At 36.3% G+C, this 144,179-nt stretch overlaps 10 protein-coding genes and 1 long non-coding RNA gene across 23 annotated transcripts in view; 8 read left to right on the top strand and 3 right to left on the bottom strand.

Moving 5' to 3' along the window:
* LOC113761081 (protein LHY) overlaps window positions 1–9,595 on the bottom strand; it is a 14,395-nt gene extending 4,800 nt beyond the window's left edge. Inside the window, exons 1-5 of one of the 3 annotated variants that reach the window (XM_027303903.1) lie at window positions 9,204–9,595; window positions 9,004–9,029; window positions 8,446–8,679; window positions 8,209–8,320; window positions 7,893–7,954 (exon numbers count right to left, since the gene is read on the bottom strand). In XM_027303903.1, coding sequence (XP_027159704.1) covers window positions 7,893–7,954; window positions 8,209–8,320; window positions 8,446–8,484 — 213 coding nt within the window. In that variant the 5' untranslated portion in view covers window positions 8,485–8,679; window positions 9,004–9,029; window positions 9,204–9,595. Of the gene's footprint in view, window positions 1–7,892; window positions 7,955–8,208; window positions 8,321–8,445; window positions 9,030–9,203 lie in introns of all 3 variants that reach the window. The other 2 variants (XM_027303905.1, XM_027303906.1) reach the window with 2 other exon arrangements.
* A 5,280-nt stretch (window positions 9,596–14,875) lies between these two features.
* LOC113760768 (protein CURVATURE THYLAKOID 1B, chloroplastic) lies at window positions 14,876–16,508 on the top strand. The gene is made up of 6 exons (XM_027303485.1): window positions 14,876–15,207; window positions 15,362–15,465; window positions 15,593–15,679; window positions 15,818–15,880; window positions 16,125–16,162; window positions 16,248–16,508. Exons 1-6 carry the CDS (start codon window positions 15,039–15,041, stop codon window positions 16,303–16,305), a joined length of 519 nt encoding a protein of 172 aa, XP_027159286.1. The 5' UTR covers window positions 14,876–15,038; the 3' UTR covers window positions 16,306–16,508.
* An 11,052-nt stretch (window positions 16,509–27,560) lies between these two features.
* LOC113762609 (NDR1/HIN1-like protein 12) lies at window positions 27,561–28,903 on the bottom strand. Its single transcript, XM_027306140.1, has 2 exons — window positions 28,816–28,903; window positions 27,561–28,665 (listed from the first exon to the last, which is right to left on the bottom strand). The coding sequence occupies exon 2, from the start codon at window positions 28,586–28,588 to the stop codon at window positions 27,929–27,931; it is 660 nt and encodes a 219-aa protein (XP_027161941.1). The 5' UTR covers window positions 28,589–28,665; window positions 28,816–28,903; the 3' UTR covers window positions 27,561–27,928.
* A 630-nt stretch (window positions 28,904–29,533) lies between these two features.
* Window positions 29,534–39,061, bottom strand: LOC113763893 (28 kDa ribonucleoprotein, chloroplastic). 3 transcript variants are annotated; one of them, XM_027307879.1, is made up of 5 exons: window positions 38,648–39,061; window positions 38,419–38,520; window positions 37,976–38,287; window positions 37,712–37,881; window positions 29,534–29,806 (listed from the first exon to the last, which is right to left on the bottom strand). In XM_027307879.1, exons 1-4 carry the CDS (start codon window positions 39,008–39,010, stop codon window positions 37,828–37,830), a joined length of 831 nt encoding a protein of 276 aa, XP_027163680.1. In that variant the 5' UTR covers window positions 39,011–39,061; the 3' UTR covers window positions 29,534–29,806; window positions 37,712–37,827. The 3 variants fall into 3 exon arrangements, with proteins under 3 accessions (XP_027163680.1, XP_027163679.1, XP_027163678.1); XM_027307878.1 differs by having other exon boundaries at window positions 29,535–29,803; XM_027307877.1 differs by lacking the exon at window positions 29,534–29,806 and adding an exon at window positions 36,970–37,352.
* Window positions 39,062–41,755: 2,694 nt separating this feature from the next.
* LOC113764171 lies at window positions 41,756–45,607 on the top strand. The gene is made up of 7 exons (XR_003467489.1): window positions 41,756–41,821; window positions 41,911–41,952; window positions 42,140–42,201; window positions 42,291–42,331; window positions 42,950–43,099; window positions 43,430–43,477; window positions 45,320–45,607. It is a non-coding gene; the product is annotated as an uncharacterized LOC113764171 (long non-coding RNA).
* A 39,089-nt stretch (window positions 45,608–84,696) lies between these two features.
* LOC113760915 (vacuolar protein sorting-associated protein 8 homolog) lies at window positions 84,697–102,388 on the top strand. Of its 3 annotated transcripts, none has more exons than XM_027303667.1 (18): window positions 84,697–86,685; window positions 87,076–87,387; window positions 87,487–87,711; window positions 87,822–87,942; window positions 88,014–88,171; window positions 88,299–88,932; window positions 89,905–89,969; window positions 90,088–90,189; window positions 90,409–90,551; window positions 90,707–90,762; window positions 97,407–98,062; window positions 98,156–98,346; window positions 98,508–98,817; window positions 99,189–99,362; window positions 99,441–99,550; window positions 100,050–100,374; window positions 101,485–101,895; window positions 101,981–102,388. In XM_027303667.1, the coding sequence occupies exons 1-18, from the start codon at window positions 84,805–84,807 to the stop codon at window positions 102,239–102,241; spliced, it is 6,135 nt and encodes a 2,044-aa protein (XP_027159468.1). In that variant the 5' UTR covers window positions 84,697–84,804; the 3' UTR covers window positions 102,242–102,388. The 3 variants fall into 3 exon arrangements, with proteins under 3 accessions (XP_027159468.1, XP_027159467.1, XP_027159469.1); XM_027303666.1 differs by having other exon boundaries at window positions 99,099–99,362; XM_027303668.1 differs by lacking the exons at window positions 101,485–101,895; window positions 101,981–102,388 and having other exon boundaries at window positions 99,099–99,362; window positions 99,497–99,550; window positions 100,050–100,138.
* Window positions 102,389–105,119: 2,731 nt separating this feature from the next.
* LOC113760587 (pyruvate dehydrogenase E1 component subunit alpha-3, chloroplastic) lies at window positions 105,120–109,252 on the top strand. Its single transcript, XM_027303227.1, has 3 exons — window positions 105,120–105,841; window positions 106,200–106,980; window positions 108,719–109,252. The coding sequence occupies exons 1-3, from the start codon at window positions 105,566–105,568 to the stop codon at window positions 108,994–108,996; spliced, it is 1,335 nt and encodes a 444-aa protein (XP_027159028.1). The 5' UTR covers window positions 105,120–105,565; the 3' UTR covers window positions 108,997–109,252.
* Window positions 109,253–110,888: 1,636 nt separating this feature from the next.
* LOC113763378 lies at window positions 110,889–112,052 on the top strand. The gene has a single exon (XM_027307155.1). It carries the CDS (start codon window positions 111,163–111,165, stop codon window positions 111,811–111,813), a length of 651 nt encoding a protein of 216 aa, XP_027162956.1. The 5' UTR covers window positions 110,889–111,162; the 3' UTR covers window positions 111,814–112,052.
* Window positions 112,053–123,969: 11,917 nt separating this feature from the next.
* LOC113763822 (NAC domain-containing protein 43) lies at window positions 123,970–126,022 on the top strand. The gene is made up of 3 exons (XM_027307771.1): window positions 123,970–124,141; window positions 124,460–124,737; window positions 124,928–126,022. Exons 1-3 carry the CDS (start codon window positions 123,970–123,972, stop codon window positions 125,897–125,899), a joined length of 1,422 nt encoding a protein of 473 aa, XP_027163572.1. The 3' UTR covers window positions 125,900–126,022.
* An 11,382-nt stretch (window positions 126,023–137,404) lies between these two features.
* On the top strand, window positions 137,405–140,464 carry LOC113763995 (protein IQ-DOMAIN 1). Its single transcript, XM_027308014.1, has 5 exons — window positions 137,405–137,930; window positions 138,085–138,399; window positions 138,946–139,194; window positions 139,286–139,429; window positions 139,565–140,464. The coding sequence occupies exons 1-5, from the start codon at window positions 137,793–137,795 to the stop codon at window positions 140,309–140,311; spliced, it is 1,593 nt and encodes a 530-aa protein (XP_027163815.1). The 5' UTR covers window positions 137,405–137,792; the 3' UTR covers window positions 140,312–140,464.
* A 2,382-nt stretch (window positions 140,465–142,846) lies between these two features.
* Window positions 142,847–144,179, top strand: part of LOC113760740 (heterogeneous nuclear ribonucleoprotein Q) — a 6,319-nt gene continuing 4,986 nt past the window's right edge. Inside the window, exon 1 of one of the 7 annotated variants that reach the window (XM_027303432.1) lies at window positions 142,847–142,959. The gene's annotated coding sequence lies outside the window, so the exon portion shown is untranslated. The other 6 variants (XM_027303434.1, XM_027303433.1, XM_027303436.1 and 3 more) reach the window with 6 other exon arrangements.

Genomic DNA, 144,179 nt, shown 5'->3' with positions numbered 1-144,179 from the left:
AACCATTAATCTTGATCCACTAAAAATGCTCCCTTTATTCGCATGATAAGAGGCAATTGAATTAGTCTAAATGAAAACCAATATTTATACTATTAATCTTGATCCACTAAAAATGCCCCCTTTATTCGCATGATAAGAGGCAATTGAAAGACTCGCGATTCGCATGATAAGAGGCAATTGAATTCAATGGGCTTAACGAAAAAGTAATGGGCTTAACGAAAAAGTACTTGTTAGAACCAGAGAGGACTCTCCAGTCAGCATTATACTTTTAAATGAGTTCGACATTTGAACAGCAAAGGTATACTGAAAACCTCGTAGGACATACAACTATGACTGTGAACCAAAATTAACATCACTACTTACACACATTTGGTATCTCCTTTTGTTGCTCATACACAGCCTTGGCATAATCCTTCAGTTGTAATTTGATTAAATGTGTGAAAGTTCTTACATATGCTCTTCATTTTACCTTGTTTTCCCATTTTGTCATTATAGTACTGCTCTTCTCCTTTGTCAAGCTCTCATCAAAAGTTTTAAGGTACGTAATTAGGGTTCGAGAATAGAAGACCACACCTTTTCTTACTTCACGTCCTCTCTGAACACGGATACCAGTGATGCACACATTCCTCAAACTTACATGAGTTACTAATTTGTCCTTTCCTGACGGTGTCAGCAACCAAAACTTTAGAAGTTTCCTAAATCACATTCTCCCAGGTAAATGTATGAATCATGTCAAGCCTGGTCTAATCATGCAATACATGGTTGTCATGGTGGGCCTTTCACACCCCAGTCCTTATGGGGAAAGGTGATATGTCACTCAAATGAAACCACAAAACTAACCTTCAAGGATGACATCAGTTTGTTTACGTTTAGGAAAAAAATACAAAATTCACAATGGTAATACACCTCAACCACTAACAAGAGAGTGCCCCAAGCACCAGTCATACAAGTTGAGAAATTAGGGGCATGGCACATTAAGGTACATAAAGTACATAAATCCTAATTTTCAAGCAAAAAGTCCACCAATGAAAATTCAGGATTGATGGTAGGTAGGTAGTCTTGAGACAGTCCAGCCCACAAAATATTGTTCCAAAGATAGTTCCAGAGTATGCCGACAGTGATTTCTTAAAATGGTCCAAAATCCGGGCATATCCCTACTTTGAGTCAGAGGAGATATTGCTGGTATGAAGTTGAGTGACTTGCATGGCTGCTGATTAGGGACTAAGTAGGATGAGGACAGAAACTGGAATACATAGAAGACCTTGGTGGGATGATTATGTAATTTTTCTTTCCATCTCCAATGAAGCAAGAGTTAGACTTATTCTATTTCTAAAACCTAAAAAATATATTTTACAGGCTTTGTTTGCCATTTTGTGATAAGATGTAAAAAATGTTGACTTTTCAGTTTTGATCATTAACTTTAACCTAAAACTTGATATATATATACATTAATTCAAAGGGATAAAATGGCCATTTCAAAACCATATGCAATTTATGTGGTACAACACTAAGCCACAGGAGGGTTATAGGTTATCAACCCTAGCTATAACCATCAAAAGATTGAAAATGGAAGATCACAGAGGCCAGAAAAGACAAAATATGCAGGCAGTCTCAATTCAGAAGTTGGATCCTATATAATCTGTAATCAACAACATTTGGACACCCAATAAACTCAAGTTCCTAGGCAGAGTGGAAATAAATGCTACATATATCTAAAACAACAAATAGATACACGTTGGATAAGTACACAAACAATCTACTTCTTTAGGTTGCATAGGTTTCGTTGTGCCTATGCATAAGATGATAAAGAACCTCAACTTCAAAACAACACCAAATAATTTCCTGCATAGCTACAACCAACTTCCCTTATATTATACTTTACTATATTGAGAACTTTCAGATTGCTAATATGGATGAAAATTTTTTCCGAGCGAAGTATAACTACAACATTTTAAGAAACAATTGTAACATTTTCTTCACTGATATTATAAAACACAACAATATGAACGGTTGATCTATGCTAATCAACAAGAAATAAAAGATAAAATAGTACTGCAACATGATATCAAAAGACAGTAAATCACCAATGGATTTAATTCCTTGACAATTTTCTTTGACCACACTTAATGAATATTACATTATGGAACTTGCAACACTTTCTTTGTGGCAATTCATTATAAGGCAAAGCATTACAGCCTCAAAAAAAAAAGAAAAAGAAAAAAAGCAAACCATTATGATCAATTTAGCTCATCAAATTTTCAACAAAAGAAGAAGGTAAACTAGTAGTACTGCAACATGGAATAAAAAGAGAACAGATCATCTTGATTCCTTAACAGTTTTGTCCGTATACATGTTATGGATATTGCACTATTGAACCTGTAAACTTTAGTTGGTTTGCCAACTAATTAAGCCAAGCACAACAGCATTCAATGTTCATTCAAATTTTGAGTCGGACTTGAGCTTGGTCGAGCAGGTGGCAGAGGTTTCAAAAGATGGGCCCTAGAATGTAATATGACTGAAGGAAGTAGTGAGAAGTGATATTTGCTGCGAACAAGAACTTTTAGCTAAACTTGACTGATAGCCATCCCGGTACAGAATCAAGGAGATCAATACACCAAACACCAGCAATTGTGTTGTGTGCAGTTTTCCAACTACAATGAGAATATTGACAAAGCTAATTAACAATACAATCCTTTCAACCTTCTCTTCTTCTCATTCATGAGTGAGGACAGTTTGAAAGCAAGGCAATGAACAAATAACTACCGATTTGAAAGAACCAGCCTTACACATCGTAACATTGTGCTAATAGCTTGCAATGAAAAGCAGCTTCATGATGAACAATGCTGATGCATGACAGCAGACACTTACTACTTTGGTTTAATTGATGGTTATCAAAAAATATGCAATTTACAAAGAAAATTCCTATTCTGTCTTTAATACCACTTAATTACCATGTTTTTTTTTTGGTCTTCTTCTTTCTTTATTTTTCAAATTCTTGGCAACCAAAATGGAAAATTTCTCCAAAGTGTACCCCCTAAAATCAGCCCTTAGACCTAGTGACCTCTTACCATCAGTAATACCTCCTCTTGAATGAGGCCAACAATTTTGACACTACACTATAAGCTTTAGGCACTTCACAACTATAATTCCTCAACCAATATGATAGAAACACTTACAAGAGTGGATTCTCCAAGAATTTAAATGCCAAAACCACACTAATTACATAATAAACAAGGCAACTTGCATAATTATGACAAAACTTTAACTAGATTATTACATGACTTACACAGGGACAACTAAATTTAGAACTGTAGCAAGGTACAGACTCAAACAACCGGAACATAGTTGTTAATCAGGTATGATGGGATGCAGGTATCTGTTAATCAGCTTGGGTATGATGGGATGAGTAACATAAGTGATAGCTAAAACACTGAGCACTCAGTCCCCTTCACTTCCAATCAACAATCTGGACAAATCTCATTTCCTGGATGCTCACTTATTTTAGAAGCAATCAGTTGCAAGATATAATGATCTTAAAATATACAGTCCTAGAAAGCTGACTGCTTAGACATCATTCTAATTATGGTTAGTTTCTAATTTTTAAGTTTAATAAATGTGATAGTCATCTTAACTGGACTTAGGTTCCAGGAACTGCTCATCAACTCTTAGAGCAAATCAGTGGACTCTTCCTTTGTGAGTATTTGTCTGCCACTCAAAGGCCGTAAGAACCTATATTTAACACCTTGAAGACCAGTAATTTTCCCACTTGATGTAGCAAAACCTAAGAATGTGGGACCTAAAAACCTTTAACAATATCATGCATTATCAGTTAATTAAGTAAACATTGTTCTTCAAATCCCCCTTTTCCCTTCCCGCTTCTAGAAAAGCACCCCTCCCCTGCTAAAATAATTTTTAAATAAAACAACATAAACATTGATAATCAACAATATGTGAACGTAAAATTTCAAAAACAATCTAAGGCTACCCATCTCTCTATTCCTTATTTATAAGCTCTTTCTTTTAGAGCGTTACAGATCTTAAATTCCAGCTTCCATATTTGACATGGAAGAAATTGCACTTCTTGAACCACACAGCTGTTCTAACATACTTTAGAAAGCAAGAAAATCAAACTTGTAGAAACACCTCAACCACTTCTAGAAGGTTGCCATCTATATAACATAGTAAACTAATAAAAGAACAACCACTAGCTTGCTTGCTTGGTTCTTCTGCAGTAGTAAAATCAAGTAAAAGGAATTTTATTATTTTCCATCATATTTCAAGACTTTCTCCTCACATTACTAATGACTTGCTAACAACAAGTTTCACACAACTTCATGAAAAGGATTCAGTGCTATACAGAACTTTCCTTCGAACAATTGTTACCCAATATGTAGTTGACAGACTGGAATACTCAGACATCCCTTTCTACATTCCTTTTCTTCAGAGAAAAAAATTACATTTGTTGTTGTGATACTCAGGTAAGCTTGCTGGTTAAAAGTCAAAACTTCTTCAATAGCAAGAACCTCTTCCCACACAACCACCCACACCCCCCCCCCCCAACAAAAAAAACACACACACAAACACAAGGATTTTCAAGCTACAATCCCTTCCAATGCCATCCAACTGACATGAACTAAAATTCATGTTTCAAATAACTTGACAGCATTGAAAATCCTATGGATTGGATTAACTCACAGAACTCAAAAAGCTACCACAGGCAATGGTTTAGTCAGATTGTAATAGGTTTTTCATCAAATACCATGTCAGTCTCCTAATTGTGGTTGTACCAACTGCTGCAGCAACTTGGTGTTGAAGAAACTTTGTTATACTAAACAAAGACATTTAATTGGAGAGCTGCCTTAGCTAATTGTCAATACAAGACAAACACTCATTATTCTTCAGTTAATCTTTTATAATGTCCTAGGCTGTATTCATTATTCTGCAGTGGCTGATGCCCATAAAAAAAAAAAGAGGAAAAAGAGAGAACACGTAAGGACACATAAGGATTTTCAGCGCTACAATCTCTTCCGATGCCATCCAACTGAGATGCACTAAAATTCATGTTTCAAATAACTTCACAGCATTAAAAATTCATCCTACAGATTGGATTAACTCACAGAGCTCAAAAAGCTACTACAGATATAGGTCTAGTCAAATTGCTATAGGTGTTTCATCAAATACCATGTCAGCCTCTTAATTGTGGTTGTAACACACTACTGCAGTAACTTGATGCTGAAGAAACTTTGTTGTACTAAACAAAGACATTTAATTGTAGCTGTCTTAGCTAATTGTCAATACAAGATAAACACTCATTATTCTTCAGTTAAGTTTTTATACAATAAGCTGTTTTAGCCAATTGTCAATACATGAAAAACACTCATTTAATTGTAGCTCTTTTAATTATTCTGCAGTGGCTGATGCGCAGGGATAAATACCTCATCACAGCTGCTCTATCTTGATTCCGAATTGGATTACATGACACGTTATCTACCAAGAGTTAAATGGTCTAGCCTGAACATGTATCATTCTATTTCCATTTCACTTAAGTTTTTTTAAGTATCTTTACTCTGAATTAGATTTTGATTACCGAAGCCTTATACACCAAATTTTTTGGGTATAAAAAAAAAAAAAAAAAACTCTTCAAACATATACATGAATATGTTTCCTCATATTTCCACTCCTGTTCAACAGGTAATAAAATGGCATGACAAAACATAAATTTGTTCAAACTGAAGGATTTTTATTTTTATTTTTTGACAAGGGAACCCGCAGCCGCTACCCGAGAGTGCGCACTAGGTAAACTCCGCCCCGGGCAATAGCCCACAAACCGAAGGATTGTTTCTGGCATTACAGAATAATGCCTCAAAGTTATTGATAATTGATAAAAATATGGATTAATCTTCAATATGCTGACAGTATGTACATTATCACCGTTGGATGCATGGCAACAAATCTGAAATTGAATTTGAAATCTAAAATTTGCATATGTGCCAAGCATCCAACAATGATAGTGTATACACTGTCAATGTGTGTAAGATTAACTCTAAAAATATGCATGGATCTAAGCCATGTAGGCTAGAAACATCTCCAAAATGCAAAAACATATTAGGTGAAGCAAAGGAACACTATGAAATACGGGAATAGTGCTGAAATCATTGAGGTATGTTTTAGGAAAAACACACAAAATAATAGATCTGGTGCTTGGCCGTAGGAAGTGTTCAAAGGAGATCCAGCAAAATTCAAAAAAAAACACACACACACACATTTAAGGATGCTTTCTTTTTTGCCCATCTGGCTTTGGAGGGGAAAATGAGAGTTATGCCAAACAATGAATAGTTGAAATATGACAAAAGAAGATAGTGAAGACTGTGAAATATTCCAAAGGAACACTATAAAATATGAGTATAGCGCTGAAATCATTGAGGCATGTTTTAGGAAAGCCACTCAAAAAATAATAGATCTGGTGCTTGGCTGTAGGAAGTGGTCAAAGGAGGTCCAATAAACTTTTTTAAAAATTTTTTAAAAAAAACACACATTTATGGATGCTTTTGTGCTTTGCCCATATGGCTTTGGAGGGGAAAATGAGAGATATGCCTAAGGATGAATAATTGAAATATGACAAAAGAAGATGGTAAAGATTGCATGAATGTGAAATTCCAACTCAAATAAAGAGACTTAAAATGTGTACCTCGTTAAATGTTATCTGCAATAAAAAGTAGGTTGAAGATGATATATTTCCGCATTTTATTTACAAAAATTCCTTCAGAAACATTTTATAGCACATTATACCCTTGTAGGTATCAACAATTTATGTAAGAAATCTAACTTTTTTCCGTCTAATCTACCAAAATTTACAAAAATTTGTGTGCTTGTTCACTCTTTAAACTTATTCTCCCATGTTGGTAAGGATGTTATACATGCATTAGACCTTGTAAAGCACGTTGACCAGAGATACCCTATAAGATAACTCTGAGTTCTGGATTATTCATTTTTGCCACAGTCAGGTGATTTAGTCTAACCATCAAGTACTTTTGACCATTGTTCCTTTACTACAGGTAGCACTGGAATAACTCTGGCCCAAACATGGGAAATGGAGAAAATGCGTCACAAAATGAAAGTGCAATAAGAAGGAAGGCATAAACCCACCTATTCTGATCTGAAGTGCAATCGGTCAATTCTTCCATACAAACCTAAAGAACTCTTATCTTTTTCACGTATGCATGTTTATGCTGAAGAGGTAATATATAATGGATTAACTACATAAATTAATATAAATATCCAGCAATCATAATTGCTGCACTCTTCATTTATACAGAATTATCACTAAAGATGAGTACAACTATAACAAACCATCTTTTATTTTCAAGAACGATAACATTCACTTACATTATGAATTTGAAGCAAACTTATATTTAATTCTCAAAATTAGAAGATTTACAGATTTATAAGTAGATCAGATTGCTTTACCAAAGTTTTGCTTTCATACACAATCACGAAGCTATTTCTCCATTAACCAATATGATTCCTGAATAATGGATAAAATGGAGAATTTGGAAAACACTCAATACTAGATGGCCTTTTCATGGCACTACTCATGCTCAGGCCCTAGAAGTTGCAATATTATTTAGTTCAGAACAGAAAAATGTTATAGCAAGGTTAGCTCTTAATGTCCACTGCAGTTTTACTGGCAAATGCAGTTCATGATCCCCAGGGTAAAAGTAGCACACAAGAAAATTTGCGAAACTTAAAATGAAAATTAATAGAACTTCCATGGGTGAGCAAATGGTGAAATGAAATCCATGGCAAATAAGCTTCCAATGTGATACGGCCTAAGAAAAGGAACAGGTAAAGCGACTCTCAGACAAGCATAGAATAAGAAGGTAGTGCTTGACCTTTGTAAAGAATTTCTGTGCATGACTTCTGATCTGCACCGCAGTCTTTGTTCCTATATGTTCTGCAAACCACCAGATAGAAAACAACAAAAAAGAAAAAGGAGCAAGAACAGTTGTCTAAGTAAGAGCAAGTATTATACATCGGAAGGAGCACATGGCATGATACTCCAACAAGAAAAGATGAGAAGAATTTTAAGGGAAACCACAAAAGTAGCAACCTTGAAAAACATAAAAAGAAAGCAATCAAATGAGAGAGAGAGAGCCCAGATGGAGATATCAACTGTGATAAAGCATCAAAAGGAAGGAGATTGGTAACCTTCTATACGCTGCCAAGCACGTCCGTACAGCTTCAAGGCTTCTAGGAACCTATTATGCTCCTCCTCGGTCCACCGCTCACGTTGCTTAGTTATAGTGTAAGGCTTCCTGGCCTGGAAGAGAGGGAGAGGCAGCAAAATTGAGGTGGCTGGACCAGTGAGGATGAAGCACCTAGCTGGTCACAATTAAAAAATGTAAGAAAGGTGGGGGGTTGGGGAGAGAGGGAGCTTATGTGTACTTTAATTATCAGTTCTTCTCCAGAGGAGTAAGTGTCCATCTACACTGAGAGGACCAGAGGGTGGCTATGTCGTCGGCTAACGCTGCTTTAAATCCTCTCGGACGAGCAAGGGATAGAAAAGGAGCTTTCTTTCATCTGCGGCCACATCATCAAACAGCAGAAAAATCTTGTGGGCCGTGGTGGTTATGGTGGTGGTGGAGGGCGATACCTGGTAAGTAGTCAATAGTAGAGGTACTGCAAAAGAGAAGAAGCAGTAACCACAGAATTCGATGCGGATCCGCCTCTGTTACCCAAAATAATACTTAGCACTCAAGTCAAAACTCAACCAAAAGACTAATTGATACTACTTAGGTAGGAACACTGGTATTAGAATAAAGAATACACTGGACCAACTAACTACTAGTAGTAGCATTTCGGATACAGTAGAAACAGAACATATCTTTTACTACTTTCTTTTTATTCTTTGGGGTTTATCGAATTTGCAGTTAAATCAGAATCCAGCCATCACATAGAGGGAGAGACAGAGCATGAAGAAAATTCCTTATCCAGAATCCTCACCAAAACGAACCGCATGATGCCTAAACCTTTCATGTGAGGAGAAAAGGAAAAAAAAGGAAAGAAGGTTCAATCAGTACTCATCTATTAAGTCAAGAAATGAAGAAATAATAGCAACTTAAAAGACAAAGCCATCTTCCACAACCACCTGCTTTTCATGGATAAAAAAGAAAAAAAAATGAGATTTGGTTTGGTTTGAGTACCTCGGGAGATATCCACAAACTGTACAAGTTTTGCTTCGAGTCAGACCATACATGAGAGGGAACTCACCCCACACTCATCATCATCATCATCCTTTAATTCAGCACAATGATGGATCGGAATCTAAGGAAACTACAACTCCCGGAAAGAAAAAAAAAACACACACACACACCCACACACAATAGCTGGCACTACAGCCAAAATGGATATAGAGAGAGAGCAAGAGAAAAAGAAGGGAACCCTAGCTAAGAGCAGAGAATAAAACACGGATGACTGATCTTCAAGAACAGAAGAAAGAAGAAGAGACTGGAAGCCGGACTGGAGAAGGAAGGTGAGGAGACTGGAGAGAAGAACCGGGTTTTGGCCAAATTGAGAACCTAAAACTGGCAACGGGCCTTTTTTCACATTCACTTTTTTCTTTTTCTTTTTTTAACGTGTCTGGAAAAATCTGAGCCACTAGTAGCATTGGTGCGGATTTAATTTTCAAGAAATAGGAAAATGGGAGGGGAATTATTTGAGGCTGTAAAGTAAGGAAGCAGTGGGGGGAGAAGTAGGGGTTTGGGATGACTCCATGTGGCAGGGAATTAGTGGCTGGTTGTCTGCTCCAGCTGCCCCCACTCCCTTGCACTTTTGGGAATACAGACAGAGACGACGCGCACTGGATTGGACGTCACCCCCACACTTCCTCTTGCCTCCTCCCAGTGCCATACATTCATCGTACCCAGCAGGCCTTGCGCCGGTCTTCACCACAAACTCCGTGCTGCGAACATCACGCGCCAAGTTTAAAAGTGCACTCAACGGGACCCACTATAAACCAGCCCTCCCCACGTGGCCTTTTCCACAATTGTAACTCCACGTCCCGTCAAGTGAGTACGGACACGTCCTCAATCTTGTTGGGGGGCTAGGGGTTACATTAAAAAAAAACCACAAAAAGAACCTCCCCCCCCCCCCCACACCCCAAAAAGGAGCACAACAACGAAAGTGACAACTACAACGGATTTGGCAGCAAACCCAGCCCCCAAAAGAATTGCTCCCCTTTAGTCCCTTGAAGCGCTGAATGGACTTGGTTTGAGTGGTTGGGTTGGACTGGACTCCCATCGTAATCAGATCACTTTAAACTTTACCCATCCCGAGCAACCCAACCCAAGTTTCATTTCCATATTTCTTTGTCTTTCAAATTTCTTGCCATCCATCATCTAGCCCCCTTTTTTTTTATACGAAAGAAAAAGCATTAATCATTTTTTTGCCATCCATCATCTAGCTTTCACCTTAACCTCTACTTCAATTTTTTTGGCTTGCTTAATTTTTTTTTATTGCTGTCGTGGACAGCTTCCCTTCAACTTTCATTTTGACTTTTTTAATTATGAATTGATGATGACAATAACGTGTGCAAAAATTTTTCAATTTTTGTTCCTTCCTTCCCTTTTTTTTATAGATGCTTTTCTATCTTCTTTTTGTTGTTTTGTTACAACAACGAGGTACATATTCTTATATTCTACCACATTTTTCATGATGGATATCTAGAGCCCATACCTCAAGTTGAAAGTTGAGGAGAGTGATGAGGGATGAGAAGCAGCAATATCAGAAATTTTGCTAAACACTAAGCTTGTACGATATCTCCCGTGGATTAATGGATTAACAGCTTGGATGTTTAAAGCTACCTGCGAGTCAGAAACCAGTTCTGTATAGTTTTGTCCTTGAAGTCCTACAACTGTCGTCCCTGAATCACGGGGTTTCCATAAAGAGCAAGTATGCTCAGTAGCTTTTATTCCTTGCATGTATTTAAGAACAATTTATTCCGTACTAAAATCTCTACAAAATATGCCTTTGACCCAAAATTTAGGTACCGATTAAAAATTTAGAAGATGCAGCTCGTGCAAGGGGAGTTCCATTTGACAGGGTGCACGGAGCACATGCATTTGAATATCCAGGAAGGGACCCCAGATTCAATTAAGGTATTCAATAAGGCAATGATCAACCACACAACTATCATCATAAACAGAATCCTTGAACGATATAAAGGTTTCGAGCACTTCAAAACTTTGGTAGATGTTGGTGGTGGTCTCAGAATTACCCTCGGTGTTATCACAACTAAATACCCTAGTCTCAAAGGTATTAATTTTGATTTGCCATACGTTATACAGCGCGCACCAACCTATCTTGGTATGGTTTTGGCTTTTTTCCATTTCTTGCTCACCTCTGTTTTCCATTTAGCTTCATTGCCAACTAAGTAACAAATGCAAGATAGCACGAGAAGAACAAATATTGAAACAAATGCTGCGTCCTTTTGCATAAACTCTATGGAAATGCTGAACGAATAACTTAGTTTTGGGGAAGAAAGGCACTTATTTTTTATAATGCAAGATAACTTATTTTTTATAATAAAAGTAGAAAATAATGTAATACATCATTTGTCCAAATATAATAATTCCAATTTCACACAAGTTAAACAAATTCATTTAGGATTAAGTGGTTAATACCTTTGGAAAAAAAAGAATAACTTAGTTTAGTTGGATAAAATATTTTTTATATTTATTAATTTTTTTTTAATTCGTAAACGGGTTATTAGGTCAACCACAGGTTGATCCGAATTTGACCTGTTTTCTTTTCGGGTTCATCGGGTTCGATCCGATTCTAATCCGAACTCGTGAAATCTCAATCCAAACCCATTAATTTCGTGTTAAATTCGTGTCGCATTTTCAGGTCGTGTCGAAAATTGCTTTCCCTAATAGTTCCATTGAGAGGTCACCATTCTCAGTGATTTATTTGAAACTTCCGTGTCACGCGGTTGAGTTGGCCAAGTTATTTAATGTTTCAAGATAGTTTCAGGATACAGTGTAGCAGCTGGTAATATGGCCAAGGATGTGCAAGATATTCAAGAAGTTGTCAGGCAGAAGCTGGAATCGATGAATAATAAGTTCAAAGTAGCAGCTGATAAGCATCGTCGAACGACCATGATCGAGGTAGGTGATATGGTGATGGTGTACTTGAGACGCGAGCGCTTCCCAGTTGGTACTTATGGCAAGCTACAACCACGAAAATATGGTCCCGACAAAATTCTACATCACATTAATTTGAATGCCTATATGGTGGACTTACCTGAAGAGCAAATTATCTGGCTGGCCACTAAACTTTTGCAATCGTCGAGTTTTGGTCACTCAATTATTAAAAGTCTGGTTTTGACCATTAAAATGTATAAAATTGAGACTCAAGGCCATTCTGTTAGATTTAATCGTTAAGTTGCCCGGTCTGTCTGATCGGGCAATTTCCAAAACTAAAGGTAGGGTCAATTTAGGAAGTTCAACATACATCTTCTTCTTTAGGGCAAGTTCCTCAAGCCCAGAAGCATTGGTGATTGAAGTGGGAAAGTTTCCAGAGAAATTGTTTCCTAACAACTAATAGTTTCAGATTTGGTAGGGTGAGATCCACGTCAATTGGGAGATTGCCATGGAAGTCATGGTATGGAACTCCAAGTAGTCCTTCCTGCAACAGAGTCAAAGCTGCGGTAATGCTGACTCTCCTGGTCAATAGGGCTATTCAAACCAATCCACCCTAAGCTGTTACAGAAGGAGCTGCAGATCTGATCCTAGAAGCTCCACCAGTTGCCTGTACTATTTCATCAGCTGTGGGATGCTTAGACGGTACTAGTGCTTGAGTAAGCGGTGCTCCCTTTCTCCTTGCAATTACCGCTGCAGAATAGTCATTCCTAGAAGAAGCTGTTTTCAAATTCAAATAGGTTGCTTTTAGAATAGGCTCTTTGAAAGATAACTGAATGCGCTTAGTCCCCTGGGGATTGGTCTGCACTCAGGGGCTCTTTTTAGCACTAACTGGCTTGGGAAGATAGCAAGAAGTCTGAGCCTTCATATCCATTTTGAGAGACGCCTCAGTGGATTGAATCCCCGTTCATTCGAGAAATAATTGAACCAATCTTTTCAAAAGCCCCATCTCCAGAGGCAAACTTCCCTCCAGATTGTTGAAGTCAAGGCCGAGTCCGATCAATGATGATGATAAGTTCCCAATGGGAGAGGGAATCTCTCCCGTCAGATTGTTTTTGGTAAAATATAATCCTTTAAGCTTCTTCAAATTGCTTAGCTGATCGATTGGAATCTTCCCTTCTAGCTTGTTACTGGTTAGGTCAATAGCTATCATTTCTGCGCAGTAGCTCAGATTTTCTAGGATTTTTCCACCGAGTGCATTACTCGACAAGTTCAAGACTCTTAGCATGAGGAGGCGACCGAATTCTTGGGGAATCCCACCATGGAATTGATTCTCCCCAAATTGGATGAACCTCATGAAGCTTAGGTCCCGTTTGGATTGCATTTTCCGTCATTTTTCATGGAAAAATTACTGTAGCGATTTGATGTATGTGAGGAAAAAAGGTAATAGGGAAATGTGTTCACGGAAAATGACGAAATTTTTCTACGGAAAACAGCAATCCAAGCAAGGCATTAGATTTCCGACCTGAGGAGATATAGCTCCAGACAACTGCTTACTCCTCAGAGTCAAGGCAATGACCCTTTGGTGTCGAGTACCACAAGTGACTCCTTCCCACCGGCAATGGTGTTGTGAGTGGTTCCAGGAATCACCAAGAGCCGTTTTTGTTCATTTCTCAAATGTTTGATGTTTGGGTTTAAGCAAAAACAAAAGGAAGACGAAGAACAGATGCATAGGAGAGGAAGAAAAGGTGCAAGTGCTATTTTTAACTTCCTAAATTGACCCTGCGTTTTGTCTTGGAAATCGCGCGGACAGACAGATCGATGAATTTAACGACTAAATCTAACAGAATAGCCTCGAGTCTTAATTTTATACATTATAGTGGCCAAAACCAGACTTTTAATAGTTGAGTGACCAAAACTCCCCGATTGCAAAAGTTTAATAGCCAGCCGGATAATTTGCTCCTTACCTGAATCACTAGGCATTTCTCGAACCTTCAATCTTGCAAACTTGTCCCGATACCGTTCATTGAATCTGCCTCTGTATCTAGATATACCTGCTAACTCGAGGATGAGTTTTCAGCAGGTGGGTGGGACTGATGTAAAGCAAGTTGAGGATAATTTCTGGGGCAAGAATGATCGCGCGAACAGTCGCACGAAGTAAGTTAATAACATAATTGAATAGTTGAAACTACAGTCCAAAAGACTTTCTTTGTTACAACATGCCCACAACTCATGTCGAAAAGTCTGTCCAGTTGATCGAAGACTTCTTTCCATATGGTGTGCCCACACCTTATATCAAAGAGTTTTCTGCCTAAAACAAAATCACCGTTTTTTAAATTTTTATGCTATTTTTTCTTCTTTTATTTTGGAAAATTTGATGTAGCTTATAAATAGGCATACTTTAAAAAAAAATTTAACAGCCTTTTATTATTTTTATCAAACTTTGTTGGATTTCACCAATAAACTTAAAAGTTTTATCTCATTTTTTGAATTTTTGATTCAAATTAAGAAAATAGTTCGAGTGACTTTTTTCTTTAAATTATACTTTCCGTGTCATCAACAAATGGAAAACCAAAACCGTCCCCATGCCAGCCAGACTCTGGCGTCCTCCCATCCAATAAAACGCATAAGATGGCTATCCAACAGCCATGTCAGCACTGCACTATCCAGATGGATCAGCGAACGAGTGGTCGTCCAGCAACCGCCCTGCCTTCACTTGGAGAGTGCTTTTGATTTTCCTAGGCGGAGGAAAATATCAGACCCGCCAATCCCCATTGAGTGAATTTCCGGAGGTGAAGGGGGGTGGAGGAATAAAGCATCAACAAAAAGCATCCTCTAAGCTCTCTCAAGTTCATTCTTCTCTCGTCCGAGTCTCGAGGGGTTGATCAGAGGGAAGAAGCAATGGCCTCAACTACCACTTCCACCCCACTTTCTCTCTCCGCTTCTTCCACCCTCATCGAAGCCAAGGCTTCTCGCCAGCCATCAAATCCGGCATCCCAATGTGTGACCTTACCCGCACTGGCTCCGCCTCTTCAGTCTCAATGTCGCGCTGCAAAGACAACTGCCTATTGTGAGTAGCTAAGCTTTTAATCCGTCTTCCACTCTTTTGCTTACTATACTTAAATTATCTGTCTTTTTTTGGAGTTAGCCATATATCTCAGTTTTAGCATCTTAATCAATCAGATATCTACTCATTTCTGCTGTCACTTGCCTGTTTTTCTCAGGCAGAAAGATTGCCCGGAATGTTGTGGCTATGGCTACCGGAGAGGCACCATCTGAGGTTGCAGCCACTGAGCTTCCGGAAATTGTCAAAACAATCCAAGAAGCTGTAAGGATTTATCCTTGTTATGTTATATACATGGCCTGCTGATTTTGTCCAAATAAGTTGTCCTCTTACTTAAGCTTCCAAGACGCTCTCAATTTGCCGCTGCATTATTCTTCTTTTCGTTCTTCAGTGGGACAAGGTTGAAGACAAGTATGCTGTCAGTTCTCTGGCGTTAGCTCTCCTTGTTGCGCTTTGCGGATCCACTGGATTGGTTTCGGTGAGGACTTTTCTAGCATGTATACTACTAGTGGTATTTGAAATCTATATTAATCGATGAATCACGCTATTTGAAAACTCATCCGAATAACTCAAATTATTTGTGGGCAAAATGGATATGGCTTGCGAGTTTTTGCAGGCAATTGACAGGCTTCCATTGATTCCCGGTGTACTTGAGCTTGTGGGCATCGGTTACACTACTGTAAGTCGAATTCTTTATCCGCCACTCTTCCTGAGATTGAGCATTTATAGCCCGAATTGTCCTCCTTTCTCGGGATTAAAGTCTACAACTACTGTTAATACTTAACACTAGTACACCGCCTGCTGAAAATCAATCAATCATCTGCTTGGCTGGTCTTTTACAATAAGGCATATACTATGTAAAATCTATCCGGGTAGCAACAGAATGAACTAAACTTCCCGCGCTCTTTTGTCTTTGACTGCAGTATTTCGTGTACAAAAACCTCGTTTTTAAGCCAGACAGGTATGGTCTCTCCTGCAACTTAGGTCTAACAGAATTCCCTGCTGTATGACTATAAATTGCTTTGTCTTGGCTTATGAAATTTCAGGGAAGCCCTGGTTAAAAAGATCAAAGACACCTACGAGGACATAATTGGGACCAGCTGAAAGTACACTGGAGTAGAAAGATGCTAATGGAGGGGTTTATTCAGACTCCATTGATCTTCTCTTTTATCTTGCTGTATATTGTAATCCTTCCTCTTTTTGTTACTCTGAAATTTTTAAACCCATTTAGCTCTGTAAGTGAACATAATCTTTCTTTTTCTGTTAGCACATCTAACCTTGAGTCAAAATGATTTTAATGGGCTACATCATAGACATACGTATATATCTGAATAATGTAATTTCCCTAAAGATCTATCCATATATATATATATATATATATATATATATCCCTTAAAAAATTGTATTAGTGTAGTTGGATAAATCCCTTGTCATGGCTGCGTGCAATTGCATGGAAACCACACCCAGGTTAAACGGATGTCCACAGGCAACTACAAGCGATGGCAACCCGCTATACATGCATGAGCTTGCGTTCTTGTACTACTTTTCAGTTTGCGTTCTTGACACTAGGTTAGTAGACTTGGTTGTCAATGACAGTTTTTATATTCCGAAACAGAACAATTTATAACCATATTCTTACGAGGTCAATGTTACTTCCAAAACCCACCAGATTTTTTCCCCCTGGTTGTAGATGTCGCTACAACTAACAAACAATCAACATACAACGTCAAGGTTTTAAAGTACGATGCGCACCATGAATTAGTCATCTACTTAATAGAACTCTATGACCCACAAGTTACATACAAAACATTCTACACTTATACCTTTAAACACAGCTCCAGTAGCCACGGCAAGAAACTCCGGTCCAGATCTCTCTTTCCCTCCCCGATATTGATTCATCATTATAAGATCAGCTTGACGCGTGCAATAGTATCAGGAATCACGGGGATAGAGATGTAATCGAGCCGAGTCGAGCTCGAGTAGTGCTATACTCGAGCTCGACTCGACTCATATATCCCTAGGCTCGAGCTCGATCGAGTCAAAAAAATTTATACTCGAAACTCGACTCGATGTACTCGCTCTAAGCTCGAAACTCGATTCGATAAGGCTCGATAACGAAAGGTATTTTGTAAATTCCATATAACTTATACCCATAATGGTCATTTTATAATTATAATATAGGGAAAATGACCTATTTCATCCCTTGCATTTCACAAAAATATTCTTTTCGTCCCTCACTTTTAAAACGAAGCAATTTGGTCCCTGACATTTAAAAATTAAACCTATTACATCCCTGAACCTAATTGTCAATTTGAATCAAACCATCCAATAACCCAGTAATAAATTTCGGAGATAGAATTGATAGATCATATTCACATGACATTTATTGAACCAAAAAAAATAAAAAGTATAACATAAAAGGTCATTCTTTGTCTTAGAATAATAGGATTTCTTTTTTGGGTAAATCTTTTCATGTACCGTTAGTATATACGCTTGTGAGTCTACATGTATATTATAAATACAAAATTTGGTGTTTAAATTTAAATTGAAATGATATGGCAGGTACATAAACCCATCAGTGTATACAATGACAATGTAAGAAAGATTAATTCTTCTTTTTTATGTTATAATTTTTTATTTTTTATTTTTGATTTCATTAAATTTCACGTGAATATCAAGTTGAGTTAGTCAAGTGATCTACCAATTATACCCCCAAAATTTGTAATTAGGTTGATAGATGGTTTGATTCATATTGAAAATTGGGTTCAGGGATGTAATATTTTCAGTTTTTAAATGTCAAGGATGAAATTGCTTCGTTTTAAAAGTGAGGGATGAAAAGAATAATTTTGTGAAATGTGAGGGATGAAACCGGTCATTTTCCCTATAATATATATATTATTTAAATTATAAATATATTATTTAAATAACCCCGGCTCGACGAGTAGCTCGACGAGCCTCGAGCCGGGGATTTTTGACTCGAAACTCGACTCGATTTTCATTCGAGCTACTCGAAACTCGGCTCGAACTCGGGTGGTCAACCCGAGTTCGAGCCAAGTCGTTGACCAAGCTACTCGCGAGTAGCTCGCGAGTAGCTTGGCTCGCGTACACCTCTACACGGGGAGAATCGCGCCAACGACTATTACAATTCCATTGTCTGATAGAGCCTTGTAACAATTTGTTAAGCAACTTCACGCACTGACCATCATCCCAGTCATGAAGGTAGTCTGCCAGTATTCCGGACAAAAGTAACTCCTTTTACAAAGCATCACAAGAAGAGGAAGAGGATAAGAACATAGGAGTATTGATGCTAAATGTGGACGGGGTATCTGCAAGGGCAGTGGACAAGTCTTCATGCACACACCCTTGAGTGTAATTTAAACAAAATCTAAGCTAGTGTTGTGGTTATATTACGGAGGCATCTTTGAATTAATTAAAAGTGGTCAAAAAGCAACTCAAACGAGAAGTTGGGTACGTTATTAAATTGAGAAGATCAGCAGAATTTTGAATTCAAACAAAATTTGCTATCTTTATTGTGTCAATAATGCAACTGAAATTGACAATTGCAAAAAAACCAAAACTAATCCTCTCTCTAAAACCACCACCTAATTGCACTTTCCAAATGAACCTAAGAAAAATACAATTGTGTAGAAAGATTTCAGGTAGAGTCTATTCAATTTTGTGCTGAATTCATGCAAGTTAGTTGAGTTGTGATACGATGGAGGGTTTTGGACAAAACCCAAGTCAGGAGGAGATTATCTATAGGTTTTTAAATCATAAGGAGGCTGCGTAGTAATACACTAAATCAAAGGAGAGTAAAAGGTAATTTACCCCCAAGAAAAAGGCACATAATGGTTTACAAGATGGCTGAAGTAGGAATGGAGACGGGAACAAATGCTGTCGAGAGATATATGGGGTGAGAGAAATTGTTCTCCCGTCAGTCACTTTAGATGGGGTGGGGGCTTAAAACAATACTCTCACCCAATCCTCCCCTTCTCTTGGTACAATATCCTGCCTATTCAATAATATAGGTGGCGTTTGGTAAGAGAGTTTCGGAATGGAGAATTGGAATAAACTCCATAATTATTATTTAGAGTACTATTATCGAAATTGAAATTTTGAAATTATATTTAAAAATTTGAAATTCCTCAATTCCCTAGTAACTTGGAGGGTTTTGGACAAAACTCAAATTTGATTCCTATCTAATTTATCAAAAATTAGGGATGGCAATTGGGGCACCTGTCCAGCGTGGGGCTAATGGGGCAAGAGGGAATTTTTTTCCCCAGTTTAGAAAAGAGGCCCGCCCCGCCACCCATTTAAAAAATAATATCCTTATACTATATAAGAATGAATTTAGGGCAAAGATTTCAACCGCAAGGGTGGGGTTATTTTGGGAATCCTTAATATTATGCATTAGCTTAAAAGCTTTATGTACAACTTAACAAAGCTTGTATTTGGATATGTTTACTGAAATGACCCCATTTTAATACATTTAAAGTTCTCATTGATGATCCATTTGGGTATTGATGGAATGTGTTATGAGTGTGCAACCGTTTTTGTATGTTGTACAACCCACATATGCTTGTGTGTTGGTGTAATTACTGGAATATCCCTTAACTACCAATAATTCCCCATTATAATACATTTAAAGTTGTCATTGATGAGCCACCTAGGTATTGATGGAATGTGTTATGAGTGTACAACCGTTTTTGCATTTTGTACGATCCATGTATGCTTGTGTGCTGGTGTAATTACCGGAATATCTCTTAGCTACCAATTCCTTATACTATATAAGAATGAGTTTTAGTCAAAGAGGGCTTTGAATTTCAACCGTATGGGTAGGGGCATTTTGGAAATATGAAATAATATGTAGCTTTTTTAAAGCTTTTGGTACAACTCATAACAGCATGTGTTTAGGTATGTTTACAGAGATATCCTCATATTTGTACATTTAAAGTTTATATGGTAGGTACAACACAAACTACAACTTATGGTGAATTCTTTTGTCATACATTTTCAGAAATGGGGTTGTGTCTTTTTATGGGTATTTTGGAAATGATGATTATTTTGGTTGTCTTTTTAGTTGTGGGTATAAGTGATAATAGCTTTTGTGTGGTTGTAATTATTTAAACGTCCTTAGTCTCTAATTAAATTGGGGAGAATGTGGTTTAGTAGGTAATTAGTGAAAGAAATTAATGAGAGAGGGGTATTTTAGGAATGTGAGTTTGTTGTACTGGTCTTTTTAGTGAGTTGCAAATTAAAGGTTGGAGAACATTGATTTGATGTAACTAATTAGACTTCTAGACTTCTCGGCTGGCTAAATTTCATTTACTGCAAAGGTTTACTACAAATGATTTATTAGACACAATTATTAGGGATAATTGCACGAAGTTGGCTAGATAGGTGTTACTATTCAAATTCTGCTGCTTCAACTTCATGTATTTTGGTTTAAGGTCTAAGTTAAAAGATTATCTTTTTAGCTATCTTTACCACTCCCAACCATTCTAGAACCAGGATGGTTAAGACAAAATTAATGCTAATTATTAAAAAACTTATAGCATCAAGTGTTGGCCAACAGTTCATCCCCTTTTCTTAGTTTTTTGGTTTGCTCAACAAAGGTATTGTTATTTGGAACCATCTTTCATCCATTTGAAGACAAATCATAACAATCAATTGACTTAACTTTTTGAATTTTTTTTTTGCTTTACTTGTATTTGTGGTAGGAACAGGATTCATTGGAAGTGTGTTACATCTCCTAATCAGAATCTCCAAGCCAAGGTATGTTGAAACTGTATTTTTTACATTGAAATTTGTCATAATTTGCAAATAACCTATGATACATGTATAACTGCATTTTGTGCACATGTTAATATATTTAATTAGGTAATACTAATACATTAACAATGTCAACCTCATGTGTGCAAGGAAAAGTTTTGCAGGGAACATTTGGAATAAGGTAACCAAAAGTTTATCCTTTCTGCTGAATCTTTTAAATTCTTTTGATATACATGTCGTTAGTTCTGGAATTGATTTTGGTGTTAGTGCGTATTTAGTGATACTGATTTGGTTTGGTGATAAAGTTTGTTCATTTATGTATTTGGTTATATATATGATTGTCCGATTTCTAGGAATATTTGATCCATTTGGTGGTCGTTTGACCTTTGTACTGCTGATTTGCTATGGTGATAAAGTTGATTCATTTATGCGATCATGTGATAATTGATTTTGATAGTTTGATCTGCTGCTATAAAACTTATAGCTTGTCTTAATCTTATGTTTGATAATATGTTTATTTTCTCTTATATTCTGCTAAACTTATAGTAATCGAGTAGTCTATAATGGTTGAATAGAATTCATTAAAGCTTTCATTCCTAACTTCCTTAACAAAACATTAGAATTCAACCTAAATTTAGATACATACTTTATCAGTATTGCACCACAAATTATGCCACATAAATAGTTCCAAAATTCGATTGAAGTTGGAGTTGTTTTATCACCAATTGACTGAAACTATAGCAAATTTAGTACTACCAAAAAATTATATGGACAAACATATTCTTATCATTTGAAGATCCTTGTAAATACTTTATTACAATTTTAACAAAAACAAAGCTCCCAAAGTAGTTTAAAAAGGATCTTAATTTATACAAGTTAATAACTTCAATTTCTAAGAATTTGTAAAATCTTTGCCTACTTAATTTATTAGCTATTGCACCAAATGAAATGATTGTTAGATGTTATCATATAGTAGCATTTGACAAAATTGACCAAAACTCATTCTTATATAATATAAGGATATCTAGGTATTTTTGGAATGAGGGATTATTTTGCAATCGTTAATGCATTGGGTACAACTTATATGAGCATATGTGTTGGTGTAATTATTGAAATGGTGTCATAGTGCAATTAAAATAAAGAGATGTTGCAGCTATTCATTCAACTGTCTGAAACAACTCATAATAATACCAATGCATGAGTTCTATGTCTGAATCCCATAACTTTGAATATCATTATTTACATCTCAATTAAACAGCAAAAAACATAGGTATGTTGATGATTTAATGTCTAAGTATCGGTTATGGTTGTTCCGATACCTCCTCTTTCACATTCTTCCGTTTTTCCCTTTTCGGCTTTCAGGATTAGGCTAATGCCCTCTAAACTACTCCATTATCCATGCATTTCCTTCTACTTATATTAAGTAGGATTCGGCTAATATGCATTATTATCTACAACAATTTTGTTAATATTACTTAATATGCGTTGTTATTTTACTCTTATCTTCAATCACTTGCTCACCTGGCAAAAATATTGATGATATGTACCGATAGGTTCTTGATAAAAAATAACTTGGTCAATATGAAAATAATATTCACTTCAACCACTAAAAAATTTTCTTTAGTTACAGGCATCAAACACCCGCGCGATGCGCGGGTACTTCCCCCCAGTATAATTAAATAATCAACTCAGCTAAAGCAGCATCAACTGTCGGAAGGGGAGATCGATGAAGCAGAGAACCCCTGAGCTGCTCGCCTAGTTCCAGACTTTCAACTTCTTCATAACTCGTTAGAGCATGGAATGCTGCAGTGGAGGAATATGACCTTAGTGCACAGACTTTGCTAGATCGTCAATAAGCTGTGGTTTTGAACAATCAATTATTAAACGGAGAGTGAATGACACTCACCTAACACATAAGTATATGATTGATCGCCAGAATATGTTTTGTCCCAAAATAATTTTTCTTCAGAATCTGCCATTTTTCTTTTTTTAATATTCCTTCTCTCTTGCTTTCAAACAAGAAGCCAGAAACTGCAGCATTTTCTTTCCTTTTTTAACTTTCTTTCTATTTTCCTTCTCTCTTTTTCTTTTCCTTTTTTTGTTCTTTTTTTCCTTGCTGTACAGCAAACCAAAGTTTTCTTTGTTTCTGATATTTTACTTTCGGCAAAACTTTTTTCTTCTTTTTCTTTTCTTCTTTTCTTTGTTAATTTTTTCCCTTTTCCTGTTTCAGCAAACCCGAAACTAGAATGGAACTGCACAACCACCGCTACCACCATCATGTCAGCCACCATTGCTTATCATTAAAACTTCATCAAATGTACATCCCAAAGAAGATTTGTCGTGTAGATGTTGATTCCAGTGTCCAATTTGGCCAAAAAAATGGGCAAAAATTTGTAAAAAGAGGCTCGCAATCAGATCTATCTAACCCTCTTTGTATCCTAAAGTCTTAACCAAATTTTGTAAAATTAGTACTACAACGATCTTTAAGAGTGGTTATATTGTTACGCATCATCAATTTTACATGAAAATACATGAATTTAGATTTAGACACAGCGATAATGGAACGATGAACATGGAGACGACACCAGCTACAACATGGCGATGACAACACAGTGACGGCAGTGGTAGGGTGGTGTGGTGTTGGCTGGATCGACGGATTGAAGAAAAAAGAAAGGAAAATTGAAAGGACGAGGCAAAAAATGAAAAAAAAAAAAAAGAGAAAAAGAAGAAACTATTCGGTGTTCTAATTTGTTGAACGCTTGGAATGGAGAAAAAGATGACTCATCTTTTTGAATTTCAATTGAGTTCCTTACTTTTTGTAAAAAAAAAAAAATAAGAAAGTTTTTAAATTTTAATTGAACTCTGAACTAACTTTTAATTGAGCCCGACATTTGATTTTTAGTGTTTTAAAGTAAGGATAGTATCGAAATTTGATGATTTTTAATCAATAAAGATAGTTTCCATCCACTTCCCAAAGAAATTCAAAGTACAAGAGGGTTATGTAGATGTGTTTGTGTGTCATAACAAACCACACGGGTTTTACTGTATTTTATCCTATAATATAATATATTATTATATATATATAAATATAATATTACCTAAATAATATGATAATTGTTGTGTAGAAGAGCGTACTTTTTCTTTGTCAGTATGTTGTATTTGTGGTAAAACCATTATTTTGTTATGTTAGTCCACTTAACTTTTTTTAAATCACGTATTGTATATTGTTTATTAATAAACATGGCTATTGATTTAGATTTTACACGGTAACAAATGTGAAAAATGAATTAAAAAATCCAACATAAATTTTATGATTTATAGTGAGCTTTTTTTTTTAAACTAGTAACAGATCAAGTGTTATACGCGTGAACGTGATTTTTTAGTTTTTTTTGCTTAAAATTTTTAGAAAATTAATTGACTCGCTCTAATCAACACTAATTCACAAACAATAAAAGCATTTTTTTTTGTCCCAATAGCACTTTTATTTCATAGCAGTATCAATATTTTTGTCTTTCTGTTAAATTTGGATAACTTGAAGGTTCTTTTCATGTCATTTGAGTTAAAGTTTTTAACTTTTGGAATAATTTGTTGTTTCTCTTTAAGTCATTCTATGAATTTTTATTAGTTTTAGTGAGCTTTTCTAATTATTATTAATTTTGTTGCTAATGATGGATTGTAAAATAATGTATAGTGCTATTGTAATTATAGTAGTATTTAAATATACTGAAATTCCATTGTTCAAATTTAAATAGCATAATTTTGAAGAGAAATGTTTTAATTTGGTAAAATTTATTTGTATTTATCATTGATGACATGCTTTATGATAATAGATTTTAGGGTTAATTGCAGTTTGCACCCACCAACTATTCAAGAATCAGACTTTACATCCTAAACTTTGAATTACAGCAATCAACTACCTCAAACTTTTAACCTTTGGCACAATTTAAAAATCAAACTAAAGATAATCACAAAAAGAGTGGTGCGACTAGTTTACCCTTAATTTCTTGTTGAGCTTCCAAAAATACCCTACCTATGACAAGTTTTTTGGAGACAAAAAATTCTCAAATTCCTAGAACCCAAATTCCTAAAATCAATCAAATAAAAAAATAATTAAAAAACCCCATATCCAATTCTTTCCATCCCTAAAAGCCATACCAGCACCATAGCCACTTCAAACTCATCAACAAATTAGAACCTCAAGAACTCATCAAACAAACCACTGAATCAGTTCCTCAAAACTCATTGGACAAGAAAGAAAATAAGTCCACAAATATCCCATGTCTAAGTCTCATGACCCAGTCGCACCGCCACCACTATAACTTCTTAAACCTCCACCACTCTTACCTAAAAATTCATCAAACATGAGACAACTCATCTCATGAGAAGCCTAAATCTTACCATTGTCAAACAGCCACACCCTCATCAAAAAAAAAAAAAAAAAAAAGAGGGAGAGAGAGAGAGAGAGAGAGAAATATCCCATGCTGAAATCTCACTACCCTCAAGAGTCCTATCACAACCACCAAAACTTCTTAAATCCGTGGGTATTGACGTCTCCTATATAGAAGAAGAAAGTACCTTTTTTAGTCAATACCATATCTTAATTTGAACTCTCTTCCACAACAAATTTCGATTCAAGCTCATCCACCACCATTTTTTGGTCAAAAACAAAAGAAGAAACAATGGGTCTTCAGGCTATCCCCATCACCATGGTTTTTGTTGTTGAATTCAAGAGCTTCTTCATTGGGAGAAGGGCCAGGGCATGCTAGGATGCCTTACTGCTCTTCTCTGGGATGGTGGATGGGGGTTATGGGGATAGTGGGCATTGCTGTTTTTTTTTTTTTTTTTTTTTCATCCAATAGGTTGAGAGTCAATGGGAGTTTTGGAAGCTTTTTTCAATGACTAAATTTTTCAAGGAAAAAACCCTTTTATTTTTCTTTCTTTTTCTTATGATTGAAAGCCTTTGTTTGTTACCATATTATTTTTACAAAGTTAAGAAAGGGTTTTTGTAGGACAAAACAAGAGTAAGGTATGAAACAGTCTTTTTATCTGTCAAAATTAGGTGGATTGTACTATGTTACGAAAAATTAAAAGTTAAAGGTAGTGAATTGCAAAAATTAGAAGTTTAGGGTGTAGTGCTCAATTTGGAAATAGTTCATAGGTGCAAAGTGCAATTAACCCTAGATTTTATATGATTAAAAATTATAAGTCATTAAGATTATTTATTAAATAATAGTTGAATTCAACTTGGATATGTTTCACCTTTATAACTATTATTATGATTGGCATTGATGTGTATAATATCCATTAATTGTAGTTTAATGCTATAAGTTGTTATAAGAATACCATTAATAAAGTTCATTAAATTTAATTTTTATTGCAATTTAAATAAATAAATTTCCAACATAAAACTCTTTGTCTACCCTTGAACTTCATCTCCTATTACATTTTGTATTAAAGTTTCCTACTCAATACTAATGGACACATACTAAAAAGGTTCTCTTAAGGCTTAATTTACTTTTATTCTGAAAAAAAAGAGACTCGTTGTACTTTTTAAGAGACTCATAGTACCAATTTATTACGTTTTGTTTCATGTTTAAAAACTTGGATATTTTGCACATAAAATTCATTTTTCTTTCTTTTAATAAATAAAAAAAGTAAGAAATCTTTCATTTTTTGTAACTGCTAGCATGTTTGATATTGTTTATTAATGAAATGCAATGCGATTTGCCTATTTATTAGAGAGTGTAATTTTGGCATTACAAAAACTAATATCATTTTTTTGCTTACATTATTAACAACTAAGATTCACCATTCTTCTTTTTTTGATCTAATTCACCATAACTCAAGGGAAAACAATTTTTTGTTCTTGTAACTATTGGCATAATTGGTATTAATTATTAATGAAATGCAAGGAGTTGGTTGTTCTTTTTTTTTTGTTTAATTTACTACAACTCAAGGAATATTTTTTAAAAATTGTTAGCATAATACTTATTAATTATTAAGGAAATGTAATGCAATTTGTCTATTTATTGATGTCAAAGGCAATTTTGATATCACAAAAATTAACATTAATTTTTGCTTACACTCTTACACACCAAGACTCATCATACTTTTTGTAAGGTAACAATAGATTGAGAGAGAGAGGCGAGACGAGGAGCATGGAACAATTGTATAAGATGAGCTTAAAATTTACCTGTAAAAGATTTAGTACATAACTCGATTTGATAAAAATTTGTTTGAGTTTGAATTCACTAATAAGCAAATTAAATTTGCATACAATTTTAAACTCGTCAGAATAAATAAATAAGCTAAAATAATGTTGTGTTCAATTTGATTAAACTCAGTTAAAATGAAAATTTTAAGAAGGAAATTTTTGGGTATGACGATGACCTTCAACGTTGTTTTTTTGAGAAGACCCTGACTTTGTGAAGTATCTCCATTTAACTCTCGAGACATTTTTTTCTTTTCAAATTGTCCCTCAAAATTTTGTGAAATTGTTAACCCTTTGAGCGGGCTCGTGCCTGTGGCGCAAATCTCTTTCCGTCTAGTTTAATGCCTAAACTGAATGAAATGACAAAAGATTTACACTTTTAAGAGTTTTTTTTTTCTTTCATCATCTTATGAAGCCACAGAATTTCGCAAATAAACCTAATTCTCGAACAATCCTCAAAACCGACAACTTGTGAGGACGTCAGGAGACTTATCTACCAAATCCCCCAACCCCCAAGAGGGACGTGGGATAGAAACCCCACAGGACAGCCTCTAGGGTAACTTTAAGAGTTATATGGGATACACTTTTAAGAGTTATATGACCTTAAAAGTGAAAAGTAGCAACAGTAGACTGACGTTGGTTTTGTGAGTAACTTGAACGGGGGAAACGTTTACATCGCTGATGAGGGCCACTTGAAGAGGTATGATGAGATGATGTCCATAGCTGCTTTGGTGATGATCTCTTTCAAGTATCTACTTTACATCCGGGAGATGGCAGCAAAGGCACCTGACCTACAAACCCTTTCCTCACTCCGACCAGCATGTCACACTCGACGTATATACCATAACGACCGGTCCTGATAGCACCAGCCTTGTATCTCAGCTTTCCCAACAGTACCAATCTCAGAGCCACCACTCCATAAGCCTCGTCCATGGCCAGGCCGTTGGACACCTCCGGCGAAACGGGAACAGAAGCTCCACCCAGCACCGGGGACATAATCACCGTGCTCTTCGTCTCGTGATACAAAGGTGGCAGCATCACGGGAGGGGTGATGGCCTGGTCTCTGTAGGAGACAAAAGCCGAAAGCTGATCGTAGAAAAAGGAGACTCGCCGGTTAGAGTTCCTGGTGGTGAGTGTGAACTGCATGGTGGCCGACAAGAAGGGAGGAGCCGTTGCGTTGAGATCAAAGACTGCAGCACTAACCACCCTGAACTTTGGCTTGTGGGGACGATACACCAACCATAATATGAGAGCGGTGATGCCGGCCAGGACGAGGAAGGTGATTAGGAAAGAGCATATGGCTCGGCCGCGACCACGTTTAAGTACAGCTGCAGAAGAGCGATTAAAGTAGCCCCTCCGTGAACACCGCTTGCAACCTTCGTCGACACACTTTTCATGGCTCATGCTTAGAGAATTCCACTAGCTAGCTTATTCCTGCCTGCCCGCAGCTAGCTCTGGTGCTTCTTTTCCGCTGCAGCTAGCTAGTAATGTGACATATGAAAAATACTCTCTATTAATTTAGGAAGGGAGAGGGGGAGTACTGATAGAGATGAGAGAGGGAGGGAGGAGAAGCTATTAAAGCTGAACCGGCTTAGAAGGACCGGAGGAATTAAAAGGGAAGTGGGTACTACCAGGAAGTGGAAATCGGTGGTGGCAAGTGGATGAGAGAAAAAGGCACCGCAACTCGCAATTGCAGGAGGGAAGAGAGAATAATACCGGGGGTCAAGGAAAAAAGGAAAAGCGAGTTAAAGAGGATTCGATTCTGCTACATATATGCTATTATTTCATAAAATTCCTTTCCGGTTACTACTACGTACCAGTAGTATTTTTTACTCCTCCTGATGATGGCATCAATGTATAGTCCACGTTTTATCTTTTCAATGGGTTCGCAAAGCAAAGGAAAAGGAAAAATGGTATTTTTTTTTTTTTTGTCAGTAACCATACATTTGTATAATTTAGTCTATCCTAATTTAGGGGGAAGAGAAAGCCTAAGGAGACTGTGGTAGGGACTAGTGAAAATACAGACCCAACTAGACCAAGAAAATGCTCTGGCACAATCCTTAGATTTTTTTCGCTGCAGATGAGGTTTGAACCCTCACCTACAGTCCAAGGTTCCTGGTGGCCACCGAGCCTGGAAAAATGGTACTAGGTTCCTGGTGGCCACCGAGCCTGGAAAAATGGTACTTAAGTGTTAGAATAATCAGTAAGAGAACACTTTCCATGCAACACCCTCGCATTTTAATTGTTAGAAACTTTTCTTTTGTGCGGTGAGAGATATTTACGTTTAACTAACTCATACTACATTTTTGCATTAACTTTTCTGTTATTGAGCTCTCATATTTATTGTGCTTGCACTTTGAAAGTAAACTGGAAAAAAATTTGCAACTGGAAATGTCTGCCACGAAATGAATAACAACACGTTAAGCAACCACATAATCAGATAAAAAACTGTGCCAGAAAAGCCAATTTCAGCCGACATTCGGACATGACTCGAAAAGTGTAGCACCGTGCATGAATTTGGTTACGTGGCCTCCCCTTCTTCTGCTTCACTTCTTCGTGTCCTCCTCCTCTCGATTTGGTTTCGTGCTCCACCGTCAGTGCATGGATGGATCATTCGTCCTGCTATACGTCAGGACCCTTTTGGTTTGCAGGTTTATAGAGAAAAAATAGAATAATTTTTCAAATTCACAACTTTACGATCATTTCTGTCACATACATACTCTTATCAACAAATATTAATACCGTACCTTTTCAGATCTTCTTCTAAGAGAAAAAAAAAGTCACTTTTTTAATCGTATAGACACTCTTATCGAACAACTGCCAAATAATAAGAACATTCTTACAAATGCAATGCAAACGAAGCAAGAATTTGTGGTTTCACTTTTTCTTCTTTTCTTTCAGATCTGAAATTTTCGAAATTTATTTTATCAGATCTCAAGCTCTCAACTCGATACACGGGCAGTGAATTTGGCAGGATAAGATGTTTGTTGGACTCAAAGTAATTGATATCATTTTAAATAGAATAAAGATTCTCAATATAATATTTATTATTTTTTTCAGATTTGGTGTATCCGGATGCTACTGTAAAAAAATAAAAGCACTATATCTAATTAATTATCTTATGTCTCTCAGGTGACATTGTTTAATTGAAGAGACTTGATTGATTATTTGGGTACTTGGATTTTAACTCATATTGTATCTGGTTCTTCTCTAACCATTCTTTTCAATAATTTCTCTCTCTTCTAAAAACTTTTATCTTTCTAAAACAATTAAAATTATTTTTCCTCATAGTTTCTGAAATCTGGATTAATTTTACTTACTGTCATTATTGGTATATTTATTAACGCTGATAAAAACTAAATATTCATTCATGAGAAGATTAATCAATGTATCTTTTGCATTTAATTGAGTACGAGCATGCAGTGCTATGTTTATAGTCATTATAAAAATTTTACTTATCTCAAAGAATACCTATCAAGTTTTTGAGATGCGTCGGTAGTATTTCATGAATATTACATTATTACAAGTGTGTATAGAAGTTTTTAAAAATTGGAATAATAGTTAGACACTCAGAATACATTAATTTTTAAAAAAATTAATGTTAATGAATGTCGATTTGAATTATACATGTTTGCAAAATTTTACAACTAATGGTAAAAATAAAAAAAAAAATTTAAAAAAAAGGTGCTAGGGCACGGCCAAATTACTAATCAAAAGTTAATTTACTGAGGCACCGAATCTGGGCACAAAGCATTCTGACTTTTGGCTGCAGACTGATGTATGGGAGTAAACGATCCGAGAATCGATCTCGATTCAAGTATACGGATTGTTAAAGAGATTAGGAAAAGAGTTTTAATACTATCAAATAAGTATATTTTATTAATTAGTTTGAATTTTACGTAAAACTATCCCTATTATTTTATAGTTTCCTTGTTTTGATTTTTATTATTTTAAACTTTGTTTCTATTTTCTAAATCAGGATTTGGCTCCTCTTTTCATTTCTCACAATACACATTTAGATACATGACATGTATATTTATTTACTCGTAAAGGACATGATCATTTTAAGTTATTCTAACAATTGTTAATAAATGAGAACACATATCATGCATTCAAATGTATACTGCGAGAAATGGAGAGAGAATTCACAACATAGGTGCCAAGTACAACTATTTTAGAATACTTTTTAAAGTTTTAACCTACAATTTTAACAAATTTCTTTTCTTATGTGTGTTTTCAGTTCTTTTAAAGTTTTGATCTAATAAAAAGCAGAGATTATTCTTATTTAAGCAAGGATTTTCTTAATCATTAATAATATATTTATCATTTCTTATATCAAAATTATCTCTCAATTTCTTTCAACATGTTCAGATTCAAAAGTCCTTCTCCTAGATAGTTTGATATTTGAATGGACACTTTCAGACATAAAATAGTCTTAGAGACCTTCCAAAGTTAATTTATGAAATGAGATAAACCTGTTAATAAAAGAATTCTTAAACAAGTTTTTGTTATTAGATCGTCTTTCTTAGAGAACTAGATATAATAAAATTTTGAATTAAAATTAAACATCAAACAACTAGAATATTAAATATCCAAAAGATTTTTAGATATCAAATATGAACTTACAATCACAAAAGATGCCAATACAACTTATGCTAGAAATTTATATAATACTAGGAAGAAAGTTCTATCAACAAAGATACGAGAATAATACTATCAAGAAAAAAGACAATTTTTGCAATATCAATCTAAGAAGTATTTTAGATCGATCTACTGGAGCTAGATTCTTTAAATGCTGAATTTTGGTCTTGCAAAGCTCTCTCTAGTTTCTTCTACAGGACCTATCCATTCTCTTCAAACTCTTCTTCTTTTATACTTGAATTGTTGGACTGTAGTTAATGCTAGCTGAATGAGCAATTATTTTTTGCTTTAAATATCAACTAAAATTTTTATCTTCAAAGAGTATCCAATGCTAGATGATAACATTTTCAATGACAAGATTAAATAATGGACAATTTGATTACTTACTCTTTTGATTTTTTCTACCCAAGTTGGCCGACAACTTTATTAGTGTTCCAACATATTGTCCAAATTTTGGAATCCTTCATTTGCTAGATCATATTCATCTTGGTTTTGAATCTCTTGAAAAAAAAATTTCATATGAAATTCCACCAATTATTCCAACCTAGTTCTCAACAGAAATTTTATATCACAAAATTTTCATCCGTATTAGATCTTTTGATGGTCATCTTCTTGGCAATCACTGTGAACGGGGTTTATTTCAAAATTTATTCTGAGATTTCTACATGTCTATGAATAATTTTCAAAAAGTATCATTCAAATTCTTTTATTGTGAGATTTTTACATGCCTGCGAATAATTTTCAAAAAGTATCATCGGTCTAATTTGATGTTCATTTTAAATGATACGGTATTGCGCTGATTTACATATTCCATGGATAAATTCTTGTCCATAGTTAAATATGATAAGTTCTACACATTTGAATTGATCATGGCTAAACAACTAATCTACCACGTATACCAATTTTCTGCCAAACTAATCTGGATAAAAAAAAATTAATAATTGAACAAACTCATAATCCATGAGCTTTTGAGGAGTAAAAGTTACGATTTATCCCTCTACGTTTAATTGTAGCTGTTTATATACATCCAAAAAATATAAAAACCTTATAGATGCTATATGTCAATTGACATTTGCAATTTTATGTTTCTAAGGGAAGCTTGACAAAAAAGATCCATTCTAAAACAAGCACTTTGAAATCTATAATGTGTATCCCAGGTAAATAGCATACCAATTGGATAGAATTTAGATTTCAGGACTTCTCATAAAAATTCTTGGAAGGTGATCATCCAATTAATCTCGTTGTTTTGGGATTTTCTGTTGATCATTTTTTGAATTTCTACAGAAAATTGTGCCAAGGTTTTCTATCTAAAAGAGAAAGATCTAATTCTCTTTTTTTTTTTCTATTTCTTCTGGATTGAGAAAATGAAAGAAAAATCCAGCTGTTTTCATAATCATTTAGATTTACAATTAGAAAATGACTATACAAACATACAAATAGATGCAAGTGTACTAGACAGGGAAGTCATATTATTAGTTAAACCCAAAAAATATAGTAATAAAAATGAAAAAAATTGTAGATATACTTCTGAAAAATATAAAGAATTTGGATTATCTAGCCCAAATTATGAAATTCTACGGCTAATTAATGCCCAAAAAACCTTTAGACTTTAAACAAACCATTTAGTATTAGTACTTACTATGAAGCTATAGTAAAATTCTATAATAATGAGAAAAATTGAATAGCAAAAAACAACAAAATTTTGTAAATACAATAACTAGAAATCGTTACTGGGTAATATTTGAACATATTAAAGGAAAATATAATGGTTTAGCAAATTATTTATTTGGAAACGTTGCTCACTTTATTTGTTGTGATTTTGTAGATGAAAGGCAAGAACTTAATCTTTGTTCAGATCTCGCGAATTTGAATTTTATCCATCTGGTATGCTATTCACTTTGAATACATGCTACCGAACTCAAAGTACCTATTTTAAAATTATCCTTTTTACCAAATACTTTCTCTTAACAGACAAAACTAAGAGTGTTATTTGATATATAACATCTTTAAGATTTCTATATATCTAAATATATATAAATTGCTATGACTAAACGTAGAGGGACAAATAGTAACTCTCACTACCCAAAACTATAGATTTGTTCATTGATTAATTTTTTATGATCCAAACCAGAGAAATCAGTTTTGCAGAAAATTAACATATGCAATAAATTCATTGTTTAGTCTAGATCAATGCAAACACGTAGAAACTATCATATTTAGCAAATGACCAAATTTTATCGATGGAATATGCCAACCAGCGCAACATCATATAATCTTGGATGGATATCGAGCTAAATTGATGATACTTTTTGAAAGTTATTTATGAGCATGTAAAAAATCTCACAATAAAAGAACAAAAGATCAAATTAGCCATTGAATTGTAAGACAAATTGCATATGCCAGACTTAAAGAAATGAACCCCGTTCATAGTGGTCGTTAGTAGCATTAGAAAATTACTATCAAAAGATTTACTGCGAATGGAAATTTCTAAATGCAACATTTCTACAAATAGCTCATTTGGAAGAATTGTTGGAACTCCTTATGGAAGAAATTTTTCTGGAGATATAAAATCAAGATGAAGACAACCAAGATAAAAATGATCTAGCAAACTTCATAAGTAGTGAAGGACTCCAAAATTTGAATAATATGTTGGAGCAATAATAAAGTTGTCTGCTAACATGAGCAGAAAAAAGCGAAAGAATAAGCAATCAAATTGCCCACCACTTCATCCTACTGTTAACAAATATTATCATCTAACATTGGATACCTTTAGAAGATAGAATCTTATCAGATATTTAAAGAAAGAAGCACTGCTAATTCAGCCGGTGCTAACTACAATCTAACAATTCAAGCATAAAAGAACGGACATGTTCTCGAGGAGAGACTAGAAAGAGCTTTGCAAGAAGAAAATTAGGCATTTAAAGAATCTAGTTTCAGTAAGCCAATCTAAAACACTTCTTTGATTGATATTGTAAAAACTGTCTTTTTTTTAGTATTATTTTTGTTATATCTTCGTTGATAAAGCTTTCTTCTCAATATCTTACAAACTTCCAACACAAGTCATATCAACATCTTCTGTGATTGTAAGTAAGTTCATATCTAATATTTATAAATCTTTTGGATATTTAATATTCTAATTGTTTGATGTTTAGTTTCAATCTAGAATTTTATGATATCTAGTTCTCCAAAAAGGTTGTTCTAATAACAACAAATTGTCCAAGAATTCTTCCATTAATAAGTCTATCTCATTTTATATGTTAAAATTATAAATTAATTTTAGAAAGCCTTTGAGTCTATTCCATGTCTAGAAGTACTCAATTGGGTATTGAACCAGAAGAAGGGTTTTTGAATATGAATATGCCTAAAGAAATTGAGAGATAATTTTAATACAAAAAAGGATAAACTTATTATTAGTGACTGAAAAAAATCCCTACTTCAATAGGAATAACCCCTACTTTTTATTAGATCAAAACCTTAAAAACAACTGAAAACACTCACGAAAGAAGAAATCTGTCAAGGTTGTAGGCGCGGAACTTTGAAAAGTATTTTAGAACAATTTAGAAAATAGAAACAAAATAAGTCTAAAATAATAAGAATAGAGACAAGGAAACTGTAAAATAATTGTGATAGTTTTACATAAAATTCAACGTAACTAATAAAATATACTTGTTTGATATTATTAAAAGCTCTTTCTCTAATACCTTTAGCAATCCATATACTTTGAACTCGATTCGAGTTTGACACTCAGATCGTTTACACCTCTAGATTGACGTTGACTAAAATCAGCAAAACAAACTGTAGCTATTAGGAGCGCTGTGGAACACTCATAAATCTGAATCAAGGTACCAAAGGACTTTGCCAGATTACAGGAAGGATGAATCGGTCAAAAAAAATAGTCGAGACAGAAGGGGAAGCCAACTCTTCCTAAGAGTTTTATTAGCAATTTTCACCATGAAGCAATGAGACTGACGAATCAGATTCAATCGATCTTCTGCACAGATGATCAGCAAATGGGCATCTAATCTAATGAAGTAAACAGTTACTTCTCCAAATTTATACATTTGCCCAGTCCGTCTATTTCGGTCTCATAAACGCACATAAAATCTTATAAAACTGCTACCTTCCATTTGGTAATGCTTAGTAAAATGCCTAGAAATATGTCAAGAGCTAAATATGCTTAGAAATATCTTAGGCGTCATCAATTTTGCCCAAGAAGTTTTCGCTGGTAGGAAGTTGTATGAGCTAAACAAACTTCCATAAACTCATCTAACCATCAAAGTTATGCATCTAAGGATTGAGAAGCTCAAAGTCCAGCACTCTCACTCAAATAACAAACATCTGCAATTCCAGTTTATGGTTCATTTACACCATTTACCTTAATTGAACAGATACCGTCACTTTCCTTCCTCTACCATGTTTGGGTGGCTTGAATCCTAACTCTTTGTCCAAATAAAGGTAAAGGAAATGGATATTTTATTTATGGAACTTTAGGCATATGAATTGAACTCATTTTTTCAGAAACTACCTTCAAACATCTCAAGTTACCATACCTCACGCTACATCCCCACAAACAGAATTGAATATCACCCAGCCAGCCAAACTTTCAAGTAGAAAGAAAAGAAAAGAAAAAAAAAGGTAAATAGGAGAAATTACATTCCTCGTTCACCTTCACAAATTGAAGTGATTGCAGTTGGAAGTCTAAGGAGCAAATACTCAATCAGTCTCAAGAGGAAGAGTTCAGTGGGATGATAGAAGTAGGTGGAATGAGGACTATGCTGGAAAACCAGCAAACAAAACAAGCACAATTGCTTCACTTTGGCTAACTACACAAGGTTTAGGAGCCTGGCTTTGGGAAAGATTGTGTTTGATTCTTTATAAAAAACAGGATAATTGACTTACATCCTAGAGAAGTATCATCATGGGTTGTTGGGATCTATTGGAATTGAAATCCCATAAGTCAGTATGATCTAACAATCAATGGAATATTTGCTGACCGATTCCATGATACTACCAAAGTTTATTAATACACCATATGTAATACTACTTGTTTGTCCTTCAACAGGTCTAGTTGTTAAGTAGTGTAATCATCTATCAGATTTCATAATGTCAGCAACATAGTACAATATCTAAATTATGCAAGCATGTCCAATAATTTTCAGCATATACTAGGTAAATTTGGATCGTGATCATGAATCTAGAAAATATAGGTATTGACTCAGTGAAACTGAACAAGCATGAGAAGATGAAGCACTGTTACACGAAGGACATTGACCATTTAGATACAGTTCAGTACTTATACTTCTCTGGCAAGACAGAAAACAAAAACGTAATCTGCAGGTACTCTAACAAATCTTTTGTTGATAGGGATTATAGAAGCAGGGAACCAGCAAGGAAATGATTTTAACATAAATATGAAAATGTGTATAATGAAAGCAAAAGCATTATGGATAGGTTAACACCATGCAGCGGTGCAGCCACAGCAGTAAAAGAACAACTATGGAAGAGCTCAACATATCAGGTCTATCTCCTGCAAGCAAAATTGAAGGTTTCATGTACCAAACCCACAGCAGGCCTCCTAATAGGAAAAAATTGTTCTACCAAGGAGCATGAGTCATTAACCAGAAGATACACACAATTTAATTATTTTGATCGGGAACTTCATTATAGATGCTCTATCTATATCAAAGGCGAAAGGCATTTAAAGCCCTATTAAATCCAAATCCAGCATGAAGTACAACTTCTCAGCACATGCTAATCACAAAAGTAAATTTGTCAAGGATCATGACATTATGTAATCTACTGTTCAGATTTGGAATGAGTATCTTTAGCTGAGATGGAAGCATAGGCGAACATGTAAAGCAAATGTGAGCTAGGCGAGTGAGTTACCTGTTTAATTCCATCTCCGTCTGTTAAAGGAAATTATCATCAATTTCTAAATTCGCAACTCTGATGAGAAATCTTTGAGAATTTGAAACAGAAAAAAAATGTGGCGGTGAGCAAACTCAGGAAATCTTTGAAAAAACATCTCTGACCAGTAGTTTCCTACTACAGAAATCCTGCAAAGCAAATTGTTAAATGAATATTTTGGAGAGGAAAAAAACGAGGAGCCGTAAGATGGCAAAAGTTGCAAGAACGGGAATTAAACTTAACTATGCCATCCAAGGACAAAGCAGCCTCCCGCTCTGAAGCAGAGGAAAAGGAGAGAAACCCAAAAACACGCGTCTTTCCAGTTTTACGATCGTGGAGCAGTCTAGCACTAACCACAGTCCCAAACTGGGAAAACAAGTTTCTCAAATCTGCAGGTGTAACAGACCAGGCTAGATTGCCAACATAAATCTTGTAAGGGCTTTCAAACATGAAATCCCGTCGGGTGGACAAATTGACAGGCCCGAGATTATGACGGGAACTGCCCCTGGTCATTTGAGTGGAAAACCTCACCCGCATTTCACGCCCGCCAACATCCTTCGGCGCACATATGAGAAAAGGCGAATCAGGATCAGCAACGCAGAAGGGCGGCACTAAACCAAAAATACAAAGGGAAAGAGAAGAAAATTTTAAAAATCTGGGCATCGCAAAAACAGTACACTACTCACTGAGGCATCAAGAGCAGCAATTGCAGCATTGGCCTCGGCGATCGAGCTCATGGTGACATAACCGCATCCCCGACTAATACCCGTTTCAGCATCCCTAGAAACCTAAAGCAAACAAAGGCAAAAACAAAAAGACTCCACAGACTCAAAATTAGGATCAAACACATAAAAAAGGCACAGCTCAAGCTAAAGTCCATCTTTGAATTTTAGAAGGAGGACGGAAATTAAATACCTCAACAGACTGAACAGTACCATAAGGTGTAAAGATTTCAACAAGCTCAGAAATGCCATAGTTTCTGGGCAGATTGCAAACATAGAGTTGAGAATTAGAAGAAGAAGACAATTCTTTAGCTTGTAGAGAGAGGAGGTGGTAGTCTTGGTCTTGGTCTTCTTGGAGGATTGCTCTAGTTAATCCTGGAGAAGGAGCAGACAGCAGGTAGTACTTTGAGAGAGAGAAAGTGACGGCGAGGCTGATGGTGCTGCTACAGCACCATGGCTTCCTACGACGCAACTCGTCAACAACGGAACAACTTTTCCATGGGAAGGCCAAAAAGGGCGCCGGAGTCAGAGTGGACTTCCCAACCACAACAACCATTGCGCGTCTTCAATACAACTAGTCTAATCCGATGACCCTTTTCAGCCCCGTTTCTTCATTCGTCTATTCTCCCTCTTTAACATATCTAGTCTACGCGCGAATGCCGTTGTTTTCAATTGGGCTTCAATTGCTGACGTGGCTTCCTTGCATTGGTTGATTGGTGATCGTCTGGCCCGTGGGATTCCAATTTGATGTCGTCCAGCCCGCATGAGAATTGGACGTTTGCTGATTGTGCGCGAATGCCATTGTTTCCAATTGAGTTTTAATTAATGGCACTATTTTATTGGCTATTGTGATGGCTTGAATTGAGGACAAAATCGAGATTTCACGCCTTAATGAATAGGTAGGGTTCCTGAGAGTCTTTGCTTGTTGCTTCTGCTTGCGCCGCTTGTTCTACCAGTCTCCTCACCTCCCTTTTTCCAAAACACCTCTATTTCCTTTTGTCTCATCCGAGAGTATGACTGACCGCCTCCATTCCTTCCATGGATTTCCTCCATTTTTTTCTCTGAAAAAAAGAAAAGAAACAGACTAACAACACACCGCATCTATTCTCCCTTTCTTCTATATTTTTCCCCTCTTTTAAAGATTATTCGAAAAAAATGATGCTCAAAACGCACCTTTTATTCTCTCTCTTTTTTTGCCCTTTTTGCTCCTTACTCTGAGATAGGAGAACCTCGAAAATTTGGTCGATCTTGTTTGCTCAACTGCTCACATTTGGATTTTCTTTTTCTGTTTCTGATCTCCATTCCTTTTCCTCATAAACCTATGATTTTTTCCCTCTTTCTACACAGAAAAATTTCTATTTTCTCTCAATTATTTTTCTCTTTATTGGGACATAATTACCTTGGAGATCTTTCTTATCTGATTTATTTTCGATCCGTTGATCTCGCCATTTTTTAGTTTCAAAATTTTCCTTATTTTGACTGATTTTCTTTATTCTCTAAGCAATTTCATGTTTGTTTCAGGGTGCAAGTTTAAGGTTTGCATTTTATTATCTGGTATCTTCAATCTCTACAGAACCCGCCAGGTAAGAGATCTCACATGATGTTTATTTTTCTCATGGCTTTTTTGACTCTTTTTTTACACAGTCTATGCGCGAAAATTGGGCTTCAATTGCTGACGTGGCTTCCTTGCATTGGTTGATTGGTGATCGTCTGGCCCGTGGGATTCCAATTTGATGTCGTCCAGCCCGCATGAGAATTGGACGTTTGCTGATTGTGCGCGAATGCCATTGTTTCCAATTGAGTTTTAATTGCTGACATGGCACAATTTTATTGGCCAATTGGTGGTCGTCCTCCGTTGATTGAGCTGATGAATTGAATTGAGGACAAAATCGAGATTTCACGCCTTAATGAATAGGTAGGGTTCCTGAGAGTCTTTGCTTGTTGCTTCTGCTTGCGCCGCTTGTTCTACCAGTCTCCTCACCTCCCTTTTTCCAAAACACCTCTATTTCCTTTTGTCTCATCCGAGAGTATGACTGACCGCCTCCATTCCTTCCATGGATTTCCTCCATTTTTTTCTCTGAAAAAAAGAAAAGAAACAGACTAACAACACACCGCATCTATTCTCCCTTTCTTCTATATTTTTCCCCTCTTTTAAAGATTATTCGTGTCTATAATGCCGTTGTTTTCAATTGGGCTTCAATTGCTGACGTGGCTTCATTCGAACAATCATTGTTTGTGGGACATTCCAATTTGATGTCAAAATTTTACCGGTATGCTTCAGAGAACCCGCCAGGTAAGAGATCTCACATGATGTTTATTTTTCTCATGGCTTTTTTGACTCTCAGCACAAGGAAGGCCACTTTACAGTTAGTATCTTGCCTTTTCATTAACATATCTAGTCTATGCGCGAATGCCGTTGTTTTCAATTGGGCTTCAATTGCTGACGTGGCTTCCTTGCATTGGTTGATTGGTGATCGTCTGGCCCGTGGGATTCCAATTTGATGTCGTCCAGCCCGCATGAGAATTGGACGTTTGCTGATTGTGCGCGAATGCCATTGTTTCCAATTGAGTTTTAATTGCTGACATGGCACAATTTTATTGGCCAATTGGTGGTCGTCCTCCGTTGATTGAGCTGATGAATTGAATTGAGGACAAAATCGAGATTTCACGCCTTAATGAATAGGTAGGGTTCCTGAGAGTCTTTGCTTGTTGCTTCTGCTTGCGCCGCTTGTTCTACCAGTCTCCTCACCTCCCTTTTTCCAAAACACCTCTATTTCCTTTTGTCTCATCCGAGAGTATGACTGACCGCCTCCATTCCTTCCATGGATTTCCTCCATTTTTTTCTCTGAAAAAAAGAAAAGAAACAGACTAACAACACACCGCATCTATTCTCCCTTTCTTCTATATTTTTCCCCTCTTTTAAAGATTATTCGAAAAAAATGATGCTCAAAACGCACCTTTTATTCTCTCTCTTTTTTTGCCCTTTTTGCTCCTTACTCTGAGATAGGAGAACCTCGAAAATTTGGTCGATCTTGTTTGCTCAACTGCTCACATTTGGATTTTCTTTTTCTGTTTCTGATCTCCATTCCTTTTCCTCATAAACCTATGATTTTTTCCCTCTTTCTACACAGAAAAATTTCTATTTTCTCTCAATTATTTTTCTCTTTATTGGGACATAATTACCTTGGAGATCTTTCTTATCTGATTTATTTTCGATCCGTTGATCTCGCCATTTTTTAGTTTCAAAATTTTCCTTATTTTGACTGATTTTCTTTATTCTCTAAGCAATTTCATGTTTGTTTCAGGGTGCAAGTTTAAGGTTTGCATTTTATTATCTGGTATCTTCAATCTCTACAGAACCCGCCAGGTAAGAGATCTCACATGATGTTTATTTTTCTCATGGCTTTTTTGACTATGATAATTTTTTGTTATGGAATTTTTTTGTGATTATCTCAGGTTTAAAAAAACACAAGGAAGGCCACTGAAGGAGGAATTACAGTTAGTATCTTGCCTTTTCATTTTTTTGGGTTATTTGTTTTTCTCTTTATTGGGACATAATTACCTTGGAGATCTTTCTTATCTGATTTATTTTCGATCCGCTGATCTAGCCATTTTTTAGTTTTAAAATTTTCCTTTATTTTGACTGATTTTCTTTATTCTCTAATCAATTTCATGTTTGTTTCAGGGTGCAAGTTTAAGGTTTGCTTTTTATTATCTGGTATCTTCAATCTCTACAGAACCCGCCAGGTAAGAGATCTCACATGATGTTTATTTTTCTCATGGCTTTTTAGACTATGATTATTTTTTCTTATGGAATTTTTTTGTGATTATCTCAGGTAAAAAAAACACAAGGAAGGCCATTGAAGGAGGAATTACAGTTAATTTCTTGCCCTTTTATATTTTTTGGGTTATTTGGTTGTGATAAATAGTATTTTTCTTTACTCGTTTCTTCCTTCAACTATAATATGAGAAAATCCAATATTGTTCATACTGGTATCAACTATTTTTTTGTTAGAAAAGTTATAGATCTAAAGCTTCGTTCCAACCATATTTATTTGTTGCCCCCATCCTCCTTTCTGAGCGCATATTATATTAGAGATGAAAAATAATCATTATAGGGTTTTCTTTTGTATGGAATAAAATTTGATCATATTTCTCCCAAGGACGGCTTTAAGGTATCCTGCAATTTGGGGCTCTCTTTCTGGAAAATTTTGTTTATTGCATGTGAATTAATTTCTTCGATCTCTTTTTTTTTTTCTTCTTTTGGTTGGCAGTGATCTCTCCATACCTTTGCTACTGGTTTTATTGGTCTAAGTTTTAATAGTTCTCATGGAGTTGTATTTATATTTAGTTTGCTTTTTTTTTGACGTTTCTTTGAGAGCCCTTATACAAACTTATGATTTGTGTGATTTGCTGGTTTACTTTCAGCTACTACATTTCTCATTGTCTTTGGTTAATTATTTAATAACCATCTATTTTACTTATTTGTTTTCAGGTTCTCTTTGTAAACTCTTTACCCTTTCTTCCATATTTTTCTTGCACGATGAGGTGGAATAGTTACAAGCTATCAGAATGTATCTCTTCAAGAGGTGGAAACATTCTCAATTATGATATTTTTGTATCTGAGCACAAGAATGTATAGAAGGTCTGTTGCTCTATCATGTACTTAATTGTATTTTAGCACATTTCAATTCCAAGTAAATAAGCTCATTTTATGCTTTCTTTTTTTGGAATATTTGGCTTATGTTTGGGTTTAGCTTGAAGTTATAGTCCCTTTTGTGATTTGTCCCTCATCCTTCAACCGGTGGATTATGTTTAGTTGATCTGTTGGATTATGTTTATTAGATTTAATGACTCATGGTTTCTTTTTTTATTAACAAGACCTTTATTCTTCTGATATTTTGCCTCTTAGAAAGTATTTTGTGTCATTGATATTTTTTATCTGATTTATATTTTTATGTTATTGCCTTTGTAGGAAGAAAGATGATAGCACCTACCTTTCATTTTTTTCTGTTCTATAGAGGTATATTCATTTGAAGTTTTTTTTTAACTCTTTTTGGCTGATAAGAATGTTCTTTTGATTTCTGTTTCTCAAGTCTCAAATCTTTTGAATTTTTTTTGTCTTACCATTATTTTTTGTAGGAAGCAAGAGGAATTTATCACTGTCTAAAAAAAAAGATAAACATTTTTTGAGTAAATAGACTCGTCAAAAAAGAACACTGGATATTCAAAATGCTATCTGAGTAGCAGTATGAGTTAGTAATCAAGGTGCTCATACCTAATGACCTTAATTTTTGTGATTTATCCCTTTTGATAATTGGTGACTTCATGTTAGTGTTTCTTTTGCGTTTTAGATTGTGGCCAACTATTGGTTGTTTTATAATGATTATAGAAGAATCAGGTTTTAGATTTAGAAAGGTTTTTTTTCAATAACATAATTCTACTAAATCTACTACGTGGTTGGAGATGTGGTAAAATTATCATATCACATTGTTTGGAAACTTTCTTGTGTTGTTATAAGAAGTACGAAAAGTTTTCAGAAAATGCTGATTTATTCTTGTAAATATTTTCCTTTTTGACTTATCAGATATTCCCAGAATTCTTATGTAATTCAACGTGTCCTTTTATGTAGTAGATTGCATTTGGATCCATTTGCTTAAGGTGATCCAAATCCTTTCATGTATTCACCGATGATGCAACAAAAGTAACTTTAAAAGTATTTTTGGTCCTTAATTGTTGCTATTGTAAGGTTTAGGTCCTTTGTTTAGGTTTTAGATTTAGAAAGCCTTTTTTTCTAATAATAGTTCTCCTGTATCTGCTATGTTGTTTGGAAATGTGGTTGAATTATCATATCACATTGTTTGGAAACTTTCTTATGTTGTTATAGGAAGTACGAAAAGTTTTCAGAAAATGCTGATTTATTCTTGTAAATATTTTCCTTTTTGACTTATCAAATATTACCAGATTTCTTATATAGTTCTACGTGTCCTTTTATGTAGTAGATTGCATTTTGATTCATTTGCTTAAGGTGGTCCGAACCCTTTCATGTATTCACCTATGATGCTGCAAAAGTAACTTTAAATGTTTTTTTGGTCCTTAATTGTTTGCTATTGTAAGTTTTAGGTCCTTTGTTATCTGTTTAGATTACAAACTATTTATTTACTTCAAAAAGTGGCTTAGGGACGATGTTTTGTCTTATTGCATCAATGTGATTTGGATGTGAAATTTTGAAAAAAATTTAGGTGTTTAGTGCTTAATTCCTATTGTTTTACTTCTTTTTTGCGATTTAACATATGCTATGCTAGATTTGATGGTGTAGCATAAGAATTTTAACTATATTTATTTTCTACTAAATCCCAAATGTTTATTATGGGTTGAGATATTAAGATTTACAGCATAGTACAAAAGGATTTTGGAAATTGTTTTCTCAATGTTAATTTTATTTAGGCCCTTTTTTTTAACAAAAAAATGTTAATCTGTTTAGTGTAGATCCAAGGTTTTGTCGTCTTCATTTTTCCCCCCAATAAATTTGCTCTTGCCAGCATTTTTTATTCTAAGTCTTTGTTAGATGAAGGAAGAAAAGATAAAGGAGGCTACTTTTCTTCAGTAAGCCTGGATGATATGTTTTAATGTCCTTTTTTTTTTGTGTGAACAGATTTTTTTCATTGTAACTGGCTGTAACTTTCTGCTTTCTTTGTCCTGTTATTGGTCTTTAAAAAAGTGAAGGGTGGAAATTTGAGACGGCATCCTATTTCCTCGAGATCCAAAGTTATTTTCTTTTACTTGTTTTACTTGCTCTGTTTTTATTGTTTTGATTTCTCTGTTTGAGAATCATACAACCTAAAGCTCAATTTCTTTTTTGCAGAATTCAACTCGGACATATAATTGCTTGTACACTTGCTGTTCGGCTTGTAGTTTTGCTTGTTTCCTTTTTCTAGAGATGTTAGTCTTGTTTTTGTTTTTTCAGTTTTTGGTTATTTGTCAACCTTATTGATGGGTTGCAAGATTTACTTTTCTTTTTTTTTTTTATCAGCTCAGTAGTGGCAAGGAGAGTAAACTAATTTGTTTTCTTAGGTAATTTGTAGTTTGCCTTTTGTTGGAACTTTATTTTGGTTGGCAATGTCAACCTAGCAAGTTACCAGTGCCACAGGTAATGAAGCCATCCATTTGTTACAAAATAAAATGGGTATATTTGATGTTCTTTTTGTAACTATTGCAAAGATTTTGATACATTTTTATGTAACTTTTTATAATTAATTTTTTAATTTGAATAACTGGATGTTTCTGGGCAAGCTTGAAAATTACACCGCGCATCGCGCGGTGTTCTCCTCCTAGTAAAGGAAAAAGGGGGAAAAAGAGAGTGTCTATAAGTGTCCATTAAGGTTTGTGCTGAAAGACAAATCAAACGAGTCGATACTCAATTTTTGATTAGGTCGGAAAAAGTTCGTTTGAATTTAGTTCATCAGTTAATTAAATCAAATCAAGTTTCAATAGAATTTTGCATTTAAAATTTTCAAATTTGGCTTGATTAACATATAAATGAAATTTACATGTAAAAAATTCAACTGATTAACCTATGAATAGGTCAGGTATGCAGAATAACCTATCCTTCGTTTACAGAAAAAAAAAAGAATTAGATTAATAAATCAAATAATACATCATTTTTTCAAATGAATAAGAGTATTTACTCCTCCAACTATAAAAAACAATCAACAAAATAGAAAATCAAAACACGTTAGATAATTAAAACATCGCATATTCTTTTTACTATTAATATATAATGGTCCTCCTAACTCAATGAAATTAATGGTGACGAAAGTAGGAACTAGAAAAGGTAAATGAGAGTTAGGGTTAGGTAGATAAATTTATAAGTTTTGAAAAATAAAATATATAATGGTGCTCCTAACTCAAATTATTAGTAAATAACTAAATAATCATGGTTTGAGATTTGGGCACTAGTTACCCTAACCAACCATATATACCAAAACTATATCCTAACCTAATTTTTTAAAGTAGGTTCGAGTAATCTAATCATTTTTAAAATTGCAAGTTGGTTACCCTATTTTTAAGTTTGGACCAATTTAATTTTTGTTATTATGCGCTTATTCGATTCTTTTTAAACACACTAAGTACTCGATTTGATTAGGCTTGTTACACCCTAATTTAGGTAGGCCAATTTATGTATGTCATTTTTTTATTATCATTACTATTAATGCAAATGATGTGCGTATCAATTAGTATTAATTAGGATATTACCTTGTATCAATTCAAGATTGATATACGCATTGCTATTTTATCCTAACACTTCACAATATTAAAGTTTTCAATGAATGGACAATTTTCTTAATTGATTTATCAAAATTGATTTTAATTGCAAGCATCCACAATAATAGAGTAGCTATTCCCTAATAAAATCAGTAAGAGAGGAAAATGAACAAAAAAGAGTTCAACATACATGAAGCACCAATTAAAAGAAAAGGGTAAAATACAGTTTTGATACCTAAATCTCGACCCTTAAGCAATTATGGAACCCAAACTTTAAATGAAAAATAATCTGGTACCCAAAGTTACCATATTTACACACATTTCGTACACGTTAGAGATTTTTTCAAATTTCTGCTTAAAAAAGTCATGTGCTATAACATGCTCGTTAATGAAATTGTAAAAAATTCTACAATTATACCTAATTAAAGCATCTTCAAATGGCTGCTTCTACATTTAATTTGGTGCATGTCGATTTTCATAGTGTATTACACTAGTATTACCGATTGTGAGGTGTGTGTAATAAATTTGAAAGATTAGAAGGAACACTTTGTAAAAGAGATTATGTGATAAGAAGTGTTAAAGAGTTAATTGGAGAAGCACAAGATATGTTAATGACTAGAGACAAAGAAATAGGCATGAAACCAAGTTCCGCCAAGTGTCACTCATTTAAACCCTCGTTGACCAAAACCTGCTTAGTATTTATCTTACATTTTAGCACCAAAACTCCATCGTTTTCTTCTTGAGATGGCCAAAAATGCGAGACAAAAATGGAGAGAAAACTATAAGTTCAAGTCTTGATTTCTTGTTTGATTAATGAGAGAAAACAAGAGAAAATTCTAGTTTATTTTGACAAACCTTGAATCAAATTTGGGAGGAAGCCATTGGAGAAGTTTTGGAGGAAGAAACCTGTGAATAATTCTTGCTTGGTTGTCAATCTAAGGTTTTGGAGGTAAAAAGGTGAATTTTGTTAGAAATCTTTCCTTATCTTTGAGTTCATTTGATATATAATATTATAAAAGTTAAAAGAGGACTTGTATGGTGGATTTCATGATTTTCAGATTATGTTATGAATTTCTAACTTTGTTTTGTGGGATTTAAGAGGTAAATTTGATAGCAACCCTATGTTTCTTCACTTGTCTTTGCATCTACTTGATGAATGATACTCTATAAGGTAAAAGACATGATGTTCATCTTAGTCCGTATCTTTTGAAGATTACAAAATAAATGGATTTTACTAATATTCCCTAAATAGATGTTTTCAGATTTGGAGCAAAACAGGCTAACATATGCAGAAGCATGAGTCGGACGCACAAAAAGTCTGCATCGGCCGTCCGACAACCTTCGAGTAACTTCGGACGCATAAGGAACTCACTTTCGGGCGTCCGAAGATAATAAGTCGAGTTCTCTAAACTCACTGACTTCGTTCGGATGTACAACACCTAAGTACCGGACGTCCGATAAACGTTGCGACACTTCGGACGCAAAGTATTGAAGCACTGGACGTCCTAAACATTTCAAGAAAACTTCTTGAACTCACTGCCTGTGATCGGACGGGGAAAACCAGCCTATCGGACGTCCGACACCACTTACGGCTAGTTGACTCTTCAGCTGCCTTCTATCCGTTGACAGTATTAATTGAAGTACTTTTTGGTCTCTTATAAATAGAGCAAAGTCAACCACTTCAAAAGAACTTTCGCACATTGAGACTACATCAGATCTTGAGTGATTCAAGTGTGAGAATACTCTTTAAAGAAGATTTGTACTCTTAGTTGTGGAAATTTCAATAAACTTTTCAAGTGTGTTTCTATTTCATTAATAGTGTAGCTTTGTGAGGGTTATCCGAGTAATAGTAAAACTTCCTTGCTTGACCAAGTGCGGCTTGGGGCGAGGAGGAAGTGATCCTTCCATTGTACACAAGAGTTTGGTTGTAAGTTAATCAACTTGAAGAAACTTACTATATAAAGTGGTATTCAAACTCAAGTGAAGATTGAAACTTGGTTTGCTATTCTATCATTTTACTTACTGTCTTGCAATATAAATTGTCTATCTCTTCTACTCTCAAGCACTTGTGCTTATTTATCAATTGCTCCATTGTGTGGTCCTTTAGAAAAAGAGGGCAAGTTCTCAAAAAGTGACTCATATTTTGGCTAATTTTTAAATCACTTAATTCACCCCCCTCTTAGGTTGTCTTCAATCCTTGCAATTGGTATCCTAGCTTGGTCTCCTAGAGATTAAGCTCAATCGGATTTGGAGTAAAAATGACAACCAACAATGCCATATTTTTTGAAGGACAATCCGTCACTAGACCCCCAATGTTCAATGGATCAAATTATGTGAGTTGGAAGGAGAGGATGATTATTTTCTTACAATTCATTGATATTGAGTTGTGGTTTATTGTCAATGAAGGTACATATGATACCTCTATTATTGATGAAGTTACTCATAGGTTGAGACAAAAAACAAGGAGTGAGTTGACTGGTGAGGATAGAACTCATCTTACCTTAAATGCCAAGGCTATGAATGTACTATACAGTGCTTTAGATTCAAATGAGTTTATTAGAGTTAAAGGCTGTAGATCTGCAAAAGAGATTTGGGATAAATTCAGAGAAATCCATGAAGGAAGTGAGAATATGAGAGAACAAAAGAATTCCATTCTGGTCACTAAGTATGAATTCTTTAAGATGGAATCTCATGAAAATATTGACAAGATGTATTGCAAATTCAATGATCTTATTAAGGATTTAGAAGTATTTGAAAAGGATTACTCTCTAGGTGAGAAAAATAAAAAAATTCTGAATGCTTTATCCAATGAATGTGAGAGTAAGGTGACTGCCATTGAGGAAGCTAAAGATCTAAATAGCTTGCCTATTGAATCTTTTATTAATTCTTTAACCTCTTATGAGCTAAAACTCAAGTCTAAGGTGCAGGAGGAAGAAGATACGAAAGTGAGAAAGAGTATTGATCTAAAAGTCTCACAAGATGAAGATGATTCAACCTCCTTAGATGAAGATGACATGGAAGGTGATGACAGTGATATTGCACTCATCACACGAGATTTCAAAAGAATACTCAACAAGAAAAGATTCAGAAAAGGTGGACCTAGCAATTTCTTTCCGAATCAGTCCAACAACTTGAGAAACAAAGGGAAGTTAGAGTTCAACAAAAAGCAAACTGATAAGTGCTTTGAATGCGGCCAACCTGAATACTATGCAAATGAGTGTCCAATGAAGAAAAATAAGGAGAGCAAGGTTGAACGAAAATCAAAGTTCAACAATTTTCAAATCACTTGGAATGACTGCAATTCAGAAGGTGAAGTCGAAGAAGAAAAGGAATCTGCCCAAGTGGCTTTCATGGCTATTGGTGATGAAGAGGTGAACCTGGTGAACATTATTAAGAAATCAAAGTGGTTCATAGATAGTGGATACTCAAGACATATGACTGGTGATACATCACAGTTCATCAAGCTCAAACCAAAAGCAAGCGAAAAGGTAACTTTTGGAGATGACAACAAAGCCAAAACTGTTGAAATTGGTGATGTTGGTAAGAATGGTCAAACATTTGTTCACAATGTTCTTTTAGTTGACAATTTGAGTTACAACTTGTTAAGTGTTAGTCAATTGTGTGATAGGAATCTGTTTGTGTTATTTAAAAAGCATGAATGTCATATTCTTAACTCAAAATTCAACACTGTTTTCAAAGGAAAAAGAGTAAATAACATTTATGTAGTTATCCTTAAAAAAGTTGATTCCTCTAGCCTTAGTTGTCTCAAAATAACAAATGAGGACCCCTGACTGTGGCATAGAAGGCTCTGTCATTTCAATATGGATTCGCTAAAAAAAATTTCCAAAAAGAAACTTGTTAAAGGACTTCCAAAAATCAAATTTGAAAAAGACCGAATCTATGATGCTTGCCAATTTGAAAAATAAGTCAAGGTATCTTTTCAACCCAAGAAATGTGTTTCTACTACAAAACCTCTAGAACTTTTACATCTTGATTTATTTGGTCCTACACAAACTACCAACTTAAGTGACAAAAGATTTTACTTTGTTGTTATTGATGATTATTCTAGATACATTTGGGTGATGTTTCTTGCACACAAAGATGATGCTTTCAAAAATTTTGTTTCACTATTTGTAAAAGTTCAGAATCTGATTGGTTTGAAAATCATCAAAATAAGGAGTGACCATGGTTCAGAATTTCGTATCTGTAATTTTTCAGAATTTTGTGATAACAATGGTATTACACATGAATTTTCCATTGCAAGAGTCCCCCAACAAAATGGGGTTGTTGAAAGAAAAAATAGAACTCTTCAAGTGGCTGCTAGAACTATGCTTAGTGAATGTAATTTATCAAAGTATTTTTGGCTTAAAACTATAAACACAGCCTGCTATATCATGAACAGAGTACTTTTAAGACCAATTTTGAACAAAACTCTTATGAGCTGATGTTTGATAAAAAGTCTGTTGTTGGATATTTTAAAATCTTTGGTTGTAGATGCTTCATTCTAAACATAAAAAAATATCTTGAAAAGTTTGATAAAAAATCTGATGAGGGAATTTTCTTGAGATATTGTGAGAATAAGAGAGGTTTTATAGTCTATAATCGTAGGACTCTGGTTATAGAGGAAACTATACACATTACTTTTGATGAATCTAATGGTGACATTTTCATGAGTTGTGGTGAAGATGATGATGCATGTGTTCAAGAAGAACTAAAGAAACTAACAATCAGTGACCAAGGCACTACTTCACCAGAAAATGATTCAAAGGAAGATGAAACTCAAGACAGTCCAACTAGGAAAAACAACGACAGAGACACTACTATTCCTAATGATCTTCCAAGAGTCTAGAAATTTGTCCAAAATTATTCTAAGAAACTCATCATTGGTGATTCATCCGAAAAGGTCAGAACACATTCCTCCTCTAGACAACTAATAGATAATTTTGCATTGGTCTCACACTTTGAACCCAAAAATATTGTTGATGCATTGAAAAATGAGAACTGGATTTTAACTATGGAGGAAGAGTTAAATCAATTTGAAAGAAATAAGATTTGGACATTAGTTGCTAGACCACAAGATCATCCTATCATTGGTACCAAGTGAATTTTTAGAAACAAAATGAATGACGAATGTGAGGTAGTAAGAAATAAGGCCAGACTGGAAACTGAGAGATACACTCAAGAAGAAGGAATAGATTTTGATGAATCATTTGCACCTGTAACTAGGCTAGAATCAATTAGAATGCTTTTGGCTTTCGCATGTTTCAAGAACTTTAAATTATTTCAAATGGATGTTAAAAGTGCTTTCTTAAATGGATTTATAGATCAAGAAATTTATGTTGATCAACCTCCTGATTTTGAAAATGAAATTTATCCAAATCATGTTTTTAAATTCTCAAAAGTTTTGTATGGATTAAAACAAACTCCAAGAGCATAGTATGAACGTTTGAGTGATTTTTTGATTGAAAATAGTTTTAAAAGAGGCATTGTGGATAATACTCTTTTCACTAAATAGAATTCACGTGATCTTTTAATTGTTCAAATATATGTGGATGATATTATATTTGGTGCTATTAATGAGAGTTTGTGCAAGGATTTTTTCAATATCATGCAAAAAGAGTTTGAAATGAGCATGATGGGAGAATTAAATTTCTTCCTTGGACTCCAAGTGGTTCAAACCCGAGATGGAACATTCATCAATCAAACCAAATAAACCAAGGAGCTGCTAAAAAGATTTGGAATGTAGGATTCGAAACAAGTTGGAACACCTTTGTGCACATCTACCAAGCTTGACAAGGATGAGGACAATGCAAAAGTTGATGAAAAGAAGTATAGAGGTATGATTGGTAGTTTGCTTTATTTAACTGCTAGTAGACCTGATATTATGTTTGCTGTGTGCCTATGTGCTCGTTTTCAGTCTTGTCCAAAAGAATTACATTTAAATGCAGTAAAAAGAATTCATAGATATCTAAAAGGAACCTTGAGTTTTGGCCTTTGGTATCCTAAGTGTCATGAACTTCCTCTGTGTGGATTCTCTGATACTGATTTTGGTGGCTGTAGGGTAGATAGAAAAAGTACAACAGGTATATGTAACTTTCTTGAAAATTGCTTAGTGTCTTGGTTTAGCAAAAAATAAAATGCTGTTTCATTGTCTACAACTGAAGCTGAATATGTTGCTGCTGGTGCTTGTTGTGCTCAATTGTTGTGGATGAAAAAACACATTGAATGATTTTGGTTTAGTTAATGATTTTGTGCCTATGTATTGTCATAACACTAATGCCATCAATTTGATAAAAAATTTCATTCAACACTCTGGGACTAAGCACATAGACATAAAACATCATTTCATTCGCGATCTTGTCCACAAGGGTAAAATTTGTGTTCAATATTTTTGTTCTAAAGATCAAATTGCGGATATCCTCGTAAAAGCCCTTTCACTGGATCAATTTGTGTATCTGGGAACAAAATTGGGCATTTCAGAAAAAATATTCTAAGACTTTTTTTGTCATTCTTTATCGGACGTCCAATGGATTAGAACGGACGTCCGACAATGTTCTTCATCGCTTTTCCAGAAAAGTTTTGGTTCGGACGGTTGTGTCGGACGCTTCACTTCGTTCGGCCGTTCGACACTCAAAAATTGCGTCTTATAAAGAAATTTTCTGCGTCATTCAGTTCATTCTTACCCTTTTATCTCGAACGCAACTCTTCACATTCTCTCAAAGTTCAAAATTCAAATTTGTCTCTCCTTGGAACAAGTACCAAGAAATCACTCTGACCGACACCTTCTCACATTTATTGCGAGTTTATTACATTTCGTAACTTTTTCAAATCGCCAACTACACTATAAATCCCAATTACTACCCGAAACCCTAATCACAAAAACTCATTCTCTGTGGACTGTTTGTGCATCCATTGCAGTACATACTGAACTTTTCACCGTTTGATACTCATTTGCATGACATCACAAAACACAAACCACACTGCACTTCAATCATGGTGAGAATTAGAGGGGGATCCGTGAGTGTCGGATGCACTTTCAGGCTGCGTGACGAAGATGATGAAGATGTTCAAGTTGTTGAACCCTCCATCAAATCACCCAAGAAGAAAACTGGAAATCGAGTTGGAAAAATGAAACAATCTGCAAGAAAAAGCAGAATGTGCAAACTAGAGAGCCATCTGCTGAACCATCTGATGAGTAGATGGAGGAACAACAATCTGAAGGGCATCCAATGAGTGACAATGAAGAGGAACCAGTGCAGCCCACCAATGCAGATGTAACAAAAACCAAATTACCCAGGAAAGAAAAAAGGACTACCAAAAGGAAGAGCATTGTTCAACCCAAGGAAAAATAAACTGTTGATCATTCTGGAGATCAGTAGAATGCAGAAAAAATTGCTGAGGAACTGAGGAACCATCTACCAGGAGATCACCAAGGACAAAGTCTGGTGTCCAGAGTGCTGCGTAAACTGCTTAGCGCAGTGGAAAAAGAAAGCGTCCTGAGACCCACACTGCTATTGAACCCACTCCTCTACCCAAATTCATCGACAATGAAGCCAGAGAAAGATTTGAATGGATCTCGCAGAAGGGCTTCATCACCCAGAGGACCATTATCCCTTACGAATTCCGTAAGTTTGATCTTGAACCTGTTCTCAATCTGTTTGAATTTCATAAATGGACCCATCTTTTAACCATTCCAAACACATACAATCCTGACATGCTCCATCAGTTTTTTGATAATTTTTGGAAAGGCAAATCACATACTAATCTCATTTCTCGTGTCAACTCTGTTAACATTGAACTGAACCCTGACATTTTTAATTCTGTTTTGAAAACCAAAATTGAAAGCGATTTTAAAGGCAAAATTATAAACTTCTTTTCATACGAAGCATTTCCCTCTGCATACCATCACTTTCATGTTGCAAAATTAATGACCTACTTTCAATCTCACTTTAATACTCCTGCTGAGGCAAGATTGGAGGATCTTAGCCCTCAGAACCTGATCATTTTCATCATAATTTCAAACTTGTTGTGCTCACTGATGGCCATCGAACTGATGCAAATAAAATGAAACTTTATTTGTTTTACTGTTTTCTGAAAAAAATTTGAATTGATTTTGGTTTTGTCATATGTAAGTTTCTGCTCAAGATAAGTACTGATAGCCGTAGAAAACTGTCCTATGAAAAATTTTTGACTCCTATTTTCAATCATTTAGAAATTTCTTTTACTGGCAAATCCCTAAAAGTGGGTACATCAACTGTGTTCTCAAAAATTTATTTTGAAATGGGTCAATGGTGTTACAAAGAAACAGTATCTGAGTCTAGGAGAAAAAATCTTCATGAAACCCCTGTCACCCCTAGGATTCCTCGTGACCAGTCAATGCATGTGACACCCTTCCCCATTCATCCCAGAAAATCAGCCTCTAAGTTTCCTTCATCCAACCTTGAGGTCATCACTCTGTTGAGAATTTCAAACAGCATATCCTGCTTCTTGAAGATGGGTTGATGACGACCATGACTTTTGAACAACAAGCCACCTTCGTTGCCAAAAGAAATCTGCTTGTACCTCCCATTCCTCCAGAAAATGAAACTGCACAGCGAAAGGAGCTCGGAACTGAGCCAATTGCTGAGACTACTCCACAGTACTGTGCCTCCACTTCTCAACCACAGGACAAGGAAAAAGCTCCGGTAACTGATGGAGGAACTGAAGAGGAGGATGATGATGATGAGGATGAGGACACTGAGGAAGAAGACCCTGTTCAGTTTCGTCTTATTAGAAGAAGGCCTGGATCTTCCAAAATCACATTTTAGGCACCCCTTGACACATGCACCTCATGGTAGTTCATAATAGGCTTTTGGCATCCCTTGTGTTTCAAACTTTATGTATTTTGTATTAAGATTTCTACTTTCCCTTTCACTGCTGGTCTGTAAGAATATTTGAATATTTTGTGTGCTTTGAACTCGTGGTTTGTTATTCCTATAATTTTGGATGAATGCTTGGCACTTAATGTCTGATATTGTTTGTTGCTGGACGATAATGTTGGTAATATGGCCATGGTTGATTTAATAATGACAAAATGGGAGAGAAATGGATTGGATATGAATTATCTATGTGGGTCTCTATGTGAGGGGGAGTCATCTTTTTCTGAGTAAACATGGGTGAACATTATTCTGAAGGGAAGTTGTACTTAAATTTTGTACTTAAGCAAAGAGGGAAAATGCATTCAGTAAGGGGGAGCTGTACTTAAATTTTTTGCTCCATCTATTGTTTTGTCATCATCAAAAAAGGGAAGATTGTTCATCTCAATCCGTATCTTTTGATGATTACAAAATAAATGGATGTTACTAATATTCCCTAAATAAATGTTTTTAGATTTGAAGCAAAACAGGCTAACATATGCTGAAGCATGAGTCGGACGCACAAAAAGTCTGCATCAGCCGTCCGACAACTTTCGAGTAACTTCAGACGCATAAGGAACTCACTTTCGGACGTCTAAAAATAGTAAGCTGAGTTCTCTAAACTCACTGACTTCGTTCAGACGTATAACACCTGAGTACCAGACGTCCGACAAACTTTGCGACACTTCGGACGCAAAGCATTGAACACCGGACGTCCTAAATATTTCAAGAAAACTTCTTGAACTCACTGCTTGCGATCGGACGCGAAAAATCAGCCTATCGGACGTCCGACACCACCAACAGCTAGTTGACTCTTCAGTTGCCTTCTTTCCGTTAGCAGCATTAATTGAAGTACTTTTTGGTCTCTTAGAAATAGAGCAAAGTCAACCACTTCAAAAGAATTTTCGCACATTGAGACTACATCAGATCTTGAGTGATTCAAGTGATAGTAAAACTTCCTTGTTTGATCAAGTGCGGCTTGGGGCGAGGAGGAAGTGATCCTTCCTTTGTACATAAGAGTTTGGTTATAAGTTGATTAATTTGAAGAAACTTGCTATATAAAGTGGTATTCAAACTCAAGTGGAGTTTGAAATTTGGTTTGCTATTTTATCCTTTTACTTACTGTCTTGCAATATAAATTGTCTATCTCTTCTACTCCCAAGCACTTGTACTTATTCATCAATTGCTCCATTGTGTGGTCCTTTTGAAAAAGAGGGCAAGTTCTCAAAAAATGACTCATATTTTGACTAATTTTTAAACCACCTAATTCACCCCCCTCTTAGGTTGTTTTCGATCCTTACACATGACTTTTATGAAAGATTTCATACTTTGTCAATGTTATGTTGCAATTTTCAATTTTGGTGCATAATCTAGTTAGTTTAGTTTAGAGTTTTGAATGTATGAAATTTGATGCGTTTGTTTGCTAAGAAGATGGTTCATATATGTAATGACATGATATATTGATTGATATTGGTTTCGCCAAGAAAATTAGATTGAAAGTTGGAAATTTTGTTGAAAACTTTGGAAAAAAACTTGCTGTAATTTCTATTAGAGTTGACCGGCTAGAAAAGGGCCATTTTTCGGTTTTGATTTCCAAAATTTTGTAGCGATTTTGCTCAAGATACTTTATTAAACCTAAATTTTCACCTATATGTTGAATTTAAATCAAAACAAAAAGGACAAGAGAAGGAAAATGAGTTTTCTCCAACATGTTTTTCTTGCTCGAAATTTTTAGTTTTGTGCCTCAAAAGTATTGTCCCGTTATCTTGAAAATTATTGAATATAATCTACATGTTCTCGCTTCATATTATACTTGAAACATGGACCTATCATACATGTGATTTTTTCTTGATTTGAACAAGAAATCGTGGCCATTTGGGAAGCTATATTAAGGTTAAATTTGCAATTTTCTGTGTTTGTTAAGTGAAACTTCGAACTCATATTTTTTTCATTTATCTTGACTTTAAATGGATAGGCTCTTGATAGCTTATATGACCACAGGATTTGAGAAGATGAATCAGGGTTTGAAGTGGAAAGATTGTGATCAATTGGTGAGTATTTCAACTGCATGTTCCATGTTACCTGATCAAATGTGACTTGTGGTTAAAAATTATTAGGGATTCTGAATTATTATTTCATAGGTGAGTGTGTACGTTTCGCACTCGACCTAATTTGATTGGACTCTGACTATCTTGTTTATAAGTGAAAGGATATACATGTACAAGAAACTTGATATACATGTGATTTGACGCTGGACTTGAAATACTTGACCTTGAAATACTTAAAATGTTTGAAATATTTAATATGTTAAGCTTACTTAATTTGATCTTGGTTAGGTGAATACGTATTTATTTGCGCTCGACCTTTGTAAAATTGAATTATATGATCCTGCATGTGGACTTGAATATACATGTGTATGTGTGAGGATCCGAAAATTTTTCTTATTTATTTTATTTTCCCGCGGGCATTTTTCTTACTTTATTTTATTATCGTAATTTTCCAGAAATTTTTATAAGTGAGTATCGTTTTTAAACCATTTTCCTAGTATAAGTGAGTACCTGTTAAGTTTGAGGAGCGTTATAGACGTGGTGATACGAACAAGAGGAGCCACTGGAGTAAAGCCATGAGTTTTTCTAGGCTGGTTGTGAGCATTTTTCAAACTAACCAAGAAACATGTAAGTCAATCTGTGGTGGCGTTCGATTTGAGGATTCAGACTACCAACCCTTGTTCATGTCATTCATTTCCATCCAGATTTGAGGACAAATCCTTCTCAAGTGGAGGGGACTGATGTGTGCACGGACCTTAGCCCAAGTAATGACCCAGTCCGAGTTCCATTGGTCCCAGTCACACATGTACGAGCCAAGCTCTTCAAAGAATCCCTCCAAGCCTTTGTTCAAATTGTCCAAGACCAACATGGAGTCCATAGAGATATTGAAGGCTTGGACGGAGACAATCAAGTTATCTACACCATGATCCAAGCCTACGAAGAGTCAAGCGGGCCATCAAGAGAATAAAGCCTTAGGCCTCATCAATTAGTTATCAATTAGTTAATGATTAAGTAAGAGCATGGGCTGGCCCATCTTGTTCCAAGAGCATGGGCCGACTTTTTTTTTTTTTTTCTGGATGGAAATGAATGACACGAACAATGGTTGGTAGTCTGAATCCTCAAATCGAACGCCACCACAGATTGACTTACATGTTTCTTGGTTAGTTTGAAAAATGCTCACAACCAGCCTAGAAAAACTCATGGCTTTACTCCAGTGGCTCCTCTTGTTCGTATCACGTGGGACCCGCTAGTGCGGTAAGTGCGATATATTTTTGACGACTGAGTAAATTTTCATAACAGTATATTATGTTACAAGATAGTAGGAGATAATTAGAGACTAACTATATAGATTAGCTTTGGAGGATAAGAAGATGAGGATAAAACTAAGAAAGGCCAAGTGTCATGAAATTAGTGGATGTTGGACTTTGACCCAAGGTTTCTTAACTTTACTAAATCAAAAATTTGACCAAAATTCATCTCATTTTTCTTCATGCTTGGCCGCCCAAAAGAGAGAAAAACTAAGAGAGAAAACTTCCTTTCCAACTTTCAAAAATTGCTTGAATCTTGAGTTTTAGCTAACAACTTTGCAAACCACTCCATATAAGTTGTTCTTTAGGGAAGATTAAATCTTGTTGTGGAGTTATTTTGGGAGGAAAAAGCCTAATCTACCATTTTTCCTTGTGGTTATAAGATAACTTGTATTGAACATCCTTCTTTACTTCTAATAGTTGCATATTAGTGGTTTAAGGTTGTAGTTTTAATAGTTTTATGAGACATATTGTGGTTTGAGGTGATGATATGAAATTTTTCAGTTTTTATGATATAATTTCTGCTCACATGTAATGATTGAGGGTTGGCCATATTTTGCTAGTTTGCTATATGAAAGAATGAAGGATTATGGAGTAGATTAACTTGCCTAAAGAAATTTCCAACTTATGTGTTTAAATTTCAGTTTTAGGGTTTCTAATTTGAACTATCATTTGGTTGTATTTGAAAAGGGTATTGTGATCCTAATTAAATGTGTTAAATGGTTTATGATTTGTATGTACAATTGGGGCTGAATTGATATGAGTTTGGGTGTTGAGTTTTGAATGGAAAAGTAGGAGAAAACAAGGGAGGTGCTGCTGAAATTTCCGCAGGAACTCTTGAACAGGTTTCGGAAATCTGTTATATTTTGATGTAGAAATGTTGGAATTGAGTTCTGTTTATTGCGTTTGAAACTAGATTTATAGAACTACAAATCGTGAAAATTTCCGACCCTGGTTCTATCTATGTGATTTATGGTGATTTTCCAAATTTGACTGAAATTACATACCTGTACTGTCTTTTATTGGATAAAACAGCAATTTGAGGCTCAAATTTGACTGACTTGTGATCTGAATCTTATAAATATGTCTTATGAGAAATTGTATCCCTTTGAATTTATTTTCCGACGGTATAAATTTTATCAATTTTGGACTTAAGAAGCTTGAGATATGATTTTTCAAATAGTGTTTGCGCAAAACTGGAAAATTCTGTTTTCCTAGCACTGATCTTACTCTCATTTCCACTTCAAATTTGGAGATGGTAAATCATTGTAGGTAGGGTTTTGAGATCGATCATGTCCCTAGGACCAACTATTACCTTTTCACTCAAAAGTCACATTTTATCTCTTTGCATTTGTAGTTCATTTGAATAGGCATATGACTCGTAATCGAGCCGCACTTGTACATTCCGTTTTACTAGATTTTGGATGTTCAAACCTCAATTATTTTACCTTGGTTATTCTTAGGGTTTCACGGTGATCAAAACCCTACCTTGGGTGAAAACTTGTAAAGTTATATTTGTTTGAACTGGTGAGTGTACCATTCCCCTGAATTGTTGCTTAATTGGGTCATCTGTACTTGAAAGCGCTGACATGAATAACTATGAACTCTGTTTATTCTAAATGAGACGAGGTGTATTTTATCACACTCGTTTTCTAGCCTGTATGACTGTTTACTGTATAAACTGGAATCTGTTACTTGTACCTGTTATGAGATTGAATTAGTTACCTGTGCCTGTTATAATGTCGTTTGGAAGTGTATCCAACGATCTTCTTGTTAAACTTGAGTTCAACTTCATGGGGAGTTAATTAAATCGAGCCAGCAAGGGTTTGATCGAGAAAATTGACAATCCATGGGTGCCTGTTCCTAGGAAATTTTTGGGTATTGAGACTCTTGATTCCGATATATTCGTGTATTACTATACCTGTTCCTGTTGAGATGTTCGGACCCGGTAAGGGGTATGTTTGGTGGACGAAATTTGGCGTTAAGTGGTGCTCTACTGAACTAGTTACTTTACTTTAAAGTTGACGGAGTGTCAACTACTACTTGATCAAGATCTGGTACTGCAACGGGAATCTGGCTTCTGAGAGTCACCTGTATCCTTTCTATTTGAATCACTGTTCTAACTGCTTTACTTTATATCTGGTATGTGTATCTGACTGATTAAACATGAAATGACATGATTCTTGACTACTTGAATTTTTGGTACCTCATTGAGCGTAAATTCACCCTCTTTCCGTTATCTTTGTTTTCCTTACAGGGGCAAACTGTGAAATCATGATGTTGGATGAAAGAGTCAAGCTAGTGTAAACGTTCCTTTGTTAAGCTCCTTTGTAATAGAAAAATCCTAATTGTATTTCGATATAGTATCACACTTTTACTTGTAAAGTTTCAACGTGTGTTTCAAAGTGTTTATTCATGTCTCTCTCGTGTATTTGTCGGTAAATGTACGTTTGATGGGTTTACATGAACTTTACTTGTATCCGTTGGGGATTCGAACGAGTGCGGGATTTGATCGAGAAAAGAAAAGTTTTGGCGGGAAACTGTTCACCGAATCCGGCTAGTTCTTGGCCAGATACTTGGCCGGATTGGTAGGAAAAGTTGAAAAAAATTTGATTTCGCTACTGCCTTGAATCCAGCCGGATTGTGACGTGACAGTCATTTTTCATTTTCTTTTCTTCCGTTTTCATTTCGTTTCGTGCTTGTGGGAGCGTACTTTCGACATATCATGGCACCGTGCGTTCTGGAAATCTTGTATTCGGCTTAGTAGTCCTGACGAGAGTTGGGTAGGCCGTCCGCTAACCCCTTTGGTTCGCCCTAGGGGAAGATGGGGCTGTCACAGTATGAATGTAGGCCAACTGTATTTTTTCTTGCAATGGTTGAATTGGACTTTTCACTGGCACCCTTATCCAAAATGTCGGGTAAGTTAGACAATTTTGGATAAAGGAATAATTTTTTAACATGTTTACCAATGACTTAAACCCGTGACATGTTTCAATACCGAAACATTAGATGGCTACTAACGTCTCCAATTGTGACATATTTGAACGTTGAATGACAACCAATGACTCCACTCGTGAACACTTAAATATTTGGAGCTCCAATCCCAAATCACCAATATTTGAGCATTGGGAATTTTAAACCCAATCTCATAGCTAGTTAATCGAATTGAATCGGTAAAGATTTGGTCGAGAAGATTGACGAACCATGGGTACTTGTTTTGATGTGCAGGTCCGGTACAGGGGGATGATTGTAGAAACGGGATTGAAAATAAATAGTGGTCTACGGACATTATAATTAGTTAATGGAGTGTCAACGGAACCTGGACATGCTGTTGTGGAATCTACTCCTGAGAGTAGACTATATCTTTTGACATGCATGTGTTCTTTACTGTACATTATTGCATGATCTACTGTACATTATGTCATGATCTATATGAATATGACTTGCTTTTTGATATCTTGTAAATTGTATCATGCCAGCTAATTTACTTGCATTCTTTTTTGAAATCTCACTGGTCGTAAAACTTATAGCCAAGTTTTTTGCCAAATTTATCTGCTGCAAGTTTTTTAAAAATTTTAACTACAGTAATCTCAAAAAACTTTTCAAAGTTTTTAAACTATACATTTCAAAATATTCAAAAAAAAAAAACTTCAATTTTTTTTAAAAAAACTACTACAGTAAGTTACAGTAAAGTTTTAGACAAACACCCAAAAAACTCACATTCCAAATGGGGCCTATATCATTAGTTTATTTTTCTTACAAGAGTTGAGATTCGGAACGAATAAATTTGAACTAACGTGTACTAATCCTCTTATACATGTACTTTTGGTAGACAAATTGTATTTTTGATCTTTAATGTTGTATCTTACGTTTCACTTTTTGGTTATAATTAAACTTAAATTATTGGTTGAATTGTAGAATTCTGATGTTAATTTGGAGGATTGAACGGTTATTGAAAATTTATTGTAATAAATGAAGTGAATCTTGACGAGAGTTGGCGGGCGGTCTGTGACGCCCCGAAAGAATGAGTGTGAGAACCCGGAAATTTTTTAATTTTCTAGGGTTTATTTTATTTAATCGCCCGCCTTTTCTACATTTTCTTTATTAGAAAAATTCCCCAGAAAAAGTTTATGAGCAAAGATAGTTTTAAAATGATTTTTCTAGTATCGGTTAGTTTTTGAGAAATTAAGAGCGTATTTTGAACGTGGGACCCGCAAGTGCGGTAAATGCATTATATTTTTGACAACTTGTTGGAATTTTGCATTAAGTGATATTATTTTACAAAGTGTTAAGATATTTGTATTGGAGAGACAAAAATATAAGTTTTAAATCTAAAGGTGACGAGTGTCACCATCTAATTTACTCTTGACTTTGACCATTGAACTTTACCTTTACCTTTACCAAATAAATACCAAAAATTGGCCAAAATCATCTTCATTTTCTTACCTCTCTTGGCCGACTTTCTTGCTCAAAAAAAGAAAGAAAAGCTCTCAATTTTCTAGTCTCCAATCTTGGCCAATCTTTCAATTAAACCGATTAATCTTCCAATTACTCCATAAAACCTTTTAGTTTGGTGGAGTTGAGCTTGGTTGTGAAGTTGTTTGGAAAGTTAAGGTGACTAGTTGCTCTCTTTCTTGTGTTGCTAAGGTGAGTTGTGAAGGACCCCTCTCCTTCCTCTAATGATGTTCAATTCATGATTGGTGGTGGTATAAGATGCACTTTTATGGATTATATCTTGATTTTTGGTTGAATTGGTAAAGTTTTATAATTATTGGGGATTTTTCTGTTTTCATATGGATATGATTATGTGGTCATGTATGATGATTGGAAATGGTATATAATGATTCTAGAAGGTGGAAAAAGTGGATAATTGCAAACAATTTCTGTTTTGGAAGAAATTTTGGAAAGTTAGGGTTTATGATTGTGCGTTCTGCCCGAATTTATAGCTCATAGATAGAGGTCGAATTGGCCTTGGATTAAAACATGAAAGTTGTAGGGAATGACATTTTAGAGGTGCCTACAAAATTTCAGATCAATCGGAGTAGTGTAGAATGAGAAAAGTCAAAATTACTATTGTTGTTCTGGTTTTACCGGAATGTAAGAATTGCGCCTGTAATTGGTTGTTTTGGCTGGAATTGCTTCCGAATTGGTTGTTGAGATCTTCTGATCAAATTTATCCTTGTTTCTTAGCTTTCAGATGGTTTTGGAATTTCTGGATTTGGACTTGGATAGCCTGATTTATGATGTTTCCTCTAGAATGCGTTCTGTGAATTTGTTTTTGTGATTCTGGTATAGTATCTTGCATTTTTGACCTGGTTACACTCGAAACTGGGTTGAGTGACCTTCTGCAATATTGTAGCCTTATCTCTTAGCTTCGAAACGGTGGGTCTTACACTTTCATCCGACAATCGTAGCGCCTTTGGTACCATTACCGCAAAATGACGTCAAAACTATTTTTCTGGTTTTGAGCTTAACTTTCATTTCCGGACTTTTACCTAGCTTGACTTGTACTAGTACTACTTGGAGCTTGCTGAATGGCTATTGGATGAACTTTTTGTTGTGTGTGTGTACCTTTAGGTTGGAATGAGGAAATAATGAAGCCATGATGGCTGGAAAAGTTAGCAAATTCAGGGGAAGTGCTGTCCGAACTTTGAAGGGATTTGTTTGCATTGAGTTTGTGATCTAAGACTTGGATTTGAGCAAGGCAATGTTATATGATGGATGATTTCTGAGCCGTGGAGGTGAGTGACCCTAAACTATTTCCAAAGTACTTGTGAAACGTTTCTTGCATTATTTACTTTCGAACTGTTTCCAAATTTACTTTTGAACTGTTTCCAAAGTTACTTTTGAACTGTTTTCTTGCATATCATGCGTGCTTATATGAGAGTGTTCCTTGTTTGATATATTTTCTTGACTTATTGGCTTGTTATTATGGATTGATAATGTGTTAAGTGCTTTCAATGATTGTTAAAATGAGTTTTCTGGGCGAGTGTGTACTTTATCGCACTCGACCTAAATAAATGTGAAATTTTCATGCTTAATGATTAAATGCTACTTGCGCATGAATGTAAGCCTTTTGGGCTGAACTGGCCATTGCCCCTTGTTACCTGTCGTCTCGAGCCAGAAGCGGACTCGGTCGGGCGATTAGGGACCTGGGTGAACGTTTGGTATACTCGAGTATTACCTTTGTAGGTTGGTGGAGGTTGGTGGAGCCTGGACGACGTCCGGGAAAGGTTGAATGAAAAAATGCAATTTCAAATGAAAAAAAAAAGGAAATGACAGGAGAACGAACGTATCCTTTTCATGAATGTTACTATCGCTTTCCATTGTTCATGTTTCTTGAATTATTGATACTCCATATTTAATATTTTGTAAATGTTGTAATTGTTTCTAGACTTATCATTTGATTTATGACATCATTGAAATGAACTATTGTTAAACCGATTTGATTACTGATTTTACCGGTTACTCGCTGAGCTTCTAGCTCACCCCAAAAATATTTTATTCCCCTCCACAGGGCTCAAAGCGAAGGAAGGACTTGTTGTGCTTATTCACATGTCTGGATGGCTTATATCTTGTACAGTTTGGATTTGGAATCATTTTATGTATAGTTGGGATTTGTTTCCGCTTCGCTTATGACATGTAATTTTTGGAGAATTTGATGTATATTGGAGATTTATATTGTAATATTTGAGGTTTATTCTTGTAATTCATTTGAGGACTATAGTGAACGACTGAGTCTCGGCGAGAGTTGGGCAGGCGGCGCCGCCGAACCCTCTGGTTCGCTTAGGGGGAGGTGGGGCTGTCAACACGTGATGCGAGACGGATCTAGACGACACCAAAGTTGGGATGATTGGCGGAACTTTGACCCTTCTAGAATCATAAGCCACGAACTAAGGAGATTCCTTAACCCAAGACTAGCAAATTTAGTGAACCAAAAGTATAGATAGAAGAACGCCACAATCAAGGAGACTACTTGATTGATAAGTTCGATGAACAATTTGAGATTACATTCTCAAAGTATTCAAAGAGGCTCTCTTGGAAAGAGAAAAGTGAAAACTCACAATTTTATTGATCTTCCTAAACTCCTATGAAGGTCTCTTGCCTTGGCTATATATAGCCATACAACTTGAAAACCTAAAGTGACTTGAAAACCCTAACTCGGCTAGGCTAGGCCTTTGGCCCGATTCCACTACTCAAATCCACTATCTAATGGTCAGCTTATAATCGATCCAATAAAGGCTTTAAGCTGGCCCAGCATAACCCAATAAAAGCTAATTAACCAACTTAAGTTATAGTGAGCCTAGACTCTATAAATCGGATCCAACTCAACATGAGGTTTTGGACCGAATTTATTCCTAGCAAATAAAATAGAAATCTAGAAAATAAACTACTAACTATTACTAAAAGATTCAATCTCTTGCAGCCCAAAACATGGCCCATAAGCAGCCCATATTTCGTATCATTCCCCTCCTCTTAAAAAAAGATTTGTCCTCAAATCGTGTTTGAAAATGAATGGTACTACAAGAGTTGGCAGTATGAAACTTCAAATCTCCACATATTGGCTCTCTTAGAATGGATGATACTTGCATACGTCGTGATTATTGTAATTCGCTACACATGTCTCTTGGTTAGCTTGAAAATGCTCACAATCCGCCATGGGAAACTCAAGGCTTTACTCCAACCACTCCAAAGCTCTCTAATCAGCATTGTGTCATGAATGGTCGAATTTGGACCTACACAATAAATCACACGATTAGAATTTGTAGGTATAAAATCACTTGACAGCTTACCATTCACATTCACAAGATAAGGATCTTCATAGTGATGCTCAATCAAGTTAGAAAAGTCTCGGACATGATTGTGCAAAGTTATAAAATTCATTGCAAGTTGTTGTGGGTATGGCCTATCTTGCACAAATGGAACAAGATCGAGATAGGTAGCTTTTGAACCCTCAAATTGAAGAATAAAACCAGGTTGTAAGGAATCAGAATTTAGACCAATGAGGAAAGGATTGTCACCAACAAAATAAGAAGGAAATTTATAACAAGTTTCAAGTGTAGAAACTCCCTTTGAAACTTCATTATTCCTCCCAACAAGCAAATCAGGCTCATGGTTGACGTTGAACATCAGTGGATGACAAAGAGAGACAACACTAAAGGTGCAAACTCCATGAAAAGTTTGATATTCACCAATGGATTTAGGCATAGAACATGCCAAGATCAACTCAATTTTTCCTTGCTTAACCTGCATAAAAGTAGAAACACTAAACAAAGTAGAGTCAAGATCGTTAGAAAAAACATATGATCTCACATCCTTTCTCACAATCAGCTTACTCTTAGAATTTTTAATCTCTTTTTCATGCTCAGTAGCTGACTTTTTCCCCTCATTATTCTCAACCTCTTTCTCCTTTTCAACTCCCTCGAATTTTACCTCTTCAGTCACAATTTTCTCCTCCAGCTCTTTCTTCATACTATAACGCTCATGCTCACTCTTCATGTATGCTAGATCAATACAAAGTTGCTTAGAGTTAAGCGACACAAGCCTGGTACGACGGCCATTAAATGTGAAGGAATACTTATTAGTATATCCATCATATTTGACTTCTCGATTAAACATCCACCATTGTCCCAACAGCACATGCGTCACTTGAATGGGAACCACATCACACAACACCTCATCCACGTATTGACCAATACGAAAAGGAACAAGTGTGTGCTTAGTAATCCAAATATCACCACTATCACTTTGCAACTTGTAAGGTCGAAGATGATCAATGGTTGGAAGATTCAATTTCTCAACCAAGACAGTACTTGCGAGATTAACTTCACAACCCTTATCAATGGCTAAGCTGCAAACTTTATCCTTGATATGGCAACGTGTATAAAACCAATCATTTTTTTGAGCTTTGATGATTTCCAATTGCTCAGTTATCTCACGCAATGCCACAGTATTTACTCCTTTAGGCACAAGATGGTGAAGCTCCAGTTGAGCATTCGTTTGTCTCATACTTTTATTACCTGCAAAACTCAACAAAAATTAGTAGAACAGTCCTCACTCGCTCCCTTACGTGTTTCGCTCACTCTCGTGTTTTGCTCAAGTGTTTAAAAACACTCTAATGATCTCACCAATTCACTTCTCAAGCCACTTGATTGTTTCCTTTGAAGAAATCAGAAATTTTCTCAAAGAAGTTCAATCGAACCTTAATCAAATAGTATCCAATTGTACCAAAGGAACAAGAAGCAAGAGTAGAAACGGAAAGCTCAAGTAATGAATTCGATAAGGAATGGAATGTCCAAGTACAATGATGGAGTTTCCCAAGTGTTTACTTAGTTTCCTAATTGATTTTGGGAACCAAGTTAGGTGTTGGATTTATTTGAAAAATTCCTTAAAGTCGGCTAACCAAATCAGAATTGTTACCAAAAAATTTCCAAATTTCGTACCCCTTAACCTTCCTCAAAATCGGCTATACCAAATCAGGGTTATTTCCAAAAATTTTCCAGATTTCCTTCTCCTTATGCCTTTCCTAAAGTCGGCTGGTCAACCAAGTGTAAAACAGATTTTGGTAGCTTCCTATTCTACCCGAAACTATCCTCCAAAAAATTCCAGAATTTCCTCTTCTTAAATCCCTCTCAAAGTCGGCTAGAACTTCCTAAAAAATTGTCCAGATTTGGTAGCTTCTAAATTTTCCAGAATTTCCTCTTCTTAAAGCCGATCCTTACCCCCCAAAATTTTCGTCCCTTACTCTCCCTCAACAAACAAACAATTCGGCCCCCCTCCTCTTTGCTCCACACAAGGACAGTTTTGACTCTTGGTCCTAAGCAATGGCGTCACAAGATAATGCAAGTGATGTTACACAAGAATTCCCCAAGCGGCTTGCCCAAGAAACCTCCAAGAAATTTTCTCCTAAAACAAGAAAGCCATGTATGGATGCAAGAGCGTACAAGAAACTTTTTGTACGAAGGGAGGTACAAGTCTTCAAGAATCAAGATGATCAAGAATCTCAAAAATCTCAACGGGTGATACAAGTGATCAAGGCTCAAGGTGCTCAAGATTTTCAAGAGGAGGTTGGTCAAAACTTTTGAGTAGTCTTTTCTTGATGTAATTTTCTGGTTTGTTGGAACAATTGCAACAAGACAGAATTTGGCAAATAAAAGTGCGGCTTCCTTCTTTGTTGTTTGCTACCCGAATGCCTTTTCTCTTTTCCTTTTTCTGTTTTTGTTTTTGTTTTTGTTTTTGTTTTTGACTCTAAGAACACACAATTACTCGGCTATTTTTGGGTAAAAATTTCAGAATCTAATGTCAATCCAATGTTCTCCTTCAATCCTCTAATAATTATCAAGACATGTATCAAAGTTTCAAGACTTCAAGATTAGTTTCAAGAAACTCAAGAAACCCTAGATTATGGTAGTCCCTCTCCAAGATTCCAACCCCAAACAAGTTTAACCACAAAAATCAGTTTAGGAAATTAATGAAAACAACTTGGTGGAATAAACTAAAGTTTGGACAGATTTGGCAAGAAACTTGCGTCCAAGGAAACCCTAGTTGCAAGTGAAAACCCTAGCCGTCGCGACAAATTTTTTATTTTTTATTTTTTTAATATTCAAACAGAATATGCAAGGCACACAACTCAGTTACACTTGAAGGCAGGCTTCAAGACAGAATCACACAACAAGTAATGCACGAAGTGGCTGCGAAGCAAAAGAAAACAAAGAGCTACGCAACAAGAACAAACAAAGGCGGACAGAATTTTTTTTTTTTTTGTAAAAATAATCGGACTTGACACAAAGAGAGACACAACCAGTTTTGCAAGATAAAATTTACTAGAAAGCTTACGAACAAACTCAACAGGATATACTTGATGTCGTCGACTAGCTCTGGATACCAACTGATGTGCGGCAGATCTAGACGAACACCAAGTTGGGGTGATTTGCGGAACTTTGACCCTTCTAGAATCACAAGCCACAAACTAAGGAGATTCCTTAACCCAAGACTAGCAAATTTAGTGAACCAAAAGTATAGATAGAAGAACGCCACAATCAAGGAGACTACTTGATTGATAAGTTCAATGAACAGCTTGAGATTGATTCTCAAGTATTCAAAGGAAATTCTCTTGAGGCAAGAGAGAGTGAAATAACTCACATATATTTTATAAAATCTGAATTGTCCTTTAATGAATGAAAACCTAGGCTATATATAGCCTTACAACTTGAAAACCTAAAGTGACTTGAAAACCCTAACTCGGCTAGGCTAGGCCTTTGGCCCGATTCCACTACTCAAATCCACTATCTAATGGTCAGCTTATAATCGATCCAATGAAGGCTTTAAGCTGGCCCAGCATAACCCAATAAAAGCTAATTAACCAACTTAAGTTATAGTGAGCCTAGACTCTATAAATCGGATCCAACTCAACATGAGGTCTTGGACCGAATTTATTCCTAGCAAATAAAATAGAAATCTAGAAAATAAACTACTAACTATTACTAAAAGATTCAATCTCTTGCAGCCCAAAACATGGCCCATAAGCGGCCCATATTTCGTATCATTAGAAATTTGTAAGCACAAATTTTGTTGCCTAAAATAAAAGACAAGAAAACTTGCACAAATATCAAATTTATTAAATCAAATAATAAGCGGGTTACAATCTCTGAAAATTCTTGAATCAAAGAAATTAATCCCCTGATTCTTTTCTTCGAATAGCTTCAATTGAAGGGCCGAAAAGACTTGTTCTCCAATCGAAAGGGTGTTTCCTACAACTTCGGCGTAGAAAACGATTGATTTGATGAAGGCGTCAAACACTTGGAACTTCGAGTCTTCAACACCGATAGCAGGAGGATTTGTTTGACTTGATTTGGACTTGGATTTGAGGAAGAAAGCTCTTGAGGGAATTTGACAGAGTTTCTCCGAATGTTAGGGATTTTTCTATATCTTTGTCTTGAGAGAAGACCTTTATTTATAGCCAAATGTGTAGGCTAAGTCTTCAAGAAAACCCTCCAGAATCTTCCTGCATTTTGGGTAACTTGTCCCTTAAGAAACCCATTTTACTTGGGCTTAAATAACGGGCCCATCTAAATAGTCCACTGTGAACTAATAAATTAATTAATTCACTCCAATTCAAATGGACTTTATAGATTTGATTTGATTTAATAGCCCATATAATATTGGCCCAACTTGACGGTCCAAAACATAATGGACTTCTGTAATTTAACTTAATTTAGTCAAGATCGATTTAATTTAAATAAATCTTAACTAAAATGAATTAAATAAATTTTCTTTGTCTACAAATGCCCCCACTTCAAGGCTCAATTGAAGCTTGCTTGTCAAGGATTGCAATTGAGACTTGAAGTACTTGATTTTTTTATTTATTTTTTTTTTATATAAAAGAAAGCCAATTCATTTGCCAATTTGAGCTTGGATCAATACATGCAATTCAAGATCATATTTATGATCAAAAGTCCCCACGGACCATGTGTCATATGAGGTCTATGGCGAGGTGCAATGCATAGGATCATTCCCTATACCATCACAATGAATTTTGTTGCTTCAATTGCAATTAGTCTCGGACATGTACTTGGGAATTGTCAAAACCAATTGTATTGCTCGAATTGCTGCTCTGTTGGTCTTTGGAATTCCATTGGAGACTAGTCCAAGTGACTACCATTAACTTAAAGCTGCAATACATTCAAACGTTCCAATCGGTTTTATTCCGACAAGAATGGTCCCATGTCCCTTGAAGACTTTGCTCCATAGACATTCTTCACCTGGAAGTTCTAATAGGCGCCATTAATTTAATTTCACTTTCAGCAACTTCAATGTAGCCTTATTTGCACTAGGAATCCTTCTATGACCATTGCACCGCCTAAACATTTAATAATCAAAGCATGGCTACCAATTTGTTCGGTGGAAACTTCCCATTCAATACTTATCATGAAACTTCCATTTTAGAGAGCCGAAACGTGGTGCAAAGATTAGGAAATGTCTTCACACTTTGGCACTCAAAATTACATGCGGCAGACTTGCTAAATCATATTGATAATCTCCAATTTGCATCTCAAGCTGCTAACTACCAAATCTTGTCCGTGGCACCTGGCAATATGGAATTTGCTAAGTTTCAACACTTCCTAAATCGCAAATGTATTCCCAAAACCAATGTTGGTAACTTCTGAATGCCGAATTTCGAGAGCTTCCCAAATGGACTTCCAGCTTTTGAAATTATTCTTGGGAACCAAATTCATGTGATTCCAAAAAATTAAATGATAATCACTGAATTTAGTAGCTGCCCAAAACTTAAAACTTCCTAAACTGATTCATTTGAGCGCCTTGTAGAGCTCCACAAGACATTCTTTCTCTTTTTTTTTTCTTGAAGCTGAGCAATTTGGAATTCCTTTGGCATTGCTTCTTTTGGAAATTGGATCCAAGTTGCTAAAATTCTCGTGGTGTGGCTTTGTACTCAAGTTGATTTGGGCATAGAATAATGATTCCCGTGGCTTCAACTTTTAAGGAATCATAAGACCACTTCCCTTTTGGCTTGCAGTTGATTCCATGAAACTAAGAAAACCACTTTCAATCATTTCCATCTTCCATGATGCAACAAACCAGTAATCGTCCAAATCGAGGCTTGTGAGGAAACGGTACCAAAATCCAAATTAGGCAATACAGGTTCAAACCATTTGATCTTTTGAAGTTGATATGTAACTTCCACATTAGCTACTGGACCCGTATTTCCAAGTTGCATGATTTCTAAGATAACCAGAACTTGCCAAATCTTGAATGAAGCATCAGTAGGAAGCTTGCTTAATACTCCAATTACTATAAGCAATCACATGCACGAGCTTCCTCATATTTTAAGCGTAGCCCTTTTTTTGGAAATCAAACCCAAGCTTTTGCAATTCCACTGGACGACTTCGGAGATGGAGCAAAAGAAGTAATGCTCCACTTTCTTAAATCGCTCAAACGTTTAAAGGAACCAGCCATGTTTGGAAATAAGGAAAGGAAACATCCAATTGAGTGTCAAAAAAAATTATATTTTTTTCAAAAGTGGAATCGATTTCCCCTGCTCCTTAGCTCCCAAAACCTTTATATACAGAACCTCTGCGTGCCCAAGATTTTCAAAACTAATAGTAATCTCCGGCCTTTCCCAGAGAGAACGATCGGCCAGTTCAGGTAACAATCAATCTTGCCTTCACTTTAATTTGTCCTCAACCTTGCTGAAATTTGTATGTTGCCATGCTACCTTTAGTTGCTTGTCGACTAAAGTCAGTGAAGCTAAGCACAAAGGATTGCATGTGTTACAACTATTTGGCCAGTGGTTTCTTCATGTTGCAATTTATTAACAATTGATCCAATCCCAAGGCCACTCAAGCTTTTGTTTGTTGTTTTACATGCAATACACGTTTCTTTTGTTTCAAGCCACGACACTTACAAGCGGGCCAAGTCCATAGTGCCACTTTTTTTTTTCTTTTCATGCCAACTTAATTGACAGTTGACACGAAGTGCTCACCAACATATGCCATGCATCACGACTTTCTTTTGAATGTCACTTTTTGCGAAGCAAAGGCAAAATTTTCGTTGTTAATGGACTTCCTTTTTTTTTTTCCAGCTGACGTTGACACTTCTTGCTGGAGCAAATTGACGTTCCAATTGTGTCCACAAGTTTAGGATCATAGCTCTTGGAATTCAAAACGCCAAGGTAATTCACATATTTTATGGCTTATATTTCTTGTCAATACCTTTTTTTTTGCCACGAATGGAGGATCTCTCGTTACAACATACACGGTGGACACTCAATTTGAAGAAGGTGCAACCGCAAACTCCCACGAGAGCCATAATATGGCTTGAGGAGTATATGAAGGAGGTAGACCACTTAATTTGAAGAAGGTGCAACCGCAAACTCCCACGAGAGCCATATTATGGCTTGAGGAGTACATGAAGAAGGTGCAACCAAGAAATTTGAAGAAGGTGCAACCGCAAACTCCCACGAGAGCCATATTATGGCTTGAGGAGTACCAAGGAGATGGCGCAACCAAAATTTGAAGATGGCGCAACCGCAAACTCCCACGAGAGCCATATTATGGCTTGAGGAGTACCAAGGAGATGCAATTACCCACTTCAATAAAACTCACCCAAAATTCAAGAAGTCTTTTACTACTTTCAACCCTGCTATTTTAACCAAACTTTCTTTTTCCTTCCTTTTGTTGCAGGTTAGTCTTGATGCAATGGTGGTGTTCAAGGAAGTCGCTTCTTCAAACGAAAAGTATCTCCTTATCACTGACAGCGAAGGTGACTCTGGTGACAAAGGAACGAAATTATTAGTGCATCCCCCTATACAAGGAAGTTACTCAGGTAAGTGGCCTTCTCACCAGTACCCAGAGTTAAAGAATTGGTCACTCGACCTTCCTCAAGATGATGGCACGAAGGTTCACTCCTTGAAATCCCTTATTCATCATAAGGAGCCAAGGACAACTCCTTTTCAGACCCTTGGCAGGCGGATCATAGATGGAGATGCACATTGGGGTCCTTCCTTGAGACTCAGTGGTGCATTCAGTTACATCGAGAATTATTGGGAGTGGTTGGAGGATATTCTCGGCAGGAACAAACAAGAACTCCGTGAAAATTGCTTGTTTGATGCCTTATATGCTTCGCTTTTCACATATGATAGGAACCTCCATGTACTTAGAGCATTCTGCGAGGCGTGGTGTCCGGACACTAATACCTTGCATACATCTGTTGGAGAACTGTCTCTTTCACTTTGGGACTTGCACAAGTTGGGGGGACTTCCAATCATCGGGGGTATCTATGAAGAGGTAATCCCATGCGCGGAGGAGCTAACTGGGGTTAATGAAAAGAAATTAAGGCATATTCCACAAAGTTGTGAGTATCTGTTCGCAGCCTTACATCATCTCCAACGTGGGGAATCCAACAAAGCTGGAGTTTCTGCTGACCAGTGGATTAATTTCTGGTTTAAAGGCAAAACCAGGTACTCAAAGCCAAAGCAGAGAAGGATAAAGAGGGCATCTCGTGCTCAAGCAACCCAAAATCCGGATGGCGAAATTGGACAACCGCGCAAATTTTCAAGTCAAGACAATGGTGTATTTAATACCATCGGAGTTAAACTTCACTTGCGGGAAGAGAGTTATCTTGCAGCGTTTATATCTTGCTGGCTCTGTGTCTTTGTTTTACCAGATGAGGACCCCCACTATATTAGACCATCTACTTTCAAAATGGCTAGTATGATGGCTGCCGGTCGTAAGACTTGCCTTGCTGTTCCTGTCCTGCTAAGCATATACCGTGGGCTTGATAAAATTTCAAACTCAGCTACCCCAGGATGTGCACGTGCGGCCTTTCCGGTGCACTACGTATATGCTTGGTTAGCGAGTTATTTCTCTACCCATTATTCGACTCCAAATACCATGCCTGGACCTACCATGACCAACTATTCTGGAGAGGGTGGCGCACGATACTTTGATGAAAATAGTGCTTGCGACCTCATTCATCAGGGAGATAAAGTAACTTGGGGAATCACTTCTCTTGTGAAGAATCGCAATGAACTCTTTATTGACGATGGCAAACTAGCAAATCTCGAACTAAGTTATTTTGTAAGCGCCTGCTCAAATTACTTAGTTTTGCATGCTGAAGGGGATTTCCTTGTTGAGCCATATAGTCCATATAGATTCGCGCGACAATTCGGGTTTTATCAAGTTCCTCCACAGGAACTCGGGGCAGATGTGCGTTCCACAAATTATGACTTGAGTCGAATACTCTGGCGCACTGCTATTCGTAGTAAAACAGAGTCAAAGATACTTTTTCCTAGCTATCCCTTGAATGCTAGCAAGCACACATCTTCAGGCTTTCAAACATGGTGGTCTACGGTACATGATGATTACCTCCTCAAAGGGCGTGATACTTTGATTAAGAGTATCCAATCAAGTGGGGAGCAGAAGAGGTCAAAAGGGAAGGAACTTGCAAATCTGAACAATCTCTCCAAGGTTGACAACAGTCTTGAGATGAAGCAAAAGACTGTGAGAAACGAGAAGGAAATTTTGAAGAGTTCAAACAACAAGGTTGCTACCCTTGAGGACCTTACCCCTAATGAACAATTTTCGAAGGGTACTTCAGTTCGTCTTCCCTCAAAAATTGTGAAAGCCATTGATCATGATTCTTGCAATTCACATGAGGAGAAGAGGAGCGAGCCTTTTGATGAGGAGGATGAGCAATCCACTAGCACGGACCAGCATTGGAAGCGCAAGAAGTCCAAGGTAATGACTTTCCCTTTGGATGATATTGGTTTAGATCCTAAGGAACTCTTTAAAGACATTCCGGATATATCTGTGCCTGGTATAAGCCGTGTCAATATTGTAAGGACCCCCCTTGCCTTCTTTAATTTAGCATTTGAAATCTACTTGTCAATTTCATATTCATGATTTGTCTCATAACGTTTTCCTTACAGTTGGATGATCAAGACTTGATCTTCATTGATGATGGAGAACCAAGTCAAATATCGGTTGAAGGACCTACTGCATTTGAACTTTTGGCCAAACAAGTGATCAGTTCTACCCAACAAATGGGTGCTAGTGAGAATTCCAAAAAGGCAGTAGAGGATGGCAATGTGATTCAGCAAATCACGCCACAGAAGGTGGAACATATGACTCCATCGGCCCAAAAGAAACTCAAAATTTTCGATCCACCATCGTGGCCAAGGGCACCTCGAGTATCTGAATTTTGCCCCCAAAATGTGATCTCAACATGCCGTCGAGACTATATCCAAATGTTGTGGAATAACCTGAGGGTGATGATATCTCAAACAGCCTTAGAGCGCATGCCTGCACTTGAAATGAAAGCCAACGAAATCATAGAGGAAATGCAAAGCTTCAATGCCGCGGATATCTCAAATTTGCAAGGCCTTTTAAAGGCTTTCTTTGCAAATGCAGCTCGTTACGTTGCAGTGAAATCTTCTCTCTCAAATAAAATTCCAGCTGAATCATATGATGAGTTGCTTTCTACGGCTACCCAACATCTTAGAGACGCTCAGAGTAAGGAGAGACAACAGGCAGAGAAGATCTCAACACACATGTTGAAGCTTAAGGAGATTGATCGCGAGGAAGTAGAGTTGAGGAAGCGACTTGAGTTCTTGGATACTCACAGGAAGGAGACGCTTTCACTGCTACGAGAAGAGCAAGATGATCTTACCCGAGTGCAAGGCGTGATGGTCGACTTACAAAATGAAGTTCGAAAGATCGAGAATTCCCCGCCCCTACTTGCTGAGGAGAGTCAAACTTTGGACAAGATGCAAGCGTTACTTGAAAGCAACCAAAAGGAGCTGTCGTTATTTGAATTCTAGAAATAGTTGCAATCTTTTACTTTGTTTCAAATTTCATCTTTTGTTACCTGCTCAAAGCGTGTAGCTATGTGCATAAACATTTCATAATGAAACTTGCTCTCTCTTTTTCACATTCTTGCAGACGTCCTCGTCTTTATTTGCTTTTTCGATAGCCACCATTTTAGACTATCAATTGTAGTATGAACAATTCTATCTTTGCATAATTTTGATCACACTTGAAAAGATAATTATCCAAATAATTTGGTAATCTGAATAATACACTTTCAAGTATATGTCACAAAATAATTCGAATTGTCTTAAAGATGAACGCTCCTTTTTTTTTTATCAAAAGAATCATCCGGACAAAGGATTTAGTTTTATATAATTGTAACTGAACTTAGAAGTTGCCCTCTAAGCTGCCTACGTATCCCAACAGGGAATCAAGTCACACGTAGTTCCTACCATTCACAGTTTAAACTCTTGCGGGTCAGGAGTATCCTTTTGTTTACCACCTTAGATTTGGTGGAGTGTTTCAGCAGTTTAACCACATGCTACACTATTGGTGGTTGTTGTCCACAGTTTTAGCTCATGCGGGTTTGGAGCAACATGCAGTTTAGACTCATGCGTCATGGAGTACTTCACTTTTTTTTTTTATGGCATGTATAACTTCACGAATTTTCCATTTATAGGACCAACTTTCACGCCATCTTTGTCCACTAATTTGTACGCACCATTCGTGTAGACTTCTCGAACAATGTACGGCCCATCCCATTTAGAGACGAATTTGTCTTTAGTGCGATGAGTCATAACTATTGGCCTTCGAACGGCAAGTACCATGTCCCCGACTTGAAAGGAGCGACGTCGAACTTTCTTATTAAAAGCTCTAGAGAGACGGGCTTGATAGCACTCCAGATTTTGTTGGGCCTCCAATCTCTTTTCATCCAAAGCTTCCAACTCTTCAAGGCGCAGGCGAACATTTTCTTCCTCCGTGAGCCCTTCTTGGATAGCAATTCTCAAAGAAGGAATTTGTTGCTCAAGGGGCAGAACAGCTTCTACACCATAGACCAAGGCATATGGTGTGGCTTGCGTCGGAGTTCGGTATGTGATGCGATAGGCCCAAAGAGTTTCGCCTATCCTTTCGTGCCAATCCTTCTTTGACTTTGCCACCACTTTCTTCAACAAGTTACATAAAGTTTTGTTGAATGCCTCTGCGAGACCATTGGCTGGGGCATTATACATGGAGGACTTGCGTTGCTTGAGATTAAATTTCTCACATAACTTATCCATCAAGCCATTGGAGAAGGATTTTCCATTATCAGTGATAATGTACCGGGGAACTCCATAACGGTAAATAATATTCACACGAATAAAATTCACCACATCTTCCTTTCTAACTTGCTTGAGCGGTATGGCTTCAGCCCACTTAGAAAAGTAGTCGGTCGCAGCCAATATATATAAGTGTTGACCGGACGACTTTGGTAATGGCCCCACAACATCAAGGCCCCAAGCATCAAAAGGCCAAGAAGCAACGGTCGGGTGTAACGGCTCAGGTGGTTGATGAATGTAATTTGCATGAAACTGGCAAGCTTGACATCTTTGAGCATATTCTTTGCAATCTTTGACCATAGTAGGCCAATAGTAGCCCATCCTTTTAATCCGAAAATGTAACTTGGGACAGGATTGATGTGCTCCACATATTCCAGAATGTGCCTCGTGCATCGCCCGATATGCCTCGTCTTCGCTTAGACAGCGCAACAGTACACCTTCAAATGATCTTCGGTACAGCGTGTCCTTATACAAGATAAAACGAGGGGCTCGACGACGGATGTCAGTTCTTCTACGTTGCTCCTCAGGTAATTTTTGATACTTGAGATAATCAACGAGGGGTTGTCTCCAATCTTCTTTGTCAATTTCATAGGTTGAGACCACATGAGCGTCGCCTCCGTCAATATTTTCATCATCAATTAGTGATGGAACTACCCACTTTTGACATACACGAACTTGTATCTCATGATCCGGCATGGCAAGTGAAGAGGCTAGCACAACTAATGCATCAGCTTGCTTATTTTCCCTTCTAGGAACATGCTTAATACTTGCACCTCCAAGCCGCTTCATAAGTCACGTTGCATATTTGTGATACGGAATTAACTCGAACTTTTTGACTTCATAACTCCCTAAGAGTTGGTTAACCACCAATTGAGAGTCACCATAGATTTGAAGTTCCAACTGCTCCATGTCAACAGCTATTTCAAGCCCGAGTATGAGAGCTTGGTACTCAACGACATTATTTGAACAATGTTGGCTTAGGGTAAAAGAGTATAACAATATCCCTCCATCAGGAGTCACAAATACAATCCCCGCTCCAGCCCCATGACGATGAGCAGCACCATCAAAATACATTTTCCATGGTGGGCGAATCTCAATAAGGAGTACATCCTCATCTGGTAGTTCATCACTTAACTCCCATTCAGCAGGTATAGGGTGATCAGCAAGAAAATCCGCCAGAACTTGTCCTTTCACAGCTTTCTGAGGCACATAAATAATCTCAAACTGTTGTAGCTGAAGATACCATCTAGCTAGACGGTCAGACAGCACTGGCCTGCTCATCACATATTTTATAGGATTCACCCTGGAAATGAGCCTCACACTATGCGCTTGAAAGTAGTGCTTTAACTTCTGTATTGCAAAAATAAGGGCTAAACACAACTTTTCAATTGGCGAGTAGTTTAGTTCATTGGGGGTCATCATTCTGCTTAAATAATAAAGGGCAACCTCCTTTCCTTCATTATTTTCTTGAGCGAGCAATGCCCCCACCGACCGTTCTTGGGCAGCAATATAAAGGAGTAATGGCTTTCCATGAATAGGTGCAGCCAACACAGGTGCTTTCATAAGATAAGACTTAATGCTATTGAATGCATTACTACATGCCTCATCCCATTGAAATGGCACATCTTTCTTCATCAAGCGACTAAATGGTTGACAACTTCCTGCTAAATTTGAGATAAATCTCCTCAGATAAGCTAATCGCCCTTGAAGACTTTTCAATTCATGAATGTCACGAGGTTCAGGCATCCTCAATATAGCATCAATTTTGGCCTGATCAATTTCAATGCCTCGATGGCGAACCACAAAACCAAGAAATTTCCCCGACGTGACTCCAAATGCACACTTGAGAGGGTTCATTTTGAGTTGATACCTTCTCAACCGATCGAAAACTTGTCTCAAATCCTCCAAGTGATTACTTCTTTTCTTTGATTTCACAACTAAATCATCCACATAACACTCGATATTCTTATGAAGCATGTCGTCAAAGATACTTTGCATTGCTCTTTGATATGTGGCACCAGCATTTTTGAGACCAAAGGGCATCACTTTATAACAATAAATACCCTTAGGAGTACGAAATGCAGTGAGCTCCTCATCTTCCGGTGCCAATCGAATTTGATTATATCCAGAAGAGCCATCCATAAACGACAGAACTTCATGCCCAGTAGTTGCATGTCCGTCAAATCCTTGGATATGCTCTAGGGGGAAGTGGAGTTGTCTCAACAAATATAGCATATTACATATTAATGTATTAGTCAGTAATGTAATGTGAGCATGCGAGATAATTATTATAGTACTTTTTATGAAGTAAATATGCGAGATAAAGAGGTAGTTGAAAAAAATAAAAATGTGGGTTGAAAATTATGTTTATGATGCAATCTAAATATTATGTGAAATAATTCAGCTGTCATGTGAGCATGCGAGATAATTATTATAGTACTTTTTATGAAGTAAACTAGGGAGGGACAGCTCGCGCGACGCGCCGGAATTTGGTGCTTGTGATTCAAGATAATTAATAATTATTGTTTAATATTTTGTAGTATAGGAACTGAAGTATGATGATTTTATCATGTGATTTTAATAGAAAAATCATAAGTTACATAGTGAGTCAATAAAAATAATGTGCAATGAGACATCCTTATCGTTATACTATATAAGAATCCGTTGTGATCAAAGGTTATGTTTGAATTTCAACTACAAAGATAAGGGTAGTTTGAAAATGTAAGAATGTTTGAAGTGCAATTGAAAAGTATCCAAAGGTCTCTTCTAAAACTTATCCAAGATGATAAAACATTTTAAAGTATCAATTGGACCTTTCATCTCTCGAATCTATATATGTTCGTGAAAAATCCCTCAAGCAATGCTTCTGATTTCTCCCTCGACTTAAGCTCAACCTGAATTATCAAGTCAAATTTATCCATCAATCACTTTGCATCCAATCTAATCTAAAATAATTTTATTTTTGACTAACTATTTATATAATTTGGTGGGTATAATACGACTTAATCACATGTTTCTTACAGAGATAATAATGCCCAAAAATGATAGATAGATAAGAAACTTAAGTGGTCTTTTTCAAAGTTTTGTAGTAACTATTCAGATTTGGTGTTTTTTGCTAGGGGCATTTCTATATAATCTCATAAATAAGTTCAAATCTGCATAATTGTTAAAGATCTGAATTGAAACTATCTTGATTATAAAAAATTGGTGCAAATAATATTTTCTAAATTTGAAATTGTAGAAAATGGTAACTAAAATCAAAAGAAATTTCTCATATGAATTCGAATTGCAAACTATAGGTAGAAACTGCTTAATGATATTTTCCAATGTTTACTTGTATAAGTATTCAATATAACATCTCTACTTAATTGACTCGTTTGAACTATGGATAATAGTTGCTTCAATCAAATCAAGAAACATTATTTATCATTGTACAACATACAATTATGAGTAAATGAATTAATACAATGCAATCAAAATGGTGCTGTAGCTAAAGCATTTAAACTCATCAAGTTCCATTACAAATTCTTTTAGATAGCATAAAAAAGCAAATTTTTTGTATTTGAAACTATATAAACAGTATAATACAAGAACGAGATCATAACATGGAAAGCAAATAGAGTGCAAATGACATCTTAGTACTATGTAGCATGATTAATTTTCTTTTTTAGTTTCAATGAAGTACAAAATTCTAAGTTAATAAATTTTACAATCATAAAATTTCCAATTAAAATAAACACAAGCTGAATTCCAAATCATATTACATTAAAAAATAACTACTTGAACCATAACTGCTGGAATGTAGTCAACAAATCCCTTGAGTCAAGAATAATAGGAGAAAGTTCATGAGAAATAAAGTTATTTGACTTAAATAAAGAGATAATACCTTGGCTAAGGAGGAGAAGATGATAAAATTACTTTTCTGATTATTTTAGAAAGTGACAACATTATCTCAAATTGTACTTTGACCAGAGACAGAATCTCTGGGATCTACTAAGAAAAACAATACAATTAGTTAGTTTTTGGAATTAGAAGTATCAAAAGGCAAACTATATGGAGTTCTTGAATAAACCAATCATCAGAAAAAAAAACTACAATCGAAGAAGATAAACCCAAAGAACTCACCTCAATTTAAAGGAAAAGCTATGAATTCCACCAAATATTTAATAGTCATAATAAAATCAAAGAGGTGAAACCGAAAAAGAAGAAAGGGTATCGGCTAAACATGGGGACATAAATATGATAATTGATTGTTCAGATAATAATTAAGTTAATTAATTATAATTAAAATCCAATTATGTAAACATCCAATTAATTCCTTAACGGATGAGAAAGGTTTCAGGAAATTGGAAGGCTTGGATGTTAGTATAACAAATGATTAAAAGAACTTTTATGTAATTCTATCAAAATACAAGGTTTATTCAGTTGTACTTGATACTCAATTTGGTACCAAACATTGTAACATACCAAACCTGCCCCTAAACTTAAATGTCTGAAAGGTTATATAAGTAATTATACTGAAATTAAACCTATAATGACTTGTACTTAATGTTCCAATAACTCTTCAAACACTCTCACATTCCCAAAATAGCCTCACCCCTGCAGTTGAAATCCAGTCCTAAACTCGTTCTTATATAGTATAAGGATATGCGAGATAAAGAGGTAGTTGAAAAAATAAAAATGTGGGTTGAAAATTATGTTTATGATGCAATCTAAATATTATGTGAAATAATTCAGCTGTTCAAACACTGCTGCATGCGAGTTTACTCACAACAAAAAGCAAAGGATTTGGTCTGATTTGGCGGGATTCAATCTGCTATTACAATTGAACAACTTTACCACCCACTTATGGCCTGATTTGAACGGAATGTATAAAAAAGGCTACAAATTTTTTTCCAAAATTTATAATCCAATCCTTAGATTAGATGAGTACTAAACAAAATTTTAATAACATATATATCCAAAATGGTTATTATCACTTTAACCTTTTAAATTATATCACTACTATCTGTTTATTTTTTAACTTTATATTTTAGTTGTTTCACCACCATAGATAAATTCAACTCAACATGTTAACAAATTTTGGATAAAAGTACCCTTTTATTATATAGTATTATTACATTGTTATTGTCACTCTATCTCTTTAAATTATAATAATACAATCACTTTAATTTCTAATATTATTTTCTAGATATTTTATCTTATCATCAATCTAATCAGCGTGGTAAAATTTTTTTAAAATGTATTTACCATTTTTTATATATAATTAAAAACAAAAAATGTTGGAATGGTTATTTTTCTTTTTGTTTTCACTTTAAGAGATATAAAAATATAAAAACAAAAGAATTTTCTCAAATTTTTCTTTTCAAACTTATTAATATGAGGAAAAGAAAAAAAGATAGGAGATAATGAGATAGAAAATTAGATTTTACGAAGAAAAAAATAAAAAAGAGTCTAACATTATCATATTACTTTAAAGTTGTGGGGATTAAAATTGGAATTGGATGATCAACAGAAAAGTAAAATAATTTTAAAATAATAAAAATTATTTGTATTTTAAAAAAATAATTGAGTTCTCTATCTCTATCTCCCTCCCTATCTTTCCTTTTTTTTTTCAATATTAATAAGATTTTCAAAAAAAAAAGAGATTAATATGTTGACTTTTTTTCTCGATATTAAAAGGAGAAGAGTCATTCTAAATTTTTTATTATTTTTATTATACAAAAAGAAGGGTATTTTTTTATAAAATTTTTTAACTTGTAAAATTAGTTTAATAGTGGGATAAATTGCTAAAAAAATAACCTTATGAAGTAAATGAATGATGAGACTATAATTTATGGGAATAAAGTAATAATAATTATAAGGGCTAAACATGTATTTTTACTTTAGTTAACAAATATTTGACCATTAGTCTTGAGAATAAAGTAACTAAAAGATAATGTTAAAGGAAAATTGATACTATACCAAACATCAGTGGGATAAAGTTACAATAACCCTATCCAAGACCATCCTATTTGTTTCCTAAACTCCTAAACTCCCAAACTTCCATCCTATTCTCTTATTTTCTTTTCTTTCATAGCTAAGTTTTCTCGTCTTTTCTTCTGTATCCTATACTCCCAAACTAGCCATTTGTGAAGAAGGATGACGAGCATGACTTTTACGTCTTTGTAAAATCATTTTTTCTGGGTGTGGATATGGAGCTGGAGCTGGACTCTTTCCTTGAATCACACGGACTCGGAAATGGCACGGATGATGGTGACTCCGACGAGTACCTAAGTCCCTCCTCCTCTGTTCCTCATCATCATCGTACAGTCGACGAAATTCTCCTCCTCAACGATTCTTCTTCTTCATCCTCATCTTCGGCGGCAGGTTCACCCTCTCCCCCTTCTTCTCCATCTACTTCTGCTGCTACTGCTCTTTCCTCTCGGCGGCTGCATCGATTAGATCATCAACAAGAACCTTCTCTAGTAACAACTAATGATCCTAACTTTAGTGAGAGTAATAATTCTAGCACCATTTCTTCTTCCAATAGCACAATTATCTATGATGATAATAACAGCAGTAGTAATAATCACAACAACAACAACGATCTTGTTGCTGCTTTGTCTGCAATAACCCCCAGCATAAAAGGGCTATCTCTTGCGCATTCCTTGGATTCCAATAGCAACCACCACTTGAATACTACTTCCATAATTTCTTCTTCTAGGACTAGTAGGAATCTTACTGCTAGCATTAACAGTAGCAATAATAATAGGATAAATTTGGCTGAATTTGCTTCTTCGCGGTCGGTTATTCTGCCTTCGCTATTTGCTGCCGTCAAATCCAATGTCAAGCCCGGTGCCGCCCTTGCCGCTGCGGCCGCCGCGTCTCGTTCTTTTCCAACTCCCCACGCCGCTGCCATTAAGTCCTCCAGAACCTCTTCCAGTGCTGTGGCTCTTTGCTCCATTGCTATTGCGGAAAACGACTCCATATCCACCACGCCGCCGCCTCCGCCACCACCACCTCCTCCTCCTCCTGCTATTGCTACTGCCGCTCATTCAGAGCTTGCTTCCTGGGTTCCCAACGAGGTTGATGGCGAAGTTTATGATGAATGCGATAGCCTTCCATCTACTGCTGGAGGAGCTGGACTAGGTTTGAGCGTGAGAGAGGCTGATGATGAAGTGGACAGCTGCAGGCATTTCTCTAGGGTTCAGGACGAGAATTTGACGGCCAAGGATGCTGGAATACTGCCCACCAATCAGACTCCCAATCTAGAGGCTGCAACTTCTTTTCTTGTATCAAATGTTGATAAACAAAGAATTGATGACTCATCTGGGGCTATGCTTTTATCCATTTCTTCTTCTGCTGCAACTGAGTTCCATTTACCTGCCAAAGCTGAAGAAAAACATTTGGATGCAAACAGGAATCCCACGTCTAGTGAAGTTGCCATTCAAGCACAATCTTCATCAGTGGTGGAGGATGAGAATAATGAGGATTCTCGAATTAATTCTACAAACAGAGTCATCCACAAGGATATTGCTTCTATTGTTGCTGATCCAGATGAAGGAGAATGTTTTGAGCAGGAGATTACTGCTAAGACAGATGAAATGCATGGTCAGGAGAATGTAATATCACAATCTAAAGATGAGGTTTTGAGTCTCGGAGGACATGAGACCAATTCCGATGACGATGTTGCAGATATTGTACAAGATGTTGCTTTGCAATGGAAAAGCAACAAGGGTAGAAGAAAGACACGTAATAAATCACTCCATCCTTGCTTGACACCGCTTGAATTGGCTGAAGAGCTTGAGAAGAAACAAGCATTTACAGGCATGTACTGGGAGGAAGGTGCTGCTGCCCAACCCATGAGGCTTGAGGGTGTTAGGAGGGGATCAACTGTGTTGGGTTACTTTGATGTTGATTCAAACAATGCCATTACTCGGGCCATCTCCTTGCAAGCCTTCAAACAGGAACATGGATTTCCATCAGTTCTTTCAGTTCATCTCAATTACATTGCTATAGGGATGTCTAAAGGAGTCATTCTTGTCTTCCCAAGCAAATACTCTCCTTACCATTCCGACAACATGGACTCAAAGGTTTAATTCTACACTTATTTTCTTGAGCTTTGACTAGTTTCTGTCTATGAGATTTTCTTTCATGAGTGAACTCAGAATTTCTCCAAGAAAGCTAGCGCCTTCTTCCTTCAAAATGATGTTTGTGCTGAACCCAGATGTGATTGGATGTTTCGTTTCTTCATTGTTAGAACAAAGTGAGTAGTAACAGCAACTTTTGATAGAAAATGATGAAACTATTGGCTCCAAAGTTCTTAGACTTTAGGTAGTGGCACAACCTTGTTGAGAAACTCAGTATTTAAGTACCAAGAATATCCTTTTGCTTGGTATTTATTGACTGTTTATGTCTCCTTGACATATGTTCCCATATCTAGTTGTGCTACTTACTGAATTGTCCAAACATTATTTGTTCAGATGTTGATGCTTGGATTACAAGGGGAAAGATCTTATGTTCCTGTGACTTCCATGTGCTTCAACCAGCAGGGAGATTTGCTCTTTGCCGGTTATGGGGATGGCCATTTTTCTGTTTGGGATGTGCAAAGGGCATCAGCACTTAAAGTTATAAATGAGCATAAAGCTCCAGTAGTGCATATGTTATATCTGGGGCAGGATTCTCAAGCTAGTCGCCAGTTCAATGTAGTTAGTGGGGATAGCAAAGGTGTTGTTAAGTTGATTCGTTTTTCTGTGGTTCCTTGGGTTAACCGGATCTCCTATTCCAAAGCAACCGTAAGGCCTTTCATTCTCAATTACTTCATGCTTTTTAATAGCTAATACTGGACAGATTAACTCTTTCCAAGAATTTAAACCCTTTTTCCTTCAAACCAGAAACTTCTCGATGAAACAACTAGCATGGTAATTTGTGCATCTCCGCTGCTTTCAACTGAATTCCTTGGAGGCTTGTCTATGTCTTCCCAAGTGAGCAGCTCAGTTACAACAAGTGCTATTGGAAGCATGATGGGTGGAGTCATTGGAGGAGATTCTGGCTGGAAATCCACTTCTTTGGTTGAAAATGGTGTGGTGATATTTGTCACTCATCAATCCGCTCTGGTGGTATGAAGTTCTTGATGGATTTACTTATTTTGTGTCCTTTTGTATTGTTTGTTAGTTAACACATGTTTGAAAATCCTCCTTCCAGTTCTGATGTCATGCATCTGGTGCAGGCAAAAGTAAGTCCGACAGTGGAAGTGTATGCTCAAATTCCTAAGCCTGATGGTGTTGGGGATCGTTCAATGCCTTATGCTGCTTGGAGATGCATGTCTGATTTGCTCGGTTCTTCAACTGGTATGTCTGGAAGGATATGTTGAATATTCATTTTAAGTGTTTTTTTTCACGAAGAATTTGTGTTGTTGCAGAAACTGTACCTGCTGAAACATTAGAAAAATGTTCCTGGCTTGCAATTGCTTGGGATCGAAAAGTTCAGGTGGCTAAGTTGGTGAAGTCAGAATTAAAAGTATATGCAAAATGGACTCTGGATTGTCCGGCAGTGGGTGTGGCTTGGTTAGATGATCAGGTTATCTTTTGTTCTGGATATTGCATTAGTTATTCTAACATAAGTATGTATATCATTTACTCCTAAATTTATGCTGGCTGAGTACCTTATGTTATCTATTTCTTAATAGTAGCACATGTTTGCGCAGATGCTGGTAGTTCTCACATCAATAGGACGACTTGTGATGTTCACAAAAGAAGGAAATATGATTCATGACACAAGCTTTGCTGTCAATGGAACAGGAGGAGATGATATGATTACATATCATACCTACTTTAACAATATTCATGGGAATCCTGAGAAAGCTCATCATAACTGTGTAGCTGTAAGGGGCGCCAGCATATATATCCTCGGAACCTCCCATCTTGTTGTTTCCCGTCTTCTCCCCTGGAAGGAACGTATAGAAGTTTTGCACAGAGCAGGTGACTGGATGGGGGCATTGAACATGGCTATGACAATTTATGATGGCCAAGCTCATGGAGTTATTGATCTTCCAAGAACTTTAGATGATGTACAGAAGACAATTATGCCATACCTAGCAGAGCTTCTTTTGTCCTACGTAGATGAGGTGTTTTCGTATATAAAAGTTGCATCTGGGAACCAAGTGGGGAATTCAGACCAATTGGATGAGTCAAAGAGTAGCAGTGACTCTGATAATCCTGAAATAGAAGAGCAGTATATCCGTGTTGGTGGTGTTGCTGTTGAGTTTTGCGTACATATCAAGAGAACTGATATCCTGTTCGATGAAATCTATGCCAAATTTTGTGCAGCTAAACATAAAGGTATTTGACTGTTTTGACGTGCTTTGGACGTTCTAAATTAAGGCTAGAGCAATTATTTTAGTAGCTTGGAATGTTCCATTCAATTTCTTTAGGTATACATTTTTTCTCCTATCTTTTATTATTTATCTGTTGATAGTATAGAATTTATTCTAGTTGAACTTCTCCAAAAGGGTATATGGAAAGTAGGAATATCTAAGGTTCTGTTTGGGTGGTGGAAAATCACCTTTTCATCTGATACATCTCTCAAAAAAATACACCTTTAATTCAAAATAGACCTCTAAAAACACCCATTCAACCAAAACACATGCACCATCTATATGTTTTTTCATGTCAAGCAAGTCCTTACGATATGTGCATTTATTCTTCTTGTGGAATAATTTCTTGCACTACACATAACCAGCAGGTTTTGAATGCCTAGTTTCTAACCACTTGACCACTGCTACCGTAGCACTATGTATTTACAGGGTCTGCTACTTCATGTGTCGGAATATTATTGTAGTTAATATGCGCAGAATGGAAGGTAAAATTCTATGGTCCTCGGGGATAAATCTAGGGGTTCATACATAGTTTGACTCTCTTTCTGTTCATACAAGTCAGCACCAAGGAGCATGAATCTTTTTGGTCTTGCATTCTACTTTATTGTTTTCTGTTGAGTATGATTATGTCTTTTTTGTTGGGTGGTGAAATACGTTTGGTGGTCAATGAAGTAATACTTTTATTCTGTTCTCTAAAAAGGGAATGTTATATTTTTAAATGAATGTCCTGGATTCCTTTGGGGACTTGCACTACATCTTAAAATGTGTACTATGATGAAAACCATAGTGATATGTCACTGTTGCAGTTTGTTGCTATGTTGGTATCATCTATTATCCGGTTTTGAAGAAACTTGGGGCACAACCTTAAATCTTGTTAGATGTGGTGATCTCTGTAAGAGATTATGGTCAATGATTTCGTTAAGTTTTTTCCCCTCAGAAACGTTTGTGGAGCTTTTGGAGCCTTACATATTGAAAGACATGCTGGGATGTCTGCCACCTGCGGTACTGCTCATGTCTTTGTATTCTGCAATTAAGTGTCAAAAATGGTTTCATTTACTATTTTGTGTTTTCTCAACATGCCTGTTACTACCGCTCATTTGACCCTATTTTTTGGTTGTAGATTATGCAAGCTTTAGTTGAGCATTATAGTATGAAAGGTTGGCTGCAGCGAGTTGAACAATGTGTTCTCCACATGGATATTTCATCATTGGATTTCAACCAGGTATTTCAATTGTGCAAATTTTTATTGGTTATTACTTTGTTCAACTGGTGATTGGTATATGCTTATGTAGCAGTTTCTGATTGCGCTATGTTAAAGTACTCTTGCTTTCCGTAAAAAATTTTGCCATTTCTGAGAAATATTCTGATATTTTCTCTTTTAGCCCCCCTAATGTCCGTTTCTTTTTTCCCATCTGCTAATGAACTGTAATTTATGTTGTAGGTTGTACGTCTGTGCAGGGAGCACAGGTTGCATGGTGCATTGATATATTTGTTTAACAAAGGTCTAGATGATTTCAGGACTCCTTTGGAGGAGCTCTTGGTTGTCTTACAACAATGCGAGAGGGAAAATGCTTCAGTCCTTGGGTAATCTGTTTTATTGTGAATGAGCACCATAAGCTATTTATTTTCGTCAATTTCTATTAGACAACACTCAAAGATGTCCCGATTTGTTTCTCCTGTGGTAACTCCTAAATCTTTTGTTAGCTCAAAACAATCACATCTTTTACCAATGGAAACAGGTACAGGATACTTGTTTACCTGAAATACTGCTTCCATGGCTTTGCTTTTCCTCCAGGTAAACTGCAGTTTCCACCTGTAAGTTTTTGTTCAATCAAATGATGCTCAGGATCTTACAAATTATTCTGTATAGGGTCAGTACTAAAGCAAATTTTTTGAGTTTCATGTGTAACTGTAGAACTTATATACAAGAGAAGCAAAATGAGGAGGATAAGAGTTTCTCAATTATATGTAGCAAACCAAGATCTCTTTTTGCCTAGTTGCATTTATGGTCCCCAGTTATTGGCCTACGAACTCACATTTCCCTCAAGTTTCACAAGGAACAAATTGAGTCCATTACTTCCTATCTTGAATCAGTTAAGGGTTATTTACAGAAATTGACTTATCCATGTAGGAAATCACTCTGACTGCATTTCAAAATGGATGCTCAACCTTAGAGAAAACTTATTGTGCCATTTTCTACCTAATGTTCTACAAAATTCTTCTGGCTTCCTCGTACATCTATAACTGGGACATAGAAATTAGGACAGTTGCTAGAAAATTGCCTGAGATAATCTGCTATTAAAAAAAATTTTTTTTTTTGGTTCACCAGGAGTGATTGGTGGTGTCTGTCTGCATCTTCTCAAGTTTCATTACATTACTAATTAGTCAATGAACAAAAAGAAAAACTGAATTGTTCTGTCATATCTTTTGTTCTAGACTCTGTACAACATTTATACAAATGGAATTTGACTTTTGTCAATTCCATGAAATCTGTAATTTCCTAAAAATTAGGAGCTAATTTATTCTATCCTAAAATACATTAGGAGTAAATTATTCTATCCTAAAATAGAGCAGAAATCATGGGATATACATAGAAAAAGATATTCTAGATTTTCAACACTCCCCCTCAAGATGGTGAATAGATATTTTCCATTCCCATCTTGCACGTAATGTCTTCAAAGTTGGAAGTTGGCATTCCCTTAGTTAAGACATCTGCCAATTGATTATTTGATGCTACATATGGAGTGCAAATCATGCCACTATCAACTTCGATGTGCTTTGTGCGATCATGTTGCACTGGATTGTGTGCAATGTTGATGGCAGACTTGTTGTCGCAATAGAGTTTCATAGGTCCTTCCCACTTGATTTTAAGATCATCAAGTATTATTTTGAGCCATAGCAATTCACAAACTCCATGAGCCATAGCTCTAAACTCTGCTTCAGCACTTGATCTTGCAACAACCGATTGCTTCTTACTCCTCCATGTCACTAGGTTCCCACCAAGAAATGTACAATATCCTGAAGTTGATCTACGATCTACAACAGAACCTGCATAATCAGCATCAGTATATGCCTCTATGAGCAATCCTTCATTTTTCTTGAACAAAATTCCTCTACCCGGTGTCCCTTTGAGGTAGGATAGAATTCTATTGACAGCCTGCAAGTGTTTCTCTCTTGGATCATGCATAAATTGGCTTACTACACTTACAGCAAATGCTATGTCCGGCCTTGTATGGGACAAGTATATCAGTTTCCCAACCAACCGCTGATATCTTCCCTTATCTACTGCATTATCATCCTTCTCATCATTCAATCTCAAGTTAGGCTCAGTGGGTGTGCTTGCTGCCTTGCATCCAAGATTGCCTGTTTCTTTAAGCAAGTCTAAGACATACTTTTGTTGGGAAACAAAGATGCCTTTACTTGAGTATGCCACCTCAATGCCTAAAAAATACTTCAGCCTCCCTAGTTCTTTAATTTCAAACTCCTTTGCTAAGCACTTTTTGAGTGTTTCTCTTTCAATTGGATCATTTCCGGTGATGATGATGTCATCTACATATACAAGTAGAGCTGTAACACCTCCTTTTGAATGTTTTATGAACAAAGTATGATCTCCTTGACTTTGTTTGTATTGCATTGCTAGCATCACTTTAGTAAATCTTCCGAACCAAGCCCTTGGCGATTGTTTTAATCCATATAAAGCTTTCTTTAACCTGCACACTTTCTTTTCAAAAAACATTTTATTGAAACCCGGTAGGGGTTCCATGTACACCTCTTCTTCTAAATCCCCATGTAAGAATGCATTCTTAACATCAAATTGCTGTAAACACCAACCAAAGTTAGCGGCTAAAGACAAAAGAACACGCACAGTATTCATTTTTGCAACGGGTGCAAAGGTCTCTTGGTAATCTATCCCATATGTCTGTGTATATCCTTTTGCGACCAACCGAGCTTTATGCCTTTCTAATGAACCATCAGCTCTATATTTCAAAGTAAACACCCATTTACACCCCACTGTTTTCTTTCCTTTGGGCAGGTTTACAATTTCCCAAGTCTTATTTCTCTCTAGGGCATTCATTTCCTCTTTCATAGCATGTAACCAGTTCTTATTTCTAAGTGCCTCTTGTAGTGTTTGTGGGATTGAAATGGAGTTGATGGTGGTAAGGAAAGTTTTATGTTGTGGAGAGAGTCTATGGAAAGACACGAAATTTGAGATTGGATGCTTAGTGCATTCTCGTGTTCCTTTTCGAACAGCAATAGGCAGGTCTAAATCATTAAATTCACAAGGAGCAGAGTCAGATTGAACACACAAAGGAACAGAATTTTCAGTACCTGATTGTGGTTCAGATTCTTGGATTTGCACAGGTTCAGAAATATGAACTTTCTTCCTTGAGTAGACCTTGAGTGGTGTAGTTGGATTTAAACCAGATTTTCCCTCAGCTCCAAGATCAGGTCAATTTCTTTACTGGCATGTTCAACTTCAAATTCAGGTTCAGGTTCACTGCTAGTATGTTCTCCTTTAGAATTTGGTGTATGGTCAGGCTTGAAAGACTTTAAGTTTAGTGTAGGACTTTGAAGATCAAGGAGAAATTCCTTATCTTCCCAAGAACTCTCCCCCTGGGGATGAGGATTGTTACTTTGAGAGTAAGGTTCATTTTCAACAAATGTGACATCCATGGAGGTAAAAAATTTTTTTGAAGGAGGATGATAACACTTATATCCTTTCTTTGTGTTTGAGTATCCCACAAAAATACATTTTAAAGCTCTTGGATCAAGTTTCCCTCTTTGGTGTGCATGAACATGTACAAAAGCAACACAACCAAACACTTTTGGTGACAATGTGCAAGAGACATTAAAATCAGGGTAAAAAACAGAAAGAGCAGCAATGGGACTTTGATTATTTAGTACTTTTGAAGGTACTCTATTTATCAAATGTGCAGCAGTTAAAACAGCCTCCCCCCAAAAAGTTTTTGGAACTTTATGTTGAAACAAAATTGCTCGAGTCACATTGAGTAAATGTCTATTTTTTCGTTCAGCAATCCCATTTTGTTGGGGTGTATCTACACAAGATGACTCATGTATTATACCCTCTTTTTGGAAAAAAGATGAGAGAATTTGATTAAAATAGTCTCTTGCATTATCAGATCTTACTCTTTTAATCAAACTTCCAAATTGTGTACAAATCATTTTATGAAACATTGGAAAAATACTGCTTACTTCTGATTTTTCTTTCATAAGAAATAACCAAGTAGTTCTAGTACAATCATCAATGAATGTGACAAACCATTTTGCTCCAGAAATACTAGAAATTCTACAAGGCCCCCAAATATCAGTATGTATCAAAGAGAAAGGTCTAGTAGATCTTGTATTACTCAATGGAAATGATAGTCTATGATGTTTAGCAATTTCACATGTATCACAATGAAAACTACTAACATCTTCATTCTTGAAAAGTGAAGGAAACATGCTTTTAAGTAGAATAAAAGATGGATGACCAAGACGGAAATGATGAAGCCAAATTTCAGATTTATTATTTGAGGAGCAGGTGAGGGATAACTGATTTTTGTTCTTCTTGTTGCCACTCATCTCCTCAAGGTAATAAAGCCCATCATTCACCTTAGCAAGTCCAATCGTCCTCCCCGTAACCAAATCCTGAAAAACACAGTGAGTAGTATAGAAAATTACTCTACAGTTCAGATCTTTGGTAATTTGATGGATGGATATGAGATTGGAGGACAATTTTGGGACATGCAACACATTATTTAGGGACAAAGAATTTGATAGATTTACTGTCCCTTGGCCTGCAACAGTTATAGGAGATCCATCCGCAACAGTAATTTTTCTATTTCCAGGACATGGGTTGTATGTTCTAAATCTGATTGGGCTGTGAGTCATATGGTCAGTAGCTCCTGAGTCGATGACCCAAGAGCCTAGAGAAGACATGCTTGAGGCACTTAAAGCATAAGAGTTAAGGTACTTACCTGATTGAGCCAATGAACACGTACTAGAGGACTTTTCAAGGGAATTTAGGAGGTTTCTTAGCTTTTCGATTTCTTCTTTCTTGAATTCTCCCATACCAGCCTGGTTGGATTTTTCTTGTGTTTGGTCTTCTCCAGCAGTTAAGTGGGCTTTTCCCCCTTTGAATCCTCCTTTACGACTAAGGACTTGTTCCTTCCCATGGAGTTTGAAGCAATCATCTCGCGTATGGCGTGATTTTTTGCAGTACGTGCACCAAATTGTGTCTTTATTTGACTTTGTAGAAATCATTGCCGAGCCTTCTAATGTTTTAGGCTCTAACATGACTTCTCGCCTATTCTCTTCAGCTCGAATCAATGATATTGTCTCATTCAGAGATGATAATCTTTCCTTCCCCAATATCTGGACTCTGACCTGATCAAATTCCACATTCAGACCTGCAAGGAAGTCATAAACTCTATCCTTTTCGATAAAGTTTTTCAAGGTGGCTGCATCTTCACTACACAACATCTGAACACACCAATATTGGTCCAGTTCCTGCCATAGATTTTGCAGAAGATTGGCATATTGAGTAACAGAAAGGTTGCCCTGTTTAGTGGCTGAGATCTTTGTTTTGATCTCATAGATTAGGGCAGCATCTCCTGCCTTTGAATAGGTCTGTCGAATAGTAGTCCATATATCTTGAGCTGTTGGTAGGAACATGCAAGTATCGCTTATTTCAGGTAACATGGAGTTCCACAGCCATGACATGACCATAGAATCCTCTTCATCCCAAGCAGCGAATTTAGGATCTCCCTTTTTCGGTCTAGTTCCAAGCAAGTGGCTGATTTTGCCCTTTCCTTTGAGAAATGTTTGAACAAATTGTGACCACTTCAAATAGTTTTTTCCGTTGAGCCTGTAGGCTGCCTGGATACTCTGCAAATCCCCTGTTTGTGGAATATTTGAGGTCTCTTCTGATTTGGTATTGGAGTGGATTTCTGATGTTTCAGTTTCAGACATGTTGGAGGTTTCAAAGAAAAATTGGCAATGAAGGCCTAATGAAAAATATCAGCAATGAAGGCTGGAAATTGCACTTGGCAATAAAGACTTGAAAAGAGGAAAGCACTCAGCAATGAAGGCTGACAAGAAGAGGTCCCAAGAGCAAAAGCTCTGATACCATGAACAAAAAGAAAACTGAATTGTTCTGTCATATCTTTTGTTCTAGACTCTGTACAACATTTATACAAATGGAATTTGACTTTTGTCAATTCCATGAAATCTGTAATTTCCTAAAAATTAGGAGCTAATTTATTCTATCCTAAAATACATTAGGAGTAAATTATTCTATCCTAAAATAGAGCAGAAATCATGGGATATACATAGAAAAAGATATTCTAGATTTTCAACAGTCAACTTTCATGAAATTTCCTTTTTTAAAATAAAGTAAAGGTCTCAAATGTGATTTTTCAGGAAACTTGAGGGACCAAATTGGTCCACAGTCCAAATGTAAGGGGCAAATGTACAATTGGCCCGGATTGATTTTAGCTGGTCAACTGCTTGAACATGTTAAGAGAGTATAAACTGGCTTGAATTCCTGGAGAAGTAACATGATTGCAACATTCTCTGAAAATTTCTCTTCAGAGAAGAAATTGAGTAAACCAGTAAGCTCATGTGCAGTGAAAATTTTTGCAGCGAGTTATTAACAAGAGCCATTAAAAGAAAATATAGTGGAGACAAGTTTAGTGTCATGCAGTGGTGAGAAAATTTGGCTTCAAATATTTGGTCCTTGCAAATAACCACTATCCAGCCAAGGCTTTTAATGCCCTCCTAGCTTGGCAGGATCCTCAAAATACGAGCACCAAAATTAGCTACAACCAAATTGATAAAATTGAGTAGTTTCTTTCTTCAGATTTCGAATAAGCGAGGTGACTAATCTTGCATAGGATTCTTATATTTTCCTAATTTTAAGTATCGTAGCACTTCCCTCAAATAGATATTTTCATAACAAGTGGAACTGGGCTGCATCAAAGTTATTTAATATTCAAATGGCAGCATCTTTTGTATTTCATATCACATTTTCTCTTGTCTTACCATATTAAAATGCCTGTAAATCGGAATTTTGAAGCTGTAAAACGGATATATGTGTTGTGGATAATGCGACAGCATTGAGCTCTTCAGAAGATTAAGACCTTTCTTTTTGCACGATGTGATACAATCGGATTTCTTTAGAGTGCTTATTGTCTTGCACTAGGATTTCTCTTAAATTGTGCCTTTCTCTCAATGAATTAGTTTGGATGTTTCTGGAGAGGTAAGATGCTTAGACTTACGGGCGGAATAACAATACTGTTAATTTAAAAGTTGAAAGTAATTTATTCCTATGTGCAATAGGCAGCTATTTCAATTTATACTTGATCTTATCACTTCTGAAATTTAAAGCCAAGGACTGTACTAGGAATTATAGTGACTCAAGTTATCTCTATTTTGCAGGACATGGGACACTTTCTCCTACACGGCTATTATCTATAAGAAAAGACATTCTGGCATTTCTATTAGAGGATTCTAGTATCCCAAATCCACAGGCACTTACAAACTCGATGTCTGATAAGCCATTCCCAAATCTGTGTCACCTGTTAGATTTGGATACTGAAGCCACTTTAGATGTTTTGAATTGTGCATTTTTAGAGGAACAAAATCTAGCATTTAACAATCTCTGTCACGACTTGACCAGTTCAAATGTGGGAGTGAAGGACTTGGGGGATGAAAGTCAAAATTTGGTCCAGAAATTAGTAGATGTTCTGTCTCTTATCCTTGAAGCAAGCTACTTCCAAAGGGGCTGTTCTACTAGCAGTGACGATGGTAGTTCATTGGAGACTTGGCCTTCAAAGAAAGATGCAGGCCACATAATTGAGTTTGTTACTTATTATGTTGCCTGTGAAAGAGCGAAGGTGTCTAGAGATATTTTAAGTCAAATTTTGGAGTATTTGACATCAGAAACTAGCTTTTCACCTAGTGTCTCTAGGCAGAATATTGAGATCCACAAAAGAAGAGAGAAGCAATTGCTTACACTTTTAGAGGTTGTACCTGACACAGAGTGGGATGCTCCATACCTGTTGCATTTGTGTGAAAGATGTCAGTTTCACCAGGTATTTCACATGCTGATGAAAATAATGTCCATTGTTAGGCAAATCCATGGATATCGAATGAGTCGATTGTAAAGTTTTTATCACCTTGTTCAGGTCTGCGGCTTAATTCATTCAAACAGATGTCAGTATGTTGCTGCATTGGATAGTTATATAAAAGCTGTAGATGAATCCATTCATGCTCTTTCTTTTATCCATGATATGTTGCGGCGACTGAGTGAGACTGATTCAGAAGCCTTCCAAGCAGCAGTCTTTTCAAGGATTGGTGATCTGGTCAAATTAGACAGGTAATTTTGCACAAACTCTGATGGTTTTGTGGATCTCAAAAGTAAAATTTGTTATGAAGCCTTGAAGTTCACGTTTTATCTTTTTGTGTGCATAGTTTGTTATTTATAGAAACCTACATCATTTGGTCAATTTGGCATTTCTTTTTATCTTATTTCTGCAGAGAAGGAACTTTCTTTCTGGTGGTTGTCCATTTCCATGGACAAAGTCAGGAAATTTTGTTTTCTCAGTTACACTCTCACCCAGAGAGCCTTTTTCTTTATTTGAAGACACTTGTTGAGGTTCACACAACTGGAAATCTCAAATTTTCTTGCTTAAGAAAAGATGGTAGTTTACATTTTCCGAGTGGAAGGATGGCAAAGCATCAGTCAGATAGAATTAAGACGTTCCTTGAAGAATTGAATGATTTCCCAAAATTGCTCCGCACTAAGCCAATTCAGCTGACAGATGAAGTGACAGAACAGTATCTTGAGGTGAGTATATCTTGAACTGTGGATGAAGTTCTTAAAAGGAGGGATGTATTATTAATCATGTCATATTCACTATTTCCTTAACATCAAGTATCATGCGTGTGGCAAGCTGCTGTCGCATATGCTCAATGGACTTGTATGTTTATTGTTGTGCAGTTGAACAAGCAAGCTCTGGGTTATCATGTTAACAACTTATAATTTATTTTTCTCCATTTAAAAGTTTATGGCTTAGTTAATCTTGTGTATCTATGGTTTAGTTATAGTTGTCACCATGTCTTTTGCAGCTGTTGTGTCGCTATGAGCGGGAATCAGTTCGAAAGTTCTTGGAGACCTTTGAAAGCTATAGAGTAGAGAACTGTTTACGCCTCTGTCAGGAATATGGAATTGTAGATGCAGCTTCCTTCTTGCTGGAAAGGGTTGGTGATGTTGGAAGTGCTCTTATGCTCATTCTTTCTGGCCTCAATGAAAAATTTATTGTGCTTGAAGCTTCTATTGGCCCATCTGATTCTCGTCCTAAGCACTTCAATTCAATTTTAAAGGAGGAGGAGGTTTGTCGTCTCCTTAACTTCTTTGCTCTTGGTGACAGGAGCATACTTATGTTCTTATATAATGCTTCAACATTATAGGTCAATGACATACTTGACATTCTGCACTCTTGTATTGGACTATGCCAACGGAACAGTCCGCGTTTGGATCCTCATGAGTCTGAGTACCTGTGGTTTCAGTTGCTTGACTCGTAAGACTTCCATTTATATTTTTACACTTCTTTTGTCACTTCTAATTAGCTATTATCAGTTTAGTTTTTCAGTTGTTATTCTAAAAACTAGAACAGTTAAAAGGGCTGAGTTAGGCAGTTGGTATGGTTTTTAGTTAGGTTGTGGGCTGAAATGAAACCAGACCTTGACGCCGTTTGTTGAATGGTCTGGGGTAATATTGGTACAGGTCATAAGTAACACAACCATACATAGAGGCATGCACCTGTTTCTATATCAACTCCTTAACTCTCTCTCTCTCTCTCTCACACACACACACACAGACACTTTCTCTGACTCATTTTTTTAGTATTTAATGTGGGGTGTGTGCACGTGTGTTTATTTTTTTGGTTTTATATGTTTCCTCATGGCTGCTAGTGGAACTGACATATCTGAGAATATACCTGCAATTGTTACTTGTCCATTACCAAGATAAGTTGGCATGGCATTATTGTATTTCATTATTTTATACTTTCAATGTAGGTTTTGTTTGCCTCTAATGGATTCATGTAGCAGCAAAACAAGATCTATACATCAGCAAGACATGGAAGTTCTAGAAGTTAAGCAAGATCATGAAGATGACTGCATAATAAAATGGAAGATCTCAAAGTCTCACAAAAATGCATACATTTTGAAGAAACTGCTCTCTTTATTTATTAGAGAGATAGTCGAAGGAATGATTGGGTATGTTCACCTCCCAACAATCATGTTGAAGCTTCTTTCAGATAATGGCAGCCAGGAATTTGGTGACTTTAAACCTACCATATTGGGCATGCTTGGAACATATGATTTTGAAAGAAGAATTCTGGTTAGTCTGCAGTCTAATTTTTGTTTTGTAAATCATTGATTTGATGTTAGTTCATTTGTTCTTCATGGTTACTATGCTTCCCTGCACTGACCCCTTGAACATTCTGTCAACATATCTTTTCAAGTTTTCCCGATGCAAAACTATTTAGGACTGTGGTGTAGAAAGTGAATTGTTAAAGTTTGAGTCAGGCTTTATGCTTCAACATATATTCACATAGTTGACATCTGTGAAAGAACGAAAAAGTGTTAATTTTTTATGTTCATTTTTACAATGCAATGTCTGGAGGCCGGAACCCTTGTGCATTAGTTTGCCACAAAGAAAGGCTATTATATCTTGTGAATTCTTGCCAGAGTTGGGGTTTAAGTACTTGGAAGAATATTGATTTATTTGAAAATGGATCCAAGATACTTGTGACCATAGGTTGTCCTGAAGGATATGGTAACACCTGTTTCCAGTCTATACGGCTGGATGCAGAAAGTTTTAAGATGTTTCAAATCTCAATCTATGATGATGACAGAGAGTCTTCTAGTGGCTTGTCTGGTTAAGGAGCTACAAAATTTTCTTCCTTTTTAATGTGTGGATGCTTGCACTAATTTACTGTTGTGCATTGACTCGCTGGCCAAATAACCACCAACACACATACGTTGTCAGAAAGAATTAAACAGTAAAAGGGATGGTGAAATAACTAAAGATTGGGTGTAACAGAAGAGGAAAACAGAGGGAGCAGTGGTATAAAAGTGTAAAGCAGCAAAAGTTCATCAAAATGTGAAGGATCTCTTGACACTACAGAATTCTAATTATTTTCTCCATTGAGGACTATATCTGAATTCTGCTTGACTTGTGCATGAAAGCTCCATCTTCTTTGTTGTTATTTGTTAAGCTCTTTACTTTTTATTAAAAAATTGACTTGGTTGAACTGTCCGGAGTTACTATATTAAAAGCCAGTAAAACATCTCATATGGGAACTTCTAGCTGTGATTAGCTTGACTTGAATTCACGAGTTTATTATGTGATATTAGACTTTTGATGCTTTCTTTTTTTGAGAGTGATTTTTGAATAAATTACTCTAGCATTTTACGCATTTAGTGACTTTTTCTGATGTCATGTCAGGACACTGCCAAATCCTTGATTGAGGACGATACCTACTACACCATGAGCTTACTTAAGAAGGGTGCTTCCCATGGTTTTGCCCCTCGGGGACTAACATGTTGTGTATGCAATGGACTCCTTACAAAAAGATCCCACAGCTCCAGCATCCAAGTTTTCAGTTGTGGCCATGCAATGCATGTCCACTGTGTACTCCAGGAAAATGAGACTTCAGTTTGGGGCTCATCAGCTGGATGTCCCATTTGTGTGGCTGGGAAGAAAGCTCAGAGATCAAGAAGCAAATCTGTGGTTGTCGCGAATGAGTTGGTGAGCAAAGCTTTATCAAGATCGCATAAAGTACCCGGCACAAGTGTTCTTCATGCACCAGATAATGATGTGTCAGAGAATTCCTATGGTTCCCACCCAATTTCTAGGGTAAATCTGATTTTGCATTTTTAATATTGCAACCCTATTGCTTGATTGACACATTGATTTACACATTGGTTTTTGGTTGATCCAGTTTGAGCTCTTGAACAATCTTCATAAAGACCAGAGATCAAGCCAAATAGAGAATATGCCTCAGCTGAGGCTTGCTCCACCAGCTGTTTACCATGAAAAGGTGAAGAAAGGAAATGATCTAATGACTGAAGAAAGCAGCAGGGGATCAGCTAGTGCAGAAAAATCAAGGAGTAAGCAACTTGGAGACGTAAAAGTGAAAGGGTCGTCTGTTAGGTTTCCCCTGAGATCCAATATTTTTGGCAAGTTACCATTAAAATCTTGATCGTCGATGTTCAGTTCTTGATGTTCAATTTTGAAGCTCCACAAAGTTGTCTGTAGGGAAAGAGGACGGGTAAGCGTTCAATGTTTGTCAATCCAGCACGTAAATCCGGCATTTAATGATCGATCCAGCTTGAGAAAACCTTTTGCACAGTGTTTATTACCCTTTTATTTTTTAAATGCCTTCAACCGTGTCCATAATATGGAGTAACTTTTATTCTTTTTTCATGCATAGAACGGGAGGAAAAAAAAAAAACATGTCCCAAAAATATGTAGCATGAGGATGTTTGGAAATTTTTTTTGGAAAAAACACAATCATGATGCAAATAAAACCATTTTGTGGGGCTATTCAATTTTTTAATTTTGAATTTTACACAGAATTGTTGGCAAGGTCTCGAGATCGAATTGTATGTAGGACGTGGTAGGAGCATCAGACGGACCCTGTAGAAATTGCGAAATAAAACTTTTTTACAGTATTTTGAAAAAATTCCCTCAAGGTTTTTGACTATTGCTGTTAATTCTTTTCAAAGTTGAAAAATTATGCTTAACTTTTTGGAGTACCAAAACTCACCCAAATAAGGCCGTTGGCGAAAAAATTTTATGAATCCGCTCAATTAATCTTTCACAGCAGAATTTCATGGTAACAAAATTTGTTGTCCTGGCGTCAGTCATCCCTCCTCTTTTTCTTATTATTATTATTATTATTATTATTCTTTTGGTGAAAGTTACAAGTGCTCGTCACATACTTTCGGACGACAATAATAATCTCAACAGTCTTGATTGAGATGGAGATAGGAAAGGGATTAAACTGACTCAAGGGGATAATGGGTTGTGACTTGTGAAAGGGGAGGGGTGGCGAGTAGCGTAATTACTGATCTGTTTTGGGTGCTCAATGAAATTGTCCACAACATCAAGAGAGGTTTTGAAATTATCCCTTTATTTCATTTGTTTGGATAGTGGTTTTTTTTTTTTAGTTGCATCATGAATTCATTTTTTTAATCTCTCTTTTTTTAAAAAAAATTTTTCCAACTACTTATTTATCTAGTCTCATATAACCCAGATCCTAAAAAAGTGCTGCACCATTATTTTAAATTTTTTCTAATTAATTTTCTATATACATTTTACAAAAAGGTGCTATAGTTCTATTTTTAGTTAATAGAATATATACCGATTTTTAATAGTCTAACATTTTAGAAATAATAGCAGTTCAATTAACATTGGAATGGAGTTAGATGATTTTATCCTTTTAGGAAAGAGATTTAGATGATTTTGAATAGGATCAGAATTTTGATAACCGTGGATTTAGTACACACAAAGGACTCTAATTCGTGGTAATTCCAGATGACTGGGGGTGGCCTGAGGCTAGTAGTTTAGCGGTAGTATTTGTAGCATCTTCGTTTTGATGGCTATTTGCACAGTTGGCTTACTTGTAGTGAGGCATGTCAATAGGTGGAATTTTACCCAAATCCAATCCAATACACTTGAGTGAGGTTTGAGTTTTATTTGTCAAATTCAAATCCAAATCCTGTAAGAAAGTTATGAGTTTGGATAAAGTTTGATTTTTTATGACTTATACCCAAATCCAAATCCAAATCAAACTCTACCCAAAATTCATATATATATATATATATATATATATTAAATTAAACTTATATAGACTAACAGTACATACACTATCACGATTTAGAGAGATGTCACATATGTAAAATTTAGATTTTAAATTTAAAATAAATTAGTTGTCATATATCTAATGGTGATAGCACATACATTGTCAGTGCATAAAATATCTATATATATATAAATTTTTAATATATTGTCAATGTATAATTTTTTTTAATATTAGCAGATTTAGATCATGCTACATAACATGAATTCAAATTTGAGATTTAAATCATGCATATGTGGCATATATTTAAAATTGTTAGTGTAAAAAAAATCACTATACTGTTACTGCATAAAAAGTTAATCCATATATATATACATACCTACATGCATACATACATACATACATACATACATACATACATATATAAAAAGTGTAGTGATTTTTTTTACACTAAAAACTTTGAATATATGCATATATGCATTATTTGAATTTCAAATTTGAATTTATGTGTGTGTGTGTATATATATATATATATATATATGATTAATTTTCTATACACTCACAACACATATACTTTTATCATTAGATGCGTGACACATAATTTGAATTTAAATTTGAAATCCAAATTTTGCATATGTATTATTCATCAAACCATGGGTAATGTGTATACTATTAGTGTGTGTGTGTGTGTATATATATATATCAATAAATTTATAAAATATGGATGTACATAAAGTCTTAAAAATAAATAGAAATAGTTGATAATAGTTCTTTGAGTTTATAATATTGCATTCAACTTTTTAACTGTTAATTTTGTTATTTGAAAATAAAAATTGGATGGTATTAATGTTATTTTTAAATTTTATATATTTTTAAAATATTTTTATTTTAGTTCTTCACTATATGTTCAGAAAAATACTCATGAATACTCATTGAATATCCAAATTTATAATCCGGGTCTGAGTTTATTTTTTTAGACTCATAAAGATTTGGACATGGGTTTGGATCTGACTAACAATTTAATCAACCTACACAATTCGAATTTGTGTAATATATTAATTGAAAAATCGAAGAATCGGCATCTGTGATTAATTATGTTATGTAGTTACGACTTAAGCAAGAGTTGGGTGGCCTCCCTTTCTTTGCCCGCCGAGCAATTAACCGACGTTCATGAGTAGCATAGTATTTGACGCGGAAATCAAAAGAGAAAGTACAAGCTGGTAGGTACTGGTAGTATTTGTTGTAAAGAAAGCTGCCCTTACGAAACAGGAAAGCAGCCAACGCTCCTGACGGTTATTTCCACTGGTGACTGGGCCCGCCTTCTTCTTCTTCTTCCTCTTCTTTCCCCCTTTCCAATTCCTTCGTAAACTCCGCCGTAAATGCAAAACAAAAACAAAGAGACACGTTCCCAATTTCCCACCCCCCTTCGCCTTTTTATTTCTCAGCCCCATTTTCCCTCTCTCTTTCTCTCTCAATTGCGAGATCATCTCTTTCTCCTCTCTTAGACGCACATCTAGCAACTCACATTCGATCTTCAGCCCCTCTCTCTCTCTCCAAGAGACCGTCTCTGCATTCCCCATTCGCTTTCCTCTCAAACCCAGAACGCACATACCTATGCATACATATATACTTATATAGTCCATCAACGAAGAACAAAGAAACAAAGCAATTGCCCATAGGACGAAATAAAAAGAGCAGAGAGTCCGTTCCTATTTCCCCACCATGGCTGCTACGGCTTTTTCCGCTTCCAAATTCACGCAATCTTTCTCTCTCAATTCCACCAGATCTGTCGACAGACCCCCCCTCTTCCCTGCTTCTCATCCCCTTAAAACCACTCCCTCCTCTTTTCTCGGGTCCACCCGCAAGCTCTCCCTCTCCAGTCCCTCATCCTCCACCTCTCGCCGCCGCCGCCGCCCCAGCCGTTCCCCTGCCGTCGTTGCCGTCTCCGAGGTTGTCAAGGAGAAGAAGTCTAAATCCAACGTTTCCCTCTCCAATCCGGTTCCTATTCTCAACCCTCGTCTATCTATTTCTATCCTGGTCCTGTTTTTGTGACATGACTTGCAATGCGGTATTATTTTTCCATATCAATTGGTACTAGTATTCATTCAGGTACTTGTAATGTGGATTTATTGTTACATATCAACTGCTACTAGTATAAAGTCAGGTACTTGTAATGTGGTTTAATTTTTCAATATCACCTGGTACTAGCACTAATTCAGGTAGGGTGGGCTGTGGGGGATGCCGCCCTCTGTCTCTTCACTCGATTAAAACAGAAATGAAAACGAAACAAATTCAGCTGTAAATATAAATAATACGGATGTACCTTCCTGATTGTTATTGTTTGGTGGTGGTGCAGTTGATTACCAATGAAGAAGGATTGGAATTGTACGAGGACATGGTTCTTGGAAGATCCTTTGAGGACATGTGCGCCCAGATGTACTATAGAGGCAAAATGTTCGGCTTCGTGCACTTGTACAATGGCCAAGAAGCTGTCTCCACCGGCTTCATTAAGCTTCTGAAGCAGGAAGATTGTGTCGTTAGCACCTACAGAGATCACGTCCATGCCTTGAGCAAAGGGGTCCCTGCTCGTGCTGTCATGAGCGAGCTTTTTGGTAAAACCACTGGCTGCTGCAGGGGCCAGGGTGGCTCCATGCACATGTTCTCCAAGGAGCACAACCTTCTCGGCGGCTTCGCCTTTATTGGCGAAGGCATCCCTGTTGCCACCGGGGCTGCCTTCACCAGCAAATACAGGAGGGAGGTCTTGAAGGAGGCTGATTGTGATCATGTCACTCTGGCCTTCTTTGGCGATGGCACTTGTAACAACGGCCAGTTCTTTGAGTGTTTGAACATGGCTGCGCTCTGGAAACTCCCCATAGTGTTTGTTGTCGAGAACAATTTGTGGGCCATTGGGATGTCCCACTTGAGGGCTACCTCAGACCCCGAAATTTGGAAGAAAGGCCCTGCCTTTGGTATGCCTGGTGTTCATGTAGATGGAATGGATGTTTTGAAGGTTAGAGAGGTGGCCAAGGAGGCAATTGGTAGGGCCAGGAGAGGTGAAGGCCCTACTTTGGTTGAATGCGAGACTTATAGGTTTAGAGGACATTCATTGGCAGATCCGGATGAGCTTCGTGACCCTGGTGAGATCTTCATTTGGCTTGTGTCTTCTTTTCTTTTGGCACATTCTATATATGAGTATTCATTTTTAAAAACTTGTAGTAGTAAATTTGTTTAGGTCCTGTTCACGGTCAAATATTTCTGTGTTCATAATGTCTGTGGAGGTCTAGCCTGGATACAACTTAATTAGGGGTTGCTTAGTATAGTCCTGAAGTAAACTGTTATTGTTTTGTCTAATTTTAGGTTTGGAGATTTGTATAAACACAGTCCATTAACCTGCCCCTTTTTGTATAATTGGGCCTGAGGAATAATAGGTAAGCTATGATGATTTTGGGATTTTTATGGTGTCAAAGTGATAACTTACAATACCAATTGTATGTGATTTTGTTGCCAAAATGCAAGGGCATTTCTATCGGTTGGCATGGTGATCTATAGTTTGCATGTTTGTGCTGCTCTATAGTTTGCATGTTTCTTATCTTCCATAGAAGAGGACGTCTCAGCATAATTATTTTCCCTGGCTGATAGGGTTCTTGTTAGTGAAATTTATATTTTCAGGTGAACTTATATACTTGGGCCCCGAATTTGTGTACCTGTGCTAAATGAATAGACTTTCGTTCAGCGATCATCTGGGAAAGAGCTTTAGATAACATGTTAGTTAGGAATTCAGTGGTGCCTTCCACTGCTGTCATTTAAAGAAATTAGCAATTAATAGGAAACCAGAAATTAGAAGTAACTAGTAAGGGGCTAAATGAATAGATTCTCGGTCAGCGATCATCTTGGAAAGAGCTTTAGATGAATTGATAGTTAGGAATTGAGAAGTGCCTTCCGCTGCTGTCATTTAAAGAAATTAGCAACTAAAAGGAAACCATAAATTAGAACTAGTAAGGGTATGCTTGGTTCAGACTGCAGAAGCAATTAGTTTCGTACATAAAAAATTAGTATGGGTTGTGGGTGGTAAAAATTCATAAGGATGGGTAGTTCCATATCAAATCAATTTGTTTCTTTTTCTTAATAATTTTTTAACTCAATTGAAACCAACTATTGCAGAAGATCTCGTACCAACAGATCTTAAAACCAATTTTGAGCTTCAAGTGGGACTTCGTTTACTCTTTGATGCATCTTTGTTTCTGGACTCTTGATATTGAACATCAAGCACAAAACAGTAGGAGATCAGCGATAGTTTGAGGAGGGTGGAGATGAGCAATGGCTGAAAAGGGAGAAGAGGGGAGGGTCATCAGTGAAAAATGATCAGCAATGGTGGGTTGGATTGAGCAGTAAGAGATAGGTGTAGAAGGGAGATTGGTAGTGGTGAGTTGATTCCCATTGTTTCCAACAAAGCACCCCCTAATTGTCATTTCACCTAGCTAATTCAAATATGAACTGCTTTGGAGGTGATAGTACTTGTTTGATGCATCTTTGTTTCTGACATGGGTTGGTTGGACTTTGGCATTGTCAATGTTCAATTAGGATAGTGCAGATTACAGTTTGGGATGAAAATATCCTGGTTTGGGGCATGAGATACTTCTTACAGATAAAGATAGGGCAAATTTCTGCAAGATAAAGTTGTTAGGAATCTGTCTGCATCTGTCTGGAGGCCATTAGGTGGTTTCCAGTTTTTGTGAACTGTTTTACACATTTCCATGTCTACTTGGTCACTTCCTGGTAGCTTCATTGTAGAAGAACTGATTCTCCTGCACCTCAGATTGTCTTAATTTCTTGTCAATACTAAATAGATTGTAATTAAAATTGTTTCCATTACAGCTGAGAAGGCTCGCTATGCTTCTCGAGATCCCATCTCTGCCTTGAAAAAATACATGTTTGAAAACAATCTGGCGAGTGAAGCAGAGTTGAAGGCTATAGACAAGAAGATTGATGAGTTGGTCGAAGATGCTGTAGAATTTGCTGACGAGAGCCCTCTTCCAGCTCGCAGTCAGCTGCTGGAGAATGTATTTGCTGACCCAAGAGGCTTTGGAATTGGACCTGATGGGAGGTACAGATGTGAGGACCCAAAATTCACTGAAGGCACTGCTCAGGTCTAAAATCTTTTTGCTGAAATATTAGCTCAGAGTAGTTTGATGACAGCATGATTATGTCTAGCAATAACTGAAAACAATCATAAGCTTATTTGTCATTTGTATTATTAGTGTTGCTTACATGAGAAGCATTTTTTTTGTTTGGGCCACTGTTTCAATTTTGTCTTACCTCTAATATCTCTCTAGTGCTACCGCCTTGTTGATTGGATCGATGTATGTTGGGAATGACAAAGGCTAAGGGACCTAGTTTCCACTTTGAGCTTTCTACATATAGTCATTGTTTACCTCTAATAACATAAACTATATAATTTCTCTGGTTTAGGTTTATATTCTTATAGACTCCAGAAAATTGTAAGCAAGTTCACTTCTTTACAGAAGGAGGGGTGGTTCTGGTGATTTTTAGGGTGCCTTTCAAGGTTCCAATTGCATGGGTGATTTTAACAGTGAATCAAATATCATACACATTGGGACTGTATTGGACATTTTCTTCCAGAAGTTCAATATTGTTCGATGGACTCTTCTTCTTTACCCTTTAGTTCAAGGCTTTTAAAAATACGCTTGAAAGAAAAACAAAACCTGACTAGCATTGACATTTGAACCATCCCAGAACGATTGATAAGGTAAAATACACTGGATCAATTGATAATTTTTAGTCTTCCAAAACTCAGTAGTACCGTACGCATGCATTCTAAAGCTGTGCTTGGAAATGAGAAAGAATGAATGAAGCACGTGGAGAGAATCAAAGTAGTCTCCAAGGGGGATAATTCAAAGTTTTAATCACAGCATCAGTGCCCCCCAGGGTTAGATCACCTGGTCTGCGGCTGGAAAACCACTCGCAAGGTCGTGGGATCGAACCTCACCTAACGCCTGGGTGCGGTTGGGGTGGCGCTGTACTCCAGGCGCAGGGGATTAGTCGGGCCGCCTTCGGGTCTTGACCCGGACACCCCTGTGTTGACAAAAAAAAAAAATAAATAAAAATAAAAATAAAAATCACAGCATCAGTCACCCAAAGTTTAAACTTTGCTCTAACTGTGGCGTATATATAGCCGTGTCAAATGTGTTTCTTGCTGTAACAGTTTGGTACAGCTCTTGGTGTTGCTTGCACCACTTCAAAGCATTCTCTAGTTTTTCTCCGGTCCAAAAGTAGATTAGATTGGAGATCCACTTTTACCCGGCAACAATGGGCAAAAGCACCAGGCGGCTGTCATACAACCGGAACCTTTCCCCCCTGCGCCACCAAAAGGATGAAATTAGTAAATAAATAAATTGTTCAGCAGCATGACAGTTGGATCCTCTCCTTTTACAGCCAAGCGATGAGTCAATTCACTTACAGTACACACTTCACACACACACACGCACGCAAAAAAAGAAAAAGAAAAAGAAGTTGACCTTTCCAATCATCCGTACATCCCGGGTATGCGACTGGCCCACTACTGTATCTTCGCACTGATATTTCAGTCGATTTGTGAAGTAGCGCATCTTATCTTATGGACCTACTATGGAAACTTTGATTTGGGGGTTTTTTGTTTTCTTCCCTTTTTACGTATTGTTTAATTGATAATGCCAGTCAGCCATCACTGAACACAGGATGGTCCACCCTCCACTAAGCCACTATACAAAACATAAGAACCACAGAAGCATTGACCGTTTGTCAATACGCTAATATCAATGACCGAATGAATTACCAAAAGAGAACAAGAAAATTGAATCCCCTTTTTTGATCCTTTCCTTTCCAGCCTTTCATTGGTGTGTCGGCGTTGGCTGCATCTATTCTAGTAGAGATTGGAGAGAGAATTTGAACGAACCTTGCTCGAAACATCCCACCGACGACAACCCCTCCTCGAATAACTACGCTGTCCCCCCCCCCCTCCCCCCGGCCCGGCGGGGATAAACCTATATAACTTCACTTTCTCTAATATTCTTCCCGCTTTGTGTCGGCAACCACCGTCCCAGCTTCGGGACCGGCCTTAAGATTCAAGAAACGAAGACCACAACAATGAACCGTGTTTCTTTAGTTGAGTATCATTGTATATACCTAAATATATAGTTGCCTGCCCTCCTCGACCTCGTCGCATCATGTATGATATGACATAGCAGTAGTAAGTAATATATACAGGAGTGCTATCATATACAAGTACTAGTGGAATTATATATATATATATATATATATGTATGGGGAACTGCGTGTTTAAAGGTTTTGGAGAGGTTGAACACATGGTCAAAGTGGTGACCTCAAATGGTGGAGTCATGGAACTCTACGCCCCCATAACAGCGGAGTGCATTACCAACGAGTTCCCCGGCCACGGCATCTTTCGGAGTCGAGATGATCAAGACCCCTTCTTGTTGTCGCCGCCTCTACACCATAAAGAAGAGCTTCGTGCTGGAAAGTTGTACTATCTCCTCCCTCTCAACAACAACAGCAGTACCAGTAATATTACTACCAATAATCACGTACGACAGCAACAAGAAGAATACTTACTAGAAGATTCTGCTGCAAGAAGCTGCAGCAGTAAGTTGAGTAGTACTAGTCAGCAATCAACGGGTGCGGCCGCAGCGACTACTTACCGTATGTCCTTGGATAACCATGGGAAAGTGTCGAAGCGATCCTCAGAAGGAGCAGAGGTGTTCCCCAGGTACAACAGCAGTGGAGTTTGGAAGGTAAGGTTGGTGATCAACCCTGAGCAACTTTCAGAAATTTTGTCGCAGGAGGCCCGCACTGAGGCACTCATCGAAAGTGTTAGAACGGTGGCCAAGAATGGTACTACTACTACTTGTACAACGTCTGGGGTTTCCTCCATTGACCGCTCACAATTTATGAGATGAATGCAGTGGTTTGTGATTAATGAATTCAACTAGTACCAAGTTTTTTTCTTGATGATATATCGTGGATAGCTCTTCATCACCTAATTATTTCAACAAGTTCTCTCCCCTTTTCTTTCCAAAAAACTACTAGTAGCGTACACCAGTCCGATTATTCTATCCTTTTGAAGATTGAAGAACATGTAAGATGAGTCTTTTTGCTTTTAACCAATCATTCTGTCCTTTCGATACTCTGTGTGTGTGTGTGTTTTTTTTTTTTTTTTTCTTGGGGTGGGGTGGGGTGGGGGAATTGAGCGTCAGCCTGAAGAGTGCAAGACCAAATAAAGCTCAATGTACATTATGCACCGGCATGCGGATGAAGGAGCATTACTACAAGAAATCATAAGACCGACTTCTTTAGTGCTCCAGGAGGAGTTCTGAGTATTCTCTATCTAATTGTAGTTTTTTCCTTCTCTTCTGCTTTTATGCCATGGTCTTGTCTCAATAACGTAGTAGTCTAGTAGATCAGCTCTGTTCGGATTGGATAATTTTTGTTGTAATATTCTTCTCCAACCATAATTTATATTTTCTGAATTACCTTTTTTATCTTACATATATATATATACACACATGTATATCACATCAAATACCAAAAATTAAGGAAACTAGCATTGAAAGTCAAGAAATAAGTATCTAGAAATACAAAATCAGTACTTTCTAAGAGAAAAATATGTATTCCCTTCTCATTCAGTCCACTAGCTAGTGCTTGGTTTTTTTTTTTGGCATTGCCGATTATAAAGTAGAGAGTGATAGAGAAGGGGAAATGAAGAGAATGTTTTTTTTTTTTTTTTTTTTTCATCACAGTGGATATCTGGGGCCAAGGACTGGTTACCGTACGCCCCAACTAATCCCACTGCGTGACCGCGAGAGGCTGCCCAACATCATCGGTCAATGTTAACGACTGGGATTCGATCCTTGGTTGGTGGCTCTCACCCAACTGGGCTACAACCACCGGACCAAACCCAGACTGGGCAAGAGAATGTTGTATTAGATAAAATTATATGTTTACAAGTACATGAGGTGTCTTATATAGGTATGGTAAGATATGATAAATGTAATGATTGTGATAGTTGGTAGATGTTGTAAATACATGAGATTGGTGGATGGTAGAATTGAATACACTAGATACAAGATAGAATATCACAATTCATTCCGTCATTTTTCATAGAAAAATTACTGTAGCGATTTGATGTATGTGAGGGAAAAAGGTAATAGGAAAATGTGATCACGGAAAACGACGTAATTTTTCGACGGAAAACGGCAATCCAAACAAGGTTAGTATAGAAAACTCTAAAAATATGAGTTAGTTAGTAGTTATATTTACATATAAGAGCCGAAGTTTTGCAGTGTGATAATGCATACAATACATCTAAAACATGTGTTAGAATATCATTCCAAACAGAAACGGGAGGATGTAACAACCTTGTTGCGTGTGCTTAATGTCATAGATTTCACTCGTTGTCGATGGATCTAAGATTGATCAAATGATCCGCGAGCACTAAAAATACCGGACGCTTCTACCATGCACAAGGGATTCTCCTGCTCATGATGATTGATGGACGGAACCAGTAGAAGTTTAAGGACCAAGCATGGGATCCACTTAGATGATTGTGGGACATGAATCAGAAGGACGACGGTGTCAAATAAACATATACGATGGGCATCGATGTAACGCTCAATTCCGGGAACTAAACTAAACATCAGGACACTGAAAAAAAAAAATTAGCATTTGTGGATACAATGTAAGTTTCGTAGAAACCAATCCGGATATTGAGAGGAGTATATGTCATTAAGGTAGGGTAATTGGAGAGAATTTTCTCTCCATTACATTTAAATAAATATCATTATAATACTATTTTTGAAAATCAAAACCATCCCTATTATATTTTTTTCAATTGTTTAAAGCATATACAAAATTGAAATTAAATTTATTAAATTTTGCCTATAGATCAAACTTTAAAACCTTTATCATATTTTGACCCATTTTGCACTATCAATTTTTATTTTTTTTTTGCAAATTGAATAATAAATTATTCATAAATGAGTTTGATATTTAAGCATATTGATCTACTCTTGGAAACAAAATTATGCACACAAGCAGATTATTATGGAAATTTTAAGTAGTATAACTATTAAAAAAATGGATAGGTAAATGGAGAAAAAAAAAAAGTAGTAATTGAGAGGATCTCAGTAATGGTATTAGTAGCCAAAGACCACCATAGTAAGGGCAGTGGGATACTGGGATCCATTAAAACCTGTATATGTATATATATATATATTACTATATTGTTAAATGGCCAAAATACTCTATATTTGTTGGATAAAATCAAGTATCTGTGTCTAATTTTTTGGAGGCCAAGGTAAACGAAAAGCACGAGACGCCCGAAATAGAGGTTTATGCCAAATTTCGGTTGGAGACCTGCGTCCAACCGATAAGTTATGTTATCGGTTAAAAGGTATTGTTATGTTAAAAGGTATTGTCCTCTTCCCTTATTCTTCTTACTGTGCAGTGCACAGACGATTCAGCTTTGCACTATAGATGAATCCCACTCAATTGCAGGTGGCGATCGACATCAAGGTTGGAACACGCAACGTACGTCTGCCTCTAGTTTCATAGTAGTATTAAGCAACTGATCCCATTTGAGTTCGGTGATGGGTTTGTTGTAGCTTGACTACTCCCTAACCGTAAAACTGTTTATTGTGATCCATCCATGTGTTCCGCGATTTTAATGAAAGTGATCAGTAGTTTTTACCATAAAACTCGAGTTGGTTACTTTGATTCAATCTCGGATTACCCATTTTAACACGTTTATGTCTGTCGAACAGTATACTTGTTGCTGTTGAATGTATAAAGTCAGCAATTTTGGTGCATTGGAACTAAAACTAATGAAACTGCACCAAAAACATTCAAGTTGGTTGCAGACCCAGGTGATTGAACTCAATGGTTCGAGTTAACCACTGACAGGGAAAAACTTTTTATTAACACGCATGATCACATTTCTTTCCTTTTTTTTTTTCCCCCTTGCTTATCACATAGTTATGTGAATAATCTAATTAAACTTGCTTCCATATAATACAGTGCCTGTAGCAAGGAATAAAATCCTTTCGACAAAACACCACCCATCTAGCTAAGACGGCAATGAGTCCCACCACTGGACGTCCTAGGTTGGGCTCAAGCGCTCCCGGCAGCCCAAAACAAATGGATTTGCAGCAAAGAAGAGCCTTTGGCAGGAACCCCGGCGGAGCCTATAAGTAGCATCAAAGGTGCTATAATCCTTGTTTTCGGTCCCCGATCTTTGAATAATATGGCATTTTCTTCGTAGGCAGCAGCGACATTAAGGTTGAGCCACACCATTGGCTCTTGTAGTAGCATGGACGAGGGCTTTGTCTCGATGCACAAGCAAAATGGATAACTGAGGGGACCTCAACCAACTCCTTAGCCCATTTCTCGGTCCAACTACTCCAATGCTCGCGTAGTTGGTCCCTTGCAATCAAATGAACGCCTGACAAGGTAACCTGAAACATAGATTTCAAAAAGGAAAGTGCTCTTAATAGGATTCATGTAACTTATGCTGGCTAACACAAGAAGGTGCTAGGCCTAGGCCTGTCAACGGAGGAGGGGCAGGAACGTAATCGTTCCTGAAGATTTATGATCAAGATTTGGTCAAAAAAAATATAAGGTTCAGATTGTATCTTGTATATCGTATTTTATATTATGTGTGGGATTCACAAAATTTTGTTTTATAATTACAAGTTGTTAAAAATGAAGTACCGTATGTGTATACAAAGTTACAAGTCGTGCATTTTGCACAAAATCTCCAGAAACGGTTGCCCTGTCGAACTGTCAACACCAAGCTACCCCTACATGAGAGGTTAGCTTCTAGACCTAGTTCCCTAGGCTTCTCTCTCTCCGTCAGTAGTATAAATATCTCCCATCTTACGCCGCTAAGATGGACAACCCCACTTCGTGCCTTGTTCCTTGCTGTGTTTTTAAACTTGAATTGGACCGATCGAACCGGAAGTCGGTCAAGTGTCCGGTCTGAGTTATTCTTCAAAATCGGAAGACTAAAAATCCGGTCAAATCCGGTTTGGTCGAGAAAAAACCGGAAAAACCGGTTCAACCAAAGATTTTTTTTAAAAAAAGGTCAAACTTTTTCAATATTATGTTTTGACCCCTAAATTGTTAAAACTTATTAATACATCTCAAATATTTCATACTTTATAAATGTTGTCCTAAAATTTGATGTTATTTTTCAATCAAATCCATAATTTTAATTCTAAACTTGTTAATGTTCATTAAATAATATAAATTGCTACTTGATTGTTCTAATTTCTTTGTATTTTCTTGTTAAATATATTTGAAACATCAAATATATATGAATATACCTTTATTAATATTAACATACTTTTAGATATTTTATATACAATATTTTAATTTTTAAATAATTTTTATTTATGACATCATCTGGTTCAACTCCGATCGAATCCATTGACCCCTGAGCTCGGCCGAATCGATACCCGGTCCGAGTCTGAAAACATAGGTTCCTTGTTATGTTGCAGGCCTCGACTCAAGCTGTATATTGGCTCGCACAATAATGATGAGAGATCTGAATTTAGAGTGCAATGTCATGATTATAACAACAATCCCCGACAAAAAGTTCGCCCTAACTATAAAATGCGCATCGTCAAAATTTCAATGAGATTGGGCATTGCTAATTGCTATTGCTGGATGTCTATAACGAATCCGAGGCGATGACGACTTCCTTTTTTTTTCCCTTTTTTCTGGATAAATTACACTTATACCTCCACTAGTTTTGCACTTTTTCACATAACTCTCATATATTTTCAAAAATTGTACATCATTTGGCCTAAATCGCATAGTGACAAAACCTGCCTTCTGAAACGGAGTCAACGAAAATATCAATTTCAAGTATTTCTTAACCACTTATGGTTTGTGTAGGTTTCAAAAATCACAAAATAGTTATGTGTAAAATCACTAAGCTACAGAGGGTACAAATGTAATTGATAATATTGTATTAATATCTTAACTACTTCAATCACTTTAAATTCTAAACAAGAGAAATTTTGACATTTCAGTTACATGTATTAGAGGCGACCATATTCGTCTCTTTAATACTTTAATTCAAAACCATGATAAAATCATATACAGCATTTGAGGGTTATGCAGAAAGTGCAAAATCACTGTAGAGAAGTGTAATTTATATTTTTTTCCCTGTTGTTGGTTAAGCTTTGCTTCATTTTATTGATTGGCAAGCAAAGGTGGAGTTAAATGCTCCTGAGGGTGGACAAATGCTCCCCTCCCCCTTGATTTGGACATTGGACGTGATCGTGATTTGGACCCTGAATATGGTCATGTTGTAGATGGATTAATGATTATAGTCCTATTATATGCCGACAGTTTGCAGTCGTTGAATTCATCACCATTACCTTCTTTCCACTTCCAACCTCTTCTCCGTAGGAAGGACCGCAGCCTGGCTGTTACAACCTGAAAAAAATATAAAAAAAGAAGAAGAAGAAAACTTGAGTAACATGATTACCAAATAGGCAAATACTGGTAAGTTTTAAGTAAAGTACTTCTGTCATTGCAGCCATGCACAATTAGCTCAACTTTAACATGTTCATTTGTTTGCCAGAATAGTCATGAATCCTAGATAGGATCATCAAAAAAAAAATTTATGTAGTAGATAGATCGATATAGAAGGGTGTTTAATGTTTCAATATCCAAGGGTATAGTTATCTAAATTAGAACTAGTGTTACTGTGTTTGAGTCCTACTCCCAATGTAAGTGCTTAATTGGTGATCAAAACTAGAACTACTGTTATTGTGTTTGACTCTTACTCTCAATGTAAGTAATGTAAGTATCGTGTTGGTGAATGATCTATAAGAACCAGCGATTTATATTTTTTTGAATGCATGCACTAACACATGGTGATGAGCGGAGCTGAATTAATCCACCCACATCTTTTTCCTATAACAAAAATAATAAAATTATTGATTTGACTCATATAAAACCATTTTTTCGGAGAGGTGTTCGTTCCGCCGGTTGCATGTAGAACAAATAGTATATGGACAAGTGTATAAAGTTACGGAAGATTAACAACATTACTTCCACTTATTATCGTCAAGTGATTGCTGAATCCCGTATGCTTGTCTTTGCTAAACTTACAAGCCAAATATTTTGAGCTTTTCTTCCCCTCACCACACCCTTTTATTAGGCTCACAATTTGAGTTCAGAGTAAGAGAACTTCTAGTATATGTCTACGAAATATCATAAATTTATTTATATGTTAGTGTAGGATCTTTATATGGAGAACAATAAGCCCCTAGAGTTCTTTCTATCAAGAAAATTACTACTAATAGGTAGCTAAAAATATTATTGAATAACATATTCCTAATATTTTAACTAATCGATTGAAGATACTAATCAGTTATTGATAAATAGTAAATACTAATAAATTAATTAGAATATCAATCAATTACGAAAAGATCCCAATTAATCACGTAACTCACTTTATATCTCTAGGTAAGCCTTACATTGCAAAGCCAAAATAAAACTTTTAATGGGGGCAAGAAAAAAATAATTTTTCTCATTTTTTTCAAAAAAAAAGGCTCCTTTAGATTGGGTGCTTTAAAAAAAATATGGATAAAATACCATAAAAACTCCATGTAGTTTGACAAATGTTCAATTTAACTTCCTCTGATTTAAAAACCTACACTATAACCTCCTGTGATTTTGACTAAATTAAAAATTGGATATTGGACAGAAAGTATCCAATCTAATAGTTGTGTGTGAAATGTCAATATTGCACCTATTATACGTGAGATGCTTTCCATTCAATTTTCAATTTAATCGAAACTGCAAAGAGTTATAGTGTAGCTTTTCATATCAGATGGAGTTAAATTGAACATTCGACAAACCATAAGGAGTTCATTTACATTGGGACAATATTTGAATTTTTACGTATAATCGTTAGATTGGATACTTTCCATCTAATTTTCAATTTAATTGATATCACAGGAAGCTATACTGTAGGTTTCCAAATCAGAGAGAGTTAAATTGAATATTTAGCAAACCACAAAAAGTTTTTTGGTATTTTATCCAAAAAAATTTTACTATACTTTTTTTTTAAAAACTTTTTTAAAGCATTTTCAAGATGTTCTAAAATTAATTTTGTAGTTTTTTTTAAATATTTTTTATTTATCCAAACAGTAATCAGAAAGTGACAAAACAGGACATGAATACTGACAAAAAGGGCAAAGGTGGGGGATAAAATAGAGGTGATAGCCAGGGGAGGGGTGATGGTGACGAGCTTTGGAAGGGGAGGGGAAAAGTGGAGGAGTAGGGGCCGGTGAGAGGCCGCAAGGGTAGGGGAGGGCAATGGGCAATGGGCAATGAGGGGCCGGTAAGGGTGACTAGGAAGGGCGACTTAGGTTCCGTTTGATAAAACTGAATCTGAATTCTGAAGTCTGAATTCTGAATTTGAATACTAAAATAATTAATTTGTTGAATTTTAAACACTGAAAAGAAATATATGAATGTTTGAATTTTAATACTAAATCTATTTATATTGTTTGATAAATATTTATAACAGAATGTTTAATAAGTTAAATTTGACAATTTTGCTCTTATATCTTTTCATCCAAAAAAGAAATAGAACCTATGATTTAATTAGCTAAAAATGTTAGGTATGAAAATGACAATATTTATTTTTAAATCAAATTAATATAAAAGATGAAATATATTATATAAGGAGTATGCAGAAGATGTGCAAGTCATTCAAAAGGGAGAAAAGAGAAATAAAAAATCATTAGATAGAGAATATTAGGTTGTTTAATTGGATAAAAATTTTGAACTTAATTTACAAACAAGGGTAGATTTGGTAGATAAGATAAGGTAATTGAAATAATTTTATTGATTATTATCAAAATTAAACATTCAGTTAGGATTCTTGTGCGGAAAAAAAAAAACACAGGTTTAGCAAATGGATTTTCATTTATCAAACACTCAAAACATCTGAATGTCTGAAAAAGTTCAGATTCAGCACTTTTTTATATTATCAGATAGACCCTTAGATAGAGTAAGGCAACGTGATATGGGGCGCATGGTAAGTAGAGGTGTTAATGGAGTTTTTTGAGCCGAGTTTTAGTAAGCCTAAGGTCGACTGAAATTATATAGACTTTTGGGGTTCGATATTCGGGCTTCGAGCTTATATTGAAAGACTCGATCTCAACTCACACTATTATATGAGATTTGGGATCAAAACGGGTTCGGTTCAAATTCATAATTAAATACATAATTATATATAATATATATTTTATAATTATGAATTAATAAAATTTTATATATAAATGATTAACATTTTATGTTATAATATGTATAATTATAAATTATAAATATTATTTTATATATTTTACATATATAATTATACTTATATATGGGCCAAACTTTAATTGAATCTGAGTCTAGTATAACCTAAACTTGGCTTATATTTAATTCGAATCTAATATTTAATCCCAAGTTTTGCCCGGCCAAATCTATTCTTAGCTTCAGTGAATTCTTTTCGGGCCGAATGGGTTGAGATCGAGTTGGTTCAGCCCATTGACAATCCTAAATATTGGTAAGGGGGAAGGATGATGATACAGGGTTGGTATGCATTTTGGGTGAGTTAGTCAGTGAGTGTTTTTTTTTTGGAATTTTATTAGGTGTTGTTCAGCATTACCTCTAGGTGTTGTTCTAACTTCGAGGATTGTAGACGTCACCGTTCATCGTATTATAATATAAATCAATCTTTAATCCAATCTTAACCTTAGCCCTACATTTTGAAAAAGTGGACGACGTTTTTTCTAATGAAACTATTATCCTTTTGAGAAACATTCCAATAACAAAGCGCGTATATTAGCAAAGTTCACATAAAAAGATAGATAATACATGAGATACTCAGCTAGTAACAAAGTATATTTTCACTTCTAAACAATTTAGCGGGGACAAAATTAGAGAGTAGTCGATCCACATCTCACCGTCAGCCAAGTCTATGGAAACGAGGCGTGTCCAGTTGAGTTCTGTCTAGGTTGATGTAATTTCCTATAACATTGGGCATAAAATCACAGAATTTTAGTAGAAGCATGAATTTTACACTACTTAATTATATGAGTTAATAAATTTCACAATTACATCAAAGGTGCCCAAGTATGAGTATATGCCAAAGGGTTAATCATATTTTGCCTCCGTGAACTTGGGAGGTAGCCACACTTTACTACTCTCAATCTTAAACGTGTATATTTTATTCCCATGAAAATTAGTCAAAGTTAGAAATAACAGCAACACTAATAATAATAATAATAATAATAAGTGCAACAACATTATTACCCTTTTATTTATTTATGAGAAAATATTTATAACTTACCATTATTATTGCCCTTATATTGCTAGAAGATATACTTTTTCTATACGGCATCTACTTTACAAAAATATCAAATTGATACTAAAATTAAGAAAATTTACATTTAATAATTACTTTATTCAATTTATTAAACCTTAAATCAAACAATAAGAATAAATAACACATTTATGACAATAGATAGGGTTAGCAAAATTTTGAAAAAAATAAGATAATATTAAACTTCTTATTTTTTAAAAAAAAATATTTTTTGTTATATTAGTTTATATATACTGCTAAAATAATAGTATTGTTATTTTTTATTTTTCAAATCAGTCAGCTATTAAATACTTAACCAAAATTGTTAAAAAAAGCTCGTATGCCCTGTTTTTTTAACTTAAAGGAAAATAAATATTAAATCAAACTTCAAAAAAATTTTTTTTTTTTGGGCAAGAGAAGGACAATACTAGTAAACTATAAATGATTTTTTGCAACAAAATGGTAATGTTGTCATAATACTCTTTTTTTTAAGAAATAATGAATTAAGATTTTCAAGGTTGATTGGTCTTACGAAGGTGAAGTGTGTATTTTTAAGTTTGATGGTGGTAAAATGTGTGCCCAAAGTTGGGGGTAACTGTTATTAACCCCACACCGAATAATACCAGAATTACGTTAACCGAAGAGGGTTGGATGGAACTGTCCTGGGAGAGATCCCAAGTCCACTTCCTGCATGCCCTTCGGAAATCGGTTTCCAAAGGTTGAAACCCAACCCAAAGCATGGCCTTCCCTCCATGCGCATGAGGGCAAACCGTGACAAGCTCCCAAATTTCCTCTTGATAAGTGAGATAATGAAAAAGCTAAAAACAATCATGTAATTATTACATCGTGTAATATGAAAAAGGAATGATATATACATCGTGTAAGATGCAAGCAGCAAATAGGAGACGAAGCTCTCAAAGTCAAAGCATTTGCTGCACTAGTCCAAATTAACAATCATGCTTACTTATGCATCACTACACAGTATTCTCTCTTTCCTGTCCATCCTCTATAAATACTCAAGACTTCTACTGAGAAAGGGGATGACCAATTTTCTGGTAAACAACGTACACTGATTCTCTCTACTACTAAATCATTTTTCTAAATCCGAATTGACTTAAGTTTCGGAGCTATATCGGGGGATTCAGAGTCAGGCGGCGCATGTGTCAGAGCTGCTTTGTCAGGTGTCAGAGGTCACATCCGACCTCTCCGGTGGCCAGACATTTATACGTCACTTCGTCTCTATGTCAGAAGATCCTAGCCGAGGTAGTAACCGGGTCGAAGTCACGGCCCGAGGGGGATTGCCGAGGTGGTGGTTCCAGAAGTACCACAGGGTGAGGCCCCCGGACTATCCGAGCTGGAACGACCATCCTCACTCTCAAAGTCAAAGCATTTGCTGCACTAGTCCAAATTAACAATCATGCTTACTTATGCATCACTACACAGTATTCGGTTTGTTAGCTAAATTTTATAGAGAGTACGCCTGAACAAATTACGACTCAGACAGGTTGGTATTGTATTTTCTTTTTCTTTTTTTTTAAGATAGTTGATTTGGCAGGGAGATTTTTGGACTGTATTTCTACAACGACAAATATTTTTAGCACTCTGACCATAGCATTAGACCTCCAGAACTACATTTTTGCTTCTGTTATGTGTATCTTTGAATCTTTTCAGACTTACGCTAAAAGCTGCATCTAAACATGACAAAAATTGATTCTAGGACAAAAAATGAAATATGTACTGGCTAGAATACAATTACAAGACTTTAATCAATCAGCAACAACCGAATGAAAAGTTGTACCAGTATGTGAGTCAATGGAGTAGACAGTACAAGCAATCACAACAGGAGCCAGTTTAACTAACGAGAAATGGCTGTATGCATGTATGAGCTGAAGCTGAATTAGAACACGGGTTTTTGCTAAAAATATCGTAGTCCGGCCTGCCTAGTAACGTAGCCATCATTTCTATCTTCTTAGGGAGAGGGAGGCCATTGAAAGCTAAACCCCTCCGACCCCGTATCATCAATCATCTCTCTTTCTTGCTCCGGTTGTTGGACAATGTAGAAATGTGAGTGAGAGCGGTGGTTTCAGTGGTGCTTTTCTGAAGTGTTTTTAAGGTCGAGGGTCGCAGTTAGGATGGAGGCAATCCCTCTCCCACGGCAATGGAGCTTGTTGTTCATTACGTCCCCTTTTGTGGTGTCCCACCTATTCTATCCTTTTCTGGGCCACAGAAATGACCTTTCTCTATCAATGCAGGTGGCGGGCTCTTCTCGAAGAATAGTAAAATTAGCCCCACCATAACTGCATCAAATGACCCGTCACAATAGAGCTCTATTTTGCTCCTTTTATTGATTTACTTGGATTTATATGCGCAGTGTATATATAAATACGCATTTTGGCTTCAACATTGCACTATGGTGGAGTACTATTTTAAAACCAACTTCTTATCCTCTGCACTGCCACTTTCTACTAACTAATTTCTTCATCTTTAATTTCGATATATCTATATATACCCTACTTTACTTTTCAACGCGATCCATGCATTGTTTTCAGTAGTACTGCCTTGATTTCCGACTTCTGGAGTGTGAATTTACTGGAACTTAGGCAGTAAAACAACTACCAATCGAGCCTGTATAATCATATGAGTAGATTGTGAACTGACTTTTTTGCGCTTGCCAGACGAGAACATGAGGATATCTGTGAACGGGCAATCCCAGGTGCCTCCTGGATTCAGGTTTCATCCTACAGAAGAGGAACTCTTGCAATACTACCTGAGAAAGAAGGTTGCATATGAGAAGATTGACCTGGATGTCATTCGAGATGTTGATCTCAATAAGCTAGAGCCCTGGGACATTCAAGGTATAAATCTACACATAAGCTATCTAGTTTCTATATATAACAGAGAGAATAACCTGTGAATTCCAAGCAGTGATTACTTGCCGTGCATATTCTCTAAATATCTGTCTCATGATCCATTCAGTTATATCTTCATAAAAGAGCAGTATCAAACTGGCCATACATGTAGTCGATGATGCATAGATATGCGATACATAGTTAATCAAATTTAGCCGTCTGTCTGGTAACGCTCTCAACGAATCGTAAATGATGACACACGTATTTTTTTCCCCCTCCTATTATTGACTCTGTTAATCAATTGGATGTTTATTAATTTGTTAGACAAATGCAAAATAGGATCCACCCCACAAAATGATTGGTACTTCTTCAGCCACAAAGACAAGAAATACCCAACTGGAACACGCACAAATCGTGCAACAGCTGCCGGGTTCTGGAAAGCCACAGGCCGGGACAAGGTCATTTACAGTAACTCTAGGCGCATAGGCATGAGAAAGACGCTGGTTTTCTATAAAGGTCGTGCCCCTCACGGCCAAAAGTCTGATTGGATCATGCATGAATATAGACTGGACGATAACAGTACTAGCAACAACGCAGCTGAAGTAGAGAATGTGAGTACAACTAGAACTAGCTAACAACTCTGCTCTCTGATATCTGCTAGCTAGCTGGAGAACACTCTTAATATCCTTCTCAATTATCCGTCATTGGTTAAAACACTGAATTTGGAGCATTTTTTATTATTTTTTTCTTTTTACATTAATTAATAATAATGCTGGTCTCCTCCTGATGAAGGTTTGCAATGCCGCGGCAGAAGCAGCAGCACAGGAAGAGGGGGGTTGGGTGGTTTGTCGAATATTCAAGAAGAAAAATCACCATATAATTAAAAGTCTGGATCACGCTACTCCATTTGTCACCACTTGCTCAATCGTCACAACAGCAGAATGCACAAGAGGCCCCCGCCAAAGGCTAATTGGTTCCAGTGATGATGATGACGACGAACGATCGCTGGAAAAAATACTCGAGTACATGGGAAGGACATGCGCGGAGGAAAGAGGTCGAGATCAAGCAAACCAGAGCGCGACACCAATGTTTCCGATGGTGCCAGTTGACATAGTCACCAAAAGCACTGGCCAGCTGTGTGATAGATTTATGAAGCTTCCTGGTCTAGAAAGCCCAAAATCTTCGCCTAGGACGACGACTACTTGCACTCATGCTTGTTACCAACCCATCACTTCCCTTCAAGTACTGCCCGGCAGAGGTGGCGATGACGCCGATGATGTTCCTCATGATCCCTGTATTGCACTCATGAGCCAAGTAAATGTGGTCAACGCTGCCGATCATCTCCACTCAGTAAACACTACTAGTACTAATTATCGACCGTCAGAAACGGCAGCCGGCCTCAGCGACTGGGCAGCCCTCGATAGGCTGGTGGCTACGCACCTTAATGGCCAGAACGAGACAGCCAAGCACTTGTCTTCCTGTTTTGATGGTGGTGATCACCCAGCCGATCCCAGGGCCGTGGCAGCTCCGTGCTGCGGCCCTCCCGTACCCGACCAAGATCTCCAACTACACTACCAACTAATTAGGTCATTATCATCATCAGCTTCATCCTCTGACGTCATCAACAACCACCACAACCACAGCTGCAACAACAACAAGAGTAGGGATTATCATCACGATGAATGCGAATTGTGGAGCTTCGTGCGATCGGCTTTGGCCCCTACTGACCCTCCTTTTAGCCACATGCCCAATGTTCGGGTCTAAACCAAACAGGACTCATCTCCAAACAAACGAGTACTCCTCATCATGTGCCTTGCGCCCCAATAGTCAAAAGCTTTAATCATTGTTAATAATAATAAAGATGACCCATCAGTGCCATAAAATTGTACACCGTGATTTTATTATAAGAAACTTCATGTCAAGATAATACTAATACACTATAATTGGCTAGCTTAATTGGTTGGGTTGGCGTTATCTTGGAGTACTATGGTTTCTTGATCAGTAATCACCATGTCTCCCCTCTCTACTTAATTGCTTAGCTAGCTAGCTTCTGGGACCTCCCCCATTCCATGTCTCGCATGCATGCAGCCGGATTTGTATGTACAAGTGTACGAGTACAGTATATATAGGAATTGCTATTGCCTTAGCGTTTACGCCGTGTTCGCTTTTTCCATTTACTCTTCTTTAGATTAGAGATTATTATGGTGTACTGTTTATTGCGTGCTTGTCTTCTTGTTAATTCTCTGACGATCTATTTGACCACGTTTATGGAAGTCACTCTGGCTTCGTCCCTTTTCCTTCTTCCTGTTCTTTGTTTTTCTTCGGTTTAACTTATTTTGTCCATCTCCCAGCTTCGCGGACAGTCCCACGAGTCATGGCAAGACAACAGGAGAACTCATGCTAACAAACTTATGGATAATGTCCATAGGTTGAACTTTCTGTCAGTCCCAGCCCGTTCAAATCTCGATTGAGGTTGCTGTGATTTTGGTAAAAAAGTATTTTTAGGTGTTAAAGTATTTTTAAAATATTTGATAAATATCATCCCATGAAATTAAGAATAGAGATTTTGATGTTAAAGGCACTTTTAGCAAAAACTCAAATTTGATGCTTTTAGAGTAATTGTTGTGATTTAAAAAATAAGACATTAAATTTAATTATTTTATTCTATATTATAAACTAAATAAAGAGATAAATACATTTAAAATTTTTTAAATCACTCATTATCCAATACAATAAATACTTATTGAATTATATCTCTAAACAATATATTTAAAAGCACTTGAACACTTAATAAGTACTTTTATTAAAAGCTCCATTGGAGAAGTTATTTCAATAAACTACCGCAACCCCAAACAGGCCCTTCGTCTCAACTTCTTGCCCAATTGGCTATTCCATTCACACCTATTTTTGGTCCTGGAATACCATATTCAGAACGGTTGCAAGAACTGCAATTGTTCATGAAGGTTCATGGCTAAAATTTAGCCAAAAAAAAAATGTAAGGTTCAAATTGCATCTTGTGCATCATTTTTCACACTATGTGTAGGGCTCACAAAATTTTGTTTTATAGTTACACGTTGTTAAAAGTGAGTTACACCGTGTGCATATAAAATTGCATTTTGTGCATTTTGCACAAAATCAGTTCGAACGATTTTCCTGACAACTGTTCGGGCCCGTGCCCTTCCTAGCTTCCGCAATTCATCCCAGGCCGAGAATGTGTGTAATATCATTGTTCACTCAATTATATACATGCTTGGACTCATGGACTATTTAATAACTTGGGTTAATCATTTAAAATTCGTGGTTCTACTCAAAAGTTGCTTGGGCCAGCTTGTATACCCTAACACTACAGTTGGAATCAAAGAAATCTCGTGTGGTCTCTATGTGAGGTAAGTTTGGAACTAGTGTTGTTATGGTTTTAACTATACAAGGGAGTACAAGATGCTAAGTGCCGTATTGGGTTAAGTGCCACTTCGACAGGGATTACCTCTAAAATCTGTATGAGCCACCTTTAGAATCCTCACACGATATAACAAACTTTGCATTCTCGCAGAGTCCTTAAATTGGGGTGAATGTGAGACCCTAAGAAGAGTCCCATATAGGGTAGGATGAGAGGAAAAGAATTATATATATGCATGGACTATTTAGTAACTTGGGTTAACTATTTTGAACTTGTAGTTTCACTCAAAAGTTACTCAAACTAACCCATGGAATGGGGACGTTACAGTTAATGTAAGACTTCGAAAAAAGTCCCACATTGAGTGGGATGAGAAGAAAGGAATTATATATATATATATATATATATATATACTTGGGGCCATGAGCTACTTAGTAACTTGGGTTAATTATTTTGAACTCATAGTTTTTCTAAAAGTTATTCAAGCCAGCCCATGGATCTAGAGGAGTAATAGTTAGTATCAGAACAAATCTCGTATGGTCTTTGCATAGGGTGAGCTTGGGAATAGTAGTGTTATCTTTCTGATTATGCAAGGGAATGCAAAGAGCTCAATATTGTGCAAGGCTAAGTGCCACTTCAACGAGGACCATTTCTACAACTTGCCAGACTAAATGCCACGTTAAATAAGAGCTACCTCTAGAACCCATATGAACCACTTCTATAATCTGTACATAACTAAGTAGATAATTTGAATTAAAATCAGGTTTTGAAAGGATACAAAGTCCTTGAGTAGAGGTGAATTTGAAACCCTAAGAAAACTCCCACATCGAGTGGAATGAGAAAAACAGAATTGTGCCCATGCTTGGGACTATAGACTACTTGGTAATTTGAATTAATCATTTTGAATTCGTAATTCCATTCAAAATTATTCGGGCTAGCCCATTGAACCCAAGACGTTACAATATCAATTGGCGTGGATTTTTGCAATTTGGAAGAATGGACATTTATCTTGAGAAGGATTTACTATATGACAGAAGGAGGAGGAGAAATTGTCGTACTAGAAATATGTGTTTTTGTTAACCGTGATTATTTAAGTAAACTTAAGAGTTAAGTCTAATTAGGAGTGTTATTAAAGAGAACACATGTAATCAAATAATGTGTGTAACATGAGTGTTACACATACATAAAAGACCTAACCTTATTTGGAGCATGAGCAAAATATGCTCTTCAATTTTGTCATTCCTTCCTCGTTTCAAAAAAAATTGTCATTCCTTCCTTGATTTATTATGTCAGTTAATATATTTATTACTAGTTGGAACTGGCAACAAATATAAAACTTTGTAGCCAAAACCCTTAAGCCAACCATGTTTGGTCAAAAAATCACATACTATAATTAAATACGTTAATCTTTGTAGACATTGACAATATATACACTAAGCATGTGCAAACAATGAATTCAAATATAAATTGAGATTAAGTGATACGGATCTAAGGGGGTTAGTGTATACAAGATTAATCGTTATTAAATATTTAAACAACAATAAAGCACAAAGAAAATACAAGTAAAGATAAAAGAAAAGTAAAATAAAAAAGAACAAATAGAATTAAAGAAATGAAAATGGAAAATGAACAACCTAACTATTTAGCCAATCAAATTTCAAGTATGAAAATGAAAGAAACAATTAAGTGTGGTGGATCATTAGCACCCCATCATTAACAAAAATAACAAATTAAATGAATACGAGTTCATGTTCAAATAATATGCTTTTACTTAATCAAAAAATGAGGCATCTCACTTCATATTGAACAATTTCAAAAAAAATTAACAAATTCAACTTATATAACACGACAAATGATAAATTTAGAGTATGCAAAAATAAATATACAAAGAATTGTGTTTTATTTGTTAGGAAAATTTGGGTCATCCAAGTACTCCCCCCTCCCCCCCACCCAACAACCCACAAAAAAAAAAAAAGACGGGAAGTCATTCATGTATTTTGTTTTTAGGTGATCAACCCATTTGAATTTACTGTTACAGTTTGTTTGTCTTACAACAAATAATAATTATTATAATAAAGAGAAAAAAAGTAATCAGAGTTATTGGTATTGTGCATACCGTTCAAATTATACATATTCATGTCAAAATATTTTATATTTGGGCAAAAACTCTGATTTTCAATTGTTAAATGTTGATGATTTCATTAGAATGTCCATCGTTGGGTTTTTCACTTTCGGTTCCAATAAAACATATCCATACTCTAGTTGGTAAATGATTTCGTCAGGAGGTGAACTCTAATTCTTCTAAACATAGAATTAGTCAATTCATTTACTCTAATTCTTCTAAACATCGCTGTTATAATTCAAACCTTTACTTTACTAATATATATAAACTCCATCTGCTGTACCAACGACCAAGTCTTGTTGTCTACATTTATTTTTTCTTGTTTAACAAAATCATTTTGTGTATAGTTGTAAATTATTATACTTTATTTACATACACTGATTTGCTTGCATCATCAACACATTTTTCAATCACCTTTTTATCTCACATACATCATATCAAAAAAGTACTACAGTACTTTTTTCACAAAATTATCTCAAATAATTTACAATCCAAACAGACTCAATTGTTTCAGTTTGATTTAAGTGTAATGAAAATTATTAAGTACACAATAATTTTAGTTAAAACGGTGTCAATATTTGACACATCAGAGTATGAGCTATAAATTATATAAAAAGCTCAACAAAATGGTTTGAACAACGTTAGATCTATTATTTCGATGTAAATAACGTTTCTAAAAACATGTGGTAAAAGAAATAGAAAAAACACGTTATACAATGGTGATGACAATTAAATTTCATAAAGAACTTTAGTACAAAAAATAAGATTTTGGAAAAACATGCTTTTGCACGTGAGGTATTGCTAGTTACTACCTGAAAGAGGCTAAAGTAGTTCCAAACAAAAGTAGAAAAATGGTTATTTGCACTCCTATTTTGTTATTCAAGCTCCCACTATCATTTTGATTATATAATTTTTATTTATTAGAATATAAGATAAAACAAATAATGGGAGTTTAAATAACAAAAAATGAAGTGCAAATAACTACCCGTTTGGCAAGTGAGTTTTTTGGGTGTTTGTCTAAAACTTTACTGTAGCTTACTGTAGAAGTTTTTTTAAAAATTTTTAAAATGTGTAAATTTTTTAATATTATGAAGTGTATAGTTTAAAAACTTTGAAAAGTTTTTTGAGATTACTGTAGTTAAAGTTTTTAAAAAACTTATAGCAGACAAACTTGACAAAAAACTCAAGTGCCAAACAGGGAACATGTATTTTCCTTTCTTAGAACAGAGAAACATTACACTAATTACAACTGAAATGACTTAACATAGTTTTTTTTTTGTTTTTTGCAACGCCTTTCTACCACTGGAGTGAGTACTAGCCAGCATCAATGATAAAAGAAGGCAAAGAATTAAAGAGGGTGGAAGATAGGGGATGAAAAGGTAGTGGAAATCCAAAATTTTTGAGGCTAAATAGGATCTAAGGTCCAAAAATCTTCGACTTGTACAAACTACAACTAGCATCAGTATGTTAATTCTCTTTAAACTTACAAGGATACAGGAAAAGAAATCAATAATGGTTCCATTGGTAAGTTCTATCCTAAACCTAAAATTACCTGTAAGTTTTTGTAAGATAATTTTCAAGAAATCCAAATCCCTTCAACTTCAGAAGGGATGTTTCTTGCATCCCATGCCTCTTGTCTGTCAGTGCCCGACATAGATTTTTTTTTTCTTTCCTCTTTGGCAAAGTATGGAAGATCATCTCAGTTGGGTTTTAACAAGTCAAGGCTCCATTTATATATAGTTAGTACCACTTTTGGGATTCGGGTTATGAGTTTCAGATTGATAAATGTGAAACTCATATTTAACTCACAAAATATTCGAACTGTGAGGCTAATTTGGCTTTAGTCCAAACTCACTTGTTGTTCTTAATTTCCTTAATATAATTACTATAACTATTAAATTCTAAAATTAATTTAACATCCACAGGACTACAACATTAAAACTATATTCAAACCAATAACTGTTCATTAAAAAATATATAAACCAAGAATTTTTCAACAATAATATATCCAATTAGTCCAAAGTACGTGAAAAATAATAGTAATAAAACATGATCAATAGTTAATACATGTTAAAAGGTTCTCAATTTGTTCGTACTAAGATTTGTCCTTCTAAAGCTTTTGACATAATTTTGTATATTTTATATATATATATATATATTAATATATTTTGACCTATATAGGGTTTTAATCTAATAAGACTCAAACTCGACTCACATTTAATTTATGCTTGATATTTAGATCCAATTTCAACTCAATTCAATGAAATATTAGACTCGTCGGACTTTATCAGGTTAAGCAATTAGTCTCGCTCCATTGATATCCTACCATTTGGTCACCTACAAACAAAATTTCATTATGTGTAGAATGCCCAATATAGGCCCAACAAACTAAAATATCAATTTGATTCAACCCAAAATCGAACCCCAAAAGTCATCTTAAAATCGATGATTTTTTTTTTGGGCGATTTTTGGATCTGGATGGTCAGAAAATGGTGAGCATTTCTCCCCAGAGCAGAGGCATTAAATGTAGGGGTGGGCAAAAAATCCGATCCGATCCGAAACTCGACGAACCTGATCCGATCCGATCAGAAAAATAGGATATCCGATCTGATTTTTCTTAGCGGGGCAGATGCGGATCGAGTACCCGTAAAAACGAATACGGATACGGATCAATAAAATAAAAACCCGCGGGTACCCGACCCGCAGGGTATATTATATAAATATTAAAAAAATAAGGGTTCATCATATAAATTTTATAATTTTTAATCCTAAGTATAAGTAAAGTGGTTCACAACCTCATATTCTAATTTCATATGATCCGCCTCTCCTCATCTTGTCTTAAAAAAACGAATATTCTTGGTGAAACCTGAACTAAAATGAACAAAACAAAGAAAAATTAGTGAAACTCTATCATAAAAATTGTTCATCGTTTTCATCATTTTTCATTTTTATTCTACTTCCATTGATCTTTCTTGCAAATTTTTCATCAATTCAATCAAAAATTTGTGTTTGGAGCTCCAATTTTCTATTAGCTAGACAATTAAAACATTTGTGTCTTTCATTTATTTATTTGTTTTATTGCAATTGTGTCTCTTAAATTTGTCTCCTTTATTTTAGTGCAAGAAATTTATTTGTCTTTTTCATTACCTTTAATGCAATAAGGTCTATTCCAAAGATGTAAGAAAGTTGGTGAAAATTTTTCAAGATTATTTTGATTATACTTCAAAAATTATTAGCTCTGTTCAATTCTTTTCTGGACTTGATTCCATAATCGACTCATTTTGGATGCAGTCTTGTACCATAACATCCTTAAGGAAGTTGGAAAAGTTGCCAAATACTTATTATTCTTGTGTTTGTTATGTTATAAAAGGATGAAATGCGTGAGAATGGTGATGTACTCAAAATTATCATAAAATTTCATTTTATCTATTAGATATTATAATTCTAATATGTACTAAATTTATGAGATCGGTTTGATTATTGGATGAAATGTGTGAGAATGATGACGTATGGATTTTGATTATAATATCTCTACCAATGTTAATTAGAAAGCATTTTTTTTATTGAAAAATATGTTGATATTAAGTGAAAAATATTTTTTATTGGAATTTTTTTTTAGGGGCGGGTACCCTATGACCCGCCCCTTTTTTTCGGGTACTCGAATAGTGGGTATTCAAAAATATTAGGAGCGGGTTAGGTCGCAAAATGGCTGATCCGATATTTTAGGGTCGGGTCAGCCAAAACTTATTAGGGGTGGGTACCCGACCCGTGCCCACCCCTAATTAAATGGATAGCCATGCGAAGCCTCAACATGGAAGCTTAGAGAGAAAAAAAAAAAAGTAAATAAATGTAGATATACGTATAATACAATATTGTCCTTTGTTGTGAAAGAAAAAAATGTAAAAAGAAAATTTCATGTGTCACGAGGAAAGTTAACATCATTGATATAGATATACACAATGCACATATTATTAAATAACAAATTTTTCTACTAAATCCAAATTGTACCTTCTCATCTACCAAGAGTAAATAACAGCTTAACCTATGTGCTTTATAGATAAATTGATACCATCAATCCTCATCTCTAATATTAGTAAGGAGAAAATCGATGGAGAGAGTTTTGGTTACAATAATGACAATTCTACCTAGAATTTTAAGTCAAAGTTGGTTACTTGGGATGTATTTCATATTTGTGCTCTTCATAGTAAGCTTCCTTTTCTCCCACTTGTGTTTTTGCGTATAAATATTCTTTCCTTATCCATCACACTAACTCTACTATGTGATTATAGAGACTTTACTTCTGCAGAAATGTTTATTAGGTGGGGGTAGAAAAATTGGGCTTGATAGCTACGAAAGAATAGGAAGGATAGGAGTTTGATTTAAATCCTTTATGACTGATCATCAAGTAATAAATGTTTTTTCTTTTTCACTTTTTTTTTTGAAAAGAAAAGATTCACTTTATATTGACTTGGGAAGTTACAGAATTCTAGCTTTGACAGCCAAATTATGAGCTAAATTTACATATGACCTACTAACTTTGAGAAAAAATAACTCTAGCAAAGGATTGAGAGATACAAAGTATGTCTTGCAAAAATTTTTTAAAAATTTCTACAGTAAAGTTTTAGACAAATTCCCAAAAAACTCACCTTCCCAACAGGGCCTGTAGTCCTAACATAAACTTCTGTGTCAATAGATGGATAGATCCAAAAGACACTTTAGCAGAAGCAGACAATCCGTCTTCACCAGAATATTAGCATTGCTTAGTTAATTCTGTAGCAAAGAACTCAAAGTCATAGACGTTCATTTTGAAAATGGATATGAATAACTCAAACATAAAAGGGTATAACCATTCACCTATTTCAGTAGCTTCACTTGAGAAGGATTCTATTAATTCCTAGAGATCTATAGACCTTGAAGATGATTATACATGGTTGCAAAAAATTTAAATAAAAAATAAAATAAAAACTCAAGAGGGCTACTTGCCAGAAACTATATATGTTGGATCCAGAGTCTAGGAAAAGAAAAAATAGATGGTCTTTTGTATGTCAAAAGGGCAAAGTACAAAGACGGTTCCAGCAAGGGATGATTCTACCGAAGCCAAAAGTAGACAGCTAGAGGAAATTCCAGATTAATCGTGCTGATGACAACTCAGAACCTGCAGATAAGAATTCAACGTCAAAACTTTCTTTCATCTTTATTCTTTCAGCTCAAAACTCGTGTGTACACCAAAAATCTTTCATCTTTCATCTACACTAAATCTACTCAGAGATGAAGGTACAAAAATTTAATCAGATTCAAGTCCAAGACGTCAAGTTTTTGTTGGGAACAATAAAGAACACGATCTAGAGTCGAATAACTCCCAAAGTATCACTTTTTTCTCCTCTAGAATTTTGTGTTATAATTTGATTGGGAACAAATGAAAAAGAACCTCTGTCAGAAGCAAGGACATGCGATCCAATTTCAATTTAAAGACCACAGCCTTCAGATTGCAATTGATACATTAACTAGCTACTTCTCATCTGAAACTGAAAGATGAAAATTTTAGTAGGAAAATTTTCACATGCTGCATGCAGCATCTTCTCATCTCTGAAAATTTTAATTTTTTCAAAGCAAACTACCTTTGAATTGATGTCATGTAACAGCTCCAACAATTGCAAGACCACCCCACTGCAAGTAAAGCAAGTGTGCCATGAAGCGTCCGGTCTAAAGAATGAATCGAGAAATGTAATAACATCTTTTCCCTCGATTAATTTCAAAAACCGTCCGTGTCTTTGTTAGAATTGAATGTAAATCTCCACCTAAGACTAACTAATAATAAATGTGGGTCAAGTTCAAAAATTGCCTGCCTCCAATGTACAGCATTTTTTTTTTTAATTAGATGACCAACAAGAAGAAATCATCAGTCAATCATTCTTCCATCGAGCCCAGCTTCAAAATATTATTATTGGTAGACCACAATCATAAAAAAAAGTATTAATTGCTTTGCCCATTCAATTATTACCACGTACATGCAGGACCATTCCACATTAGACTAAAAGTCATTTTTAACAGTAGTAATACTCAGTAAATAAGGAATCTTTTTTTTTTTTTTTTTCACGATCTCGAGTTTATGAAATAACAAGAAGAACCTTAACAAGAATTTGAAAAGCCATCGACAGTTGGAATATTATTACGTGGATCATATATATAATTCCCTGAAAAACAAAGGGTACTCGCGATGGAATCATGTGCGACGTCATCTCGCTTGCACATGCTTACAAATCCATTAACCAGTCCAACCTCACTACTTACTGTCTTCCACCAATTCCACAAGCCACCGCCATTCAAAATTAAGAAAACTTTTAAATTCAAGCAATTAAAAGAATTTAAAAGCAATAATAAATAAATAGAGGAATACCGAGGGCAAGTGTCCTAACTACAAATTTGTTTTTCTTTTCTTTGTTCTTTTAGTGCTGAACATATTATTCATAGCTCAAGATTTTTCGAATCCCAGATTTGTGAACTTTGTTCTGGTGCTTGGATTACTCAATCCAACACGTCTGCTAATACCCCCCCAACAAAAAAAAAATAAAAATTAAAGAAAAAAATCATAGCTCACGGTGCATAATACTTATCTTAATTGCAGATAAATAGAATAAAAGACAAAATAGATTGACAAACAAGCCTGCGGATCCTTTCCTTCTTTTAACCATTTCTGGCAAGTTCTTTGTGGCAAAATCAAAACATTTTTTAGAGATTTCATATTAGCAACACGATGTATCCACACAGTGCCTGCCTTCTAATGTTTCCGATAATACTACTACCTGCTAATATAGCAACACGAAGCAGAGACGAAACATATCACGCATCAATTTTTTTGATCTTCAAGGAAGCAAATGGATAGGATTGGTTATGCCATGAATGAAATGTCTAAGAAACTTTAAACCAAATGTAATGAGCTAAGAAAGCTGTATGGTTCGTATCAAATTTCTCAAATTCTTTAGCCAATTACTGTAGATAACAGTCTCAAGTTTGAAGCCTTCCAAGATTACCACAAGTACCTCTCCGAAACTAAGGTGAAATATTTCAGTACAAATTTGAAAGAAAAGATCAAATTTGAAAGAAACAAGACATTATTAAAATTGATTGCTTAGTTAAAAAAAAATGCATTTAATCAAAGCAAAATGATGAAACCATGACTGATCAAACTAACTAACGTTCACTCCCTATCCGAGTTTAAAAGCATGAACATTTCAGGTCATATTCCTTCAGAAATGAATAATTTTTCAGCTATTTTTTCGGTTCAATCAATTTTTGATGGTTCAACCAATCGAACCGACTGATCCGATCCGATTTTCTAAACATTTACTGTAAAAAATAAAATAGAAGCCAACTCCTGGGTGCTGTGGTCTCCAGTCAGCAGTCAAGCCCACATTTTACTCTTCACGTGAAGCCATCGGGGCGTCGTGACTGATGAGGAGTAAAATTTGACGGGAAAGTGAGGAAAGCGTGAGGCAAAGACAAAGGCGTTCACGGAGGCCATTAAAGACAGTTTTGGTTGGTGTGCAGTGTGCAGCAAGTAGCAAGTGCTACTGCATTTCTCAACGTGCATTGGTTTCTCTCCTGTCGATAAAAAAAAAAAAAAAAAAAAAAGTTAGGGAACTCACTCACCGCAGCTTTCAATGTGCGTGCACTCTCATTCATAATCATATCACTTACAGGACACAGTACAGAACTAGTCTTCAGTGTTCTTCGTGCATGATGCCCCCCCGCCTTTTCCTAGTTATTAGTGCTAATTATTTTGCTTTCAAAGCTGCTGAACACCGCACCCGGACCCCTCCTCCTCCCCACCTCCTGTCTGCTCTGGTATCTGCCCTCTGACAAGTGACAACCCCCTCCCCGCTGTCCTCATTTTCCCCAAGACTAAAAAGAAAAAAAAAATTCCATCATTCCATTTTTGTTTTCTTTTTATATCAAAACACCTCATCCAAATCCCAGCGCACTCCGTCTCAACGCACACTCTCTCACATTCTGGTTCAATTAATATTTGGTTGCTTATGCGGTCAGTCATGGAGGTGTTAGCTTACTTCCGAGACTATTAGCGTTAGCAAGTGTTCGACTGACTTAAATGCTGCAAGCAAAAGTACATTATTGTATGCTGCATGGGGAAAAAAGTAGGATCCTCTTGGTTGACCGCTGTCAAAAGGGCATTTAGATCTCCCAGTAAAGATAGTGAGAAAAAGAATTGCAGAAGGAAAGATGGTGACAATGAAGATGAACCGGAAGAGGAAGAAGAAAAGGTGCACCGCCCCCCGGGATCCTCAGTGCCATTTTTCCTTTTTTTTTTTTTTTTTGTAGTCCTACTGCTCAATCTAGTACTGTAATTTTCACTAGATACATGTTTTTGGTTGTGGACAATCATTTCTTTTGTTCATTCTGAATTGGCGTATGCAGAGAAGGGGGAAACGAAGATGGCTCTTCCGGAAGCCGACCAACCACGAAGGTTTGACCCAACAAATGCCCGCGCTTAAACCACCAAATGCAGTGGATATCGCCGCAGCATCTGGATCCATGACTGCTCAAGCAGCTGCTGCGGAACAAAGGCATGCCATTGCTGTGGCAGTGGCGACCGCAGCTGCTGCCCAGGCGGCAGCGGCCACAGCCCAGGCAGCAGCAGAAGTTGCCAGGCTTGCCAGGCCACCACCTTCAAATTATGCGAGGGAGCATCATGCTGCTACTCTTATTCAAAGAGCTTTCAGAGGGTACCTGGTGAGTGGGTTTACAGATCTCGTCTCTGCTTGACCTGGGATACTTCTTCGTAGTTTAATTGAATTAGTTGCGGATCTCACCCGAACGTTTTCCTTTCTTTAAATGAGTACTACTGCTACTGCCTACTACACCTTATGTGGGGCCTAAACAAAATGAAAATGGAATCAGCAGCAATTAGTAATTGTGATTTACTCATCAGACCTCTATTATTTGGTTGGTTGATAATGACAATTAATGTATTCAAGTGCTTCTTTTGAGGTTAAACCCTGCTTAATTATTTCCTGGGCTAAAGAAAAAAAGAGAACTGAAATTGGATAGAAGCAACCAGGTCGAGTCCCGGTGTATGTAATTCCCATTTTAAGACTGCTAATTCTCGGAAACTGGTTGAAAATTGAATACTTAGGTCCCGTTTCGACTGATATTAGTTTCTGGAGTTTCCTTAACCAATCATATCTCCTCGTCTCGTCTCGTCTCTTTCAATCATTCTGCGAAGTGAGCATAGCTAAAGGTGAGGGAGAGGGTCACTTTGTGATTTTTTATTTGAAGGCAAGGAGAGCTTTTCGTGCGCTCAAAGGTCTGGTAAGATTGCAAGCATTAGTAAGGGGTCACAATGTCCGGAAGCAAGCCAAGATGACCCTCAGATGCATGCAAGCCCTAGTTCGAGTGCAGGCTCGAGTACTTGACCAACGAATAAGGCAATCTAGTGATGGAAGCAGAAGATCGACTACATTTAGTGACACCAACAGCATCTGGAGCTCGCGCCATCCACAGGACATTTCTGATCGAAAATCTATGGTAAGGGGCTGCTGTTTGAATGCAGTATCACCTGATCAGGCTTTCAGGTTAGTTGCCTAATGTGTTTTGTGACGTTCGTCCATTTGATCAGTCGAGAGATGGCAGTAGCATTCCCGATGATTGGGATGATCGGCCACACACTATAACCATTGAGGAGGTCAAAGCGATGTTGCAAGATAGGAAAGAAGCTGCTTTAAAGCGGGAGAGAACCTTATCTCATGCCTTCTCTCAGCAGGTTCTTCCTCTTCCTCTATAGTATAATAGTAGCATATGTTCTTCTTCCTCCTTTTAATTTGGACAAATTTTGTTTCAATATTAGACTAGTGTTTATTACTAATAGCCTAAATGTATATGTTTTGCGCACCAACAGATGTGGAGAGCAGGAAGGAATTCATCTTTCGGCAGCGAGAATGAGCTTATTAGGGAAAATCACCAACGGCTGGATAGATGGATGGCCGCAAAGCCGTGGGAGAGCAGCAGGGGGAGGGCATCCACCGATCAAAGGGACTCTGTTAGAACTGTTGAAATTGATACTGCTTCCAATTCCCGCAGGCCGAGCCAACATCAAAGGCCTGGCTCACCTCTTCATAGGTCGTCCCAACAAGCTCAATCTCTCCACTCTCCTGTCACACCTTCTCCGTCCAAAACAAGGCCTCTCCAAGTCCGCTCCGCCAGTCCTAGATATGCTGCAGTGGAAGAAAGATGCGGTCATACAGCTCAAACCCCAACACTGAGGTCTAATTACCACCATTACAGCGGTGGTGGCCTGCACCAACAATCCAGAGGCATGACCGGTGCGGTGCCTAATTACATGGCCGCAACAGAATCTGCTAAAGCTAGAATCCGCTCTCAGAGTGCACCGCGACAGAGGCCCGCCACTCCAGAGAGGGAAAGGGCGGGCTCGGTTAAGAAGAGGTTGTCGTTTCCTGTCCCGGACCCATATGGTGCAGGCACGGGCTACGGAGATTATATGAGAAGCCCAAGCTTTAAGAGTGCTTGTGGAGTGCATCTGGGGTTTGAACAGCAGTCTAACTATTCATCTTGCTACACCGAGAGTCTGACAGCAGGGGAGATTTCACCTTCTTCGACCGGCGACTTGAGAAGGTGGTTGAGGTGATTGAGCATTGAAGGGGAAGAAGAGAAAAGCTTCGATCGAGCATTAGATTTGGAGGGCCCTCGTAATCTGTACTACTTGCTTCTTCAACTCCCAATTTGACTGCGTATTTTTTGCTTAGTTCCAGTTATATTTATGTCCCCTCTTTGCTCATCATCACTACTATTTCACAGCATTAGTCGGCGGAAATTATATATATATATATATATACATTACTTTCAAGCACTAAACATAAAACGGGTTAGTCGCTATGTTTCTAAATGCGGATCAATGAGTGAATTGGATAAGTTTTCAAGGTTCATCTGATTCGACTGCCGGTCCAATGTTTTTTATTTTGTTACTATTGATTTGGATAATGCTACATACATATATATATATATATATATGTATATATACAGACACGCACACACTATCATAAAAGAGGGAGTTTGCAAGTGATTGTCGACCGACCGATCGAATTCAACAATCAATTTCGTCCCATTAGTTGTGTGGATGTTGTTAAACTAATGAGTGATTGCTTTGTCTGAGAAAGATCTCTGCACATTCAACTAGCATGATTCGGTGCTGCATTGCAAGTATGATTCTTAGTTGAAGCCATTGCTGAATGTAACGAATCAAAATCATACAGTAGAATGCTACAATTTGGCTCTCATTGACCAACTGCTGAAAGAAACAAGCAAGGCAGCCCCACTTGTGTTCAATTGTAATCTAATAGAGCTGCAGATTACCTTGCAAGAAAACTAGATTCTGCAGGCTTTGAAGTGTTCAATTGTAATTGTGCCATAAGAGTTAGCAAAAAATTTAGATGATGCTAGGAAGGGAACTCTTGCTACGTAGAGGGGTTAAATTCTCTTCCGAAAACTCATGCATATATTAACCGAGTTCTTCCTTACTTTTGAATTATATTAAAACTTACCATTTTCCCAAAAAAAAATAATAATAATTTCTGAGCAACCTCATGCGTCGCATGAGTCCCCTATTCAACTAGTATGTCTGTATATATATATATGTAAAGCGACAATCAATTCAATTACTTTGTATTTATCATTTTTGACCAATTAAACTGGTATTTGACTTAATTTGACTTCTTTTTTTTTTGAGTTAAATACAGAACTGGATAGATATTAGGGTCGATTTTCAATTTCGGATCTGTTCATCCAGTTTGATTTTCAAAACACTAGTTGCTTGACCAAAGCAGACATCATGCCACAAGAACAAAGTTGGTAAAGGGTAGAAATAGTTTACGCTTGGAACGATGCACACCTTGCTATTCACATTATACATCTTTCAATGTTTAAAGTTGGAATAAAATCTTGAGTAAATCTTATATATACTGACACAGTGTACACACTGTCACTGCTGGATTCATGACATGTGTACAAAAGTTGAATTTCAAATTCAATTTTTACATAATGAATCCTAAAATCTTACCTTCAAAACTTTGGGCTTCCAGAACAATAATGAAAAGAATCTAACAGAAATCTCGCGGAATTTGGGTTGAGGACATTATCACTTAACTTTGGTTTGATAATCCAATTCAATATTTAAACATAATGGATTCAGATTGTAACGTATTCAGACGTGTTTGATAACAAAAAATTGAACAACAAGTGATAATGAATTTTTTTTATGCAAAACTTACTTTCAAAGCTAAAAAATGCATCCTGGTTGTTGGAGGTGAAGTTAAATCAAATAGGTATGCAGTATGCAGGAGTGGTGGAATTCTGTGGATTGGACGTGGGAATCTCCCCCCGGCCCTTTTCAGCCTTCTCTGGCCCAGTTTTGGTGGATATTTGGAGCGTGATCTCGGAATATCACTTGTCCCGATAGGATTCGTGCTGACTTACCAATTGGATTAGGAAGCTGATTGATGGGTAGGAAAACAGGATGTTTCGGTTGAGGGATATTTGGGCCAGACGAGGTTCGCTATGTGGTGGACAGGCAAAAGACATGTGTGCTTTGGTCAGTGGAGTATAAAATTTTCAGTGACAATTTAAAATGTTACTTTGGTTCCAGAATGTATTATCAGAAAGTTAGGAGGAAGATGATTGACATATATATGTCTGTTGAACAGAGAAAAGATAGAAGGATTAAGGTTTATTTTTTTTTGTTGGTATTTAATTTGCACAAAAAGCGTAAAAATATCTATCTGTAATTATTCTGTACACCAAAGGATTTATTAAGTTGTAGTACATTAGTTCTGGTTGAAATTCAGTCAGTCGGTCCAAGCCGATTATCCGTCGTACACTAGGCTGCTGCTGAATTTTGTGTACAATAAGAAGAAAAAGAAGAGATTAAAATGGCTGGTGAGTAAAACCGTGTCCGACTCGGAAGGAAAGAGTTACTACTAGTTAAAAGTGTTCAAGTGGAGAGAGAGAGAGAATTGAACTATTGAAGGCTCAAACTCACATTTTTGAGAGACTGGGAAAGACTAAACTAGCCTAGCCAGATGCAGAGGCAACAGCCAAATTAGGGCCATTCTAAACTTTTTTAATTTGGTTTAACTGTCGTCGTGGTGTTTCGAGGGAAGGGAGGGAGGGAGAGAGAGAGAGAGAAGAGAGTGGTTCCTTAAGTAGTCCCGTCTGCGCGGCTTCTTGCGTCTCTTCTCTCTCTCTCTCTCTCTCAATATTACTACTACTTTCTTGTTTCAGGTATTTAGCTCTCCCTTCTTCCCTCAAATCCCTCCACATCCACCATCAACAATACAACTCCCCCCCAGATGCAGAGAAAAATAAATTAGTAGAAAGTCAGCCCCAATTTCATTTTGAAACTCCCCTCCCCCTCCCCCACAACCCCCCCAAAAAAAAAAAAAAAAATCGATACTTTTCCCCTTAACAAAACAAATTCAGGAAGAAAGAGAAATCAAAAGAAGGCAAAGATTTACTGCTATCTCTATCTCTTTTGGGTTTTGCAAAGTCTCAGTCATGTCTTCTTCTATACATATCTTATATGTGTGTATATTGCTCTCTCAAGCTCTGCTACTACTACATGTGGCCCTTTTTCTTTTATCTTTGCTTATCCCAACCTGAACTTCCACCATGAGCCTTTGAATTTTTCTGTTTTTGAGGTATCCCTTTATTTTGCATTTATTTATTTATTTTAGCTTTTTTAATCCTTATTACTCTCTCTGCAGCGGCATTTTAATATGTTCATATTCGTACCACTCTGCTCAATTCTGTGTTTTACTTCCATTCATTTGCTTGAATTCTTGCATTTGTCTTTACATCTACTCTTCTGCATCACATGTGCGGTTCCGTTGTGGTTTTGATCCTTGGGGTTATTTATTTTGCATCCAATTCCACACCTGCCTTCCTTGACAACATTTCAACTCGTTTTACATACTTATCTGTTTCCCCTTAACTGCTTATCATTCCGGGAATGTTAATGTCCATGTCCTACCCAAATCTAGGGGTTCGTTATTGTTTGCTTCTCCTCTTTTCGCTCTTCCTGTATTTGCCAATTTTCTGTCATTCTATCCTGTTTGCGATGTCCTTGCACTGTCATACTTTTGCCTATCTCGGTGAAACTTTACTTGAAATTTCATGCCACTGTTCCTAGCAGCGGTCGGCTTCCATTCCGACTAGTATTTTTTTTTTTTTTTTTTTTTTTTGTCAAAAAGATAACAGATCATATAACTTAGATTTGTTGCAAAGCTCTTAGAGCAACTGACCTTCTAAATCTGCTCGAGCATTCCTTTTGCGACTAGTATTAATGTTGTCTATTTCTCTTTTCAAAACGAAAAGATGGGGAATTCGAACTTAAAGAGTTTGGGATTGTCTCTGCTGGATTTTAGTTTACTGCCTTTTGTTAATTACCCCTTTCTTTCCTTTGTCCAGTTATTCTACTTTTGCTTGGATTTTAATCAACTACA

Source organism: Coffea eugenioides, chromosome 2 (genome assembly GCF_003713205.1).
Source record: "Coffea eugenioides isolate CCC68of chromosome 2, Ceug_1.0, whole genome shotgun sequence".
In the NCBI taxonomy this organism is placed as follows: Eukaryota; Viridiplantae; Streptophyta; class Magnoliopsida; order Gentianales; family Rubiaceae; genus Coffea; species Coffea eugenioides.
Note: the sequence above shows the minus strand (reverse complement) of the source record. Positions and strands in the feature narration are given on the sequence as shown.

Bases quoted from the DNA above. Each gene is read 5' to 3' on its own strand.
- LOC113760768 (XM_027303485.1), top strand. From the start codon at position 15,039: ATGGCCTCAACTACCACTTCCACCCCACTTTCTCTCTCCGCTTCTTCC. The intron at 15,208-15,361 runs GTGAGTAGCTAA...TGTTTTTCTCAG, and splicing joins TGCAAAGACAACTGCCTATT to GCAGAAAGATTGCCCGGAAT. The intron at 16,163-16,247 runs GTATGGTCTCTC...ATGAAATTTCAG, and splicing joins CTCGTTTTTAAGCCAGACAG to GGAAGCCCTGGTTAAAAAGA.
- LOC113762609 (XM_027306140.1), bottom strand. From the start codon at position 28,588: ATGAGCCATGAAAAGTGTGTCGACGAAGGTTGCAAGCGGTGTTCACGG.
- LOC113763893 (XM_027307879.1), bottom strand. From the start codon at position 39,010: ATGGTTGTTGTGGTTGGGAAGTCCACTCTGACTCCGGCGCCCTTTTTG. The intron at 38,288-38,418 runs GTGAGTAGTGTA...TGTGCGCCGAAG, and splicing joins TTGCTGCTCTTGATGCCTCA to GATGTTGGCGGGCGTGAAAT. The intron at 37,882-37,975 runs GTTAAGTTTAAT...TTTGCTTTGCAG, and splicing joins CTTTGTCCTTGGATGGCATA to GATTTCTGTAGTAGGAAACT.
- LOC113760915 (XM_027303666.1), top strand. From the start codon at position 84,805: ATGGAGCTGGAGCTGGACTCTTTCCTTGAATCACACGGACTCGGAAAT. The intron at 86,686-87,075 runs GTTTAATTCTAC...TTATTTGTTCAG, and splicing joins CCGACAACATGGACTCAAAG to ATGTTGATGCTTGGATTACA. The intron at 98,818-99,098 runs GTGAGTATATCT...TGTCTTTTGCAG, and splicing joins TGACAGAACAGTATCTTGAG to CTGTTGTGTCGCTATGAGCG.
- LOC113760587 (XM_027303227.1), top strand. From the start codon at position 105,566: ATGGCTGCTACGGCTTTTTCCGCTTCCAAATTCACGCAATCTTTCTCT. The intron at 105,842-106,199 runs GTTCCTATTCTC...GTGGTGGTGCAG, and splicing joins ACGTTTCCCTCTCCAATCCG to TTGATTACCAATGAAGAAGG. The intron at 106,981-108,718 runs GTGAGATCTTCA...TTTCCATTACAG, and splicing joins GGATGAGCTTCGTGACCCTG to CTGAGAAGGCTCGCTATGCT.
- LOC113763378 (XM_027307155.1), top strand. From the start codon at position 111,163: ATGGGGAACTGCGTGTTTAAAGGTTTTGGAGAGGTTGAACACATGGTC.
- LOC113763822 (XM_027307771.1), top strand. From the start codon at position 123,970: ATGAGGATATCTGTGAACGGGCAATCCCAGGTGCCTCCTGGATTCAGG. The intron at 124,142-124,459 runs GTATAAATCTAC...TTAATTTGTTAG, and splicing joins AGAGCCCTGGGACATTCAAG to ACAAATGCAAAATAGGATCC. The intron at 124,738-124,927 runs GTAGAGAATGTG...CTCCTGATGAAG, and splicing joins CTAGCAACAACGCAGCTGAA to GTTTGCAATGCCGCGGCAGA.
- LOC113763995 (XM_027308014.1), top strand. From the start codon at position 137,793: ATGGGGAAAAAAGTAGGATCCTCTTGGTTGACCGCTGTCAAAAGGGCA. The intron at 138,400-138,945 runs GTGAGTGGGTTT...TTTTATTTGAAG, and splicing joins GAGCTTTCAGAGGGTACCTG to GCAAGGAGAGCTTTTCGTGC. The intron at 139,430-139,564 runs GTTCTTCCTCTT...GCGCACCAACAG, and splicing joins CTCATGCCTTCTCTCAGCAG to ATGTGGAGAGCAGGAAGGAA.